General features: G+C 41.2%; 2 long non-coding RNA genes and 1 pseudogene across 2 annotated transcripts, besides 2 other annotated features; 1 reads left to right on the top strand and 2 right to left on the bottom strand.

Annotated features, from left to right (window-relative positions):
- Positions 1-20,429: 20,429 nt before the first annotated feature.
- Positions 20,430-46,184, top strand: LINC02545 (long intergenic non-protein coding RNA 2545). Its single transcript, NR_149109.1, has 4 exons — positions 20,430-20,498; positions 21,656-21,707; positions 22,370-22,409; positions 46,040-46,184. It is a non-coding gene; the product is annotated as a long intergenic non-protein coding RNA 2545 (long non-coding RNA).
- Positions 43,044-106,660, bottom strand: LINC02548 (long intergenic non-protein coding RNA 2548). The gene is made up of 4 exons (NR_149108.1): positions 106,648-106,660; positions 105,593-105,655; positions 104,933-105,056; positions 43,044-43,339 (listed from the first exon to the last, which is right to left on the bottom strand). It is a non-coding gene; the product is annotated as a long intergenic non-protein coding RNA 2548 (long non-coding RNA).
- Positions 113,334-113,890: an enhancer, noted in NCBI's record as "NANOG-H3K27ac hESC enhancer chr11:13798703-13799259 (GRCh37/hg19 assembly coordinates)". NCBI's record gives its function as "activates a minimal SCP1, AML or CMV promoter by ChIP-STARR-seq in primed H9 embryonic stem cells {active_cell/tissue: H9 hESC(primed)}" and the evidence as "EXISTENCE:reporter gene assay evidence [ECO:0000049][PMID:30033119]".
- Positions 128,643-129,842: an enhancer, noted in NCBI's record as "CDK7 strongly-dependent group 2 enhancer chr11:13782751-13783950 (GRCh37/hg19 assembly coordinates)". NCBI's record gives its function as "activates an origin of replication core promoter dependent on BRD2, BRD4, P300/CBP, MED14 and CDK7 cofactors, with strong dependence on CDK7, by STARR-seq in HCT116 cells {active_cell/tissue: HCT116}" and the evidence as "EXISTENCE:reporter gene assay evidence [ECO:0000049][PMID:35650434]".
- CENPUP1 (centromere protein U pseudogene 1) overlaps positions 133,282-134,228 on the bottom strand; it is a 1,745-nt pseudogene continuing 798 nt past the window's right edge.

Raw genomic sequence — 134,228 nt, 5'->3', positions numbered from 1 at the left:
GCACTCACTCACCAGAGAGCCACGCTGCTCCACCCTGGAAGGGGCTGTGCTTTGTTTTAACAAGGGGCCAGTTCTGAGATGATTCTTCTGTAGACTTCTCATTCTCTGCCATGGTTCACATCGGCCCTCACCTGCTGTTTCTGCCCTTTCACTGCAAAGGAGCCCACATGCCTGCCAAGAAGGCAACATCAGTGGAAATCACCAAGATACCTGAAACCCATAGACCTTCCTGCCCTTTGCTGGATAAAGAATTTGCTTAAAAGAAGAGTTCATAATTTCTAGAACCTGCTTTGCATTTTTAATAACTTAACCCAGTACATGCATTCTGTTTTAGCAAAGTTGAATCTCAATCTTTTATTTGGTATAAATGAGTTGGTTAAGATTGCATCCTTGGATTAAGGATTTCAGCCACAGGCTGGGAAATTTTCTTCACCCAGCCCCAACTTCTAGCCTATATTTTTTTGCCAACAAAGTTTAATTACTGCAGTTTAGGGTCAGATTGCATGCCTCCCCTCCTTCTCACAGTAAGCTCCCAGGAGGAATTGCTAATATTTATTGAGCACTTGCAATTTGCCAGACATTATTTTAAATACTTTATGTGTAGCAATGAACTGAAGGAGCGAAAGGGTTATAATAAAGAGAAAGACAAAAAATGAATTCTAGAGTTAGATAAACCTTGTTCAAATCCCCACTCTACCACTTATACTACCTATGTAATTTGGGCCATATTTCTTAGCCATTTTATGTCTCAGTGTTTTTGTCAAAAGAAACTAATGGTATTACCTACTCTCCAGGGTGTTTTGTGAAGATTAAGAGAAATAACCTGTGGAAAGTGTGCCTGGCACATAAGCAGAGTCCTTCCCCTTTACCCCTTCCTGATGGAAGCTTAAGTATAGCAGAATGTGTACAGTTTGACCCATGACACTACAAAATGGAGTGGTTAGTTTTCTTCCTTTCAATAAATGGTCTCATTAATTTTCTGGCAAAGAGGGAAGAGAAGGGCTGGCAGCTCGCCACGGCTAATGGACCGTGGCTTGTTGAAGAATGAAACTCTTACCCACCATTAATCTGCAGGGCAGCACAATCCAAATTGGATGCAGTTATGAGAGTCTGACACCCAGGGGTGTTGGGGAAGTATAGATGCTAAAACAGTGGTTCTTACCTGGAGAGTTTGGAAATAAATGGGTGCCTGGGCTATACTCCTAACCATCTGATTGAACTGGTTTGGAGTGAGGCCCGGACATCAGTATTTTTTATAATGGCATTGGCAATGGGGCATGCGCCCTTTGTGGTCAGAGGCCTGGTTCTGCAAACACTGCCTGCAGCTATGGATGCCAGCTGCCATAAGAGCAGCCTTTCTGCCCCGTTGCTATTGCTGCTGCTCCCGACACTAACTATATCACATTGCTGTTCCATCCCCTCTGCCTCCTTATGGCCAGAGATAGGTCATGTCCACCACCACCATTTCTTCAGACCTCCCTCAGCGTCTAGGCCCAACTGCACCAGGCTGGGGGTGCGCTCCCCTCTCCACTGGACCAAAGACCAATTTATAAACACTATCTAAGATGATTGGCTTTTGGGGCTTTTACCCTTTTCAGAGAAAAATCCCACCCCACCCACCAGATTGTGATTTATTTCTATGGTCTCCACAAGATGCCCACAGGACAGTCCCATGTTATGCATTTTCAAGGATGATATTCAGTCTCTTCCAGGATTACCTTGTACTCACACTCAAAAATAAGAATCACAAGCAGTTTATTGTGATCATACTCAACAGCCTCTAAGGACCCAGAGTCTCCAGTTCATCTTCACTAAGGAGCTGGGAATCACCGTATCCAGTGTGACTAAGGGAATAAATCTGGTCAAACTGGGGTTGTCCTCTGTGAGTTCCATGCTCTTGTGCTGTATTCATCTGCCAAGTTGGGATGTTAGTCTTGTTTTAAATCTTAGCCTCTGTTTACAGACTTGCTTAACACTAAGTCTCTGGGATTGCTTTTTACAGAAGGCTTATCTTTCCCCTAGGACATTGCTATTTTATCCTTTCATGCATCATACAGTCTATTTTTGAAAGTGATTGTCAAATGTTTTTATTATAAGATAACATAAGTTCTATGAAATATTCAAGCGACACAAAAGGGAATGTAGTACTATACCTTTCCCTCCCCCACAAATGCCACTCCCTAGTATTAACCAACTTAGATTTGGTCTAGATCATTCTAGATCTTTTCCTAAGGGCTATATTTTAATACTCATAAATAAAGAGTACACACCATGTGGCATTGGTGGTACAGTGGTGAGTATAGCTGCCTTTGCAAGAGTACACACATTTTTTTGCATAAAACATTCCATAATAATTTCCCAGTCTCCTTGATCATGGTTTTAAGCATTTTTATATATTCCAATAAGCAAAAGTGCCATAACCATTCACCAAGTGTCAGTGAATTGCCATTTCCGGTTTTTCGTGATTATAAACAATGCTATGATCAACATCTTCATGCTTTTTTTCCCATTTAAGATAATTTATTTTGGTTTAATTCCCTTAAATGGAATTACTTAGTGTAAGAGTATGAACAATCTAAAGAAGCAATTTACAGTTTAATGGGGTGATAAGAAAATAGGAAAGACACAACAAGCAATTTATTTGATTGAATAAATTATAGTTTGTCTGCATAATTGAATATTATGAAGCCATTAAAAATAATATTGTAGAAGAATATTTAATATTATGGAAAGATTTCCACTACATATTAAGTCATTTATAAAACAAGTTGCTAAAATTATGTGATTTGTAAAAAAAAATTTTATAATCAAAATATATCTGAATAGAATTTGTATGGAAATACAAAGACCCCAAACTAGCCCAGACAATCCTGAAGAACAATATTGAAAGGCTTGCTCTACCAAAAATCAAGATTGATTGTAAAGCTACAGCAATGAAGACAGTATAGCATCAGTGCAAGTATAATTTTTTAAAAAGAAAAAGGAACAGAATTCAAGGGTCATAAACCTTCTCTCAAAAAGGCCAGATACTGAATACTTTAGGTTTTGCAGGTCAACTGGTCTCTGTCACAAGAACTCAAGTGCTGCTGTGGCATGAAAGTACCCATACACAATACACAAATGAATGGGCATGGCTGTGTTTCAATAAAACTTAATTTATTAAACCAGGCAGCAGGATTTAGTTTGCCTATCCCTGTAACAGAGAATCCAGAAACAGACATCTATAGACATGGATATAGGTATAGATATATAGACATATAGATATGACTTGTGACACAGATGGCCATAAAGAGCAATGAGGGAAGAATGGTTCTTAAAATAGATAATACAGATTCAATTGCTCCAATTAGCTAGCCATATTGAAAAAGTGAAATCTGATTCCTACCTCACAGCATATATAAAAATAAACTCCAGCTTCTTTCTAGATATAAATGTAAAAAATCGAAATAATAAACCTTCTAGAAAATTACATAAGATAATATATTCATGGGTAGAAAAATATTTCTTAAATAAGAACACAAAAAGCACTAACCATAAAAGAAAAGATTAGTAGGTTGGGTTATATAAAAATTATGAGCTTTTTCTTCATCAAAAGGTGTTGGCAAGATATAGTCTGGGAGAAGATGTTAGCAACACATATAACTGAAAAGGGGTTCATATCTAGAAAATATTTAAAGTGCCTACAAATCAATTTTTCTAAAAGTCAGGAAATCTCACAGTAAAATACAAGACATTGAGAAACATGACAAAAAAAGAATTTCCAAATAGTCAATGTATGTCTAAAAAGGTGTTAATCTTTACTAGTTATCAGGGAAATGCAAATTTAAAACATAATGATATAACTGTTAGAGTATCAAGAATTGGTGAGGATGTTGTATTAGTCAGTTCTCACATGGCTGTAAAAAACTGCCTTAGACTGGATAATTTACGAAGAAAAGAGGTCTAATTGACTCACAGTTCCACAGGCAGTACAGGAAGCCTAGCTGGGAGACCTCAGGAAACTTACAGTCATAGCAGAAGGGCAAAGGGGAAGCAAGCACATCTTCACAGGCAGCAGGAGAGAGAGAGAGAGAGAGAGCTAAGTGGGAAGTGCCACACTTTTAAACATCAGATCTGGTGAGAACTCACTCACTATCATGATAACAGCAAGGGGGAAATCCACCCCATGATCCAATCACCTCCCACCAGGTCCCTCCCCCAACATTGGGAATTACAATTTGACATGAGATTTGGGTGGGGACAGAGAGCCAAACAATATCAGACAGCTGTAGAACAACTGCTGATACTGTCAGATGCTGCTGAGTGTGAAATGATACAATGGAAGCTCCACGAAAGCTAAGCATAGTCGGACTTGTGGCCCTGCAGTTCCACGCCTAGCTTCACACCCCACAGAAATGTGTACTCACATGTATCAAAATACATGTACAAGAATGTTCACAGCTACATTATTCATAACAGCTTCAAACTGGAAACAGCTCGAATGTCTAATTAGTGGAATAAACAAATATTAGTATTCTTACATTAGTATTCATACAGAAATATTAGTATTCTTAAATTACAAGAATTACATTACAACTGGTAATATTATTTCAGTAAATATACTCTCCTTCACACAAAAATATGGAGGAATCCCACATACATAATTTACATGAAAGAAGCCAGCTATGAAAGACTGCAAACAGGCAAAATTAATCCATGTTGATAGAAGATGAGATATTGGAGAAGGGTTAGGAATAAGAGGGAGTTTGGGTTCCTGGTAATGTTCCATTTATTTCTCTGGAGACAGTCACATGGATTATTTACTTTGTAATAAGTTATTAAGATTTATATATGTGACAAATATGCTTTTCTCTATGTATGTTATATTTTAATTTTTCTAAAAGTTTTAAAAGATATATCTGAATAGGAACAGAACGAAGGCAACTGATACTACCTAAAGATAAATAAATAAAGATAAAAGCATCTTTTTAGCTAAAGCAGTGATGTTTAATAGAATGTTCTGTGATGATAGAAATGTTCTATATCTGCTTTGTCTAACACATTAGCTTCTAGCCACATGAAGCTATTGAGTACTTCAACGCAGCCAGTGAAAATGAGAAATTGAATTTTAAGTTTTATTTAATTGTAATTAATTTTAATTTAAAGAACCACATGTGGCTAGAAAGCAGCATATTGGACAGCACAGATACCACCATGAGAAACAAAATCCACTGAAATATGTTCTCTCTGGAAAGTAGAATAGCATGAGGAGGTGACATGGAGACCAGGTGCTCTTATTAGAAAATCTTTGCACTACTTGATGTGCAACTGTATGTATACATAGATAGAAATTAACATTTAATTTTGCAAAAGAAAAAAACTTGAAGTAGATACTTAAAACTGTTCATAGTGGTCATCTTTAGGCAGGGGATTTATGGTGATTTTTCTTTTCTTTCCTTTTAAAACAAGTATTTATACGTTCTAAAAAGTTTACCATAAGCAACCATGAAAAATGAGCAAATTAATAAATCACAAGCTAAAACTAAATATGGACTCTATAACAGAAAATTCTTTAGGGGCCTATTTGTACTTCTACTATTAAGGCAATAGTGTGTGTAATGAGAATTTATGGCAGGTTCTATTTTTCTTTTCAACATTTAATATCTAAACTTGCGGGCTAAGCACAGATTCCACATATAGCATTCCAGGTTTCTGCCACTCTCTACTTCCTTCTAAGGTACACAGGCACTTGAGTTTGGGCTGAATCAACAATGCAGAATTTGGCAGGGCTCACCTTCAGGAAGGTTTGAGCAGGTAACCCTGGAGGAATGGACTCATTTCCTGCTGCATTGTCTGACAGCTCAGCATCAAGGCTCTCCAAGGGCTAGATTATTGGTGAACTTCAGAACAAGTTTTGGTGAAGATTATTATAGGTTCCTCATTATGTATCCAACTACCTACTAGACTTTCTCTCTCTGGATTGCTCTACAGGCCCCATCTTCCCTCCCAAACTTGTACTTCTTCTGGAAGTACAATCTCACTCAATGACACTTCTATCTACCCAAGCAGCCAAGCTGGAAACCTGGAAGTCGACATTCACCTACATTACCCTGTCTTCCCATCTAGGACCCTGTGCTCCAGACCTTCTAAACCACTCCCCATTGCTTGCCCATTCCTGTTTCATGCACCTTTGCTTTTGCACAGGATGTGCCTTGGCTAGAATGTCTTGTTTCCCTTTTTAAATTGCTGATTAATACTAATTCATCCTGCAAAACCCATATCAAATGTCATCTCCTCTTAGATCCTGCCATTAGAGATGTTAATCTCAGTGTCTGAGGGTCCATATTTCTATCTAAGTGAAGCTACGTAACCTTCAGCGCTTGCCCAAGGATAGTCATGATCTGTCCTCGGGTCGTAGCTATTGTACCAGGGGTAGGTACCTGACACAGGGATAGCACCTGACCAAGATGCTGACTCATAAGCTAGCCTAGATAGAGCTTTTAGCAAAATTTAAACTAGGAAGTGGGTGAATCTTATGGCATGTGCATTTTATACCTCAATAAAATTGTTTAAAAATTAAACCATGAACTTTAAAATACTGAGGCATTTGGTAATAGGTATTTGAAATTGTAATCCTGAAGGTAGATTCAGGTCCTTAGAAACCATGCTGAGCAGGCATGAGCCAACGTTCTGACCATATCGAATCTGTGACTAAGCAGAGGAAGGCATTCGGCAGTGAGAAGAGAAAGAATCAGACGGGGAGACAGAAAGGGAGGTAACTATGTCTACTGCATACTTACCTTAAAAATGATTCATCGTTGATCTGAAATTCAAACTTAACTAAACTTGCATTTCATTTGGCAACACTGCATCCTGACCATTAATTGACACAGTCTATTTATAGGTATCAGGCATTTGTTTCTACAAAACCTACCTTCTTTTCAGAAGAATAATGAATTAGGTGAGTGCCTTCTCTTAACTATGTGATTCCCATTAATGAATCCTAGGGATTGCAACTGTGTCTTTAAGAGCTTACTATGTGTGGAGGTCACACGAAGCAGTGAGCCCCGGAGAGTCCCGATTTGCCCTGTTGTCCTGGCGTGATTATGAACAGCTCTGTCTTTCACTCCACAAAGTGAGCCAATTTGAACCATCAATAGTATGGCCTCCTGTATGCCAAGCATGATGCCAGAACATCAGGCCACATTATTTGTGACGAGGGACTAGATGCTGCTCCCCAGGCATTGCACCAATGCCTCTCCCTGCCACACTTCCCAACTGTGTTACCCATGAGGAAACTGAGGCTCAGGGAGCTGACACAACTTGAACACAGTGACTGCCACCAGCCAGTTTTCCAGTGGCACCTGCCCCATGTTACAAGGCAGCGGCCCACTCTCCCGTTGTGCTTGTTTGACTCTATTTTTACTCTCTACTCGCCTCCCACTTTCTCTGCACTCCTATACTATATGAGTCCTTCTCTTGCTCCTTCTGGTCCCCTTAACATTCTCCTTGTGCTTTTGAGCCTTCTGTCTTTTTCTCAAGTCCCTCCCTTCCATTTCTTTATGAGCTCCCCATCACCACCCTGCTCCACTCTCCAACGCCTGCTGCCCCACCAGTGCCTGCCACTTACGGGGTATTCACTGTCTGCTAGGAACCAAGAAGAACACTTTATATGCATAAAGCAGAGGAAGCACCACCTTCTCTCCCCTCCCCACTGCACTGGATCACGTTCAGACCCAATCTCTTAACTGTAATAGCAGCATTGTCTCACGGGTCCAATGTAGCATTTTCCCCTGGTGTTGTGCTGACATTTTGTGCAAGCATGAATTCTGTGGGCGTGGCTCTGTGAGTGCACTCAGAAGGTGCCACAGTTGACTGTGCTCTCAGAACTGTCACATGGTCTCAAGCTCTCAGCCACCCCATGAGGTAAGCAGCATCCTGATACCTGCTTTATGACCAAGGGAATAAAGGCTCAGAGTTGGCACCAAGACCAAGTCCTTTTTCACCAAAGCCCATGTACTTCCTAATGTACTGCATGTGACTCCCCAAATTACATTGTTTCGGGGACCCACCCCCTAGGCAAGGGGGAAAGGTCACTGGCAGATGAAAATGGAAAAGATCCTGATAAGGACACTTAGAAATGCTCCTTCAAGACATGCTCTAGACCTGGAGAGACCCTCTTATGAGAGATACATATACAGCCCCACTCTTTCTTCCCAGGAGGCTGTTCCATTCAACCTAAGGCCTTCCCAAATCATCCACTTATTCACTGTTTTTTTTTCCAGCTTGGTAAATATTCATAACAGGTGGACCTAAATAAGGAACAAATGCCATCTAATTTGAACTTGAACTCCTGCCTCACAGACCAATGCTTCAGTCAGTCCATGAGGAAAAACAATTATTACACTCCAGCTAGCACAGTCACCAGCTTATGAAGCAGCCTCAGTGGCACAACGGTTTATTGGCAAACAGACGGGCAGTTAAAAAAATCAATTTTGTTAAAAATAAACAAACTATAATTCCACCTTCCTGACTAGAGAATATTTCCAAGGCAAATGAATAATGGCATGGCATTTCAGTGCCCAGAAACCCTTCCAGAAGAGTCTTTACAATGTTTAACCTAATATTAACCCCAAGTGTCTTGGTGCGACATTCAAGGCCCTCTGTGATCTTGGGATCCTGGGATCTTCCCCTGTCAACCTTTCCTCCCTCACTCCTTGATCTTCCCTGAGTGAACTTGGCTCCAGCCATGAGGGGCCATTTCCAGTTCCAGCAAACTCACTGTACACTTTCCTGATCATTCTTCAAGACTCGATGCAGATACCAGTGTCTCACAAAATACTCCTTTTTCAGTGCTCTCAGAGAAACTGGTACATCATTCCTTCAACACTGCATGTATCACAAAAAATGAATGGTTTTCTTTTTCTATATTAGCATTTACAGAGCATTTCAATGTGCAAAGCATCATTTTAAGAGCTTTTACATGTATTGCAACAGTTTTTACCATACTCTCATGATGTAGATGGAACTTTCACATTCCCATTTTATAAATAAGGAAATCAAGGCACAAAAAAGGGAGGCAAGTTGTTCAAGGTCAGCATAGTGTAAGTGCTAGAACCGGGACTTGAATCCAAGTGGTCTGAGTCCACAGTCTGCATACCTAATATGAGACTGGATTTTTCTGTCTCTTTTATGGAACAATGGGGCCCAGAACCTGATGCATAGAAAGTGCTTAATAAACACGAGTGAATGAACAAACAAATGAAACCTATTTCTTGGCTTGCAGTGACGCTGGGCTGCTGATATGTAACATCTGCTTTCCTGATGCAGCCACCATTATCCCAAGCCCTTGGACACGAGGCAGAGAGGAAAGTCAGCCTAGCCCTTGTGGTCTGTTCCACCAAATGAGCCCATGGGTGGTCCCTGGTTAGGCACAGATGCCCCCTGCTCTTTGAAAGAACATCCGCTTCCACTGAAACAGGTAAATTCCTTCAGGGAATGACAGGTTTCTCCTCTCTCTGAAGATAGAAACTGTTCCTTTGGCCCACAGTGAGTTCGTTGGAAAAAACTGATTTCACGCTTTGCTGAATCTGATTGTCCTTGAACACCAGAGCGCATTATCTGCCTGCCTGCACCGGCTAAGTGTAAGGGCTGCTGTGACTGTGGTGCGGGGTGCAGGACGCAGCTGGGCCCCTGTTGGGGAGAGATCTGCACTCTCAAGGCTTTGCTGGTCCCCAAGAGCTTGGGTACAGCCAAGCCATCCAGTACACAGCCTTTCTGGCCCTCACATTACTTTCTGTGCCCTTGGCTCCCCTCCCCCTCCCCATCTTCTCATGGGCTGCAGACCCATTTTCCCAGCTGCTTACCTGAAGGCCTTTTGCCCTGGGTTGCCCCATAGGTCCCTCAGCCTTAACAAGCATGAAAGGGAACTTTCCAACCTGCTTTTCTCATATTCCTGGTAATGTCACCTTCAAGCAGCCAGTCCCCAAGCCAAGATCCCCTCCATTCCACCTGCCCCATTATGGATTTCCTGGTCCTCCCTGTGTCCCATTAATGTTGACATCCTAACATTAGAGGGTAGTCCCAGGTTCTGTGGCTCCAGGCCCTGTGCACAGGATGAGACATGATTACTCACTGAACAAATGGCCTAGCTGCCTGAAATGGGGTGAGTAGATTACTGGGGACTTCCAAGGAAATGTCACGGACCCCCTCCAGGGGGCAAGTGTGTGACATAGGGCCCAGCTGGAGTGTGGGGTCTGGCCTAGGCAGCAGCGTGTGTGGTCAAGGGCAGTGAGGCAAGAAAATGAAATCAAATCCAGGCAGCCTAATGGTCAACCCAGAGACTAAGCAGTGCAAAAGAATCCAGCAAGGTAATGAGAGGGAAGCTGGGAAACTAGATGGAGAAAGAAAGACACAAAAATCCTACACCCTGGGGAAGGGGGAGTCTTCGAACAAAGGAGGGAGCTCTTTCTAATGAGTCTGTCATGTTAGAGGGAAAACTGTTCTTTCAGAGCTTCATTGGGTGCCTTGGAGGAAGTTCCTGAGATGGCAGATTTCAGTAGAGCCCCTTAATAAACTTTGAATATGCAAAGTAGTTTAGGGTTGTGGGTAGAGGGTGGGTAGGTGAGGTGTTTTTTTTATGAAGTTAATAGGATTTTGGTGGTAAGGTTGGGAAGTTGGCAGCTTGGGAGGGGAGAAGACCCTCAAGGCTGACATCAAAGATAACAGCAAGGCCTAATGAGGGGCCCGGCCAGTGAGAGATTTCCCAGGGCAGAAAATGCCCATTAGCTATCGAGACACCAACAAGTAAGAGATGGTTGTAGGTTGTAATCTCTAATGTGGTATGCTAAATCTACCTGTTACCCCAAAGCCTCAGGAATGTCTACTCTGTAAGAGGCCTTGTGTTTGTAGTAAACTAGAGAGAAATAAAGAAAATTGGGGTTATGCATGAAATGGATCAAGGAGGTGTCAGAGGAGAAGGAGGTACCAGGAGGATGCTGTGTTCCTCCCCGTACCTGGGCTGGAGTTTGAGTCATTTTTCTATATTTATTAAAGGAAGAAAATGCCCTTGTAGCTTGGAGGACTGGGGATACTCAGGTAGCTGACATCCGCATTAAATTACCAACCAGAACGAGAAGGTCTGAAGCCGAGAGCACTAGAAGGAAGTTAAACCTGCAAGAAATTTTTAAAATTAGGTATCTGTGGCTATTAGGGGGTGGGAGAGGAGCTGTTACTGGCACCAGCCTGAAAAGGCCTGAAACAAAATAGAGCAGAAAGGAGGTTCCAAGAAATCCAGCCAGAGAACCGACCCAGGCCTGCAAGTTTATAGACTCAGATCGAAGACAAGCAAAGGAGGACAGCTCTATGTTTGGTTGGGTTAAGAAAATGGGACAGAGAAGGTCCACCCAGGATAAACATGCCAGAGGTGCCAAAGGAGAGAGGGCTGGAGAGAGACATGGCAAGAATGCACAACCAACTTCTCTGCTTCTGTCTTTGGGGCTGAGCCAGCATGGATTTAACTTTGCTCCCATCGGCTGATGGAACAGACACTCAGTGAACTCTACCTGGCAGCATTCTGTGTTGTTGGAATCCCCAGACCCTTCAGTAGAGCTCTGTTCCTGGCAGAACTGCCGCCGGAAGCCCAGGTAACAACGTCCCTCATCCCCACTCCCAATTAGCCTTCGAGCTCTGCAAATTCTGCTCCCTGAGCAGCACACATTTCCTCCTTTTCCTCAGAGTGCACCTTTCTTCACCTCCTCCTCATAGGCCTGTTGTCATGGGGCCTGATGCTTTGTCCTCTCCTTGGGTTAGGGCTCAGACTTCCCTTCAAGGTTTAGGTACACACCAGCAGGTGCTCCATTACTGCTTATTGAGTGAAGCGTTTCCAGTTAACAGCCAAACCCTTATACTCTGTGCTGTTCTCCCTCTCCCTGACACACATTCTCTGGCTTCTAGGATAGTCCCTTTTCCTTAAAAAAGCATGTGCACTTCAGTTTCACACTCACATTTAAGTGTACAAGTAAAATTTGCCAACACGAGAGAACTGGGGTATCCTTCAATGTGTTTCTGAGAACTCATAAGTTTGATTATCTTGCTCTATAGCTTTGCATGGATTTGGAGACCAGGAAGCTACATTGCTTCACCACTGTGGATAACATGGCTGTTTTAAAGCTGCAAGCTTTGCTTCCAGGGGCTGCTTAGAAGTGGTCCTCTCTTTCTTCTTCTCTTCTCCATCTTCTTCCTCCCTCTCATCTCGCTCCATCGATTCATCACTTACTAGTATTTTCTACAATGTCAGGCACTGTAATAGGCTCTGTATATAATTTACTTCAATTAATCCTTACTGCCAACCTCCAAGATAGGTACCAGCATCCCCATTTTACATAAGTTAAGAGACTTGCTTGTATAAGTCCCCAGGGCTAGGGAGCAGCAGATCCCTTGGGTTCCAAAGCACTTTCTGCTGTACTTGGCTGCCTCTCACCTGGGCTGGGTTCACCAGCCAGTCCCTGATCCTCTCTCTCTCCGGTGTCTCTCTATAAGCCCTGCTAGTTGGCTGCCTCTACTGGTCTCCTCCTTGAATTCAGAACCTGTTAGATCAAGTTCCTTTCATATTCCTGGTTTTGCTTTTGGAAAACCTTGATTGCTTTCTACCAGAAGGTATATTTATTGTAAGGACCAAGCAATCACGGTCCTTAACAAATTACACTTTGATTCTCTATCTGCCTTCACTGCTACCTCATTACCTAGGAGAACAGGGACCACATCTGACTCATCTGTGTTACCTTCAGAATGCTTTACCCTGAGACTAGGCCACTACAGACATTTAGTTGCTGTTTTTTTGAGTAAAGGATGATGGCAGAGCATAGAGAATGGGCTCCACATCAAATACTCCTGGGTCCAATTTTCCATCACATCCAGCTCTATGACCTTGAGCAGAAGCTTGCCTTTCTGAACTTTAGCTTCTAAAATGAGGAAAACAATAGCAGTCACTCAGTATAGTGTGAGGATTATATGAGAAATGCACATAAAGGAATTAGCGTGCTGCCATAACAGAGTAAGTGCTCAATAGATGTTGGCCATTATTGTTGGTGGTGGTAGTGGTGAGTGATTGTACCCTTCCAGTCTCTGACCCTTTAAGACCATCCAACACAGCTACCCAAACCTCCCAGGCCTGTTAGTGGCAATTCCTGGGGACTTTCCCAATTGTTTCCACCCTGCTCACACTCTGACTCCATTCTCCCCATTGTGATCTCTGGTCTCTGCATTCAGCCTTTTGATTCCAATCTTGCCTCTGCTTTTTTTGTTTTGTTTTGTTTTGTTTTTTGTTTGTTTTTTAAGACAGGGTCTCACTCTGTCACCCAGGCTGGAGTGTAGTGGCACGATCTTGGCTCACTGCAACCTCCACCTCCCAGATTCAAGCAATTTCCTGCCTCAGCCTCCCTAGTAGCTGGGATTACAGGCACCCACCAGCACACCTGGCTAATTTTTGTATCTTTAGTAGAGATGGGGTTTCACCATGTTGGCCAGGCTGGTCTCGAACTCCTGACCGCCTTGGGCTCCCAAAGTGCTAGGGTTACAGGTGTGAGCTGGGGTTACATGTGTGAGCTGCACCCAGCTGCCTCTGCCTTTTGCATGTAGATTTTATGTTTGGTTTCCTGGTGTTGACTTGTGGATGCTCCCGTATGGTTTTGGGCCTTTTGGTTCCTCCCAAAGCCTGGGGTCTGACCCTGCCCTAGTTCCAACCAAAGGTCACTCAATCTGCCTTAACTCTTCCCATTTACTATTCATACTCCTTCCACTGAGAAAGGAAAAGAGGTGAGGAATAAGGGCAGGTGGCAGGGAAGGAGGAAGAAGAGAGAAAAGGAAAGATGAAAGGGTTTAAGTTAGGCTCTCTTAATGCTACTCTGCACTTTTTCACCAGTGCTTGAAATTGTATTGCTGCTTCTAACCACTATACGTGTGGTCACTGGAATAATAATAACTAGCATGTAGTAATCATGCATTATATGACAGGTGCAATTCAAAGCACATCACATACATTAATTTATTCAACCCTCAGTACCAACAAATGAGACAAACAATAATAGTAACCTCACTTTAGGGATAGAGAAGCCAACATGCACTTGCCCAAGTGTTTGAGCAACTTGCCGGAGGTCGCACAGCTGGTACAGTAGCACAGCTGAGATTCCCTCCAGAACAGCCACTCGAGATACAACCTGGTTGCTGTTTATGCATAACTCTAAGCAGATCCTTCAAGTGAGGTATAGGCAGCTTTTGAGGCAACCTATCAGGTTTGGCCACTACCTAGGACTAGTGGATTTTGGTTAGGATCAATATTTTTGCTAAAGTGCTATGCTAGTCCTCTGAACAAATTTTCCCCTGGAGGGCAGCCAAAATTTGGGAGGCCCTAAGAGCCTGGAGACAGGATCAAAAGGCCTTGCTGCCTTCCTTATCATCATTCACACACATAACAGTGAGCCGCCGCAGCTCAGGGACTCTCATTCAGCTCCACATACCCCTTACCCTCTCATCCTGAACTGTGCTCAACCCAGTACATGCTTTGAACACATGATGTTATTTATACTGATTTCCTTGGGTTATACTGAGAATTTAATAAAATAATATTTGTAACAGTGTCTCTTAAAGTGTAAGGTGCTTTTCAGATAAAATTCGTCGTTATTGTTATTGGTGTCTCAAAAAAAAATCCCAGCTATTTGAGGGACTGTTGCAGAATTTTGGTACCATTGGAACAGGTAAGTAGAAAGAAAAGCCACTCTAACTTCCTCTTTCTTGCTAGACAGGGTCACAGTCATGCAGTTTCTTTTCGAGGGGTCAAATTGTATTTGAAGACCTTTTTATAGTAGAAATTCTGCCTTGCTTGCTCAGACTGTGTGGAGAAAGAGCAAGCTAAGGGTACCACCCTTGCCCCTCACCCCTCTATTTGCATCAAAGCTCTGTCTGGAGCCTGGGTGCTCACGCCTTTGACTTTGGTCTATAAACAAACCCAGAAGATGGAGTAGCCAGTATGGGTGTTTGTACAGAGCAGTTGAGGAAACATTCCCAGCCCAGAGACACAGCTTGGGAGGTTGTCAGAACAATTCAGGCTTCTGAGAAAAGGCTAAGCTTAGCCCAGCAAACATGGCCCTGCCCTGAGCCTGACCTCTGGATGCCACGTGTCACCTTTGGTGGGAAAATAAATAGTCTCCTTGTCTGGAATGTACGCCCCTTTTCTTGTGGAACATGGGAAACAGCCAGCAATTGTGTGGGAAGAAAAGCCTGTCTGCAAGCTGTCCTCGGAGCACGCGGACAGGCCTGCTTCCCGTCAGCAGGTCAATACTGCCATTGTCTCCCTTGACGGGTAATGCTTGTCACTCAGCCTCCCAAGATTCGGGCTCTCAAGTTCAGGACGGGCCAGGACCAGTGTCCACATAATTTTGTAAAGGGGGAAGGACAAGAGGACACGCATTAATTGGGGGATCTTGGTGCTGTTTGGCTTGCATGAAGACTATGGACAGGTAGAGAATCTAGGTCAGGGGTGCAATGCTCACCTTTAGATCAAGGCTGCTAAGACTTGCCCCGAGGCCTCAGAGGTGAGAGAAAAGGCAGAGGCTTGAGGTGAGCATGGAAAGCTGGCCTGGGAGGGAATAAATTTGCCAAGCAGGCCTGAGCAAGGCCCAGCCTTCTTACCTGTAAGCTCTGCTTCTAAATCTCTAGGACGATAAAAGGAAGCAATCACCTTTCATCTTCAGAAGTACATTTCATTAATTGATAATGGCTACCAGGATTTATTATATTACAAAATGTTCTGACACTGGGTTCAAGCTCAGTGGGAAAGATTGGTACAATTGATTAGTAATATCTGTCCTAGGTCTGGTTGTGAAGGGTTGGGACTATCAGAACGTACGCCCCTCTCTGCCATCCCTGCCCTAACCCCCTTCCACATGCATCCTAATGGCTGTCAGGCTCTCTCCCTCCCCTAGACTCCTCTCAGGACCGACTACTCTCCGCCTCCATCTGCCCCATTCCCATGAGTAAAAACATATTCCATTGCTGAAGTGAGAAACCTAGATCTTATCATGAACTTCTTTTCCATTTCTCTCCAGACACAGGTACTTTACAAATCCATTCAGTTCCTTCTCAAGATCTTTTAAATCCACACTCCTCCCTTCATAGCCTTTGTCTCAGCTTGTGGTCACTTTGGTGAGTACAGCATCCTTCTAACAGGACTATCTGACTTTGGCTTCTTCTCATGCAGCTTGACATCCACCCACCACACCCACCACCAGAGTGATCCCAGGAATGCTATGTCACAAGTGAGAACACCAGTAATCCCAGCTACTTAGGAGGCAGAGGCAGGAGGATCACTTGGGCCCAGGAGATCAACCCAGCCTAGGCAACATAGTGAGACCCTATCTCTAAATAAATAAATAAATAATATTATTCTTAAAAGAATTTGAGGTTTTCATGGAGGTAGAGAGTAAAATAGTAATTACCAGAAGCTGGGAAGTGAAGGGAGGTAGGAGATAAAGAGAAGTTGGTTAATGGTTATAAAAATACAAATACAGTTAGATCAAAGGAATAAGTTCTAATATTTGATAATACAGTAGAAAAGTTCTAATTAACAATAATTTGTTGGATAGTTCAAAATAGCTAGAAAAAAAATTTGTAATGTTCCCAACACAAAGAAGAGATAAATGGCTGGGTAATGGATAGCCTAATGATCCTAATTTGATCACTACACATGTATCATGGTATACATGTATTACGTATATGCCCAAAATATGTACAACTACAATGTATCAATTTAAGAAACCCAAAAGTTTGAATTCTGGCTCATTTAGTTTCCACAAACTGGTTCTTCTAATGTGTTAAAAAAACAAAACAAACAAACAAAAAGAATAGAGGCTCCAAGAGCCTCAGCACAGAGAGGAAGAGCTCTTCAGATGGTGAAAGAGCTGTCTGGGAAGGCTCCAGGAAAATCATAACTCCTTGGTCTCCCAGTGGCTGAAATTCAAGACAGTTCTCCAGTTTCCTTGATCCCTGCACTGTTTCTCTCTCTCTCTCTCTCTCTCTCTCTCTCTCTCTCTCTCACACACACACACACATATGCACACACACACACACATTTGTTTACCTTGTTAACTGATCTAAATGCCTTCTAAAGGATCCTTATTCAAGAATGAGGAGTAAATGGTTCAAAGACCTTCTCTATTCTTTAAGGTCTGAATTCTAGGAAAGTTAATAATTTTATCTTGTTCTTCCAACAGCCTCTTTATCTGTTCTGGTCACTTTGCTCCTTGTTCAAAGGAGTCAGGTGCCCAGAGGGCTGCTAAAGGGAAGATACAGACCTATGGCCAATGAGTGGGAAGAAGGACGTAGCAGCTCAGAGGACTCAGGCGCTTCTTTTCTTGGAGAGCTGGACCTCAGCAGGGGTCTGCCCTGGGCCCCAGAGAGCAGTTATAATTCGTTCGGGCCAACGACAAGGGGATGATTTATTCCCTGGTGCAGTGGGATGGGCTTTACAGGCATAAAACAGGAACAATAGCACCGTGTAATAAACCCAGCATGTCCTTGCCAGAGAGGAAAGAAAACTGAGTGACTCAGACATTAAACTGTCAGATTGTGACCGGAGACAGGTCAGGTGAAGAGAGCTCTTGCATAGGGCCAGGTTCCCGGATTCTGGGGCAGGCTTGAGCCGCCTACTGGTGAAGGACAAATAGGACAGTCAGCCCCAGAAAGACATGGGGAGAGGGCCAGCGAGCCAATGCGCAGCTTTTAATAGCAACGTTCAAAGTGTTGACTTTTATTTTATTTAGCAAATGTGGAACATAATGTCTCTGTGTTGCACTTGGTAGGAAAAGTAACAATTGTTTCCAGGGTTTTCCATAAACTTATCTATTTTGATCATTTGGCTCTAGAAGCCTCAGAAGCACCCCGAGGCAGAAGGAGAGGCAGACAGAAAATACAGACAATGGGAAACGTCTAAGAAGCGATATGCCCAGGAGGGTACAGGAAAGAGCAGAGTATTGAGATCTTTAGAAATCATTGTTAGTGCTTCTCCTAGGTAAAAGTTGAGCAGATTTTTGAAATAATTAAAAATCAACATTTAAACTACAGAAATGCTTTTCCTTTTCTTTTTTTTCCCAAGGAGTTTCTTTTAATATTCTTCAGGGAAGACTTCTCCATCTCCTGAGACTGAATTAGATAAGCCTATTATGCAAACTCATTGCCTCCTGTACATTCCCTTCAAAGCTCTTCTCATAATTTTTAATCATACATCTATATGTTTCCTCACGTTTTTAATATCTATCCCCCCACTAGACTATAAATTCTGGGAGTGCATAGCCAGGTTGCCTTTTCTTCCCTGCCCGATTTTCAGGACCTGGCACTTGCCTGGGCTATCACTGAAACTGAAAGGGATCAATGATAATGATGAACTGTAAGGTGGATAGGGAGGAAGAGGAGGACATGAGGGGTAAAAAAGGACCTATAGATTGAAGGTCCAAGTGAGGATGAAGGATGGTTACAGCCTGGGCTTTAGGAGGTTGGCAGGAGGTGATGGGGGTGGGGCATGGAACTGAGATTTTAGAAGGAGGTGTACCTATTTGTGATGACACAATCTAGACAGAGGCATCTCATGGGAGTTGGAAACTGAAGCACGGTAGAGAAATTCATCATGGGAGGGAGGAGCTGAAAACCTGAGGTCAGTTGTTGGCTGCATCTTCTCCACAGATGTTGATATTAACAGAATTATTGCTAATGTCAGGAGTGGTGTGGAGAGCTTAAGCCCTCAGTGAATGATGAGGAGAAACAGAGATCAGTGGATGACAACAAGGTTAGGTAGCAGGTGACATATGTTTTCTCCATCCATTTTTCCCAACAAATATTTACTAAGTGCATACTATATATGAAGCCCAATGCATGCTATGAGTGCTACAAGTAAGAGCAGAATATTGTCCCTCTTCCAAGGAGCTTGTGATATACTACCTATAAATGTATGTAACATTGGATGGGCACAGTGGCTCATGCCTGTAATCCGAGCACTTTGGGAGGGTGAGGCAGGCAGATTTCTTGAGGCCAGAAGTTCAAGACCAGCTTGGCCAATATGGCAAAACCCTACCTCTACTAAAAATACAAAAATTAGCTCGGCATGGTGGCACATGCCTGTAATCTCAGCTTCTTGGGGGAGGCTGAGGCACAAGAATTACTTGAACCCGGAGGTGAAGTTTGCAGTGAGCCAAGAACAGGCCACTGCATTCCAGCCTGGGAAACACAGTGAGACTCCATCTCCAAAAACACACAAACAAAAAGAGTCTGCAACTTGAGAAAGAAGTCTGAACTGGAAATATGGATTCCAACACCTTCGGGTTATAGATGAAGATTGAATTCATGGGACTGGGGGAGGAATTGATAACCAAGGAAAGGTGTGTAAAGTAAGAAGGAAAGGGAGTCCAGGAAAGCGTTCTACCATCCCAAAATATAAGGGGCAGGCAAAGGAAAATGAACCAGCAGAGATGACTTGGAAGGAACTATCCAAGGGATGTGCTGTAAACAAAAATGGAGCATCATCACAGAGGGCAAGAGGGAGGCAGAAGTGCACGGAAGCAGCTGGGTGGAGGAGGGAGAGTGTCCACCTTCCACCTCATGCCCTTAGGAGAACAAATAGGTAACTCAAAGGAGGAACAAAGCCAGGAGGCACCCAAAAGGGAGGACAAGCTTCTAGTTAACACAAGAAGATGAAAACAGTAGATAGTGAAGATGTCGAGAAGAAAGGGGGGCAGTTACTCTAGAATGTGGGGTTCTAGGAGGCAGGGTGGAAACATTTTGAAAAAAAAGAATGGAATATGAGGAGACAAGGGCCCAGAAGAGGATGGTGATGCAGGCACTTGAGCTTGGAGGTTCAGCCAAGGTTGACGGGGATATGGGTGGGAATAGGTAGTGTCAAGTCTCAAAATAAAATGCTGCCAAAAGTCATTTCAGTGCTGGTGTAGACTGGTGATCTATAAATCAGATAATATCACTCCCCTGATACAACTCTCCAATGGCTTCCCATTGTCCCTGGAATAAACTGCAGCTCCTTACTCTGGCCTTCAAGACCTCACATGGTCTGGTCCCTGACCTCCTGTCTAACTCTGTCCCCAGGCTCTCGTCCCCCATGCCACATAGAAGTACACAGCATTCTTTCTAAACCTGGAAAATCCCGAGCTTGCTCCCACCTCAGGGCTTTGTCATTAGCTTCTCCTTCTGTCTGTGATCTTTTTCTCTCCCATGGCTGGCTCCTTCAATTCATTCAAATGTCACCTCTCCAGAGAGGCCCTTCTTCTCGTGCCTCCGTAAGTCACCCTCTTTCCCTTTACCCCACTTTCTTTCCTTCATAGCATTTATTATGCTCTGACATGCTCTCACTTATGTAAGCCCTGTTTCTTTCCAGCAGAGTGTAAGATCCAAGAGGTCATGGGCCTTTTTCTTTCTTTGTTTGCCATGTTATCTCCAACATCTGGAACAGAGTCTGGCACAAAGTAGGTGTCCCATAAGTATTTACCAACTAAATAACAGACTGCATAAATGAATATTTAAAGTTTGGACCTCCTCTGTAGGCTCTGAATAGAGCCAGGGTGATATGGTTTGGCTGTGTCCCCACCCAAATTTCATCTTGAACGGTAGCTCCCATAATCACCAAATGTTGCAGGAGGGACCTTGTGGGAGGTAATTGAATCATGGGGGCAAGTTTTTCCCTGCTGTTACCATGATAGTGAATAAGTCTCACAAGATCTGATGGTTTTATAAAGGGCAGTTCCTCTGTACATGCTCTCTTGCCTGCCACCATGTAAGATGTCACTTTGTTCCTCATTCACCTTCTGCCATGATTGTGAGGCCTCTCCAGCCATATGGAACTGTGAGTCCATTAAACCCCTTTTTCTTTATAAATTGCCTAGTCCTGGGTATTTCTTCATAGCAGTATGAAAATGGACTAATACACATGGTCAGATTCCTTTGAGCCTTTAAGAATAAACAACTTGATATATTTTGAAATGAGAAGTCACTCGAGGTTCTTCAAACAAGACATTTTTCCTGGATGTAAATTATTCTCAATATTATACAGCATTTCCAGAAGACCAAACTTAGTTTATGAAAGAGAGTATATTAAAAGGTAGTGTCCCAAACAACAAATTTATTTAAATAAAATATTGCAAACAATGGCCCACCTATAAGTAGGTTTCCATATAAGCTATTGCACAAAACAAAAAGACATCTGCTCTTACCCCAGATATTTTTTGGGTGTTTTAATGTTAAGTGAAAATTTTATAGTGCCACATTCTCAGGCCCTACTGAGGCACTACCTCTGAGGTTTAATGAGATGACTCTGTATTTGGCAAAGATCATCACAGTCCATATTCTGACTGTTTTTGTTATAACACTGTATTTCCTAAAATAGAAAATTTAGGGGAGTACAGTAGGGTAAGAGATCCTGGGCAGCTTTTCTTAGAAAACCAAGAATGTAGAAGAGATAGAGCCATGTACCAGACAGGGGACGTTCACATTTTCCAAATTGTGTTCCAAAGAAGGCTAGTGTCCCTTAACTAGAAAAAAAACAACAAATGCTGGGTGGGTGTGGAAGAGGGTGTATTCTGTCAAAATAAATCTGGTCATGTAGGCATTAAATTAACTTAAACAGGCTTTTTTACTGCAGGGCTTCCGTGAATTTGGAGATTTTTCTGAGCTGGGAGGTGACCAAACATATCTACTTCTTTGATCTCAACACTTCCTGAAAAACAGATACTAACGTGGGTCATGATGTCAATGGTAGTTGTATGATTCTTTGATTATAAACTTGGCTTTGATATATTAGAGCATCAGGGCTGAGTAGTGGGGTTGTGGAAGTGGTAAAAGATGAGTCAATACACACAGAGAAGAGAAAGTGAAGAGCAAAAACACAGCTTTGATGATCTGTTACCCTGAGGGCACAGGCTGCAATACTTGAGGTGGAAATGTGGGAAGTGTTGGGATTTTAGGCAGAATTCATGCTAGCTAAGCCAACCCACTTAGATAAGAATTTCCTTACCTAAGCTCTGGAGTTTTTGTGGTTTTTTTTCATTCTATTTGGTTTAAAGTTTGTTACTGCTTATACTGTTGACTAGCATAAATTTAGGTAGAAAAGATCCTCTTAGGTGTGTTGGCTCACTCCTGTAATCCCAGTGCTTTGGAAGGTTGAGGCAGGAGGATCACTTGAGCCCAGGAGTCTGAGGTTGCAGTGAGCTATAATCACACCACTGCACTTCAGCCTGGGTGACAAAGTGAGACCCTGTCTCTTAATAATAATAATAATAATACTTAGAATGATAAAATAAATTTTAAAAAAGATCCTCTCTTTCCTTTTATGCACTTCTAGAACCAAGATTTTCAGAGAGGCAAGGCTAAGCACCAGCCAGGTATTATAAAATATAAGTAACAGCATATATATAAAATATGACTTGTTTATTTTTTTTAACTAAAGGCTATAGTTTATTTAGCTTTGCTTAGTTTTTTCTTCGTATCCTTTCTCTGTTCCAGAATATCATCTAAGTTACCACATTACATGAAATAGTCATGTCTTCTTGGGCTTTTCTTGGCTATACTTTTCTCTGGCATTGTTTTTGATTACCTCAATAGTATTGAGTAATCTTCAAATGTTTTATAGAATATTACTCCATTAGCATGTGCCTGATGTTTTTCTCATAATTAGACTGATTTCATGGGTGTTTGAGAAGAACATCAAGCATGTAAACTGAGTTTTCTTTTCTTTTCTTACCTTAATGCACTAACTAGATACTCCAGCATAGTATTGACTAGGAGAAGTAAGAGAAGACATTATCGCACTATTGCTGATATTAGGAGAAATACATCCAGTTGCTCACCATAGGTATGATGGTAGCTATAGGGTATTTTATCAAGTTGAACAAGGTCCCCCTGGCCCTAGATTTCTGAGAGACTTTTTTTAAATTTTTGTTTGTTTTTTTAATCATAAATGGGTGCTAAATTTTGTCAGTGCTTTTCCTGTATATATTGATATGATCTTATGATTTCTGTTTCAGTTTGTTAATGTGCCAAATTCCATTGATTGATTAACTAATATTGGACCTGCCATGCATACTTTCATACCTGGAATAAAGCTCAATTAGCTGTGCAATATTGTTAAGTAAATTGTTGGGTTCCATTTGCTAATAGTGTGTTGAGAAATTTCGCAACTATGTTCATAAGAGTTACTAGTGTGTAGTTTTTTTCACCTTTATTTATTTATTTCTTATTTATTTTAAAAACTCTCAATAAATTAGGTATCGATGGGATGTATCTCAAAATAATAAGAGCTATTTATGACAAACCCACAGCCAATATCATACTGAATGGGCAAAAACTGGAAGCATTCCCTTTGAAAACTGGTGCAAGACAAGGATGCCCTCTCTCACCACTCCTATTCAACATAGTGTTGGAAGCTCTGGCCAGGGCAATCAGGCAGGAGAAGGAAATAAAGGGTATTCAATTAGGAAAAGAGGAAGTCAAATTGTCCCTGTTTGCAGACGACATGATTGTTTATCTAGAAAACCCCATCGTCTCAGCCCAAAATCTCCTTAAGCTGATAAGCAACTTCAGCAAAGTCTCAGGATACAAAATCAATGTACAAAAATCACAAGCATCCTTATACACCAACAACAGACAAACAGAGAGCCAAATCATGAGTGAACTCCCATTCACAATTGCTTCAAAGAGAATAAAATACCTAGGAATCCAACTTACAAGGGATGTGAAGGACCTCTTCAAGGAGAACTACAAACCACTGCTCAAGGAAATAAAAGAGGACACAAACAAATGGAAGAACATTCCATGCTCATGGGTAGGAAGAATCAATATCGTGAAAATGGCCATACTGCCCAAGGTAATTTACAGATTCAATGCCATCCCCATCAAGCTACCAATGACTTTCTTCACAGAATTGGAAAAAACTACTTTAAAGTTCATATGGAACCAAAAAAGAGCCCGCATCGCCAAGTCAATCCTAAGCCAAAAGAACAAAGCTGGAGGCATCACACTACCTGACTTCAAACTATACTACAAGGCTACAGTAACCAAAACAGCATGGTACTGGTACCACAACAGAGATATAGATCAATGGAACAGAACAGAGCCCTCAGAAATAACGCAGCATATCTACAACTATCTGATCTTTGACAAACCTGACAAAAACAAGCAATGGGGAAAGGATTCCCTATTTAATAAATGGTGCTGGGAAAAGTGGCTAGCCATATGTAGAAAGCTGAAACTGGATCCCTTCCTTACACCTTATACAAAAATTAATTCAAGATGGATTAAAGACTTACATGTTAGACCTAAAACCATAAAAACCCTAGAAGAAAACCTAGGCAATACCATTCAGGACATAGGCATGGGCAAGGACTTCATGTCTAAAACACCAAAAGCAATGGCAACAAAAGGCAAAATTGACAAATGGGATCTAATTAAACTCAAAAGCTTCTTCACAGCAAAAGAAACTACCATCAGAGTGAACAGGCAACCTACAAAATGGGAGAAAATTTTTGCAACCTACTCATCTGACAAAGGGCTAATATCCAGAATCTACAATGAACTCAAACAAATTTACAAGAAAACAACAAACAACCTCATCAAAAAGTGGGCGAAGGATATGAACAGACACTTCTCAAAAGAAGACATTTATGCAGCCAAAAAACACATGAAAAAATGCTCACCATCACTGGCCATCAGAGAAATGCAAATCAAAACCACAGTGAGATACCATCTCACACCAGTTAGAATGGCAATCATTAAAAAGTCAGGAAACAACAGGTGCTGGAGAGGTTGTGGAGAAATAGGAACACTTTTACACTGTTGGTGGGACTGTAAACTAGTTCAACCACTGTGGAAGTCAGTGTGGCGATTCCTCAGGGATCTAGAACTAGAAATACCATTTGACCCAGCCATCCCATTACTGGGTATATACCCACAGGACTATAAATCATGCTGCTATAAAGACACATGCACACATATGTTTATTGCAGCATTATACACAATAGCAAAGACTTGGAACCAACCCAAATGTCCAACAATGATAGACTGGATTAAGAAAATGTGGCACATATACACCATGGAATACTACGCAGCCATAAAAAATGATGAGTTCATGTCCTTTGTAGGGACATGGATGAAATTGGAAATCATCATTCTCAGTAAACTATCACAAGAACAAAAAACCAAACACCGCATATTCTCACTCATAGGTGGGAACTGAACAATGAGAACACATGGACACAGGAAGGGGAACATCACACTCTGGGGACTGTTGTGGGTTGGGGGAGGGGGGAGGGATAGCATTGGGGGATATACCTAATGCTAGATGATGAGTTAGTGGGTGCAGCGCACCAGCATGGCACATGTATACATATGTAACTAACCTGCACGTTGTGCACATGTACCCTAAAACTTAAAATATAATAATAAATGAAAAAAAATAAAAATAAAAATAAAAATAAAATAAAATAATTAAATAAATAACCAATAACATTCCAAAAGGAGTAGCATCCAGGACCAGAGGGTTTCACCCGTGGATTTTTCCAAACATTCAAGGAAGAAATGGTACCAATTATCTTCAATCTTTTCCAGGAAATAGAAGCATTCCATGAGGCCAGCATTAACCTAACATCGACACCAGATAAAGACATTTCAAGAAAGAAAAACCATTCTATCCACTACATCCATATCCATGAAAATAAATAAGAAATAAATAAATAAAGGAGACTTGTATTATTTTTTGTTACACCAAAAGATTTCTTTAAAAACAATGTTTTGAATGGCCCATAGATCTTCTGTCTATTGACTGGAGTATCAGAGGACTTTGAGTATACTGATTTACAAGCCATAGCCTCTGTGGAAGAATGAGGCTCAGGCGACTTGAATGCTATGCTGTCTGGGGAGAACTATCATGCTGCTGGTACTCTGTACAAAACCTTAAATGCTAGTCTCACAGTCTCCCACTAAGCTATGGAAAGAAAATAAGACAATTACATAATGTAAGATAGAATATAAGCTTCATAAGAGAGGATCAATAATATATATGATTGTAAAGAAGAAAGAAATAACAAATGACTGGGGGAAGGGTAAAATCAGAAAAGGTTTCAAGGGCTTTAAAGCAGCGGTGCCCAACCTTTTTGGCACCAGGGTCCAGTTTCATGGAAGATAATTTTTCCATGGACATGGGGGATGGGGGTGGATGGTTTGGGGATGAAACTGTTCCACCTCAGATCATCGGACATTAGACTGTCACAAGGAGCATGCAACCTAGATCCTTCATATGTGCAGTTCACAATAGGGTTCGAGCTACTCTGAGAATCTAATGCTGCTGCTGATCTGTCAGGACACAGAGCTCAGGCGGTAATGCTCACTAGCCCAAGGCTCACCCCCAGCTGTGTGGCCCCATTCCTAATAGGCCATAGACCAGTACCAGTCTGCACCTGGGGACTGGGGAGCCCTGCTTTAAAGGACAGAAACTATGCACCTGAGGCCAAAAAAGGGTGTAGGTTGTTTAAAATAATAGCCTCCAGGAGACTTGGGCAGGGTTGGGATTGGGGGCAGGAGAATCTCGATGAGAAATTACTTAATGGGTATGATGTACATTATTTGAGTGATGGACACACTAAAAGCCAAGACTTCACCACTGCCCAATATATTAATGTGACGAAATTGCACTTGTACCTTTTAAATTTATACCAAAAAAAAAAAGTGTAGGGAAGAAGCACTGGATTCCTGTGTCAGGGCACTGGACGAGATGAACTGACTAAAACAGCTAAGAGTAGATGGGGCCAAGGAATATAGAAAGGTGGTAAATGATGTGGTTCTAATGGTGAGAGTTCCCAGGTGCCCATTCTTCATTTGATTGCAGAGGAAGATAAGCACAGCTGGAGACTTCTTTGGATCTCATGGACTGCAGAATCAGTGAAATCCATGTTTGAACTCTATGTGACTTCAAACAAATTACATAACTTCTTGACCCTCCATTTCCCCAACTACAGAATACGTATAATAATAGCTTTCAGAATCATTGTAAAGAGTAAATAAAATTCGTGGTTAGAAGATGTCACCAAATCCCTGGCACACAGCAGGTGCACTGTAATTCCTTTCTGCTCTGGAATAAAGGGCACAGTAGAGTGGCTTGTAGAAATTAGATTTTTAATACCCTGCTTTGTGTTGAATAAAGAAAAATGCATGTGTTAAGCATCTCTTGGTGGTATCCCACATACACACCCAGGAAAGGGTTTTTCAGAAACTTCTCATACCATGAGGGTGCTTATTTTAAACTGTATACTTTGGCTACACAGTTTTTTTTTAATGATTTTTAAAAATTTAAAAGAAAAATGCTTTTTCATGCAGCTGGTTTATGTCTCTCTATTCAACAGTACCAGTTTAATTTCTAGTAATTGAGTAGGGGGGTGTGGCGAGGGGAATTACAGTTGCCAAATAGGAAATGCAGACAAGGGTTTTATTTAATACAACTCATAAATTACATTGCCAATATCCTAAAGGTAATAAAGAAGTCAAAAAGCACTATTTGTGAAAATCAGTATATCATATGATGGTAAGCATAGTTGCTATTCACCAAAAACATTCAGAAAACATTGGAATTCATTGTCTGAAAAAGCTTAGGCTCAAGACTTGAATTACTAAGAAAAGAAAGTAGTATATAATTATACAAAGATGAGTAATAATCAAAAACTGTTCTTTAACGCATGTTTGTTTTTCCTGAAAGCCATTTCTAAGTTAGTGGTATTGTGTAATGGGAGGTGTCTCAGAATCTAGGAAATGGGATTTTTCCAGTTTGAGTCCAAATCCCCATTCTTTGTCATTCCTACCTCTGTCATGTTCACTGATCCATGCAGATCCACACTGTTTCCATGACACTAGCCACATCCTAGTTTCAGAATCAGTCTACTTCTTTCTCTGCAATTTTCCAAAGTTCAGTCTTCAAAGAATAAAGTAGAGAGGAAGCTAAAGGTGTGTAGCCCAGTGACAGTGCAGCAAGGTTGTGTTAAGAGACTTGATGTGGGCCGGGCATGGTGGCTCATGCCTGTAATGTCAGTGCTTTGGGAGGCTGAAGTGGGAGGATTGCTTGAGGCCTGGAGTTTGAGACCAGCCTGGGCAACATAGTGAGACCTCGTCTTCAAAAAAAAATAAAAAACTTAGTTGGGTGTGGTGGTGCACACCTGTAGTCCCAGCTACTTGAGAGGCTGAGGTGAGAGGATGGCTTGAGCCCAGGAGTTTGAGGTTACAGTGAGCTGATCACGCCACTGCATTCCAGCCTGGGCAACAAAGTGAGACCCTGTCTCAAACTTAAAAAAAAAAAGAAAAGAAAGACTTGGTGTGGTCATGCCCTGTCTGCCTTCCATAGAGTTGCTCCTGTCCCTTCCAACCTCACCGCTTCCTGGAATCCCATCTGCTCTCCTTCAGCCTTGTGCCTGCTTCTCTCCTCTCTTATTTAAATTTTACACAGGTCATGATGCAGACTTGTGTCATGTCAGCACCCCCACCTGTATTTTGTTGACTTCCTCATCATTTTAGAACAGGAATGTTTCAAATAGAAATCCAGATTTTAGGCTTTTTTGAAAAAAATGGGAAGATGTAATCCTGGGCCTGCATTCCTTCATAGGCACAATCTACTGGATTCCAGGACGGTTGGTCTCTTTTAGACAGGGGCACTTGACTTCCAGTTTGACACAGTCCCCACCACTCCCTGTTGTTTTTTTGTTTTTATTTTAAGTTTTAGGGTACATGTGCACAATGTGTAGGTTAGTTACATATGTATACATGTGCCATGCTGGTGTGCTGCACCCATTAACTCGTCATTTAGCATTAGGTATATCTCCTAATGCTGTCCCTCCCCCCTCCCCCAACCCCACAACAGTCCCCATCAAAAAGTGGGCGAAGGATATGAACAGACACTTCTCAAAAGAAGACATTTATGCAGCCAAAAAACACATGAAAAAATGCTCACCATCACTGGCCATCAGAGAAATGCAAATCAAAACCGCAATGAGATACCATCTCACACCAGTTAGAATGGCAATCATTAAAAAGTCAGGAAACAACAGGTGCTGGAGAGGATGTGGAGAAATAGGAACACTTTTACACTGTTAGTGGGACTGTAAACTAGTTCACTCCCTATTGTTTTACATCCAACCCTCCACCCTCATTTCAGTTACCAGCTAAATCTTTGCAGGCATTTCACTGTGTAACCTCGCTCTGTAAGTCTACCAAGGCCAACACCTACCTTCCCCTTCTGACAGCTCCCTGACTTCCATTCTTCCCTTGGATAATTTATTTCTGCCATTGGCCCTGGCATGATTGTCCCTGCCTGCCTCAACCTGGGCCAGCTCCTGGCTTCCAGCCATCCTAGGCCTTGCCCTCAGACTCAGTCTTGCTGGCTCAGTCCTGCTTAGACTTCCTGTCTTGAAGCACCTGCGCTGGAGGGTCACTGGGGAGATCTGCCACATGGAGCCCCAGATTTCCTGTTTGAGCACAAAAAATAAAAGTGAAGAAGACAGGTGTTCAGCTTTCCTCTAATAGATGCACCTTTCATCCCCTCGTCTTTTAAATCTGCATAAGGATGAAAGTTTGCTACACTCTGTTCTCATTGCTTCTCCCAGAGCTCTACACAGGATTTCGTTGGTTCCAAAGGAAACATTGCAGAAAAGGCAGGTTTTCTATATTTCCTTTCTTCATAATTAAAGTGTCCTTTTGCCAATAGCGAATCTATGAGAACTGAATGACTCATCAAAGCAAGGTTGTTTCTGAAGTGGAAGCCCTGGCTCTTTCATTTATTTTACTCTTACCTAATTAGACTTTTTACAGTAAGCCAAAAGGAAGGATAGAAAAAGGAAAGAAGGGAGAGAGGGAGAGAGCAGACGGTCAACCTTCATCTTTAATTCTCTGAGTTCTTCCTCTGTGACCCCCAGAGATCTGAGATAGACAAACCTCAGGTGCAAGGAGGAGATGATAATGGTCTCTCCCCAACTCCCATTCCACTCATCCTCTCCCTCATCCTTAAGGTGCAGTGCCCATGGCCAGGCTTGGGTCTGGGGATGCCTAGTGCATGGGAGGTCCCTTTGGCTCTGGAGAGCTGAGGAAGTCAAGCAAGGCCCAAGGAAGTAGAGAAGGAGCTGGCTTCTTGGATTGAAAGCAGCCCTAGACCTTAATAGGGGTGCAAAGGGCCCTGACCATTTTGGTGATGCATAGTCACACTTAACAGGTGAAAAGCAAGGCGGCAGCAGTGGGTGGACTTGAGGCCAACTCCGAGTTAGGAATAAAGAGAGAGAATTTGGTTTTGTGTCCCCTAATTTGGACTGTCCAGGTATCTAAGAGGATAAAAAGGTGACTGGGGATGGAGGGAGGAAATCTTAACGTTATAAAATTCTGATGATTACCAGTTTCTGGACCTCTGTTGATTGAATAATAGGCTAATCCTCTGGTGACCCATTCAATAGCTAAAAGACAGCCCAGGAGGCTTTATCTGTGATGGCCTTTTAAAAATTGCTTCAATCACAAGTCATTATAAAGCCCGTAATGCTCACTGGATATCCCTGACTGGATAGAATTGGCCTTATTTAAAGAAGCAAAGACAAAGAAACCTTTTCTTTTTTGATTTGTGAGCCCTGGGTTGCTCAAATGCTTCTCTTCAAAGATTATTTTTCCCATTTCATGCCCATCATTTTATTTTCTGATACCTGCTTAGAAATAACCTTGTCTTTCTGGTACTTAGTTATACCACATAAATCCTTTTGCCATTTCTAAGAAACCACAGAACTCTGCTCTGACAGTCTTCCTCGAGAGCCTGAGCCCAACCAGCCCAGCCCAGCAGTGCCACCTAGTCCGCTTAGTGTGACAAAAATTAATGAGTGTTCTGTTGAGGAGTACGATGGAATTTGTAAAATGGGATTTAATTGGGGCTGAATAAACTCCACTTTAAAATTCCTCACACATCAGTCTCTGCTCATGGGTGACAACAGTCTGCATTTTCTATGAGTTGTAACAGAATCCTCGTCCTGCAGCCTGGAGCCCTAGAGAGAGGGCAGCGATGGGGACCCCCACATTGCCTTTCAGAGCCATCAGTCATTCGGCTGCTCGGCTCTGCGCCGCCCTGGGAGAAGCTCCAAGCCAAGAGGCCTGGCCTAACAAAGAAAGCTGAAATTACATGGGAGCCCAGACAGAACTTTTGGGCGAATCAGATTTCATCTAATGGCAGGTTTTTCTGGTTAATGGCTGCATAATGCCCATCGAGTTATGCTGCCTTGATGCAACTTTAGAAAATGGGTACCACCATGTGGTATTGACAGAGGGAGCAAAACTAGACCCCTGATTAGTGAAAGTCTGAGTTTCACTAATAATTTATTGTGTGTATTAGTTTTAGCAGTAAAGCTGTCTCTGACCCATTGCATAGGGACTCTGCAAAAGCCACAGATGCTGTTGCTCTAGGGAGCGAGTGGGGAGGTTCATTCTTTGGGGTAAGACTGAGGAATGGGAGAGGGAGCTTATGACTATCCCTTGGAGCATTATTTGTTTATAGATCCCTGGAGCAGGGGAGGGAAGTGAGGAAGAAAAATCCATTGAGATTACCTGGATGACAAGTTTTTCCTCCACTTATCCAAATGGAGGGCATGCCTAGAATCAGGATGGCAAATAGATTTCATCTCAAGTGCCAATCCAGCCCATTGGTAGTGGCTGCCTGAAAGACTGTGTTGAGAAGAATTTCAGTTCCTTGTGTAAGCTCTGGGGAAGAAAAGTTTCTGCTATTGATTAGTAATTATGTAGCATGATCCAGATTTGAGAGAACATTTACCTTCACCCTGCAGAGGGTGAGTGATATGGTTTGGATCTGTGTCCCTGCCAAATCTCATGATGAATTGTAATCCCCAGTGTTGGAGGTGGGGCCTGGTGGGAGTGATTGGATCACGTGGGCAGATCCCTCGAGGCTTGGTGCTGTCCTTGTGATAGTGAGTTCTCACAAGATCTGGTTAAGTGTGTAGCATCCCCACCCCCTTCCTTGCTTCTGCTCTGGCCATGTTACATGCCTGCTCCCACTTGGCCTTCTATCAGGAGTAAAAGCTCCCTGAGGCCTCCCCAGAAGCGGAGCAGATGCTGGCACCATGCTTCCTGTACAGCCTGCAGAACTGTGAGCTAATTAAACCTCTTTTATTTATAAATGACCCAGTCTCAGGTATTCTTTTATAGCAATGCAAGAATGGCCTAATATAGTGAATTAGGAAATTTGGAGGTGATAGCCAATGAGCTAGTTGCCTTCAGAGGTCGTATGAATAACACGTTACATAAGATTCTTGACAACGTGGTCCCAGTAGCTTCTCTAGCACTGTGTTCCACCTAACCCCTGTTTCCAACTTTACACATCATTCATGATTTCCTGAACACAGTCTTGGGCAGGCAGGAAGTCTGTGGCAGAGACCCTTGGAGCTCTGTTCCTTTTGGGCCCGGACAGAGGCCTGGGCAGCACACCGTAGATGCTGGAGGCCTAGGTGTTTGGCGCTGCAGAGCCCACCAGAAGGAGCAACACAGTGCCGGCGGTGGTAGCCCAGTGGTGGCAACGTGCTGTGAGCCATGTTCAGCCAGGGCTCTGCAAGGCCTCTAGACCAGAAAAAAAACATCAGGAGAGAAGAGCTACTGGGCAAAGATGAGACCCAGCCCTGATTGTCATTTAAGAAATGCCATTTATCAGGAAGGGAAGGGGCCAAATTGAAGTTTCCTTGATAAAGGAAGAAGTCAGGTATTTCCCTGAGCGATGTCCCCTATAGAGAGGTATGGGATCCATAGACTTACAGTATAGAAGGGGAAGGAAGACTTAGTCCTCAATCCCACCATTCATAGTGTTCAGCCAAGAACAAACAAATGTGGGGCGAGGCTCTGCGGCCCACATACTAGCTGTGTGAACCAAGGCACATCATTTAAATGGTATTTCAATTTCCTCCTCTATAAAATGAGATCAGACCAATGCCACAGAGTAATTATTTGTTCACTGGACATTTATTATGTGTGTGCCAAGTGCCAAACACTGTGATCACTGCCGGATAAACAGACATAGTCCATACCCTCCAGGGTCTCACCATCTACCAGGAAGCTAGGCACAGAAACACAAGGTCACAGAGCAAAGAGGAGATGCTTGACAGCTTTTCCTGCTTTGTATGTGTGTTTTCTAATACCTGATTATCTGTGGAGGATGATCAGAAAGGAGACTAATGCAGAGCCTGAAACAGAGCAGGCATTTTGGAAATAGCGGATGAATCTGCATCTGACAGGGTCAACCTGAGGAAGGCACAGAAGTTAGTGAGGTGGAGGCAGAAAGGAAGGGAGACGTTTGCCCATGCTGCCTGAGGGTGGAGGCTTTTGGAGCCCTGCTTGTCTGTAAGCCCCCAGCCACATTGGCATCAGCTGTGAGCCATCTTCCATACCCCCAGCTATCTCCCAAGGACCCCAGCAGCACAGGTCCCTGGGGCCATCTCCCTGGCTCACCCACAAAAAGGGCAGCTCAAGTATTTCCCCACAACCTGCGAATTTGGCAGTCTGTATCTGTTTTTCTCTTCCCTCTCCTCTGACAATGTTTTCCAGGTAGATTCCTGCTAGGTGTAAGCTCAGTTATGAGACCTGATATAATACAATGCTATCATTACTGACCCAAGATGCAAAATAACCAAATGACTTGGAAATAGCAGGGAAAGCATGCAAATTATCAATTCAGAAATTCAGGCAGATAATTCAACCTTTTCACTGGTAGGAAGAACAATACTCAGTGTCTTTAACGCCTACTAATGCATATGAAACAACTTTGCCAATAGGTGGATAATCTAATTGTTCTGAACAATCCAATCCAGTATTTTCCTGCTTCTTCTTCATGCTAATTTATTCTGACATGGCTTTTCAATAATGAAAATCTGTTCTTGCAGAATCCATTTCATCGAGATTTTCCATATTAAAATGGAGATGGAAGTGTCGTGGAGAATTAGATTACTCGTCCTCATTCCCGTGCGTGGCGTTCCTGGGGAGGGGCCTTTGTCTCGAAGTGGGTAACCAGATGGCATTAATTTGAGAGGAGCGAGTGTACCTTGCTTGGCAGACCAGGCGATTGTTTTTATAGTGTTGTTTCCATCTAATCGAAGCCCCTTGCCGGCACAGACTTAATTTGCTCCTTTCCTCATGAAATTTGTTTATTTTCTAAGTGTTTTCAGTCCTAATCATTACCACCAGGGTGAAAAACTGGTGTAAACAAATGCCTCAGTGACTAGAACATGTGTTGTTGTCTCATTCTGGAGAAATACTTTCTGGGCACACAAAATCTTTAGCATCAGAAACAAAAGGACGGACTGATAAATAAATACACATTCAGGATGTGCCTACTGAGTACAGGTCTCGTCCTAGAGGATGGTGATGTTGTAGTGAACAAGGCACAAATACCTTCTACTAGGAGCCCAGGTCTACTGTGGGGGTTCTGGCACCTTAGTGTGCCTAAGAGCCACCTGGGGAATGCATTAGAAGTGTGGATTTCTGGGGTCCACTCTTACAGAGTCTGAATCAGTTGACATTCAAAAGATAGCTTATCTCATGTAATAGGGTCCAGCTGGCATCAACCTCCTTTCCTGGGAATATCTTATTCCCAGCACTCTTGGGAATATTTTAAATATGGGATGGACCTGCTTTTAGAAATAGTGAATGAATCTGAATCTGACAAGGGCAACCTGAGCAAGGCAGGGAAGTTAGTGGGGAGTGGGAGAAAGGAAAGGGAGATGTTTGCCCACGCTACCTCAGGGTAGAGGCTTTTGGAGCCCTGCTTGTGTGTGAGCCCCCAGAGACCCTGAAGTTAAATAAACAGTGTCTAATTCACGTCAAATGATATTAGTTTGGTTATTGCTATAGAGAGTAGGCATCTCAATGGGCCCAGAGTTATTGATCTTACTCATTTTATCTAGTGTAACATTAGATTTCACTGAATCTACAACACCATAGACTCTTGTACAGTGTTATACGAATTCACCTCTTCTAGGATGTTTTGAAATAATAAAATAACAACAACAACGATGACAATAAGACATGTTTACTCGTGACTTAATGACATGCCAGTAAGCACTTTGCATGTTCTGTCTCATTTAATTCTCACAACCACTCTATGTGGCACACATCTCTTATCCCTCATCTGATAGATGAGATGCTGCATCAATGGATGGGGCTTCCCTAGCTGCATGTTGGGGAGAGGGGATTAACTTGGCCATCTAGGCATTCTGGGGAACTCCTACCTACAGTGACCAACCATCTCGTTTGTACAGGACTGAGGTGGTCTCCTGAGACTCAGGACTTTCAGTTTTAAAACTGGGGAAATCAGGATGAGTTGGTCACCCTCTGGCCACATGAGATTTGCTGAGGACATCAAGATTCTAAGAAAGAACAGATTCAAATGCTGAGTGGAAAGATGAGTCCTACAAGCCAAAGAAGGCGTCCAAATTGTTCATCTAAACTAAATCAAGCAGCAGCCAGAAGCCACAGCACAGAGGCAGGATGCTCAGGTCAGGAGAGTGAATGTGAGAACACAGGGTTGAAATACTTCAGTGTGGTCTGGCACAATTACTTAGGACAAGTGGACTTTACTTGTGAGCTGCAGTTTGATACATGGTGGATCAGCTGTAAGACAGCAGTGTGTTTAAAGAGTCAGGTAAGTTAGGGGGGCAGATATGGGGCAGACATCTCTGTTTTGCTCCTGTCCATTTCCCATAGATGGGTAGTCCTGATGTTTCTCCAGAAATGCCTGTGGCACCTTACCACATTGTGTTCCAGGGCAGTCTGGTGTTCTCTCCAGTCCCACCACTTAACCCCACCTCTCCAGGTCTCTCAGGAAAAGCAGTGGCAGGAGTGGTCACTTACTTTATGTCACCAGGGCGTACAGGGCAACAGCTGCATGCTCTTTTCTCCAATGGAGTGGGGAGAATTGTTGTCTTAGTTCCTTTGGGCTGCTATAACAAAATGCCATAGATTGGGTGTCTTATAAACAACAGAAGTTTATTTCTCACAGTATTGGATGCTGGGAAGTCCAAGATCAAAGTGCTGGCAGATTTGGTGTCTGGTGAGGGCTGTTTTTTGGTTCACAGATGACTGTCGTTTCACTGTAACATCACATGGTGGAAGAGAGAGGAAATCTCTTTGGGGCCTCCTTTAAAAGGGCACTAATCTCATTCATGAGGGCTCTTCCCTCATCATCTAATTGCCTCCCAAAGATCGCACCCCCAGATACCCTTACATTTGGAATTGGGATTTCAACATGTGACTTTGGGGACGATACAGTCTATAGTAGTTGTCATAGAGCCCCATGGTTTGCACCAGTGCTCTGCAATCTCCAGTGGCAGGGGTAGGAGAGCTTCCCCCATCACATTCTGCCCAGGGTGGCAGGAGGCCTTCATGGGTTCCAAACAAGATGACTGAAGTCTTTACCCCTGGCCAGAGGATTTCCTCTAGAAGCAGGCTTAAACTGCTGGGAATCCAGAAACCAAGAAGCAAACAAAGCTTAGAATAGACTGTTGAGGCCAAAAAGCTAAGGAAGAGAGTCCCTGATGTTTGCATAACCAAAAGGACCAGAAGTAGCAAAGAGCAAAGTATAATTATGTACTCTGAGGGTCAAAGGGTCAAAATCTGAAGTTTGAGAGCCAAAGCAGCTAGGAGGGGTCTGGGGAACATTACTGTCTGCAGCTGGCTTGTGTGGCCAAGTACCATGGGAATGGGGTAAGAGGACAGTGTGTTTAAAGAATCAGGTAAATGTTGTAGAAGAGAAAAGATTCCCTAACAGGGAGGAGAGTGAGTTTTGCTTCTCTGCTTGCTGCCCATGTTTCTCTCCTGCCTTCCTTCTACCTCTTGTTCTGCCATCAGCTGGAATCATCCTTTACACTTCCAGCCTCCAGGGCATGCTTTCCTCCTCAGCCAATCTGCAGATACCTTTGCGTCTGCTCATTCTATATGTATGGACTGCCTACTGTTTCAGTTATCCATTGCTCTGGAACAAACTACCCCAAAATTAGTGGTTTGAGGCGACCAACATTGTATTGGCTCATGATTCAGTGAGTCAGCTGGACAATTCTTCTGGTCTGTTAAGGGTTTTGGGGGACCGTGGGGGATGGAATCTCTGTGGTCAGCTGATGGCATGGCTGAGACCGTGTGGTCTAGCATGGGCTCATTCACACGTCCAGCAGTTGGCAGCGTGACTGTTCTAGAGGACCTTCACTGGGACGCCTCATCTGTGCTCCACTGGGTCTCTCATCCTCCAGTAGGCCAACCTGGGATTCCTCACATGGTCATGGGAGGGTTTCCAGCTGCACATGAGGGTAAGCTTCAGTGCTCAGGGCTTTCAAAGCCTTACTTGCATCATGTTTGCTAATGTTGCTTTGGCCAAATCAAGTCATGTGGCCAAGCTCAGATTCAAGGGGAGAAGAAACAGATTTGACCCTTTGATGGGAGGAACTACAAAGGATTTGTACCCATTTCCTGCAATTACCACACCTACTGGATGCCAGGCATTGTTCTAGGCACTGAAGATATTACCATGTAGAAACAGACACACATACATCCTTGCTATTTTTTTTTTCTTTTTCAGAGACAGGGTCTTTCTCTGTCACTCAGGCTGGAGTGCAGTGGTCCAATCATAGCTCACTGCAGCCTCAACCTCCTGGGCTCAAGCAATCCTCACACCTCAGTTTCCCAAATAGCTGGTATTGTAGGTGCATGCCACCACACCCAGCTAATTAAAAAAAAATTTTTTAGAGACGAAGTCTTTCCATGTTCCCCAGGCTGGTCTCAAACTCCTGACCTCAAGCAATCCTCCCACTCAACCTCCCGAGTAACTGGGATTGAGGACCTAGCCACCATGCCAAGCTAATTTAAATTTTGTTTTGTTCTGTTTGTAGAGACAGGGTCTTTCTATGTTGACCAGGCTGATCTCAAACTCTTGACCTCAAGTAATACTCCAGCCACACCCTCTCAAAGTGTTGAGATAACAGGCATGAGCCACTGCACCCAGACCCCTGCTTTTTCTATTCATCATAGTTACAGCAACATATGAAAACTATGTAGATATTCTGTTATTATTGTATAGTAGCTGTAAATATAGGGAAAAGCAATATAGAGTGAGCTTTCTGTTTATTCTGTGTTGTAAGGATATCCTTTTTTGGATATTTTTCTTTAAATCTTTGTGTAAACCACTTCGTTGAAATATAATTCGCATACCACACAATTTACCCACTTAAAGTGTAAAAGCCAGTGCTTTTTAGTGTGTCCATAGAGTCGTGCAGTCATTACCACAATCTAATTTTAGAACATTTTCTTCCCCTCTACTAGAAACCCTGTACCCATTAGCAGTCGTTCCCTATTTTCCTCCTCCCCCGACCCTCTAAGTCTTGATTGGAGATTAAGGGAGGAAAAGATCTGTTAAAAAAATCACTGGAGAACAAAGGCAAACAGGGCTAGAATTAAAAACTAAGTAGGAAGATGTACAAAGGGAAACTTTGTCCCAGATCTGTTCTGATTGCTCCCCCATCCCTCACAGTGAACTTGACCACTTTAGATTGGAGGAGGAACAGCAGGTTGTATTCATTCATCTATTTAGTAAGTGATCACCAAGGAGGCCAGGCCCTGGGGATACAGATGAAGGTGCAGACTTTAATCTGAAGGAGCTCAGAGACAGGAGATTGGAGGGTGGGAGAAGGGGCCACAGTGTAGCAAATGTCAGGAGGACAGTGTGAGCCTAGAGAGAACGGTGGCCACTTGGCCACCAAGTAGAGGCACCCTATGTTATGATAAAGCCAGCACAGCAGAGAGCAAAGCCCAGAGAGAGAATGACACCAGGCTGATGCATTGTTGGAGCGTGATATCTAAACACTCAACAAATGTGTCTAGGATTTTCTAGGTACATGATTCAATTCTCCCTTTTTCCTCTATTTTAAGTTGGGTATTTGTTGCTTGCAATAAAAATCAATCATGTTCAAACTAATACACGTTCTCAGCCCCCTTCTGCCTCCTTTGCCAAGTATTACCAGTGAATATTACAGTTTGGGGGACCTCTCCCTCTTACTATCTGCAGAAGCCAGCTCACGCTCTGCTTCCTCAAATGCCAACTGTTAATAAACTCCCTTGGCTATTAGAGAATTAGAAGAGATAAAGATGGAAAAGCAGGTGGGAAGTCAGATAGCAAATGCAGGGAAAAGTGCACGAGCTTCGGAATTAGACAAATCTGGACCAATTACTGTTCTGTATGCATAAAATGGAAATAACATTACCTACCTCACAGGCTTGGGTGGGGATTACATGAGATAATATATTAGAAAGTGCTTATCACAGGGCTTAAAAAATGGTTTAGTGCTTAATTTAAATGAGTCTCTTTCCCTTCCCCTTGATTCAGATTAATGGGGAAGAGGACTAAATTTGGGGGGACTCAAGTTAAACAGTTTTATTCTGTTTATTCATTTCGATCATTTGTCCAGCTCATTATTGCCACAAATATGAACAAAGTGTGGCTCTTATCTTTGAGGGGCTCAAAATCATTACCCTAGAAGTTTTCTGCAAGAATTGGAGGTTGAGAGGATAGGAGTGAGTTGTAATCCCAGGGGCAGTGAAAGAGCTTCAGGCCAGTCCCTGAGGGATGTAGATGTGATGGAAAATCGCTTGGAGATGACTCAGAGCACTGCCCACCAATGTCAAGAGCCCTGCTAAAGCTTCACTATGACAGTTATGGCACCATTTGGCCTGGTTGTGTGAATTTTTTCTCCAGCAAGGCTTAAATGCCGATGGGCAGTGTCTAGAAAACTGATTGGCAAGGTGGGCACAGTGAACACACAAGGGGCTGAGGACACAGGAGATTTGAGGGAGACCATAGAGGAGGATAAGCCCAGCCGTGGGTGTCGGGCTGTGGATGGAGATAAGAATGTTGTTCATGGTACTACACTTTCTTCAGTCTTCAGGGTGTCACAAGGTGGGGACTGCTGGAGCAGTAGGTGTCCCGACATCCTAGCCCCTCTGTGATGGGCCAGGAAAACAGTTTCAGTTTTGGTTGTTTACAAAAAGCACATCTTGATTTCAGAAAAAGCTCAAGATTTTTCCCGGCCATGAAAGATGTGAGTACCAACTGAAGCTGCTGCTTAAACAGCCATGACAGCTGGGAGGAAGACAGCTGGGAGGAGGAACTGCTCTCTGGTTTTTTCCTGTAAGCACCCACCAGTGCCACGGGTCCAAGCAGAGAGCAGGAAAGAGCTCACAAGGCCACAGTTCATGACATCAGTTGTCAGCCAAGGAGACTGCAATTTGACTTTCTGCAAAGAGTAGAGAGAGTGGGTTTTTGCTTAAAAGACATTGATTCTGACTTTGATAATTATTTGGAGGTTAGGAAGGGGGACCTACTGCCAGATGTCTAGGGAACAACTATGCCATGCAGGCAGGAATGAATTGCTTCAGAACACATTGAGGTGGGAGCATTCCATACCCTCGTGAGGGCTGTGTGGGGGCACATGACATGAGTCACTCATGGCAGCTTCCCACTCACAACTAAAGCAATCACACACAGAGAGTGAACAGCACGCTGTGACTTCTGGGTGAATTGTGAGCAGAGTGAAGGAGCTGTTAAGAACTGGAGATGGGCAGAATGCTCCATTCTCCTCTCTGCAGACACTTGAAGGGCTCTTGTTGCTTGAGGCATGCATTTTCTTACTTCCTTTTATTGCTTTGTGAGGGATGTCATGGAGGAATCCAAGAAGTGTTTGGAGTTTGACTGAGCGGGATTCACCCCAGCTCATACTTACTAGCTGTGTCAGCTCGCCAGAGTTTCATAGGCTCTCTGAGCTGTATTTTTCTCCACAGCAATGTAGGAATAATAATAATAATAATAAACTTCTCAGAATGCGGGGAGAATTCAGCATGGTCCACAGCAGGCTCATAAGAAACATCGATTCCCTCTTTCTGTTTTGGGCTTCCTGAGCACCTACTTCTTTAAGGGAAAAGCAACAATACCTCCTGTATCCCAGGCAAAGACAAGAACAGTCTTAAACAACACAGTAAACAGAAGGAGGGGATTGATTTGCTCCCCTTCTCACACAAAGCTGAGCACACGACAGGTTATGGTTTTGAATATTAATGCATTTGAAGTGCAGAAGAACCACTTATAACAAAACTGTCTTGCTTGCAAGGATTTATTCCCCATGTAGTTTTTCATGACTCGTAAAAGATGATGGATGAACATAATTTTTAGTTTAATTTCTTGCTGTGCAGTTCAGTAATTTTTGAGATAAACTCAAATTACTAAGGATCTGGAACTGTTCAAAGCAATGAGGAGTCATGCACATCTGGTTGTACACAGGACACGCATGTTTAATTTTTCAAGCCAGCCAAAGAAGGGGTGAGTGGAAATCCCAGCACACATGTAAACCATGTTATCCTCAGAATTCACTTCTGCTACCCACAAATACAAACCAAACCTTCCTGTAGGAGAAATTATGTTTGCTTTTCTGGGGAGGAAAGGGGGCAGGGACGTGGATGGCTGGAGGGGCATACAGGTTCTTTTTTTCTTAAATATTTTTGTATCTTTTTTATCAAAGTAGACATTTGATTGTTTCCTAAAAAAGAAAAGTAGCACTTGAGATCATTTTTTTAAATCTGGGTTTTAAAATTTATCTTCTTTTGATTTTTTTCTATAGGTTTTAAGGCAATTTTCTATAGGTTCTTAAGGCAATTGAAAGCCTAAGTCCTTTAAGAAATTAGCAATGTGGTATAGTGGGAAACACTGGAGTTTTAGAATTAGAGCCAAGACTGCCTAAGACCAGTGATCGTGATGCAAACTGGAGCTAGAAGTGGGAGTCAGATCATTAGAGACTGTTGAAGGGTCAATGGGCAGAGCTTTACAGACCAGTTTTCTCTGCAAATAGTAATAAATAAATAATGAAATAAAAAACCTGGGCATGGTGGCACATGCCTGTAATCCCAGCTACTCAGGAGGCTTAGGCAGGAGAATCGCTTGAACCTGGGAGGCAGAGGTTACAGTGAGCCAAGATTGCGCCACTGCACTCCAGCCTGGGTGACAGAACCAGACTCTGTCTCAAAAAAAAAAAAAGAAATAAATAAATAAAAACAAAAGTGTAGTTAAGTACTAGCCAAGGGCAATTACCATTATGACAATGCTTGATAATTTTAGTAAAGATTTATGTTTTTTTGAAACATTCTTCTGCTAAGTTTTGTTGTGAACCTAAACTGCTCTTAAAAAAAAATATCTATATCAAAAAAAAAAACAAGAAATCTTCTTCTATGTTGTATCTTCCCTTAAATGTGTTTCTATTTATTAAACAGTGTTAGGTTAAATAGAATATGCTACTATCCTAATGAAGATCTTTTCATTCTTATAATCTTCCTGAAAACAAAGGGAAAAAGATAAATGTTCAAACAACCACATGCTTTGCTCTCTATCACTGACAATAACCTGAACAGAATTCTTCTATATCAGCAATTTAACCGCAGTGACATTGTACACACCCAGAATTACAATTTTAGTCTGGATGACGATATGGTATTTGCAGCATGCCAAGCACAGCCAAGGTGTTGAAAATAGAGAGAAAAAAAATCTATACTGTCATAACTGGTTCTGTAGCTAACAGTTTTCAGAGGTCAGATAATTATGCCTGCAAAGAAAATTTAAAGGATATAGAAGATAAAGATGGAAGAGAAACTACTGTTGCAGTTTAAAGTATCTGTGTATCCCAAGTATAGGATCACTTTTGCTGTTGGATGCCCTCCAAAGCTTCTATTAATAGGGGAAAAATGCCTATAGCCTGTAAACTCACCAAAGGGTAGCATAAACAAGAGGATATGATATGAAATAAAATGAGCTACAGTCTTACCAATCTCCATGTACTTATCACTTGTATACTACTGGTTTAGGAAAAGGATTTGAAGTGGCTTTTAATGAAAGATTCAAAGACATTAATTGCCCTAAAATAAAGTCACAGAGCCAAAAGTCATGTCATGAAGGGACAGGTATTTGGCCCTTCGTAGGCACTTTAATCTCTCAGGTCTGCACTCACATTGAGCCGCAGTGCCACCTCAAAACAGGTCTCCAACACCTTCACAGTGTTCAGGGTCTTTGCCCTGAACCCCAGCGCTTGACCTGCTTCTGATTCTCCAGGCTTCTGAACTCGCTGTTTTCCTTCGTGTTCATATTATACTCATCGCACCTCGGGCCCTTCTGTTCGGCACCACTGCGTTGATTTTGACCTTCAGTTTCTCTCTCAGACTATCCCTCTGGTTTATCAAGCTGGAGGAAATTGATCCAAGATCAAGGAGAGAGTTTTAATACAAATTGCTACTGACATGGAATACCAATTTAAACACTTATTGACTCTAACAAACTATGTTCAGCCATGCCAAGGCTGAGCACTTGTTTAAACTGTTCCCTATTTTCTGCATGCTCGGGCAGCTCCACCTCACTCAGAATCAGTGACCCCACTACCATTGGCTTTAGCTTCATAAAGCGCTCTTTCCTTGGCAATATCTAGTTTTTGCCTATCTTGTGGTCTTACTGGGTTTTGGTCTCTACAGGGTGCAGGTCTATCCCTGTCTTCACAGTCCCCACTGGCTCTAGATTCATGGTGTTCTTTTTTCCCCCCAGAGCCCACAATAAGAACACATTCTGGATCACAACCCAGGACACACACACACACACACACACACACAGAGAAAAAAAAAGTGTCATTAAAAAAAAAAAATTACTTTGGGAGGCCAAGGTGGGAGGATCACTTGAGCCCAGGACTTCGAGACCAGCCTGGGCAGCATAGGGAGATCCCGTCTCTACAATAAAAGTTTTTTCAAAATTAGCTGGGCATGGCAGTGTGTGCCTGCAGTCCGAGGTCTTTGGGAGGCTGAGGTGGGAGAATCACTTGAGCCTGGGAGGTCGAGGCTAGAGTGAGCTGTGTTTGTGCCACTGTACTCCAGCCTGGACAACAGAGTAAGACCCCATCTCTAAAAACCAAAACAAAAGAAACAAACGAAAAAACCAAACCTACATTTATGACATGGAATGCATTCAAGGTGTTTTCTATTCCATTTTATTTTTGTAAACTGTGGTCAAAATGCTATAATTCAATTTCACAATCCACTAAAAATGTGTGGCCCACAGTTTCAAAAACTGATGTGTGATAAACAGTTCTGATCTTATCTTGAGGGGAACCAGGCTCTTATCTACATCATTTTCTACATTGAGACTGTCCAACTATTGTTGAATGATTCTGAAGGTGTTGCTGGATTTTGCTAGTTATATGACTAGTTATATGGTTTTAGGGTCATCCTCAGTAAAACAGGCAAAAACAAACACACATTCCCCTATACACACATTCCCTCCCTCCCTCCCTCTATACTTTTGCTCTCATAGCATTTTTTTTTTTTTTTTTTTTTTTTTGAGACGGAGTTTCGCTCTGTCGCCCAGGCTGGAGTGCAGTGGCGCGATCTCGACTCACTGCAAGCTCCGCCTCCCGGGTTCACGCCATTCTCCTGCCTCAGCCTCCCGTGTAGCTGGGACTACAGGCGCGCGCCACCATGCCCGGCTAATTTTTGTATTTTTAGTAGAGACGGGGTTTCACCGTGTTAGCCAGGATGGTCTCGATCTCCTGACCTCGTGATCTGCCCGTCTCGGCCTCCCAAAGTGCTGGGATTACAGGCGTGAGCCACCGCGCCCGGCCCTCATAGCATTTTTGATGGGTCTTTTCCAGCTACAAAATATCCCAAATTGTCTTGGCCACAGTAAGAGAAGCTTTGGTGCTTTCAGCCACCCGGGCCGTCTAAGTTGTCCAGATCTTCCAACACAGACCCCATGCCTAATGCATCCCTGCTTTACAAGCTGATCCCCAGAGGAAGAACTGTACCAAACCATCCAGGTAAAGGATCAATTTTTCACTTGAACACAGCTCGGAAGGCCCTGGCAGTCAAGACAAAGAGGAGAGCAAGGAACAAGGGTTTCTAGGGATGCTGACATAATTCTCATAAATAAAAGGAAATGTAGTTTATCAGGAGAAATGAATATTTTTCCTAGTAGTAGACATAGAAGAATTCATTGTGTGATACTCTTATATCTTTAGTACACATTAAGATGCATAAAAGCTGCTGGAATCTTAGTCTATATAATAAAGAATTCTGCTGTGACTGTCCTGGTTTTGCCATTATTTATGCAGTTAATCTTTCTAAGTTTATTTTAAAAGTGTTCTAGAATTATCCCTAGATTCTCCCCAAGAGCATTTATGTAACTAATTGGCAGAACTGGGTTCTCATAGCCCCTAAATAAACTTGAAAGAAATTCGATGCTTGCTACTTACACTTCCTCACTACACTTCCACTCTTTAACCTCCTGAGCTACGACCTGGCTACTCTTCATTCCTTGGGATCTGACGTCAGTGTCTCTCAGTTGGATCTCTTTTCTAAATGACTGTATCAGTCAGGCTGGGCTAAGTTATGCTATAGTAACAAGTAACTCTAAAATCTTAGTGGCTTAAAACAGCAAGGTTTATATCTCATGGACTCTGCATGTGTCCATCTGGCATTGGCTGGGAGCTAAGGGAGTGCTGTCCTGTGTCATCATCACTCGGGGACTCTGGCTGATAGAGCCTCCATATCTAGAATGCCACCAGTCTCTGTGATGAGGACAAAGAGACATAGAAAATTGAGTACCAGCTCTTAAAGTCTTCTACCTCACAGAGACACATGTCACTTCTGCACTGTTTCATTCACTAAGACAAATCACATGGTCAGGCCTAACATCAAAGCAATGGAAGAAGTACTGTTTTACCATGTGCCCAGGAGAGGGATGCAGAAATTTTGTGAACAGGCTTCTTTTCCTGCTCCTTTGCCTCTCTGCAGCAGTTAACTAGGTTGACTACCTCTTTTCCTTTAAACGCTCTCCTCCTTTGGTGCTGACCACTTCTTCACTGACTCCTATTATCCTTCTTATTTCCCTCAAAATGTATAGGTCCTCCATCTTCCAACCCCAAAATTCATCCAGAATGTACCAGGATGGGGCCTAGAAGTCAACTTCAAACTTTGATCTTCAATCCTACAAAGAATGATCATCTCAGAAAACTTAGGGCAAAAGTAAATATGCATGGATTTACAAAAATCTCACTCTTTCACCCAAGTTCTTTTTTAGTAGGCATTACAAAAAACTGGCCAGAAATCCCACCCTGGGAAATCTAATAGAAATAAAAGCTCTTATACGTAAGGATATATGTATGGTATCATTGTTTATAAAACCAAAAACCTGGGAAAAACCTCAATGTCCAGCAAGAAGAAATGTTCTTGACTCAATTGTGATGGCTCCATACTGTAAACTATTATACAACTGTGAAGATATGGAAATAGAGCTATCTTTATTGCCCATGATATATTTTTATATGAGAAAAGTAGAGTTACCATTATAGTACAATTCAATTTCTATGAAAACAAACACTAACACCAGCTAAAAAATGTCCTAAATATATGTGTGTGTTTGAGCATAAAGGAAATTGTGGCAAGATACGTGGCAGGTTGTCAATGTAAATAATCTCAGGAGGATTGGAAAGGAGAGCACTTGGATGAGGTTTTTAAACCTCTAAAAACATATTTTAGGCTGATTTCATTGCTCATAATCATTGATACTATCAATTTTAATGTAATAAAAGAAAGGCAACACAAAAACAAAACTTTAGAATATTTTAAAGAAAAATAGTAACAAAAATCCTGTAATCTCACCACCCTCACCCTGCCACATGACCCCTCACCTGTCCACAGATGTGTTTTACAGCCGCAATCCCAATGAACTTATCAGCTTTTCACTTACCTTCACATCTTAAATGCTTTTGCTCATCACCCAGTCCTTAAAAAGATTATTTCCTTTATCTTCATCACCTTCCAGAGGGCCAATAAACTTTAATTTATCAAACCACTATTTCAATGTTGATAGCATGATGATCATTACAATACTAGTTGTGTCATCCTAGTTTATGCTTTTAAACATTATTTCTCCTTGAGGCCCCTTTTCTATTATGGCTTTTTGATATATGAACAACATTAGTTTCCTTTTTTATTCTAGTATGATTTAAAAGGTAAATACTTGGTTTTCATATTACTCATTATTAACTTCAGAACTTGCATAAATAGCCCATGTCCTATAACCATCAATTTATATTTGTCTATTGTTGCATAACCTAGAGGTCCTTTTATGGCAGATAAGGAGTTGGACCTTTTTGGATTTTCTTTCTTCCTTTGTGCTTTCTCATTAATCATTAGCTTAATCAGAGAGCTAATCTACCTATTTTATGCCTTTTGTATTCTGCTTTCGTTCCAACCAAATTAAAATAATTATCTTCACTTTTTCCCCTCCTGTTTTATAAGGATGGGGAATAGTAATATATATTAATGTTTACTTGTTGACACATAAGAAACTTCTTCCAATGGTTGTATCTACTAGCTATACAGAATAATAATTATTACCTGTGGTGAGAGGGAGGTGGGAACCAGGAAGATGGTGAGTAGGACTGGGGGATATGCATGTTTCATAGATCTACCTCCCACCCCTCTAGCCATGCATTAATCTCTTCACGATGTATTATCTAGAAAAAATTCCAATGGGCCCATATCAGATAGTTTCGCCTTTCTCTACTTTAACTTACAGTGTCAGAAGACAATGAATTTTATTTTCAAAATTTTTAAAGAAAAAGAGTGATAGGAAATGGCCATGTCCATTCAAGCTACTATTTTTTTCATGAATGTAATGAGATGTGAAATTCTTCAGAAACTTTACAACCCAAATAGTTATTTCATTCAAGTCATTGGAGGGCATTATCTAGAATGACAAAGAATGTTAAAAGGAGAAATTTTGGCTACAGAAATGCATAAATAATGAGCAGTGAAACTATTCTGCATGAAATATAACTACTATTTCAACTACTTATTTTGAAGATAAAAATAACCTAAGTGTGGAAAAGAGTGGTTGCTAAGAGAACAGAGAATAAGTAATACATGAGTAGAAGGGTAAGAAGAGATTTAACACTATAGAAGCTTGTTTCTTATTTACATTAAGTCCAGCAGGCAATGGTGGGGGCAGGAAGCATTCCTGCCATCTCTTAGGTACACCTTGTTTGCAAGTATTATATATATTTTGATTGTATGTGTCTTTTGTTTCACCATTATAATCTACAGTACCCTTTTTACTTTTTTACAGTTTGCTATGATTCTAATCATTGTAGAGCAGGATTTTAAACTATTCTGTTTGTATATTCATAACTGTCAATTCCTTGAGACTGGCCTGCGAGTTTTTTCATTTTCATGCAGGTCATGGGATACAAAGAGAAGCAGGAAAATGGTCTTAGGAAAGAAAGTCATCTCTGTCACTAAAGGATTCACAATCTACAAAAGGAGACAGGCATTTAAACAGATAATTGCAGCAATATAAAAAGCAGCACCAGAGAGAGGTGTATACAATTATGTGGGAATGAAAAGAGGGAGCAATTCACTCCAGCTGGGACTGGGGAAGATGACATTTGACCTTAGCTAAAGATGACCTTACACCCCATAAGGACATGGGATGGGAAACATCCCAAGGAGAAGAAGTGGCATCTGCAAAGATAAGGTGCCTTGATTGGCGAGGGTCTGCTGGAAACGTAGCAAAAATAATGTGTGAGCAAAGAGACTGTGTGTTTTCCTACAAACTCAACTCGAAATGATCTCTAGTTGATTGTTTAGTCCTTCCAGAAACGTGTAATTTTGTGAGTGAATCGATTCAAACTAAGTATGCTTTAAATTCTAAAAAGACTGAAAATCCTTGGGTCTCTAAGTGTAGCTTCAGGATGCTCCCAGAACACACCAACACAATATCAACACCCCAGTGTGCTGATAAGTGGGAGATGGTTTTTCAACTGTCAGAATTGGGATGCAACTGTCAGAGTACATGAAATCAGCCACATAAATATCAGAGGCCCACCCACTCTATGACAGCATAAAACCTCAAACTTTTTATCAAATTAGGAAATAAAAATAAAGGAAGGCTCTGTGTGTGCCATCTCATGGAGGAGCCAACTATGGTCATATCCAGATTTTCTGTACCTCCTTTCCCTAAACATTTGTTTTAATGCCAAAGGTATGACTTCTTTCACTAAACGATATCTGTCCTCTGGGACTGCACTTAGTGTTAGAGTTTTACTTTTTTAAAACAACTAAAAATGTGAAAAAATAATATATTTGAAGCTGGCATTGTATTAAAAGACCAATATTCCCATCAGAGCTTCTATGAGAGAGAACTGCAAGGACTCTGGTTCTGTGATTGGCAATGCCAAGCTAACCTCACTGGGCCTGGGGTGAGCTAATGGAGAGAGAGATCAGATCTTCTGTCCACACCACTGACCTGCCTCCTCCTCTAATGGTAGACCAGGAAACAAGAACGTTGAGGGTGATTCTCTCATGAATAATGCATGATAGCCTGGCTCTTAAGACTGATATTTCTCAGAATGACAATGGGATCAGGTTGTTTTCGACATTTCAATTACATTCAACAAATGCTTATTAAACACTTTGAGCACAGCTGCAAGTCACTGTGCCAGTTCCGTAGCACCTTCTGTGGAGGCTGCTAAGATAAAGACAATTTAGGCTTTGCCTTCAAGAGCTTAAAATCTGAACAGGGAGATAGAACAAGGGAAATGAAACTCTTAATAAAATGCAGAAAATGCAAATGCCATTAGAGAGAGGTACCAACAACTATATGTGGGTGTTGAGGAGAGCCAAGATCACATATGGTTGAGGGGTGCCTGAAAGAGATGTCAGCTAAGTTTGAAGAATGGGACACCAATAGTTTTGAGTGCCAACTGTGTGCCAGACATTAGCACGCAACATCACAATTAATCCTCCCAGCAACCCTACCAAACAGATATTGTCTTTCCCAGTTAACTGATGTATAAAGCAAGGCTCTGCAAGGTTAGGCAAGATGCCCCCAAACCAGCATACATATATCCACACACAGACACTCATGCTCTGGTTTCAGTCCTAAACCTCGAGTCCCCCACATATCTACCTTCCTTCCATTATCTCATTGATCCCAACACCTGTCAGAAAACCCTCTGGTTCCCTCTTGTACAGCAGCACATGGTTACACTACCTGCCTGGACCATGATCTCTGGGCACTGGACTCCATCTTCCAATCTGGTTCCTCATACTTCCTCTCACTTGAATTGGGGTTTATCACCAGGGCCTGCTCCATCTTGTGTGCCTGCCTGTTCACCGCGGTCAAATCCGTCTCATTATCTTCTGCACCCACTTTATGCAGAAGCAAGTGATATGGACAGGAAGAGGCATCTGAAATGAGTGAGGAAGAACCAACTGGGACTTAGAAATAAGCTGAAAAAATGAAATTAAGAAGAATAAGCCAAAGACGATGACTTATTCATTCATTCAACAAAATCCCACACACTTGTCTATGCTCCCGGTTCAAGGTTAGGAGCTATGTTGTGATTTTAAAAAGTATGCATGAGTTTGTTGAGTTTACAGATTAGTTGTAGAGAGGGATGTAAAAACAAATAAACAAGTGAAAATTAGGACCATGTTGGGCCCTTCAGGGACTTTAGGGGAGATAGTGGGTGGATGTAGTGAGGGGAAAGAGTGCTCAGAAAGGTGTCAGAGATGGCAGCAGCCAGATGATGCAAGACCACTCACGTAGACCAGACAAGGAGTTTGGTGCTACATATAATGGGAGGAACCACAGTTAACTCCTATGTCAATTGCAACCCAAATGCAGTTTGTCTCTTGCCCTGAACCCTACAAGTACCACTCCTTTTACTGTGTACTGCCCCGGGGTAGAACTCTGCATTTTTTTCATCTCCTCCTATCTCATGCTCCCCTATGACATTAGTGAGCAAGGTGAACTTGAATGAAGACCCCCCCAAAATGAATGAGGGTGTCCCCATATCTCACATGCCCATTGCCCATTCTAGCCATAAGTTTAATTTTTTGACTGGTATAGTTTGGTTATATTATTTCTTTCCCTCCCCCTTTCTTAGCGGGACTCAGTTCTTATATCCTTTCATCTTAAATTTTCCTTTGAGAATCTCAATTTTCTATCTCCCCTGTTAAGTAACTCAACCCCTGTTCCCACTCTCAAGTTTACATATCGACTCTATTACCCTCTTCTGTAAATAAAGGGTCCTCCACAGGCTTCGCTATCTGCAGAACACACTATAGTGACCATCTTTTGTTATATTAAAATGTCATAAAGGACTCACTTCCCTATCGCCCATCCCACCCCTCTCGTTCCTCCACATCCCATATTGCCTTATTTCTTCCAAAGAAATACGGGCTCTTTCCATGAAGAATTACAACAAAAATATCTCCATCTTATTATAAATTATTTATACATGTGCTCAGAACAAACCACTCTTTTTTTTTCTTTTGAGACTGAGTCTCACTCTATCACCCAGGCTGGAGTGCAGTGGCATGATCTTGGCTCACTGCAACCTCCACCTCCTGGGTTCAAGCAATTCTCCCTGCCTCACCCTCCCGAGTAGCTGGGATTATAGGTGCCTGCCACCGCACCCAGCTAATTTTTGTACGTTTTAGTAGAGATCAGGTTTTGCCATGTTGGCCAGGCTGGTCTCAAACTCCTGACCTCAGGTGATCTGCCCACCTCAGACTCCCAGACTGCTAGGATTACAGGCGTGTGCCACTGTGTCCAGCCCAAACCACTCTTTTAAAGTTATTTTAAAGTTTAAAATGTTTTTCCTATTTCTCAAGTAGTAAAAGAGAACTCATCTGTGGTAGGCAGAATAATTTCCCCCACAAATACAGGAGGTCCAAGTCCTAATTCCCCAAATCTGTGAATATGCTACCTTACATAGCAAAAGCAACTTTGCAGACATTCTCAAAATCTTGAGATGGGGAGAGCAGCCTGAATTTTCCAGGTGGATCCAATATCATCACAAGAGTCTTTATGAGGGAAAGAGAGAGGCAGGAAAGTCAGACTCAGAAGTGAGAGAGCCTCAACTGGCCGCTGCTGGTTTTGAAGACACAAGGAGACTAAGGAACGCAGGAGGCCTTTAGAAGCTGCAAAAGGCAAGGAAACAATTTCCCTCTTCAAGCCTCCAAAAGGAACAACTTAATTTTACTCCAGTGAAGTGCATTTAAGACTTGTGACCTCTAGAATTGTTAAGTGATAAGCTTTTGTTATCCAAGTTTGTCACCAAGTTTGTGACCATTTGTTACAGAACCGTAGGAAACTAATACATCATCTTTGAAGCAAGACTAATTTTTTCTTTGGGAGAGGGAAACATTTCAAGGCAGCAGTTTGGTTCGGAAAAGATAAAGCCTCTTCTGCTGTGTTTGAATGTGGACACATGGAGGAGGCAAGCTATTGTTTATCTGGGCAATAGCTGTCCCAGTGAGGAGTGGGGGTGGTGATGAGGACAGGGAGGAAATGTAGGTGAGGCAGGTAAAGGCTTTCCCACTCCCTCTCCTGGTGGGCCTCAAAGGATGTTGGAGGCCTGAATTTGGACAGAGGGGATGCCTGTGGGAATTCTTGTTTATGTGGGAAGGTAGCCAGAAGGGCCTGCAACGGGCAGCAACAGGAAGCCAAGGGTGAGGGGCTGGCCTCTGCAGGAGCCAGGTCTTATGGTGCTAGAGGTTGAGATGCCCAGGTCCTCATTTAAGATGGACTTCCTATATGTTGAAGCTATTACCCCTAAACCTTTCATTAAGTTTTGTTGAAATTGATAACTTGATCTTAGGAAAGGACCTGTCCCAAGGAGAAGAGAGAGAACCTGGAGAAAAGTTAGAAGGTAGCAAATGATGACCCAGAGGTCAGAAGGCAGCCTTTTGGAGTAAGATGGCACAATAGTCAGGACCCATTTGTGGCTAACAAAAATCATCTTGGGGAAATCGCAAAAATGTTTCTGAAGAAAACCCCCATGATAGGCCAGAATTTCTGCAATCAGCAAGGAGGGAATCTTAAATCATCTCGGTTGGGAATTTAAAGAAAGGGTAACTATAGGGTAGAGAGATTGGGGAAACCCGGGTTATATATATTTTTAGTGTCTTGTTTTAAAAAATAAGCATGGGCTTTTACCCAGAGTTATTTGAATAACTCTGCATCTCAGTTCAGTGTACTAAGGTAGCTCCTAGGCCAGATATGCATTTGTTAATTCATTCAGCACATTTACTCAATGTTGTAAGATAATTAAAACTGACATGATTGAGGCCCCCAGGTATTTTTCATTAACCCTTGTCTCCTCTCTCCTTTTCCCCCTTCTCTCCCTTTTTTCTTTTTGTTGCCTTCTCTTTCTCTGTAACTTTACTAGCAGAAAAGCTGCAAAGTTAAAAAGAAAGAAAAAGGCTCTTGAAAGAACTGTTCTGGGGTTGCACGAATGATCCTGAACAAGAGGCACAGTTCCAAGCTCAAGTTTACTGCAGTTAGTGAAGAAACAGCTACCTGAGCCAAACCACAAGGACACGTACCCCTCTCTTCTCTTCACCCCATAAAACTACAATTGTGCTTTGATTCAGGTGCTGCCTGACTCACATCAGGCTCATAAAGCATTTGACCTCTGTTGAGTCACTTAAACTATTTTTTCCTTGACTGCATCTTCTGTAAGTTAGGCAGTTCAGTGGGTGCCTTATATATACTATCTCATTTAACCTTTACAAAGAACCCTAAAGTAGAAATATAATCCCATTCTTCACATATCAATACTGAGGATTGGGTAGATTGGATAACCTGCCTACAGTCAAATAGTCATTATGTGGGACAGCGCTGGCTTAAACCCTTATCTTCCTGATTCCAATCACAGGTGCAAACAGAGAGGTGGAAGCCAGGAGAAAGTGCACAGTGGTATCAGAAAGCTGAGAGAGAAGGAAAGCGTGACTGCCCCTTTGTACACCAGGCCCTACGTTATCTGCTTTTACACACTGCATTTCATTTAATCCTTACAAGCCAATGAGATGGGCACTGTGATCGCCAGTTTACAAATGAAGGCATGGAGGTTCCAGAGGACAAGTAACTTGTCTGAGTTCACACAGCCAGGTAGGGCTCTTGGTTCCCTCCCTGTCCACTTCCCAGGGATGCTGTGTCACCAACTGCCCTTCCCACATGTACTTTCAATGACTCCTTCTCAACTTGTGGGCAGCTTCCTCTCTTCCCTCAAACTTATGAATTCTCAAAGGAAACGCTTTCTAAACTGTATTCCCTCCCCACCCCCCAAGCTACTTCCTTACCTCCATTCTAGAAAAAAATAAGTTCATATTAACTACCTTCACTTCCTCACCTCCCTCACCACATTTAAGCTGGTTCTGCCCCCAGCCTTTTTCTGAAACCAAGCAAAGGCCACTAGAGATTCCCCAGTGGTCAAATCGAATGATCACTTCTCAGCCTCCATCCTTCCTGAGACTTAGATGGATTTGATAGTGTTTATGTAGCATTAATATATAAAACAAATGGAAGTGGAGCTACTTTGTAGCAGGGAGAAGGCCTGACCCAGCCTGCTCAGCCTCCTGTCTCCTTCTTTCTCCTCCCTCCCTGCAGGACTCCCCGAAGCTCCTCAGAGAAGCCCTGGAGTTCTGAGGAGCAGAGATTGAATGCCACTTTTCTTAGACAGGTTTTTCAGAGAAATCAAACGAAAGAGAGAGAGAAAGATTATTTTTAAGGAATTGGCTCATGAAGTCATGGAGGCTTGCCAAATATCTGGGTACTATGGCCTAGCCAAAATGACACATAAAATTAACTAGCACACCACTCTAGAGACTAAACAGCCCAGGGTTTGACAATAGTCTGACAAGGATTAGATACTTGATGTCCCCAGGTCCATCTCTGTACCCCGAGGAGCGGTAATGGAAGCCAGTGGTTAGATTGAGCCAGGGCTGGGCTCCAGCTGGAAGGGAAGATGAGTAGTTCAAGGGAGTTGACTGATGAACAGAGGAAAAAGATTTAAGGGGCTGACACCACCATGACCTTGGTACTAGGAGCATGGGTGAGAAAATTCTATAGGCAGAATGAACAAAGCTGGTTAGGATTTACCTTCAACCCCAAACCCTTAAAAGAAATGCCAACACATCAAAGTAATTTGCATCCCCTAAGGACTGTGAGCTTGTGGAGGACAGAGACAAGATCAGACTTTTCTTGTCCCCCCAAACCCAGTTCTGAGGTGGAGGTGGACCATTAGGAGAAGCTCCATGAACACATGGTGGGTGGCACAAAATTGAAATCCACCATATATCATGCACATTTTCCTTTCTCAGTGAAGTCACACTCAGCTCTGAGCCCACTGCTCTCACCAGTCCAGGGAGCAGCTAGAGTCGATATTTCTATATTTATATTAGGCATTTCCAACCAGTTGCCATGGATATCTAGAAGGTAAAGCAAAGTATCAACATGGAGTGAAATTCCACTTTGAAAAATCTTATACAACCTGAGGAAACTTTGCTTGTTTGTTGCATAGTTGTTAAAATGTTTAAGTTTTTCACAGCAGATTGTCTGTTTTGTTGTCAGAAGGATAAATAAAGGAAGGAAACTTGTCCTTGGCCTGGGAATTCAGAAAAAAACTGCTGTGTGGTTCTTGCTTTTTTCCTTTTGCAGGTCTCAGCACCTGTCAACTTAACTCACACAAATTCAGAGTGAGGCACTTTTTCTCCATTTTGCAAATTTTATTACAATACAATCTATTTCCTGCCAAATTAGTGCAGTTCTCTTTTTATTAGCTTTTTGTTATGTAGATCTATAGATAATTCTATCGTCCTTGTCTTTATTAAACCGATACCCTCTGCTGGTTTAAATTGGGTCATAAAAATTGTATCACTTTATTTTATGTAGCATAAATATAATGTTGGGTGTTCAGTGTACTGTCAAGTCTTGGTGGTAATGAATAACTGGCTTTCATAGCCTGCTGAGAATGCTGACTCTCCCTCCTACTCTATGGCTGTGGCTGATGCCGAATGATTTTCAAGCTACACCATCTCTGCTTTCCCCTAAGAATCACCTGGTGAGACAATGACCTATTCCATTTTAACCTAATTGTATCAGCTCTCCTCTGGGGGAAAAAAAAATAGAAAGAAAAAGGAAAAATAAATCCACAGCAGTCTCCCTCTTGATTCATAACTCAAATTCCCTTATGGAATTTTTCTTAAGCAGTCAGAAATTGAATGCTTTAAATCTCGAGGAGATGTTTGTCTGTTGGTAAGTGCTCCAGCTGATGGGACCTACTTCAAGTTGCAGTATCCTGTTATGCCTTCTGAGGCCAGCAACCTAATCAGCCGGGGGCAGCTGCCCATTCCCTTAGCCAGGGTCCTGGTGGTCTGAAAGGACTGGGGCCAAGTCATGAGACAGTGCCTCCAGAGGACAAGGTGGGAATGGCAGAAGCCAGGAAATTTAGTGACTCCCAATCTGGAAGACTCCATAGAGGCAAACTGCCCAGGTGAGGCCAGAAATTACAAGAGCTTCGCTCAGCTGGAGTCTTTGGGCAGGGAGCAGACTTTCTCAGGAAGAGAAGCATCCTCATGTTCATCCCTAAGCTGGGGACAGTGGGGACAGAGGGCAGGTGTAGTAGCTCCACCTTCTGAAATAAAAATGGATGTTTGATGGTTACCAGGGCTTTCCTCAGCTACGTATGAGGTGGTCAGAGACTCTAGACCCAAGACCAGAATGATAAAGACCTGCAGGGCTTTTGCTTCTGTCCTCTCACCCTCCCCCTGGTCCCTAGAGACACCTGCAGTGAAATCCTTAAAACACAAAACGTGTGAGTTCTTGTTTGAGAGCAGAGGGGAAGAAGGGAATTGGGAAAACTGTGACCCATAATGCATCCAAGACTAGTGGGGAGAAGACCAGAGCTAGAGGGGGTGATGGAATCTTCATAGGAAAGAAAAGTGGGTAAGTCACTGGGTTTGTGTCAGGAGAAGGAAAAGGAGAGGGTAGAGGCTGGCCAGGCCTGAGAAAGCATCCTGGGGCAGAGCAGTGGAAAGGCCCAGAGCTCCTGGCATGTTACCCGACTGGCAGGATCTAACCAGGGAAGGGGAGCTACCTAGGGCAAGGAGTCCTGCATTCAGATCTCTGTTATTGTTGGCTGTGTAACATAAGCCAGTGTCTTCATCTCCCTGTGCTTTGTAAAATGGATGTGATAGGAATTCTGACCTCTTAATTTGTGGTGATTCCTTGTTCATGGCCACACTATTCACAATAGCAAAGACATGGAATCAGCCTAAATGCCTATCAATGGTAGACTGGTTAAAGAAAATGTAATACATCTATACCATAGAATACTATGCAGCCATGAAAAAAGAATGAGATAATGTCCTTTGCAGGAACATAGTTGGAGCTGGAGGCTGTTATCCTTAACAAACTAACACAGGAACAGAAAACCAAATACTGCATGTTCTCACTTATAATTGGGTGCTAAATGATGAGAACTCATGAACACAAAGAAGTGAACAATAGACACTTGGGCCTACATGAGGGTAGAGGATGGGAGGAGGCAGAAGAGCAAAAAAATAAATAAATAATAACTATTGGGTACTAGGCTTAGTACTGGGGTGATAAAATAATGTGTACAACAAACCCCCATGACACAAGTTTACCTATATAACAAACCTGCATGTGTACCCCTGAATCTAAAATAAAAGTTTAAAAATTGTGATTTTTTTTTCTTTTTTCTCCTTGCCTTGATATAAAAAAATGTTCAGAAAGTTTTAGTTCTCAAAATATATTTGGGGGGGGGGAAAAAACAAAGCATTTGGACTCCCTAGATATAAAGAGTCTACTTGGTCCTGTCTCTTCTCTGAACAGCCTATTCCAAGAACAACGGCAATGTCCTGCCCAGCTGAGACCCCTAAGAGGAAGGTGTCCTGTGGGGTTCATAGCCTATGCTGTTAATTTCTGAGTTAACCTCTGTTTCATGAAGGGCAACTAACTGTGCTATTCCATTTGTCTTTAGACTAGATAAGGTGGCATCTGGATTCTGGAACAACAATGCGTTCCCAGATACTTCGCTGACTTAGAAGGGATTGATTCAGATGGTGATAATGAGGGCAGGCAGCTCCCAGGTGGAGGATCACTCAGGCAGAGCATAAGTGCTCCGGAAAAGTGCAGGGATCTGGCAGGATAGGAAAACAAGGCCTCTTCTCCAGGTTATTGAAATGTTTGTCATTGACTGGGGTGTGTCACACAGGGAAACAAATAAATTCCGGGAATGTGGAGAGGCCAATTGTGGATCAGGCTCACCAAAAGAGGGCATAGTATGGACAATAGACTCCTGATCACATCTCAAATAGCTACTCTCCACGTCCTATCTTTATGCCAGAAGTGAGCCATTCTTGGTTCTCTGGGCAGCGGGGGTGAGGAGTGGTAAAACTTGGTGGGGAAGGAAAGTCCTTATTCATAACCAAAAGATTAAGTGAGTGTTTTAGTGTGGGCTGCTATAACAAAGTGCCATAGACTAGGTGGCTTATAAACAGCAGCAACTTATTTCTCACAGTTCTGGGGAATGGAGAGGCCAGCATGGTGAGGTTCTGGTGAGGTTCTTCTGGGTTGCTGACTGCTAACTTCTTCCATGTCTTCACATGTGGGAAAGGGGTGAGATAACTTTCTGGGGTTCCTTTCATAGGGGTACTAATCCCAGGCATAAAGCCTGTACCCTCACAACCCAATTACTTCCCAAAGGCCACATGTCCTAATACCATCACAGTGCAGTTTAGGATTTCAATATAAGAATGTTGGGGGAAAATAAACATTCAGTACATTATGGTGAGTTCATGCTTGGACAGTTTTTTCCTTGGCCAATTCAGTCACTTCTCTATGAGGTTTTCCCTAACTTTTCTTCCTGTGGTACTCTCCAAAGATGTCTGCCATGAATTACCTCCACATACACCCATGACACTCCACTCATCAAGAAGTGAAATCTATGTCTCCTCTCCTGAATCTAGTGTGGACTTATGACCTGCTTTGACAATAGGATGTGGTTAAAGTGATACTCTGAGATTTCCAAGCCCAGGCCTTAGGAGAACTAGCAGCTCTTAGAAGCCACCTGCCAAAAGAAGTCTGACAACCCCAAGACAGCTGTACTATGAGGAAAGCCAAGTAAGCCAGGTGGAGATACCACATGGAGGGTGAGAGCTGCCTGGCCACTGTCCAGCTCTTCCAGTGAAATCAATAGAAAAATCAACAGCTGTGCAACTAAAGAAGCTATCTTGGATTTTCTGCTTCAGCAGGCAACACACAAAGTAGGAGAGTCTCCCAGCTAAGTCAAGCTCAGGTTACAGAATCCTAAAAAATCATGAATTATTGTTGTCTTAAGCCATGAAGTTTTGGGGTGGCTTGTTACATAGGAACAGACAACTGAAGCACCACCCTATGCCACAGTAAGTCATCACCTCCTCTGTGCTATTTAGGTGCTTTTGTACATACTTTTACAATTGTTGGTTTGCTTGTTAGTCAGCCTTATTCCAACATTCTTAAAAGCAAGGGCAGTGTCTTAAACATCTCTGATTCCCCAAAATAGGAGGTGCTCACTAATTAATTGTTGGGGGAATGACTGGCAAGATGGATGAATGCATGCATGGTGATGAATATAGGAATCCTTTTCCCACAAGGGGACAAAAGGAACAGCTTAGCTTAAAAGAAGAATGACTTCCTACAACCTCTTCCTCTGAAATCTAAGGGAAAATGAAAGAATTTAACACAGAGATAAAGAGAATTTGGAACCTGAGGGCGAATGTGGGAACTGCCTCATATAAATCAGCTTTTATCTCATCTGAGATGAAAGATGTGTAATCATTTATTGAGGATGATGATGGGGCAGCTTGAAGATAGAGACCCAGATAGCAAAGGGTGCTGGGAAAAACATTACAAGGAAGGTCTAAGAATATCTGCAAAGGAGAGAGCTTTTCTGGGAATGTCAGTCTTAACCAAAGGTTACTGAAAGATGCTTCTATAAAGGAGGATCACCTTCCTACCCACAAAGTGTTGTGGGAAGTCAGGGATCCCAAACAGAGGGACCGGCTGAAGCCATGGCAGAAGAACGTGGATTGTGAAGATTTCATGGACATTTATTAGTTCCCCAAGTTAATACTTGTATAATTTCTTATGCCTGTCTTTACTGCAATCTCTAAACATAAATTGTAAAGATTTCATGGACACTTATCACTTCCCCAATCAATACCCTTGTGATTTCCTATGCCTGTCTTTACTTTAATCTCTTAATCCTGTCAGCCGAGGAGGATGTATGTCGCCTCAGGACCATGTGATAATTGTGTTAACTGCACAAATTGTACAGCATGTGTGTTTGAGCAATATGAAATCTGGGCACCTTGAAAACAGAACAGGATAACAGCAATTGTTCAGGGAATAAGAGAGAGAACCTTAAACTCTGACCGCTGGTGAGCCGGATGGAACAGAGCCATATTTCTCTTCTCTCAAAAGCAAATGGGAGAAATATTGCTGAATTCTTTTTCTCAGCAAGGAACATCCCTAAAAAAGAGAATATGCACCTGGAGGTATAGACCTATGAACAGCCCCCCGAGGTGTGCCTGTCTTTTATGGTCGAGACTGCAGGGGTGAAATGGACCCCAGTCTCCTATAGCACTCCCAGGCTTATTAGGAAGAGGAAATTCCCACCTAATAATTTTGGTCAGACTGGTTGCTCTCAAAACCCTGTCTCCTGATAAGATGTTATCAATGACAATGGTGCCCGAAACTTCATTAGCAATTTTAATTTCGCCTCGGTCCTGTGGTCCTGTGATCTCGCCCTGCCTCCACTTGCCTTGTGATATTCTATTACCTTGCAAGGTACTTGATATCTGTGACCCACACCTATTTGCACACTCCCTCCCCTTTTGAAAATCCCTAATAAAAACTTGCTGGTTTTTGTGGCTTGTGGGACATCACGGAACCTACGGACATGTGATGTCTCCCCCAGATGCCCAGCTTTAAAATTTATCTCTTTTGTACTCTGTCCCTTTATTTCTCAAGCTGGCCAATGCTTAAGGAAAATAGAAAAGAACCTACGTGAATATCGGGGCAGGTTCCCCGATAACAAAGAAAGAAATAAATCCAAATAAGTAAATGAAAACTTTTCACCTATTAGATAGACATGGTGTAAATTCAGATTTTAGAGAAACCAGTAGGTTGCCAGAAGGGTGAAACTGGAATAACCAGTTAAGTGAATTCATGATTAAATTTACAAAAATAGTTGTGTGATTTTTTTTTAAGTAGTAAGACTCAACATGCTTGGCAAATTTTGTAGATGAGGTGAGGCATGTACCATCTGTGTAAAATAAATTGTCAGCAAATGCTTTCACACATCCCAGTGTTTAAATGTGTCATGAGATCAAAGGGGGAGATGGTAAGGGCTAGAGATGATTAAAAATAAATCTTTGCAAGTTACTTCAAAAATTTAAAGCAGCAAATGAATAGGAATAACTACTTATTTGGATTATCACAGATTCCTCAAAAACCAAAACTTACATGTAGATGGTAGTAGTTTGTAATCACCACACTCAGAAAAAGAAGCATCATGTTATTTTATTTCTTAAATTTATACTAAGTCTGACTCTTTCTCCACAAGCCAGCCCCTCTTTCCCTTACTCTAGGGTCTTATATAGTTCAGAACATTCTGGAAGGAACAATACTGGTCACAGCTGATATGCCACTTGTGGTTATATGCATGGTCCCTTGAAAGTGGGAAGTTCCATGGATTGTGTGCCTGACTTAAAATCTATTTTATTAATAGAAAATTTGAGGTATAAGAAGGCCAACAGATGAGGAGATGATTACCATAGAAAATACAGTTTATGACATACTGTTTCTAAGAGGAGGGAGCACACCATGTCACAGGGTCACCTGGGATGCACTGAGGATGGTGGGGAGACAGAGGGAGAAGGGAAATTCTGGGCAAGAGCCTCTACTGTTATTTCTGCAGGGAGGAATGGGTAAAGCAGGATAAGCAGACTTAGGATTGGCTAATTCGAATAACGTGGGCTCTGGGGCATAAGGGCTGTCCCTAGTTGTTTGGCACCTGCCCTGGAGTGATTAGGGCAAGAGGAGGGAGAGTGGCCCAGAGTGTGAAGCCCAACAAAGGAAGTGCTGAATGAAATAAATGAAATAATAAATGAAATAAATGAAAGCCTCTTATCTACTAGATAAACCTACTAGATAGACATGGTATAAATTAAGGTTTTAGAGAAATCAGTAGGTTGGCAGAAAGGTAAAATAGAAATAACCAATGAAGTGAAATCATGATTAAAACTTATAAAAATATCTGTATAATTTTTTTGAGTTATAAGACTCAAAGTGTTGGGGTCTGGGCTCTGGACTGGTTGGCTTGTATTTGAAAAGCTCTCTTGTGAATGAGATGTTTAGTATCTCTAGAAATTGACTAAGCATGGGAGGTATGGTCCCTCCAGAGTCAGCAAAGCCCCAGATGTCAGAGCATCAGAATATAAATAATAAAAGCTTTGGTTAATACAGTGCTGGGGTTGGGCCACAGATCTTTGGGGAGGCTGGGGGCCCCACTATAGAAGGTCTAGTCTCCCTAGGAGTTGCCATTTCCTCTTTCCTCTTTCAGAGCTTATCATTTTCCAAGAAACCATCACCTTCCCAGCTTTAGGGACTTTTTCCCTCTCTCAGATCAGCTACTTCAACTTATACCTGTCTGTAGCAATTAGAATGCTTTCCACTACAAGTAGCAAAAGAAACAAAAAACTCAAATTGGCTTTAAAAATAAAAGAAAGCTCTTGCGATAGTTTACTGAGAATGATGGTTTCCAATTTCATCCATGTCCCTACAAAGGACATGAACTCATCATTTTTTATGGCTGCATAGTATTCCATGGTGTGTATGTGCCACATTTTCTTAATCCAGTCTATCATTGTTGGACATTTGGGTTGGTTCCAAGTCTTTGCTATTGTGAATAGTGCCGCAATAAACATACGTGTGCATGTGTCTTTATAGCAGCATGATTTATAGTCCTTTGGGTATATACCCAGTAATGGGATGGCTGGGTCAAATGGTATTTCTAGTTCTAGATCCCTGAGGAATCGCCACACTGACTTCCACAATGGTTGAACTAGTTTACAGTCCCACCAACAGTGTAAAAATGTTCCTATTTCTCCACATCCTCTCCAGCACCAGAACAAAAAACCAAACACCGCATATTCTCACTCATAGGTGGGAATTGAACAATGAGATCACATGGACACAGGAAGGGGAATATCACACTCTGGGGACTGTGGTGGGGTCGGGGGAGGGGGGAGGGATAGCATTGGGAGATATACCTAACGCTAGATGACACGTTAGTGGGTGCAGCGCACCAGCATGGCACATGTATACATATGTAACTAACCTGCACAATGTGCACATGTACCCTAAAACTTAGAGTATAATAAAAAAAAAAATTTTAAAAAAATAAATAAATAAATAAATAAAAGTGCAAAAAATAAAAAATAAAAATAAAAGAAAGCTATTGGCTCGCCTCCCGGCAGGAAAGGTTTTGGACATGGTTATATAAGCACTCTAATCTCTTGAAAGATGGTTTTAGAAAACTTCTGTTTTCTAAAAGGAAAGCCCAATTTCCTCCTTTCTACCCTTGATTATGGGACGGACTTAGTGGCTTGCTTCTAATGAACAGAATGTGAAGAAGTTATAGTGTGTGACTTTGGAGACTAGAACATAAAAGGCATTGAAGTTTCTTTCTTCCTCTCTTTCAGATCATTTACTCTGGGGGATGCAAGTTACCATGCCTTGTCACAAAGACTAAGGCAGCCCTACGGAGAAGACTCCAGGCCTCCCACCGATACCCATCAGAGACCTGCCATCTCTGAATGTGCCACCTTCACACAAGACCCTCCAGCTGCAGGCAAGCCTTCCAGATAACTGCAGCCCCATCTGACATCTGGCCTGAACCTCTGAGAAAGCATGAGTCAGAACCACACCCAAGTTCCTCATCCAAAGATACTGTGGGAAATAAGACCTGTCTGTTGTTTTAAACTACTTAATGTTGGGATAATATATACTTAGCAATAGATCATGAATAAGCCCCGTTTCTGCTGTCATTTTCTGTTATGCCCCATTTCATATCGGCTTAGTCTTCAAGCATACTTCCCTCATTGGGGTGAAATGGTTGTATTAGTTTCAGGTCCAACAAACATACACCACACTGTCCATGAGGTGAGAATGCACAGATATATCAGAATTCCCAGCAAATGTCTTGAGCTTCTGACAAATTGAGCCACCCCTGACCCAATCTCTGAGGTTAGGGGAAGGTTATATGCTGACTGAGAAAGCCCTGGGTTACCTGAACTATGACAAGGAGGATGAGTTTAATGCAAACCACCTGACTATTACACATACCTCCCTGGGGGTCCTTTCCAGGAAGCTTAGGCTTTAGAAGACAAAAGCAATAAAAAGGATTTGCCATCAAGTGATGGATACTTTCCATTGCCAACTCTTCCTGAGGCAAAAGGAAAAAAAGACCTGGCTTCTTTTTTTGTCATGGTGGGTGGAGAATAAATAAAATAGAAATAACTATCTCAATAAATTAACTTGCTATGTATTTTAGTGAGTCTCTGGTGACTCCTAAATTTATATCTTTATCCTAGAACATCTCTCAACCTCCAGAGTCATGTATACAATTGCCTCTTGACGTTTCTACTTTGGTATCTGTAGACATCTCAAACTAGACATAGCCATTGGAGACCCTGATTCTTTCCCACAAACATGCTGACACTCCATATCCAATCCAAAGGGAAATCATGCTAGCCCTGCCTTCAGAATATGTCTAGAATCCCTCCATTTCTCACAGCTTCCTGTCATCTATGGGTCACCATCATCTCTCACCTCTATTACTGCCTCCTAGCTAGTTTCCTTTGCTTACTAACAGGGAAAGGTGATCCTCTGAAAAACCCACCCTCACCACTCACATAACCTCTCCTACCTCTGTTCTAGAAGCACTGCCTTCTTTACCTTCAAATGTGCCAGGACCCTTCCTACCTGGTCATTATTTTACCTTCTTCAAGTCTTGGCCTAAATCTCACATTCTCAACAAAGGCATTCCTGCACTGCCGGATTTAACATTGGGACCTGCATGGCTCCATCCTGCCCTTCGTCCTGCCCTCTCAAGTTCCCCTTACCCTATCATATTAATATTTTCATTTTTTCATGGCATTTCTCATCTTCTATATAATTTACTTATTAATTATACTTACTGTCTACCGCCATCCCCTGCACCATGCATGTTCCATAAGAGCAGGGATCCATGCTTATCTTTTCCACTGCTGCCAAGAACAGTGCCTGAGGACTTGGAACCCTAGAGGGGATGCTTGATAAGGATTTGTTGAGTGAATGACTGGCTGGTTGGCTAGCTGATGCTCACACCAACCCCATGATGTAGGGATCCCTTCTGCCTCCATTTGCTGAGGGGTTCAGTAACTTGTTGGAAATCACAAAGCAAGAGGATGAGGAGCTGAGATGAAAGCCCAGCCCACGTGCTTTGCCACAGGCCCTTCCTGCAGCAGCTCTTATAGAATTTCTAATAATTAGACCCCTTCTTTCCTCTCAACCTTAACTTGGAATATAATTATGGAAATTTTTTTATCACAGCAGATTTCATTAAGTTAAAGAAAATGTAAAAATTATGAAGATGGCCTGAAGTCAGGAATGCCATCAGGGAAATGAAGCTCTTAACCTATGTGATTTGACTTTTGGGAAATATATTTAGTAATCACTTTTATCTTAAAATATCTAACAATGTCTTAAGAAAATGTCTTTCTCCTAATTGTTTTTGTCTTTATCTAGGCTTATTGAATCTGTGCCCCCAACCCCTGCTCCAAAAAAGAAATTGATGAATCCCTGTATTTATTTTTGAAATATTTGTGCTCAAAGCTTCTGAACTTGTTCCTTTATTGACTAACCAATAAACAAAAAATGTCTGTTTTCTCAGCAGAAGCCCAGGAACTTGTGTCACTCTGAGAAATAACAGTGAATTTCCTCATTAGGAAAAAGACCGCTGAGTCTGGCATTTGATAGCAATCAAAAGTGCCCAGGGCTAAGACCTACCTCTTCACCCCTCCACTCCTGCCAGCCTTTATTTCCCTCTCTGACTGCCCAATACTGGGTTTGCCCACTCAGGAGGAACCTACCCATACACTTCACCACTAGGGATGGTCTGTAAATGAGTGACTAATGAAAATGTAGGACCTACCCAAATTTATCTAAGGTGAGTTGAAGATCAAATGAATGAAATGAAGTGAAAAGAAAAGTTTAGAGAAAAAAGAATAAAAAGAAATGAACAAACCCTCCAAGAAATATGGGACTATGTGAAAAGACCAAATCTACATCTGATTGGTGTACCTGAAAGTGACGGGGAGAATGGAACCAAGTTGGAAAACACTCTGCAGGATATTATCCAGGAAAACTTCCCCAATCTAGCAAGGCAGGCCAACATTCACATTCAGGAAATACAGAGAACGCCACAAAGATACTCCTCGAGAAGAGCAACTCCAAGACACATAATTGTCAGATTCACCAAAGTTGAAATGAAGGAAAAAATGTTAAGGGCAGCCAGAGAGAAAGGTCGGGTTACCCACAAAGGGAAGCCCATCAGACTAACAGCTGATCTCTCGGCAGAAACTCTACAAGCCAGAAGGGAGTGGGGTCCAATATTCAACATTCTTAAAGGAAAGAATTTTCAACCCAGAATTTCAATCCAGCCAAACTAAGCTTCATAACTGAAGGAGAAATAAAATCCTTTACAGACAAGCAAAGGCGGAGAGATTTTGTCACCACCAGGCCTGCCATAAAACAGCTCCTGAAGGAAGCACTAAACAAGGAAAGGAACAACCGGTACCAGCCACTGCAAAAACATGCCAAATTGTAAAGACCATCGAGGATAGGAAGAAACTGCATCAACTAACAAGCAAAATAACCAGCTAACATCATAATGACAGGACCAAATTCACATATAACAATATTAGCCTTAAATGTAAATGGGCTAAATGCTCCAATTAAAAGACACAGACTGGCAAACTGAATAAGAGTCAAGACCCATCAGTGTGCTGTATTCAGGAAACCCATCTCACGTGCAGAGACACACATAGGCTCAAAATAAAGGGATGGAGGAAGATCTACCAAGCAAATGGAAAACAAAAAAAAGGCAGGAGTTGCAATCCTAGTCTCTGATAAAACAGACTTTAAACCAACAAAGATCAAAAGAGACAAAGAAGGCCATTACATAATGGTAAAGGGATCAATTCAACAAGAATAGCTAACTGTCTTAAATATATATGCACCCAATACAGGAGCACCCAGATTCATAAAGCAAGTCCTTAGAGACCTACAAAGAGACTTAGACTCCCACACAATAATAACAGGAGACTTTAACAGCCCACTGTCAACATTAGACAGATCAATGAGACAGAAAGTTAACAAGGATATCCAGGAATTGAACTCAGCTCAGCACCAAGCAGAACTAATAGACATCTACAGAACTCTCCACCCCAAATCAACAGAATATATATTCTTTACAGCACCACACCACACCTATTCCAAAATTGACCACATAGTTGGAAGTAAAGCACTCCTCAGCAAATGTAAAAGAACAGAAATTATAACAAACTGTCTCTCAGACCACAGTGCAATCCAACTAGAACTCAGGATTATGAAACTCACTCAAAACCACTCAACTACATGGAAACTGAACAACCTGCTCCTGAATGACTACTGGGTACAAAACGAAATGAAGGCAGAAATAAAAATGTTCTTTGAAACCAACGAGAACAAAGACAAAACATACCAGAATCTCTGGGACACATTCAAAGCAGTGTGTAGAGGGAAATTTATAGCACTAAATGCCCACAAGAGAAAGCAGGAAAGATCTAAAATTGACACCCTGACATCACAATTAAAAGAACTAGAGAAGCAAGAGCAAACACACTCAAAAGCTAGCAGAAGGCAAGAAATAACTAAGATCAGAGCAGAACTGAAGGAGATAGAGACACAAAAAACCCTTCAAAAAATCAATGAATCCAGGAGCTGGTTTTTTGAAGAGATCAACAAAATTGATAGACCACTAGCAAGACTAATAAAAAAGAAAAGAGAGAAGAATCAAATAGATGCAATAATAAATGATAAAGGGGATATCACCACTGATCCCACAGAAATACAAACTAGCATCAGAGAATACTATAAACACCTCTACGCAAACAAACTAGAAAGTCTAGAAGAAATGGAAAAATTTCTGGACACATACACCCTCTGAAGACTAAACCAGGAAGAAGTTGAATCTCCAAATAGACCAATAACAGGCTCTGAAATTGAGGCAATAATTAATAGCTTACCAACCAAAAAAAGTCCAGGACCAGACGGATTCACAGCCGAATTCTACCAGAGGTACAAGGAGGAGCTGGTACCATTCCTTCTGAAACTATTCCAATCAATAGAAAAAGAGGGAATACTCCCTAACTCATTTTATGAGGTCAGCATCATCCTGATACCAAAGGCTGGCAGAGACACAACCAGAAAAGAGAATTTTAGACCAATATCCTTGATGAACATTGATGCAAAAATCCTCAATAAAATACTGGCAAACCGAATCCAGCAGCACATCAAGAAGCTTATCCATCATGATCAAGTGGGCTCCATCCCTGGGATGCAAGGCTGGTTCAACATATGCAAATCAATCAACGGAATCCAGCATATAAACAGAACCAAAGACAAAAACCACATGATTATCTCAATAGATGCAGAAAAGGCCTTTGACAAAATTCAACAACCTTTCATGCTAAAAACTCTCAATAAATTAGGTATTGATTGGACGTATCTCAAAATAATAAGAGCTATCTATGACAAACCCACAGCCAATAACATACTGAATGGGCAAAAACTGGAAGCATTCCCTTTGAAAACTGGCACAAGACAAGGATGCCCTCTCTCACCACTCCTATTCAACATAGTGTTGGAAGTTCTGGCCAGGGGAATCAGGCAGAAGAAGGAAATAAAGGGTATTCAATTAGGAAAAGAGGAAGTCAAATTGTCCCTGTTTGCAGATGACATGATTATATATCTAGAAAACCCCATTGTCTCAGCCTATAATCTCCTTAAGCTGATAGGCAACTTCAGTAAAGTCTCAGGATACAAAATCAATGTGCAAAAATCACAAGCATTCTTATACACCAATAACAGACAAACAGCCAAATCATGAATGAACTCCCATTCACAACTGCTTCAAAGAGAATAAAATACCTAGGAATCCAACTTACAAGGGATGTGAAGGACCTCTTCAAGGAGAACTACAAACCACTGCTCAAGGAAATAAAAGAGGATACAAACAAATGGAAGAACATTCCATGCTCATGGGTAGGAAGAATCAATATCGTGAAAATGGCCATACTGCCCAAGGTAATTTATAGATTCAATGCCATTCCCATCAAGCTACCAATGCCTTTCTTCACAGAATTGGAAAAAACTACTTTAAAATTCATACGAAACCAAAAAAGAGCCCGCATTGCCAAGTCAATCCTAAGCCAAAAGAACAAAGCTGGAGGCATCACGCTACCTGACTTCAAACTATACTACAAGGCTACAGTAACCAAAACAGCATGGTACTTGTACCAAAACAGAGATATAGACCAATGGAACAGAACAGAGCCCTCAGAAATAATGCCACATATCTACAACTATCTGATCTTTGACAAACCTGACAAAAACAAGAAATGGGGAAAGGATTCCCTATTTAGTAAATGGTGCTGGGAAAACCGGCTAGCCATATGTAGAAAGCTGAAACTGGATCCCTTCCTCACACCTTATGCAAAAATCAATTCAAGATGGATTAAAGACTTACATGTTAGACCCAAACCCATAAAAACCCTAGAAGAAAACCTAGGCAATACCATTCAGGAGATAGGCATGGGCAAGGACTTCATGTCTAAAACACCAAAAGCAATGGCAACCAAAGCCAAAATTGACAAATGGGATCTAATTAAACTAAAGAGCTTCTGCACAGCAAGAGAAACTACCATCAGAGTAAACAGGCAACCTACAGAATGGGAGAAAATTTTTTCAGTCTACTCATCTGACAAAGGGCTAATATCCAGAATCTACAAAGAACTCAAACAAATTTACAAGAAGAAAACAAACAACCCCATCAAAAAGTGGGCGAAGGATATGAACAGACACTTCTCAAAAGAAGACATTTATGCAGCCAGAAGACACATGAAAAAATGCTCATCATCACTGGCCATCAGAGAAATGCAAATCAAAACCACAATGAGATACCATCTCACACCAGTTAGAATGGCAATCATTACAAAGTCAGGAAACAACAGGTGCTGGAGAGCTTGTGGAGAAATAGGAACACTTTTACACTGTTGGTGGGACTGTAAACTAGTTCAACCATTGTAGAAGTCAGTGTGGCGATTCCTCAGAGATCTAGAACTAGAAATACCATTTGACCCAGCCATCCCATTACTTGGTATATGCCCAAAGGATTATAAAACATGCTGCTATAAAGACACCTGCACACATATGTTTATTGTGGCATTATTCACAATAGCAAAGACTTGGAACCAACCCAAATGTCCATCAATGATAGACTGGATTAAGAAAATGTGGCACATATACACCATGGAATACTATGCAGCCATAAAAAATGATGAATTCATGTCCTTTGTAGGGACATGGATGAAGCTGGAAACCATCATTCTCAGCAATCTATCGCAAGGACAAAAAACCAAACACCACATGTTCTCACTCATAGGTGGGAATTGAGCAATGAGAACACATGGACACAGGAAGGGGAACATCACACACTGGGGCCTGTTGTGGGGTGGGGGGAGGAAGGAGGGATAGCATTAGGAGATACACCTAATGTTAAATGACGAGTTAATGGGTGCAGCACACCAACATGGCACATGTATACATATGTAACAAACCTGCACATTGTGCACATGTACCCTAAAACTTAAAGTATAATAAAAAAAAAAGTGAAACCTTCTCTGGTTTTTACCAATGTAACCGCTGTGCGTGACACATGGTAGATACTTCATAATTTCCTGAATGTTTGTTTTATTGGATGAAAGAATGAACTAATTAATAATGTAAATGAAGGGCATTTTAAAATAATGCATACAGAAAGAAAGTTTATTATAAGACTGCAGTAGGGCTGAATCAAGCTGTTTCCAAAAGAGAGACTGAATTCTGGTCACCAGAGAGATATCTTATGGCACATAATTGGTGGCCACTGATCTTGTTAAACTGATTATAGAATCTTGGCAGAAATGCTGCTAAAGAAGATATGGGGATTTCAGCTCAATGAACCTGAACATTCTATTCATCAAAAAGAACCAAAATGAAATGGACTGCCTCTGGGGTAGTAAATATTATGTCACTGTGAAGCAAAATGCCATTTTCTGAAGGGCCTCACACATCGGGCAGAGAAGTAGACTAAAAATGTTTTAAGGTCCCTTTGATATGTCACTTTATGAGTGTGGCCTTCAGGGCTCTACACTTTAACCAGGAAGCAGAATATGGTTTCTTCAAGGAGCTGCAGCAGGGCTATGCACCTGGAGCAAGGCTAGAACAGAAGCCAAGAAGCACTCCCAGGGCTATCTCCCATGTGCAGAGACTCCTGGCTGCCATTGCAAAGAGACACCCAGCAATGCTGGGTGATCCCACGGGGCAGCTCATTAAGGACAAATGAAATAACAAGTCTCTCCCTCTCACTAGGGACTTTCCACCAGAATATACCAAAGAAAGGCAAATGCCTAGCTATAGCCAATCAAGTAATTTCTTTACTTACTTCCTCATTCAGCCTATAAAAGCTGGCTGCTCATGTAGCTGGGGTACAGCTCTCTGAATCTCTTTGGGCTCTGAGTGCTGCCCAATTCATAAATTGTTCTGTGCTCAAATAAACTCTGTTAAATATAGTTGTCTAAAGTTTATTTTTTAAAAAAGAAAATACCTATTACCCTTGCTCCTTGTCCCCCAGTGCTTTCACTTCAAATTGATATTGAAAATTCATAATATTCCTTTTGTCCACCCCACCAGCCTACTACCAATATAGTTGGTTCTTTACCTCTGACTTTTCTTCCTTTCTTCTTCTATAATTGCCTGTTTTATGTTCTATGCAATCAGGATCTTTAAATTATTAGACATAGAAAATGACAATTTGGGGATTTGTAAGGATTTTCTTCATCGTAGGGTAGAGGCTGGAACTTGCCCTTAGGGCAGACTCCACCTTTTGCTTTGTTATTCTTTTAATTATACAGAAGTCTGGCAGATGTCTACCCAAGAAGTCATTCTAATACAGATGCATCAGACTGCAAATGTTAAGTATTCAGTTTAGTGAAGGGAATTCCTTCATTCACATATTCATTCAACAAATATTTAAGTGTCTGTGTATCAGACACCATGTTGATGGCTCGGTAGGACTTTTGAGGCAGCTAAGGCAGCCTTAACAGAGCAGTTTTTATGCTGACATTGAAAATATATTCATTTGGTGTAATACTGCCCTCTCCACCCTCCAGAGCTCCATCTTTGGAGTCAAAACAGTGCCCTACATGCTCAGTGAACAACTGATCCTCCAGAGGTCTCCACACCTCCAGGAGGAGTCTTGAGGGAGCACCAGAGGTCAGAATCTTCCTTGACAACGTTCCAACAACTCTCTTCCCCCTCAATACCCACAACTTCACCCTAGCTGTCTTTGTCCACCAATGAAATACCCTGGGAATATACTCAATTCTCCAAGGCTGAATTGAACATCCCCTTTGTCTCCATTTTGGTCATTCATTGCAAGAAGCCTTGGTTCCTCAGTCCACCTTCCATCCCCCAGATCCAATCCCCAGAATGTCCTGTACATTTTGAGCCCATATCATAATGCTCTTCAATTTACAAAAACTTCTACCATCTGGAATTCATGGTCATAGTAAACAATATTCCCTAAACCCTTGAAGCATCTCTAAAAGCTCCCTCCATGTCCTGGATCTAATAAAATCTGACCCTTCCTTAAGGACACTGCTTCCCCTGCAGCCCTCTCCAGGGGCAGCTGTTTAATCTCTCACATCCCTCCTGTCACTGGAGCCAATGGTGGTGTAGGTCTTTCTTATTTCTCATTGTTGCTTCCCAGCCATTCTCCTTTCACCTCCCTTAAAAGCCATAGTTTTGACTCTCATATCATTACTTTATCACCTGCTGTCCATCATTGTTGCCATCGTGCACTGAACCCTGGGTGAGTCCCACTTGCTTCTTCAATATTTGGAGATCTTCTCTCAATATCCTTCCCTCCAACTGTCCTCTTTTATAATCCTAAGTGACTTTAATATCCATATATTTGATCTTACCAATATTCTGACCTCCAGTTATTGACCTTCTCTCCTCTGGTGATCTTGTCTTTATGGAAATAAATGAAGAGCTTGCCCTTTAGCAAGGGAGTCAGCAACCAAGTCAGTGAATGCATCTCTGTGTTTGTGGGAGTCTCAAAGGCAGAAAATTTTATAAAGAAAATTAAAGGGAGGGCTTCAGGTCTGGTCTGATTGGAAGTGATTGACATGGTTAAGCTGGAGGCAGGCTCACTACAAGTGGGGCATCTTTTTTTGTTTGTTTGTTTGTTTTTTGAGATGGAGTCTCACTCTGTCACCCAGGCTGGAGTGCAATGGCACGGTCTCTGTTCAGTGCAACCTCTGCCTCCCAGGTTCAAGCAATTCTTCTGCCTCAGCCTCCTGAGTAGCTGGGACTACAGGTGCGCACCACCACACCCAGCTAATTTTTGTATTTTTAGTAGAGACAGAGTTTCACCATATTGGCCAGGCTGATCTCGAACTCCTGACCTCGTGATCAGCCCGCCTTGGCCTCCCAAAGTGCTGGGATTGCAGGCATGAGCCACCGCGCTTGTCCCAATTGGGGCATCTTATATGATTGGTTTGGGGAGCACATTTGGCTTCTTTTTGGTTGGTCCTGAGTTGGAAATCGGGCAAGAAATAGGGAAGCTGCAGTCCTTGACCAAGTCCTGACTGTTATAGGCTGATTGCTGCAGAGGTTGTGGTTTGGCGTCCCAGCTGGTTGCTGCAAAGGTTGAGTGTCACAGTTTTACTGTCATTTAGGGTCTGGCCATGTCCATTTGTATATTCAGTGTCTCAGCCTCCACCCTTTCTCAGCCACTCCCTTCCATGGTCATGACCTGAACCTCATCATTACTAAGAACTCACACAATTTCAGGCTTCCTCTCTCCATCCTCCACCTCCTATTTTTCTAGTTCACTTTCTCTGACTCTCTGACCCCAATGATCCATCCCAAGGCCTATAATCCTTTTACTGTTCAAAACTACCACTCCCTCATCCATATGTCCTCATTCCTCTCTTTACCCCATTGAAATACTATCATCATTTGTTGTAATCACTCCCTTACATGCTCCCTCAATGCCTTTGTCCTTCACACAACTCATTTTTTTCACCTGGCAAAACCATAACCGAGTTTAAATCCAACACCTTACCAACTCTACACCTGTGCCCTCACAGCTACCTGCAGCTACCAAAAGCACACACCACCATGCTGGCTGGCAGGAAGAAATTCAGGGTCTGTGGTCCTGCAGCTTACATCTTTGGGGGCTCTTTTAAAAAAATAATGCAAATTTTTAAATGCAAAATGGCTAAAACCTTCCCAGCCAGGCCTTTGAAAGGATCCATGCAAGCAAATGAGAAGCCCTGAGGCTTAAGTTTCATCAGCTACATGACATGTTTGCACCTGCTGACTGGCCTCTCACCTCAAGTGGACTTTTAATGCTGCCCATCAATTACACTCTATCTCCACTACCAGGTTCCTAAATGGCTATTTCAAAGAGAAAATGGAAGCAATAAAAAAAGTGCTTCCACAAGCTCCCGTGCCCCATCTGCATCTATGCCTGTGTCCTCTTCCTTTCCCATCACTACTGACAAACAGCCCGTGCTGTTAGCAAAGGCCAACCCTAGATCCCACCTCCCTCCCTACTCAAGGACATGACTCAGGAAACCCTCCACCCCCATTCATTCTGTCTCTCTCTCTCTACCGGATCCTTCCTATCACAAACAAACACCCACACTGTAATATTTCTCACCTTAAAAATTAAAGAAAACTTTCCTGATTTCACTTTCCCTTCAGCTCCTCACTTCTCTCCCTTTTATAGCAAAACCCCTTAAAACAGTTTTCTCAGTGCCTCCCTTGGACCCGATCAAGATGGTTTTTGCCTCCGTCACTCCATCAGAACTCCTTTTAAGACACCAAGGACCTCCACACTGATGAGCCAGATGACCCTTTCTCAGGGCTTTCCCCTCACTCATCTGTGGTGTTGGACACAAATGAATCACCTCATTCTCTCAAAGCCTTCCTCACTCCGTTTCCAGGACACTGTGCTCTCATGGTTTTTCTCCTATGTCACTGGTGGCTACTTCTGTTCCTTTGCTTATTTGTAAGGTGTGGGCTTCTAAAAATAGTAAATGGCTTGTCTTATATAGGGTGTAGGGGCCACAAAGCCCAGGAGCTGGTGGACTGAGCAGTGGAAGCGTTTAGGGTCTCTTTGCTGACCTTCAGTTATAGACGTGATTCCTGGAGTGTGGATGTGACTTGCTTTCAGAAGGGGGATGTCACTTATGGATTGGGGTGGGTTTAAAACAGGTTCTGGTGGTCACTAATTTGTATGACCAATGAAAAATGACCTACTGAGTTTATAGTGTAAAACCTTTTTATTCTCACACTCTGCACTTTCCTGATCTCTAAATGTTGGAGTGCTCCAGGACTCAGTCATTGAATCTTTTTTTTCTACCCACACACATTCTCTTGGTAATTTTCTCTAGCTTTATGGCCAGTTTATCCATTAGGCATGGTGGGCACAGTTTCTAAGGCCCATGATACTTTTAAGGGCCCATGAAAATGTTTCAGTTTCTTTTTAAGTTAGAGGAAAAAAATGAGTATAATAATAGTGAAATCAGCCTAGATTGTTATCATCTTTATACATACATATATTTGTGTGTGTGTATGTGTGTGTGTGTGTGTATGTACAGTTGCTCCTTGACTTATGATGGGGTTATATCCCAATAAACAGTAAGTCAAAACTATGTCAAAAATGCATTTAATACCCAGATCAACCCATTGTAATGTCAAAAACTGTAAGTCAAACCATTATAAGTTCAGATGCTCCTTGACTTAAATGTTTGCTAGACTGTAAACACCATAATGCTAGCACCAGCTCTATTTTCTTAATCACTGCCCTCAGGGCATAGTACAGTACCTGATGTGTAATGGGTGTTTAATAAATATATGTGGAATAAATGAATAAATTTTAAAAATGCATTAAATACACCTAACCTACTGAACATTGTAGCTTAGCCAAGCCTACATTAAGTATACTCAGAACACTTACATTAGCCTATGGTTGGGCAAAAGCACCTAACACAAAGCCTTTTTTATAATAAAGTATTGAATATCTCATGTAATTTATTGAATACTGCACACTATAGAGTACAGTATCTACTGTTTACCCTCATGGTTGCATGGCTGCCTGGGCTGGCACTGTCCAGCATTGCAAGAGATGATTATAACATGTACAGTTAACCCAGGAAAATATCAAAATTGAAAATTCAAAGTACAGTTTCTACTGAATGCATATCACTTTTGCACCATTGTAATGTTGAAAAATCTTAAGTTGAATCACCAGAAGTTGGGGACTGTGTGTGTATTCTTTAATGAAGAAAGAGGCCCACGAAGGGAAAAATTGCCTAGGGCCCATGATAGTCATAATGTGACCCTGAGGCTTCTGGTTTTAAATACCTTCTAGATACATTTACAATGCTACTCACAAATTTCTTTCTCCAGTTTGGACCTTGATATGGTTTGGCTGTGTCCCCACCCAAATCTGAACTTGAATTGTATGTCCCAGAATTCCCACTTGTTGTGGGAGGGACCCAGGGGGAGGTGATTGAATCATGGGGGCTGGTCTTTCCCATGTTATTCGCGTGACAGTGAATAAGTCTCATGAAATTGATGGTTTTAGCAGGGGTTTCTGCTTTTGTTTATTCCTCATTTCCTCTTGCCATTGCCATGTAAGAAGTGCCTTTCACCTCCCATCATGATTCTGAGGCCTCCAGCTATGTGGAACTGTAAGTCCAATTAAACCTCTTTTTCTTCCCAGTCTCAGGTATGTATTTATCAGCAGCGTGAAAATGGACTAATAGAGAAAATTGGTACCAGTAAAGTGGGGCATTGCTGAAAAGATATCCAAAAATGTGGAAGCAACTTTGGAACTGGGTAACAGGCAGAGGTTGGAACAGTTTGGAAAGAAGAGAGGAAAATGTGGGAAAGTTTGGAACATCCTAGAGACTTGTAGAATGGCTTTGACAAAAATGCTGATAGTGATGTGAACAATAAGGTCCAGGCTGAGGTGGTCTCAGCTGGAGATGAGGGACTTGTTGGGAACTAGAGCAAAGGTGACTCTTATTAAGTTTTAGCAAAAAGACTGGCAGCATTTTGCCCCTGCCCTAGAGATTTGTGGAACTTTGAACTTGAGAGAGATGATGGAGGGTAGCTGGCAGAAGAAATTTCTAAGCAGCAAAGCATTCAAAAGGTGACTTGAATGCTGTTAAAAGTATACCATTTTAAAAGGGAAACAGATCATAAAAGTTCAGAAAATCTGCAGCCTGACAATACAGTAGAAAAGAAAAACCCATTTTTTAAGGAGAAATTCAAGCCAGCTGCAGAAATGTGCATAAGTGGCAAGGAACCTAATGTTAATCCCCAACACTATGGGGAAAATGTCTCCAGGCCATGTCAGAGACCTTCATGGCAGCCCCTCCCATCACAGGCCCAGAGGCCCAGGAGGAAAAAGTGGTTTCCTGTGCTGGGCCCAGGGTCCTTGTGCTGTGTGCAGCTTAGGGATTTGGTGCCCCGTGTCCCAGCAGCTCCAGCCATGGCTGAAAGGGGCCAATGTAGAGCTTGGGCTGTGCCTTCAGAGGGTGGAAGCCCCAAGCCTTGGCAGCTTCCAAGTGATGTTGAGACTTCAGGTGCACAGAAGTCAAGAATTGAGGTTTGGGAACCTCCGCCTAGATTTCAGATGATGTATGGAAACACCTGGATGTCCAGGAAAAAGTTTGCTGCAGGGGCGAGGCCCTCATGGAGAACCTCTTGCCAGGGCAGTGTGGAAGGGAAATGTGGGGTTGGAGCCCCCACACAGAGTCCATACTGGGGCACTGCCTAGTGGAGCCATGAGAAGAGTGCCACCATCCTCCAGACCCCAGAATGGCAGATCCACTGACAGCTTGCACTGTTTGCCTGAAAAAGCTGCACTCAATGCCAGCCTGTGAAAGCAGCTGGGAGGGAGTCTGTACCCTGCAAAACCACAGGGGTGGAGCTGCCGAAGACCATGGGAACCCACGTCTTCCATCAGCATGACCTGAATGTGAGACCTGGAGTCAAAGATGATAATTTTGGAAGTTTAAAATGTGACTGCCCCGCTGGATTTCAGACTTGCATGGACTCTGTAACCTCTTTGTTTTGGCCAGTTTCTCCAATTTGGAACAGCTGTATTTAACCAATACGTGTACCCCCATTGTATCTAGGAAGTAACTAGCTTGCTTTTGCTTTTACAGGCTCACAGGCAGAAGGGACTTGCCTTGTGTCAGATGAAACTTTGGACTGTGGACTTTTGGGTTAATGCTGAAATGAGTTAAGACTTTGAGGGACTGTTGGAAAGGCATGATTAGTTTTGAAATATGAGGACACTAGATTTGATGGGGTCAGGGGTGGAATGATATGGTTTGACTGTGTCCCTACTCAAATCTCAACTTGAATTGTATCTCCCAGAACTCCCATGTGTGAGGCACTCAGGGGGAGGTAATTGAATCAGAGTAGCTGGTCTTTCCCCTGCTATTCTGGTTATAGTGAATAAGTCTCACAAGATCTGATGGGTTTATCAGGGGTTTCCGCTTTTGCTTCTTCCCCATTTTTCTCTTGCTGCCATCATGTAAGAAGTGCCTTTCACCTCCTGCCATGACTCTGAGGCCCCCACAGCCATGTGGAACTGTAAGTCCAATTAAACTTCTTTTTCTCCCCAGTCTTGGGTATGTCTTTATCAGCAGTGTGAAAATGGACTAACACAGACCTCTAACCTGAACTCCAGATTTGTATATGTAATTGCCTCTCCATATCTTCATAGAATACACAAATTGACCTGTGGATCAAGTGAATCCAGGTTTGGGATACCTGAAGCTTATACAATTCAGGGGTCCCTCTTTAAAGAGAGAAAAAAAAAAACAAAAAATTAGGCACAAAAGTAAATATTTGAGGAGGAGAAAAAGAATCACACTAAACCTGAATTTTAAAAAGCCAACAAGAGGCTGGCCATGGTGGCTCATGCCTATAATCCCAGCACTTTTGGAGGCTGAGATGGGAAGATTGCTTGAGCCCAGGAGTATGAGACCAGACTGGGCAACAACATAATGAGATCCTGCCTCTACAAAAAAAAATTTGTTTTAATTAGCCAGGTGTGGTTTTGTGCACCTATAGTCCCAATTACGCAGGAGGCTGAGGCTGGAGGATCACATGAGCCCAGGAGGTCAAGGCTGCAGTGAACCATTATCATACCACTGCAGCCCAGCCTGGATGACAAAGTGAGACCCTGTCTCAAAAAAATAAAATAAAAATATAAAGCCAATAAGAACTGCGAATATCACAACATCGAGAAAAATAACATTTTCATTAATTAACTATAAGCTTTGTAATATATTTTCTTACCATTTAGGGGGTACATACTCTTTGACTCTTCATTTTCTATGTCAAGAATAAAAAGGCAAATGGATCCTTCCTTTAACATGGTTAATGAAAAGTAAAATTTCAATATTGATAGTTTTTGAAAGTTTCTTTCCAGTTCACAACTTGTTATTAGTAATGTCATATTTTTAGGATTGTTTTCAAATTTGGGAAAACATCTATTGAATTTCTTTCCTATATGAGCTGTAAGATTTCAAAACATTTTGAGCTTTTCTATTCAGTAATTGAATCTAAGTACATTTTTGAATTGATAATACTCATTAACCAGGTTTTGTCAATATCTTATTGTGTTGGCACATTTTGAGCTTTATATTAGCTTCATTAATATAAATATTTTTGTAAAGTTAGCCATGTGTGTATTTAATTAATTCATTTCATTAATTGGATTGTCAAATGTATTGAATTATCAAGTTTATAACATTTATTTTAAATTTATCTCAACGAATTACTGCTGTCAGTATAATCCGAAAAATTTGTTACAATTGACTTCTCAATATCAGCATAATTTCTATTGATTTTACCATTCATCTTTATTGTTTTTGTTTCATATTTCATTAATTGTTATCTAAATCTTCTCTCAGTTCTTCAAGAAATACATTTAAAGATGACAAATGGTACTCTTCAAAAACATTCAAAACAGTAGTCTATAATTTCTCACTCATTTCATTTAAACATTTCAAAACATCTTTCCAAATTGCATTTACAGTAACATATTCATGCATTACCAAATATATACTTTCATCGAGAAGATATTTATTGTGTAATTATAGTTATATCTACTCTATCATCCAATATATTCCTAAAAGGAGAGAGCTACCATTTTGACTTGGCCTCAGTGCAAACTGAATGCTCTGCTTACAATTTTATATATCTGATGATTAGCAGAATATTCCATAGACTAGTTCTGCCTCCATATGTTTCTGCTCTTGGTCTTTCTATTTCCAACACAAGCATCAAAGTGATCCTGTTAAAAAACAAATCCTTCACATAAATGTTTTGCTGAAAACCATTCAATGGATTCTTACCCCACCGTTAGTAGGAACCAATGTCTTATAGAGCCCTACCCATCCAGACCAGTTACCTCTCTGACCTCACCTCCTACTGCTCTCTCCTTTCAGTTTGCTCAGCTCTTTGCTCTTCCTTAAAATCTCTTGGATTCTCTGCCTTGCGGACATTGTACATGTTATTCTCTTGCTTAAAATGCTATTCTGCCAGCTCCCTCACCTCCTTCAGGTCCTTACTGAAACATTATTTTCTCCGTGAGGACTTCCTTGATCATTCTATTTAAAACTGTTCTCCCAACACTGCCTACTCTTATTTTCCTCTATTTCTTGTCATCAAAAGTACTATATATCACTAGGGTCTATGTAGGTGTTCAATAAAAATTGGTTGATTGAATGAATGTCCAAAAGTCAGAGGCTTTTGCTCTTGTTTTTGTTTTTGATTTAAATACAACTTAAGTCAGAATCCTTCTGAAATATCATTGTTCATTCCAGGGAAACGTGTTTTGTCAAGTATTAGCTCATTCATTTTCTCAACCAACAAATCAACAAGCTTTGGAGTTTACTGCATGCCTAACACTCTACTCAGTAGGTATACATTGGTGAAGGAAAGAAACAGGGTCCCAACTCTCCTGAAACTCAAGGTTTCTAAAAAGAGACAAAGGCTATGAAGGCAAGTTGATTGGAGTCAGCTGGCTTGGCTTGTTGCTACACGGATTTACTTAGGATGGGGCAAACCCAATTCCTGGAAATCTACTCTTACCATATTCCACAGATGGATCAGTCCCAACATACACAATTAAACAAGACACCAACATCATATGCAATTAATTTCAGGCTAGGCATGGAAGATAATATAAGTTTAAGAAAGAAAACCTGTTTCCTTAAGTGTCTTCTAAGTCTGCTAGTTCTCTGTTAAATAGCTGTAATAATTGAGATTTGATGACCTCTATATTTCTAGAGAAAGGAGGGGCCAGGGAGACTGACATGTTGGGCTTTTGGGTAGCTTTCAAGCAATAACATTTATATTCTTTATCTAAACTTAAATATTCAGAGAACATGTACATCCATTCCTCACCTCAGGCTGCCATAGATTTTTCCAACAGCCTTTCTCACCCTGTTCTCAGATGGCCATATTTTTTTAATATGTGCATCCTGTGTGTTTTAATACACAGTATTTCACAAGTTTTCATTGTTCACACTGGAGTGTGGGCCAAGGTGGGGGTGGTGTGAGGGAGGAGATGCTCACCAAGCAGAAGTTTGAGAGCAGAAGCAGTTCAAACCAAAATCGACTGTATTTCCTCTGAACTTTGCAAAACACAACTCAGAGGAAAAACACATCACAATGTCCAGCACGTTGTGGGGTCTCAAAAACATATTATTGAATTAACATTTTCAAAACTGTATTCAGAAGATATTTCAGGCAGGGCCACACCCACCCAAGTTATTCAACAGAACAGAACTGAGAATAACATGTTGTTTCTAACAAATTTAATGATACCTTGCTTTGGTTTGGCTCATTTGATTGTAAATGTAGCCCAGATGGCCTCAACTCCACTAACCTTCTGGAGTCACTCTTTGCTTTATTCCTTTTTTAAAAAACGGTGTGTGTGTGCATACAAACGAGAAATAAAACACACAGAGAAAACTAAACAAATTCAGTATGTAATTCAATTATTTATCACAAAGTGAACACTTTGTTGTCAATATCCAGGTCAAGAACTAGAACACTGGCAACACCCACGAGCCCCCTCTCGTGCCTGGTCCCAAGTGTAGCCCCTTCTTTCCCTCCAAGGTAGCTGCTATCCTGACTTTTATGGTAATCATTTTCTAGAATTTCTTTTTAGTTTTACCAGCTATTCATGCATCCCTAAAAAGCATAGTTACATCTTTCCATTTAAACTTGTAATGAATGGAATGATACAATATGTGTTCTTCTGTGTCTAGTTTCTTAGCTTAATAGACTGTGCAACACACCTTGTTGTGTATAGCTATAATTAGCTATAATTTATTCATTGAAATTCTTGTATTTTATTATATGACCATGCCATAATTCATTAATAACATGAGTTGTTTCCAGTTTGGGATTATTACAAATAAGGCTGTCATATATTTTTATATGCTTATACATGTCTCAAGGTACACATATGCATTCATTTCTCTTGAGTATTATTGTGGGTTGATTTGTGTTCTTAAAAAAGATATGTTGAAATCCTCACTCCTAGTAATTGTGAATGTGATCTTATTTGGAAATAGGACTTTGCAGATGTAAGTAATTAGGATGGACCCCTAATCCAGTATGACCCGTGTCCTTATGAGAGAGGGAAAGTTGAACACAAGACACAGAGAAAGAAGACGGCCACACAAAGACACAGGCAGAGACTGGAGTTACACTGCCGCAAGCCAAGGACCCAAGCCCTAGAAGAGGCAAGGAAGAATCTACCCCTAGAGGTTTCTAAAAGAGCAAGACGCTGCCAACACCTTGATTTCAGATTGCTAGCCTCCAGAACTGTAAGAGAATACATTTTTGTTGTAAGCCACCCAGTATATGGCACTTAGTTGTGGCATTCCTAGCAAACTAACACAAGGGTACACCCAGGAGTGAAATTGCTGGTTTCTAAGGCATACCTATATTTAAATTTTATAGTCAATGCCAGAGAGTTTTCCAAACAATTATAATTTCCACTCCCACCAATGAATAAAAATTTCTATTGTTCCATATCTTTACCAAAACTTGATATTATCCATCTTTTTAGTTTTGGCCATTTTGATGGATATATAGTGGCACCTGATTGTGGTTTTATTTAGCATTTTCCTGATTCCTAATGAGAATGTGCCTTTTCATACACTCTTTTCAATAAAAAATTATTTATTTTCATTGTGGTAAAGCTGCACTATATAAATTTCACCCTCTCAACTATTTTAAGTGTACAGTATCATTCACTATATTCACACTGTTGTGTAGCAGATCTCTAGAACTTTTCATCTTGCAAAACTGAAACCCTATATCCATCAAACACAACTTCCCGTTACTCCCTCCCCCTTCCTCACCCCGGAAACCATCTTCCTATTGCTACTTTCTGTACCCATGATTTTGACTACCCTACATATCTCATGTAAGTGGAATCACACAGTATTTGTCCTCTGGAATGGTTTACTTCATTCAGTATACACAGTGTCCTCCAGGTTCATCCATGTTGTAGCATGTGGCAAGATTTTCTTCTTTTTTAGAGACAGGGTCTCACTCGGTTGCCCAGGCTGGAGTGCAGTTGTGTGATCACAGTTCACTGTAACCTCGAACTTCTGAGCTCCAACAAGACTACTGCCCCAGCCCCAGCCACCCTGCCTCAGAAGTCAGGACTACAAGTGTGCACCACCACACCCAACTAATTTTTTTATGTATAATTTTTTGTGGAGACAGAGTTTCACTATGTTACCCCAGCAGGTCTCAAACTCCAGGACTCAAGCGATCTACCTCAACTTCCCAAAGTGCTGGGACTACAGGCGTGAGCCACCTTTCTTCTTTTAAAGACTGAATGTTATTTGAATGTTATTCCATTGTATGTATATACCACCTTTTCTTTATCCATTCATGCATCAGTAGGCGTTTGCGTTATTTCCATTTCTTGGCTATTGTGAGTAATGCTGCAATGAACATGGGTATACACACACCTTTTCAAGATCCTGCTTTCAATTCTTTTGGATATATAGCCAGAAGTGGAATTGCTGGGTCATACGGTAATTTTGACGGACCACCATACTATTTTCCATAGCAGCTGCACCATTTTACATTACCACCAACAGTGCACAAGGGTTCTAATTTTTCCATGTCCTTGCCAACTGTTACTTTTTTTTAGTGGCCATCCTAATTGGTGTGAGGTGATATCTAATGTAGTTCTGATTTGCATTTCTCTAGTGATTAGTGATGTTGAACATCTTTTCATGTTTGTTGGCCATTTGTATATCTTCTTTGAAGAAAGTCTATTCAAGTTCTTTGCCCATTTTAAAATTGGGTAATGTGGTTTTTGCTGTTGTTGGGTTGTAGAAGTTCTTTTTATATTCTGGATGTTAAACCTATATATGTGTGTGATATGTATATATATCAAATATCTCTAGATGTTAAACTCTTATCACATATATATCAAATATTTTCTCCTATTCCATAAGTTGTCTTTTTATTCTGTCGTTTCCTTTGATAAATGGAAGTTTTTAAGTTTGAGGTAGTCCAGTTTATCTATTTTTGCATTTGTTGCCTGTGCTTTTGGGGTCATAGCTAAGAAATCATTGCTAAATCCAGTGTCATTAAGCTCTCTCCCGTTTTCTTCTATCAATATCATTTAGGTTAGTCTTAGGTTGTATTTATGTATTTTCAACATTGTTTCAGTCATGTTATCCAATATATGGTTCAAAGTCTACTTTCTCCAATTGTTTCCCCAAAAGAGCTGTTGTGTTTTTTTCCAATCTAAAATTGAATCCAAGCTGGGTGCAGTAGCTCAGGGGGATCACCTGAGCCCAGGAGTTTGACACTAGCCTGGGCAACATAGCAAGGCCCTGTATCCTTTTACTGGCTCGTCAGGTTCCTGGGTTCTCTTCACTGAGGCTTGCAGAAGAACAGAGTGGCTTTGGTGAGTTATGCTCACATGCTGTAACTATGGGGGCCAAAGGCATACAAATGTATTTAATGTGTATACATAGGAACCTTCAGAATGAAGACTCAACTTCCCAGTGAGATACAGAAACTTACATATCATCTTTAGGTTACAGAAAGAATGGGGGCTTGGATCCTGGTAAAAGTTGGATGGGGGTCTTTTCATATATTTATGGGTCATTTGGGATATGCTATTGTGAAGTGCTTGCTCAACTATCTCACTCATTTTTCCTTTGGATTGTCTTTTTCTTATTGCATGCATATATATACACACACACACACACACACACACACACACATACACACATTCTGAATATGAGCCCCTTACTCATTATGTATGTTCTAAATATAGTCTCATATTTTCTTAGTAGTGCCCCTTGATAAACAGAAATTCTTAATTTTAATATGTCCTTATCAATCTATCAATCTTTCCCTTTTTGGTTTTGTTTTATGTGTGTTGTTTAAAAAGTCATTCCTACCTCAAAGTTAGGAAGATGTTCTCATGGATTTTCCTGTAGAAGCTGTACTGTCTTTGCTTTCTATCTACTATTCACTTGGGATTCATTTTTTGTACATAGTGAGGCAGGGGTTGAGATTTATTTTTTCCATGTGGACAGCCAGTTGACACAGCACCATTTATTGAAAAGTTTGCCTTTCCCCAGTTTTTCAGAGCCACATTTGTCACAAATTGTTTCTATGTCCATAGAGCTATTTTGTGGGATATTGTATTTGAGTAAACTATTTGAATATCTTTATGTCAATAATGTCTTAATTGCAGCTTTATAAGTTTTGATATCCAATAACACAAGTCTTCCCACTTTTTTCTCCTTCAAGATTATTTTGGTTATCTTTGGCCTTTTGCATTTCCATAAAACTTTTTAGAATCAGATTGTTAATGTTCATAATCTCTACACCAAACCTGTGACACACAGTTCACCTATATAGCAAACCTGCATGTGTACCCCTGAACCTAAAATAAATGTTTAAAAATAATACATTGAGATTTCGATTAGGATTGCATTGGAACTATAGATTAGTCGGGGGGGTTATATATTTTTTAAATTGAGTCTTAAAATCCACAGACATGACATGTTCCCCCATATATTTATGTCTTTAGTTTGTTTCTATAATGATATTCTGAGTGAAGGTCTTAGACATTTTTATCACATATATTTAATATTTTGATGTTAATCCAAATGATATCTTTTTAATTTCATTTTAAGTTATATATATTTTCATATATGGTGCAATTGATATTTTATATTCACCTAGTAGCACTTTGTTCAATTCATTTATTAACTCTAAATAATTTCTTTTAGACTTCTTTGGGCATATAATTATATTATCTGTGAATAATTGTAGTTTTTCTTCCATTGTAATTCTTATACTTTTAGTTTCTAATTTTTTCTTGCCCTAATGCATTGACTAGATCCTTCAATTTAATGTAAAATAGAAGTAGTAACAGTTGACTTCCATGCCCTATTGTTCCATGTCTTATTCTTGACTTCATAGGAAAGGTTTTCAGTATTACACATGAAGTATGTTTGCTGCATTTTCTAGGTACTTATTATCTGATTAAGAAGTTCTCTCCTGATCCTATTTTGCTTAGCATTTTTATCATAAATGGGAGTTAAATTTTATCAATTGGTCAAATTTTATCAATTGGTCAAATTTTATCAATTGGTCCTACTACATTTACAGAAATTATCTCATAATTTTTTCCTCCTTTATTCTGTTAATGTGGCGTCTTGGTCCTTTTAGGCTGCTGTAACAAAATACCATATACTGGATGGCTTATAAACAATAGAAATTTATTTCTCACAGTTCTAGAGGCTGGAAAATCCAAGATCAAGTTGTAGGCAAATTCAGTGTCCAACAAGGGCCTGCTTCCTTATAGACAACCATCTACTCCCTGTAATCTCACACAGTGGAAGGTGGGGTTGGGGAGAGATCTCTCTGGGGACTATTTTATAAGGGCGCTAATCCCATTCATGAGGGCTTTACCCTCATGATCTAATTACCTCCCAAAGGCCCCACCTTCAAATACCTTCACACTGGAGATTAGGATTCCACATTTGAATTTTGGGAGGATACAAACATTCAAACCATACATGTGGCAAATTACATTAACTAATTTTTGAATGTTAAACCAATAATGCATTCCTGGTTAAATTCTGTTTGGTTGTGATATTTTATCACTTTTTTATTTATCACTGGATTCGGTTTGCTAACATTTTAAAAAGATTTTTGCATGTATTTTTATGAATGAAATTGACTTTATTTTCTGTAATGTCCTTATCAAATTCAGGTATCAAAATCATAACTGCTTAATGAAACAAGTTGGAGGATATTTTCTCTTTTTATAGTCTCTGGAAGAGTTTAAGATTGATGTTATGTTTTCCTTAGACCATTGTAGAATCTACCAGTGAAACCATCTGGAACTGCAGTTTTCTTCATGTAAGATTTTAAATTATGTATTCTACTTAACAGTTGCAGGACTATCTGGATATTCTATTTCTTCTTGTGACAGTTTTGATAAGTTTGATAACATTTTCTAAAAATTTGATCAGTTTTCAGATTAATTACATTATTTTTAAGAACATTAAATTTCTTAATACTCTATTTTTTTTAACATTTGAATGATATAAAGTGACTACATTTTTTTCATTCATTACATTGTTTTCTTTCATGTTTTTGATGCGTCTCACTAGGGTTTTATAGAATTATTTTAACCTCTTCAAAAGACCAATTTTTGGCTATGCTGACTTCCATTTTAGTTTATTATTTCATTAATCTCTGTTTTGTTTTTTCTTTGTTGTTTTTTTTTTTTTTTTTTTTGAGACAGGGTCTTGTTCTGTTGTCCAGGCTGGAATTCAGTGGCATGATCACAGCTGCTCACTGCAGCCTTGACCTTCCCAGGCTCAGGTGATCCTCCACCTCAGCTTCCAAGTAGGTGGGCTACAGGCATGTGTCACCATACCAAGCCAATTTTTTTGTATTTTTTGTAGAGACGGTTTCACTGTGTTGCCAAGGCTGGTCTCAAACTCCTGGACTCAAGTGATCTGCCTGCCTTGGCCTCTTAAAGTGCTGGGATTACAGGTGTGAGCCACCAGGCCCAACTCCTTTCTTCTATTTTTTTAAATTTAATTTGATATTGTTTTTCCTATTTAAGTTGGATTCTCAGATCATTGGTTTTTTAGTCTTTTTTACTTTTCTAATGTACGTATTTCAACATGTAAATTTTCCACTAACATGCCTTTTTAGGACCACCCTTGTTAATTAAATCTTTAATTATTATAATGTGTCCCCCTTTCTTTTGTAAGGTATTGAAGTCTTTAACTGTGATGCTATAGCTGTACCAGCTTTCTTTTGAGTATTTTCATAATATCTCTTCTTTTTTCTATATATTTATATTTTATCTATATCTTGTATAAAGCATAAAGTTTTTTAGTAGTACCTAGTAATCTTTTATTTTTAATCAGAGCATTTAATTCATTTTCATTATAATAACTGATACATTTGGGTTTTAATTTTATGATTTTAGGATTTCTTTCTCTGTGTCCCATGTATTTTTTTCTCTTTTCCTACTTTCTCTTGAAGTGTTCGAATTATCCAAGTTTTCTTTTATGTTAGCTGGGACACCAAATGCTGTTTTATAATTCTTTTGGTGATTACCCTAGAGATTGCATCATGGCTTATCGACTTATCTAATTCAGTTTTAAGTGGCATTTTTTACCTTCTTTTGGACAATGTAAAGACTTTACAACACTTTATCTCCTTCTGACTCATGAGATCTTTATCATATAATTTATAAATTTATTTTAGGTAGTTTTATACAATAATTATATTTATTCATTTTTATGTCTCTTCATTCCTTCCTATATTACCAACCTGGTATTATTTCCTTCCAGTTTTTAATATTTCCTTTAGTTTAGATCTACTGGTTATGAACTTTCTCCATTTATATTAGAAAATGTATTTCACATTTATTCTTGAAGAATGTTTTTGATGGATGATGTGGTTTGGCTGTGTCCCCACCCACATCTTACCTTGAATTGTAATAATCCCCATGTGTTAAAGATGAGGCTAGGTGGAGATAATTTAATCAAGGGGGTAGTCTCCCACATACTGATCTCTTGGTAGTGAGTAAGTCTCATGAGATCTGATGGTTTTATATATGGGAGTTCCCCTGCACAAGCACTCTTGTCTGCCACCACGTAAGATGTGCCTTTGCTTCTCCTTTGCCTTCTGCCAAGATTATGAGATCTCCCCGGCCATGTGGAACTGTGAGTTCATTAAATCTCTTTCCATTATAAATTACCCAATCTTTGATATGTATTAGCAGCATGAGAACAGACTAATACAATGGATGATTTGAATTCTAAGGTTCACAATTATTTTCTTTTAGCACTTATTCCACTGTCTTTTGGCTTCCATTCTTTCTGTTAATGTGTCAGTTGCTGGTCTTATTGTTGTGCCTTTAAAGGTAATATGCCTGCCTTGTGGCTGATTTTAAGATTATTTCCTTTCCTTGTTTCTTAGCATCTTTACTCTGACATGCTAGATGTGGAATATTTATCCTGCAAGAAGTTTGCAGAAAAATCTTAAAACACTGGATTTATTTAATTTGCTAGTTTTGAAAATTCTCAGCCACTGCATTTCAAATATTGCTTCATTTCTATTCTTTCTCTCCTCTGCCTACTGGAATGTTGTGATGATTAATTTTATGTGTCAAGTTGATTGGGCTAAAGGATGCCCAGATAACTGGTAAAACATTAGTTCTGGGTGTACGTGTGAGGGTGTTTCCAGAAGACACTAGCATTTGTTTTTTTGATTTTTTTATTATTATACTTTAAGTTCTAGGGTACATGTGTACAATGTTGTACATGTGTACAACGTGCAGGTTACATATGTATACATGTGCCATGTTGGTGTGCTGCACCCATTAACTCGTCATTTACATTAGCTATATCTCTTAATACTATCCCTCCCCCCTACCCCTACGCCACAACAGGCCCCAGTGTGTGATGTTCCCCTTCCTGCGTCCAAGTGTTCTCATTGTTCAATTCCCACCTATGAGTGAGAACATGCGGTGTTAGGTTTTTTGCCCTTGAGATAGTTTACTGAGAATGATGGTTTCCAGCTTCATCCATGTCTCTACAAAGGACATGAACTCATCCTTTTTTGTGGTTGCATAGTATTCCATGGTGTATATGTGCCACATTTTCTTAATCCAGTCTATCATTGACGGACACTTGCGTTGGTTCCAAGTCTTTGCTATTGTGAATAGTGCCGCAATAAACATACATGTGCATGTGTCTTTACAGTAGCATGATTTATAATCCTTTGGGTATATACCCAGTAATGGGATGGCTGGGTCAAATGGTATTTCTAGCTCTAGATCCTTGAGGAATCACCACACTGTCTTCCACAATGGTTGAACTAGTTTACAGTCCCACCAGCGGTGTAGAAGTGTTCTTATTTCCCCACATCCTCTCCAGCACCTGTTGTTTCCTGATTTTTTAATGATCACCATTCTAACTGGTGTGAGATGGTATCTCATTGTGGTTTTGATTTGCATTTCTCTGATGGCTAGTGATGATGAGCATTTTTTCATGTGTCTGTTGGCTGCATAAATGAGAAGACACTAGCATTTGAATCAGTAAACTGAGTAAAGATCCTCACCAATGTGACTAAGTATCTTCCAGTCCACTGAGGGCCTGAATAAAACAAAAAGGCAGAGAAAGGACAAATTCAGTCTTTCTTCTTGAGCAGAGACATCCATCTTCTCCTGCCCTTGGACATTAGTGTTCTTGATTCTAGGGCCTTTAGGTTTGGACTAGAACTGCACCACTGGCTTTCCCAGGCCTCTATTTGCAGATGGCAGATTGTGGGACTTCTCAACCTCTATTATAATTCTGTGAGTGAATCCTTCATAATAAATCTCTATGTATATATCCTGTTGGTTCTGTTTCTCAGGTGAACCCTTATACAAATGTCAGTAATACAAATACAGAACTATATAGGATATGCCTATACCCCCCACTGGCCTCTTATCTTTCACTCTGTGTTTTTGCTACTTGTCTGTATTTCAGTCTGATGCTTTCTTTCAAACTATCTTCCAATGTATTAATTCTCTCATTAGCTGTTAAACCCATTCACTGAATCCTTAATTTTGGTTTTGATATCCAAAATACCCACTATTGTTTTTAAAAATAGCTTTCGGAGTCAAGATGGCCGAATAGGAACAGCTCCGCTCTACAGCTCCCGGCCTGAGCAATGCAGAAGACGGGTGATTTCTGCATTTCCATCTGAGCTTTGAAGAGAGCAGTGGTTCTCCCAGTACGCAGCTGGAGATCTGAGAATGGGCACACTGCCTCCTCAAGTGGGTCCCTGATCCCTGATCCCTGACCCCCGAGCAGCCTAACTGGGAGGCACCCTCCAGCAGGGGCACACTGACACCTCACACTGCAGGGTACTCCAACAGACCTGCAGCTGAGGGTCCTGTCTGTTAGAAGGAAAACTAACAAACAGAAAGGACATCCACACCAAAAACCCGTCTGTACATCACCATCATCAAAGACCAAAAGTAGATAAAACCACAAAGATGGGGAAAAAACAGAGCAGAAAAACTGGAAACTCTAAAAATCAGAGCGCCTCTCCTCCTCCAAAGGAACGCAGCTCCTCACCAGCAACGGAACAAAGCTGGATGGAAAATGACTTTGATGAGCTGAGAGAAGAAGGCATCAGACGATCAAATTACTCTGAGCTACGGGAGGACATTCAAACCAAAGGCAAAAAAGTTGAAAACTTTGAAAAAAATTTAGAAGAATGTATAACTAGAATAACCAATACAGAGAAGTGCTTAAAGGAGCTGATGGAGCTGAAAACCAAGGCTCGAGAACTACCTGAAGAATGCAGAAGCCTCAGGAGCCGATGTGATCAACTGGAAGAAAGGGTATCAGCAATGGAAGATGAAATGAATGAAATGAAGCCAGAAGGAAAGTTTAGAGAAAAAAGAATAAAAAGAAACAAACAAAGCCTCCAAGAAATATGGGACTATGTGAAAAGACCAAATCTACATCTAACTGGTGTACCTGAAAGTGATGGGGAGAATGGAACCAAGTTGGAAAACACTCTGCAGGATATTATCCAGGAGAATTTCCCCAATCTAGCAAGGCAGGCCAACGTTCAGATTCAGGAAATACAGAGAACGCCACAAAGATACTCCTCGAGAAGAGCAACTCCAAGACACATAATTGTCAGATTCACCAAAGTTGAAATGAAGGAAAAAATGTTAAGGGCAGCCAGAGAGAAAAGTTGGGTTACCCTCAAAGGGAAGCCCATCAGACTAACAGCGGATCTCTCGGCAGAAACCCTACAAGCCAGAAGAGAGTGGGGGCCAATATTCAACATTCTTAAAGAAAAGAATTTTCAACCCAGAATTTCATATCCAGCCAAACTAAGCTTCATAACTGAAGGAGAAATAAAATCCTTTACAGACAAGCAAAGGCGGAGAGATTTTGTCATCACCAGGCCTGCCCTAAAAGAGCTGCTGAAGGAAGCACTAAACATGGAAAGGAACAACCGGTACCAGCCACTGCAAGATCATGCCAAAATGTAAAGACCATCGAGACTAGGAAGAAACTGCATCAACTAACGAGCAAAATCACCAGCTAACATCATAATGACAGGATCAAATTCACACATAACAATATTAACTTTAAATGTAAATGGACTAAATGCTCCAATTAAAAGGCACAGACTGGCAAATTGGATAAAGAGTCAAGACCCATCAGTGTGTTGTATTCAGGAAACCCATCTCATGTGCAGAGACATACATAGGCTCAAAATAAAGGGATGGAGGAAGATCTACCAAGCAAATGGAAAACAAAAAAAGGCAGGGGTTGCAATCCTAGTCTCTGATAAAACAGACTTTAAACCAACAAAGATCAAAAGAGACAAAGAAGGCCATTACATAATGGTAAAGGGATCAATTCAACAAGAAGAGCTAACTATCCTAAATATATATGCACCCAATAGAGGAGCACCCAGATTCATAAAGCAAGTCCTGAGTGACCTACAAAGAGACTTAGACTCCCACACATTAATAATGGGAGACTTTAACACCCCACTGTCAACATTAGACAGATCAATGAAACAGAAAGTCAACAACGATACCCAGGAATTGAACGCATCTCTGCACCAAGCAGACCTAATAGACATCTACAGAACTCTCCACTCCAAATCAACAGAATATACATTTTTTTCAGCACCACACCACACCTATTCCAAAATTGACCACATACTTGGAAGTAAAGCTCTCCTCAGCAAATGTAAAAGAACAGAAATTATAACAAACTATCTCTCAGACCACAGTGCAATCAAACTAGAACTCAGGATTAAGAATCTCACTCAAAACCGCTCAACTACATGGAAACTGAACAACCTGCTCCTGAATGACTACTGGGTACATAATGAAGTGAAGGCAGAAATAAAGATGTTCTTTGAAACCAATGAGAACAAAGACACAACATACGAGAATCTCTGGGATGCATTCAAAGCAGTGTGTAGAGGGAAATTTACACCACTAAATGCCCACAAGAGAAAGCAGGAAAGATCCAAAATTGACACCCTAACATCACAATTAAAAGAACTAGAAAAGCAAGAGCAAACACATTCAAAAGCTAGCAGAAGGCAAGAAATAACTAAAATCAGAGCAGAACTGAAGGAAATAGAGACACAAAAAAACCCTTCAAAAAATTAATGAATCCAGGAGCTGGTTTTTTGAAAGGATCAACAAAATTGATAGACCACTAGCAAGACTAATAAAGAAAAAAAGAGAGAAGAATCAAATAGATGCAATAATAAATGATAAAGGGGATATCACCACCGATCCCACAGAAATACAAACTACCATCAGAGAATACTACAAACACCTCTATGCAAATAAACTAGAAAATCTAGAGGAAATGGATAAATTCCTTGACACATACACTCTACCAAGACTAAACCAGGAAGAAGTTGAATCTCTGAATAGACCAATAACAGGATCTGAAACTGTGGCAATAATCAATAGCTTACCAACCAAAAAGAGTCCAGGACCAGATGGATTCACAGCCGAATTCTACCAGAGGTACAAGGAGGAACTGGTACCATTCCTTCTGAAACTATTCCAATCAATAGAAAAAGAGGGAATCCTCCCTAACTCATTTTATGAGGCCAGCATCATTCTGATACCAAAGCCGGGCAGAGACACAACCAAAAAAGAGAATTTTAGACCAATAACCTTGATGAACATTGATGCAAATATCCTCAATAAAATACTGGCAAACCGAATCCAGCAGCACATCAAAAAGCTTATCCACCATGATCAAGTGGGCTTCATCCCTGGGATGCAAGGCTGGTTCAAGATACGCAAATCAATAAATGTAATCCAGCATATAAACAGAGCCAAAGACAAAAACCAGATGATTATCTCAATAGATGCAGAAAAGGCCTTTGACAAAATTCAACAACCCTTCATGCTAAAAACTCTCAATAAATTAGGTACTGATGGGACATATTTCAAAATAATAAGAGCTATTTATGACAAACCCACAGCCAATATCATACTGAATGGGCAAAAACTGGAAGCATTCCCTTTGAAAACTGGCACAAGACAAGGATGCCCTCTCTCACCACTCCTATTCAACATAGTGTTGGAAGTTCTGGCCAGGGCAATTAGGCAGGAGAAGGAAATAAACGGTATTCAATTAGGAAAAGAGGAAGTCAAATTGTCCCTGTTTGCAGATGACATGATTATATATCTAGAAAACCCCATTGTCTCAGCACAAAATCTCCTTAAGCTGATAAGCAACTTCAGCAAAGTCTCAGGATACAAAATCAATGTGCAAAACTCACAAGCATTCTTATACACCAACAACAGACAGAGAGCCAAATCATGAGTGAACTCCCATTCATAATTGCTTCAAAGAGAATAAAATACCTAGGAATCCAACTTACAAGGGATGTGAAGGACCTCTTCAAGGAGAACTACAAACCACTGCTCAAGGAAATAAAAGAGGATACAAACAAATGGAAGAACATTCCATGCTCATGGGTAGGAAGAATCAATATCGTGAAAATGGCCATACTGCCCAAGGTAATTTATAGATTCAATGCCATCCCCATCAAGCTACCAATGCCTTTCTTCACAGAATTGGAAAAAACTACTTTAAAGTTCATATGGAACCAAAAAAGAGCCCGCATTGCCAAGTCAATCCTAAGCCAAAAGAACAAAGCTGGAGGCATCACACTACCTGACTTCAAACTATACTACAAGGCTACAGTAACCAAAACAGCATGGTACTGGTACCAAAACAGAGATATAGATCAATGGAACAGAACAGAGCCCTCAGAAATAATGCCGCATATCTACAACTATCTGATCTTTGACAAACCTGAGAAAAACAAGCAATGGGGAAAGGATTCCCTATTTAATAAATGGTGCTGGGAAAACTGGCTAGCCATATGTAGAAAGCTGAAACTGGATCCCTTCCTTACACCTTATACAAAAATCAATTCAAGATGGATTAAAGACTTACATGTTAGACCTAAAACCATAAAAACCCTAGAAGAAAACCTAGGCATTACCATTCAGGACATAGGCATGGGCAAGGGCTTCATGTCTAAAACACCATAAGCAATGGCAACAAAAGCCAAAATTGACAAATGGGATCTAATTAAACTCAAGAGCTTCTGCACAGCAAAAGAAACTATCATCAGAGTGAACAGGCAACCTACAAAATGGGAGAAAATTTTCGCAACCTACTCATATGACAAAGGGCTAATATCCAGAATCTACAATGAACTCAAACAAATTTACAAGAAAACAACAAACAACCCCATCAAAAAGTGGGCGAAGGACATGAACAGACACTTCTCAAAAGAAGACATTTATGCAGCCAAAAAACACATGAAAAAATGCTCATCATCACTGGCCATCAGAGAAATGCAAATCAAAACAACAATGAGATATCATCTCACACCAGATAGAATGGCAATCATTAAAAAGTCAGGAAACAACAGGTGCTGGAGAGGATGTGGAGAAATAGGAACACTTTTACACTGTTGGTGGGACTGTAAACTAGTTCAACCATTGTGGAAGTCAGTGTGGCGATTCCTCAGGGATCTAGAACTGGAAATACCATTTGACCCAGCCATCCCATTACTGGGTATATACCCAAAGGACTATAAATCATGCTGCTATAAAGACACAAGCACATGTATGTTTATTGCGGCATTATTCACAATAGCAAAGACTTGGAACCAACCCAAATGTCCAACAATGATAGACTGGATGAAGAAAACGTGGCACATATACACCATGGAATACTATGCAGCCATAAAAAATGATGAGTTCATGTCCTTTGTAGGGACATGGATGAAATTGGAAACCATCATTCTCAGTAAACTCTCGCAAGAACAAAAAACCAAACACCGCATATTCTCACTCATAGGTGGGAATTGAACAGTGAGATCACACGGACACAGGAAGGGGAACATCACACTCTGGGGACTGTTGTGGGGTGGGGGGAGGGGGGAGGGATAGCATTGGGAGATATACCTAATGCTAGATGACGAGTTAGTGGGTGCAGCACACCAGCATGGCACATGTATACGTATGTAACTAACCTGCACAATGTGCACATGTACCCTAAAACTTAAAGTATAATAATAAAAAAATAATAATAAATAAAAAATAAATAAATAAAATAGCTTTCAATTCTCTGCTTAAGCTCAAGAAATTGCATTTTATTTCCTTCAATATCATAATCACCATTATTTAAGTGTCTATATCTGATAACTCCAATATATGAAGCCCTATCAGTTTTGCTTCTAGTAGCTTTCATTCTTATTGTTTTGTCTCCTTGTGTTCCTGGATTGTTTTTATTCAGTCCAGGATGCCGTTCTTTACAAAACTTCTTTGGGAAAAAATTTGTGACATACATTATCCTTTCTTCCTGGGAGGATTGGTATTTGCCACTGCCAGGTGTTGGCACTGTTAATTCACCTTAATTTTCAAGGATTGGGATAAATCAAAGCTGCATTATAGTCTCTGTGATGGACTTACAAACTCCATTTCATGCTTACTTCTAGAACACAAAATTGGGGACCTAAACCTAAATCAAGTAGGGCTCACCAAGTTTCCCCCATGTCCAGCAAGTGAGATGATTGTTAAGCTATTATAACTCAGCTTCAAACTCATCCTTTTATATTTTGCCTTGTGATGCTAGAACTGGGATTCTGCAAACCACATTGTAAACTCAATAAAACTTATGTTGTGATTTTCACCTTCTCACTTTTGTATGTTTGAATGTCCTAAGTCTGGTGAAATAGCTGTTAGTAAATTGTTATGCATGTATATTTAATCCTTACTTCACAATATAAAAATTGGCAGAACTTTTTGTTGTTCCTACTTAAATTTTTTTATTGAACTATGAAACTAGAAGTCTTGGATCAAAAATGCAATATACATTGTTGATTCGGATTTCTGTTGTGCTCATGGCCAAAATGGAGACAAGAATTGGATGCAGCACCTGTGGAGGCAGGCAGAGTGTCCTGATGGCAGTGTTTTGTGACATGTGACCCAGACAACTAAGTTGTAGACATTCTATGCCACTTGTCATTAACACTCCAAGTCCCTCAGGTGGTTCCCTACCCCTTCTCTTCACCTCTTTTTCTGTCCTCCTCCTGACCCTTGGCTTCGTTCCCTATTTACGACCCTGCACCCTTCTCTAGCCTTAGATGTTTGTATTCAAAAATGTCAACACAAATGAACTAAGTATTCAATGTAAGATATTAAAACAGAAACAAAGTAAAAGAAATATGAGGGAATCAATAAAGACAAAAAGCTGAAATAATCACAAAACAAAATACCAGCAGAAATGATAGATAAGCCCAACACTTTTGCAAGTTTGACTAAGAAAAAAATGCAGGACAAATATGTACATCAGGGATAAAAAAGAAGATATAATCATAGTTATGAAAATAGTAAAAGTAATTATAAAATATTATGTAAAATATTGTCAATAAAATTTCAAATCTAGGTGATATGGATAATTTTTCCAGCACAGTATAAATTACCAAAATTGACTCGAGAAAAAGTAGCCTACCTGAACACAACAGATTAAAAAGGTTTTTCAAAGATCTACCACTTTAAAAAATGAAAATTAAAAAGAATAGAGTGGTTATTTTACAATGAAGCTCTAACTAAACTATTAAGGATCATATAATCCTATCTAAATTATTCAAACTGTTCCAAAATATGTAAGTGAAAAGTTTCCCAAATAATTTAATAAATCTAATATAAACTTAATACCCAAGCCTAGTAAGTAGCATCCAAATGAAAGTAAGCTAATCTGACTTATGAATAGCTATGCAAAAAAATTCTAAAGAGAATATTCACAGCTGGTGTATTGAAAAAATAATATATTATGATTGAGGCAGATTTATACCTCATTGAAGTGTCACTAGCACTATAGCACTGTTAGCAATATATATATTGTCCTCTGCTGGCTATGCTCTTCTCCATAAGTTGAGATGTCTTTGGGGTCAAGGAGATTTGCCCATTTGGAGTCCTGCCCTAGACCCACTCCCTGCTTATAGACCACACTCTGGGTGTTTAGGACCCTGGAATTCCATGCCCAGTTATTCCTGAAGCCACCTACCTGGCCTTCACAGGCCTCTTTCCATTCTCACAAGAGTGGACTGTGTTGTTGGAATGCCCATACCTAGACTCAAGGTATAGTCAAGAGTGACTCATTGCAGAGAGTATAAATGCAGCTTGAATGCATTAGTTAACATGTGCACTAGTAAGAAGTGATATCTCAGTCTGTACAACTAGAAAAAAATATTATAAACAGGATGGCTTAAAAACAACAGAAATTTATCTCTCATAGTTCTGGAGTCTAGCAAGTCTAAGATCAAAGTGCTGGCAGATTTGGTGTCTGGTTAGGGCCTGCTTCCTGGTTCATAGATGGTGCCTTCTTACTGAATCCTCACATGCTGGAAGGAACAAGGCAGCTCCCCAGGACCTCTTTCTATAAAAGCAGTACTCCCATTCATGAGGGCTCCATCCTCATGATCCAGTCACATCTCAAAGACCCATGATCAAATTCTGAGTGGCCACAACATTCAGGTCATGGCAGATGAGAAGATAAGGAGGGCAGACCTTGGGCCAGGTACTAGCTTTTCCCATACCATTACTTATGGTACAGAGCTCTGAGGGATACAAGAATTCTACATTTGAACCTGGCCTTTCTGGTTATTATAAAGATAAAATTGTCAAGGTAAGAAGATAAAACATTTTACTTAACAGTTTATTAACTTGACTTATAGCTTCTAAATATGTGGTCATTTGATAAGTAAGCCTTCATTTTTACTCTTGCCCTAGGCCTTGCAAATGTTACGAGTGATCTAGCCTGCCTCTTCCAGATTTGGCAGAGGTGAGAAAACACTAGAAGACTAATGAATACATCATGAGCAAATATCTTATATATAATATGTATATCTACATATACATATATGATGTATAAATACATACCTATACATGTGTGTATATATATCTACCTACATACACGTATAAGTATTGATTTATCTGTAGCGAACATGTGTATGCATACTTATATGTATGTACACACAGAAATATTTACATATTGTGTGCATGTGTACACACACACACACAAACACACACATCAGAATAAACACAGGGGAAAAATTGGAACCTCCCATTGCAGGAAAGGTGGAAAACTACAAATTGACGCTGTTCCTCTTCTCCCCTACCAAATTGAAAATGCCAAGAAAAATTGTATCTATAAAGAGACTTACATAATGTCAGTCTCAGAAGTGTCATCCTTGACAGATTGAATGTAGTTAAGTTGTAAGAGGAAAGGAATGACAAGCAGAAGTTGATTCCATCCAAAAGCATGGATGGATGCTGGGGTCAGTATTAAGGTGCTGCATACTAACAGAGGTTTTCACTTTACACCCCACTCCACATTGCTCTGGGCAATCCTCACAGAGAACTGCAACTGGTCAGGTCCCGCCCCATTGCCACAATTAAGTTGCCCCTCTCCCAACACTGTATACTCTCTGGCCAGATGGAGCACCCAGGATGCCTGAGCTTTTTTAATTAGAAGTGTGGCAGGACAACTCCATGAGCACATTCATCAAGCTGACACCCTAATTGATATAAATTGTTACCGTTTCAAGGGGAATAAAGTAATGGCAACAGCTGGAAGAGAGTGGGCATGGTCCAGTTAGTACTTTGGCCCCAAAAAGCAGGGAAGCCTACCATAATGAGTACCAGCTAGCTAGGTCCTGAGCATCCATTCAATCGCTAGTGATGAAGAGTGGCTGTATCAGTCAACCCTTGCTGTGTAACAAACCGCCTCCCAAATCTCAGTGGGTTAAAACAATTATTTATTTTTAAATCACAGATCTGGAGGTTGGCAGGTTAAGGCTAAGCTCTACTCCTGTGTCTCTCACTGTCTAAGCCAACAGGCCAGCCCGCATGTTCTTTTCATGGGGATGGCAAAATCTCTGGGAAGCAATTAGAAGTATGTATGGCCTCTTGTGCCTAGGCTTGAAACTAGCACATCCTCACTTCCACCTCATTCCATTAGCCAAAGCAAGTGATGAGAATGGAAACAACCCAAATGTCCATGAGAAGCTGAATGGATAACAAACTATAACATATTTGTACAATGGTATGTTATTCAACAATAAAAACTACCAAATTGCTGACATGCACAACATGGAGAATAGAAAGGGATATTTGAAAAGATACATAAGAAGTCCCCAAAGCCTTCTTACAGAGCAGAACATAATGAATGCCAAGCAGGACCATTATCTCAGTTTGTTGTTTCCCCCTCCCCCATACCCCATGGAGTGGAGTACAAAACAAGGTACCTTCTCAGACATCCCTACCAGCAATTAACTTTTCTTTCCTGACTCACTTCCTCAATGCTCCAGCCCAGACACTTGTAGCTCCCCTGTGTGGAAGGGAAGCAATTACTCTATACGTGTTTTTCCAAAGTTATTGTTGAAGCTCAGGCCCAGCTTTAAAGTTCCAAAACAAAACAAAATTACATATTTTATTTTCTTTGCATTTCTACCATAACAATCCAACTTGAGGGATGAGAATGCTGAAGTCTAGTTTAAGAGAGGCTTGGTGGCGGGGAGAAAGGAAGGGAAGAGAAATTGTAGAGGTAAAACATGTCAGTTATTATTTTAAAGTATTAACCCACCTCATTTACTTCTTGGAATAAAATATTTCCTTTAACAAGAAGTTTAAAAACATATGTTCTTTCTTAGGGAGAAAAAAAATGAATCTTCCTTAAGGCTTTCCATTTTATGGAAACATCACCATCAGTGGGAGATCCCTGGTTAGCACTCTTTGGTTCCTTTGTTGAAGTTGTCAACCCTTTTCACAAGCTACATTTCCCTTTTTTTCCCCAAAGAAATACCATGGCTCTGAAAACATTCTCAATGAGCAGCCTTTGGTAATGGAAAGAGACAACAATGAGTTGATGTTTGATGCTTCCCATAAATACCCCCACTGACCCCCAATATGTCAGGCTTCTTAGGTATCCTGAGCCGGAAGCCCCTGATGGAGGAGAAGGGTGATATTTCAAATACTCCTCATTAAAAATATAGAAAGTATCCTAGAACCAAACAATCCAACACCTGAAACTAATTTTTTGACATGTTCATGGGCTTTAATGACAGCTTCATTAATTGAGTGTAGTCACAGGGGGGAAAAATCATGTTTTTCTTAATGACCTGCCAGATGATGGATTTGTTTGGTTATTTACTTTACTCTGAAAAATTTCAAAGGAAGGAAAGAGAAAGAAGGACAAGCTCTGGGTGTCACATCATAACTGAGCTTGACCAAGAGGCTTCTTGGAGTCTCAATGGTGAGTCAATCTGAAAATGATGAGGTGGGCTGGGCAGATTAAGGAAGCAGTGTGATATTCTTGCTAGGAGCCTTGCTACTCAGTAAGGTTCATGGACCAGTGGCATTGGCTTACTGGAAGCTGATTATAAATGCACCATCTTAGGCCCTACCCCACATCTACCGAATAGAAATCTGCATTGAACAAGATCCTTCAGTGATTCTCAGGCTCATTTTGAGAAGCACTGGTTAAGAGCATGAGATTTCCAGTGAACTTAGGTGAGGATTCCAACTTCACTTACTGCTAGCTGTGAATAAGGCACAATTGAGCCTGTCTCAGCCACAGTTTTTAATCTGTAAAACAGGCGTAATATCTACCTCACTGAACTGTGAGATTAAACAAAATAAGCACTTAGCATAATTCCAGGTATGTAATACATTTTGTATAAACGGTAAGTAACAGTACTATTGGGGCTTCTCTCATCCATTCATTTTTGAAATCGGGCAGAACTGTCTTCAAATCCAAGTTTTACAACTTAAGAGCTATATGATCTTAGTTATGTTATCTAACTTTTCTAGGCTTCGATCTCTCCATCTGCAAAATGGGCATAATTTAAATGTCAGGGCATCTCAAGCCTTAAGCTACAGACCAATTACATAAGTGAAGTCATAAAACTTCCAGAGATCTCTGCAACTACAGGGCTTGCCCTCACTCACTCTTGTGCGGAGTCTACAGATGCCGTCTCTGTTCCTCCTCATGTCTTCCCTGGTGCAAAGTTTGGGTCTGTTACCAGTTTTCACAAGAAATCCACTTACTCCAAATGTTCTGTGAGTTGGGTAGAATTTCCTAAGGATTTGGGCAGTGGGTCACAAGGAAAGATCATATTGCACACAACATAGTCTTATGCCATCATCTGGCCCTTTCCCTTTATATTAGTTCATTCTCACTGTGCTATAAAGAACTGCCCAAACTAGGTAATTTATAAAGGAACCAGGTTTAATTGACTCACAGTTCCGTATGGCTAGGGAGGCCTCAGAACACTTACAATTACGGCGGAAGGCAAAGGGGAAGCAAGGATCTTCACGTGGCAGCAGCAGGGAGAAGAGTGATGAGTGAACAGGGAAGAGCCCCTTGTAAAACCATCAGATCTCGTGAGAACTCACTCACTACCACGAGAACAGCATGGGGGGAAACCAACCCCATGATTCAATTAGCTCCACCTGGTTTCTGTCTAGATACATAGAGATTATGGGGATTATAATTCAAGATGAGATTTTGGGTGGGGACACAGTCAAACCATATCACCCTTCTCCCCCTCATCTACCCTCGTTACAGCTCCCCTCAGGAAAGAAAAAATTTCTCTCTTCATCATCCAGAAGGAAGCTCAGCTTTAGAAGATGTAGTGGGACAAGCTGTTTGTTCTCATTCTAGTGCCACTACTACTGTTTACTCTCTCTGGGCCTCCATTTTCTCATCCCTAAAATAGTCAAGAGTTTCTCAATCACAGGGATGGCATGAGAACTAAAGGAGCTGTTAAAATGCTTCTGGAGTGCCTGGTACACAGTGGGTTGCTGGTTATTAAGTGATTGCATCCTGACTCCAATCCTCTCTTCTTCACTCTGCTTTCTGATGCTGGGACTAGCCTCTGCAATTCCCTTTGCTGGCTCCTGTCAGGCTCTTCCTGTCAGGTATGCCACAGCAGTTTGAACGTTGGAGGAGTGAAGGACACTTCCTCCTTGCCAATTGCTACCTGATCCTATCAGCATTGCCACCAGCAACATTGCTTCGCCCTGGCAGCACAGCAATGGATTCCAGGAGCACAGGCCGTTCTAGTTTGCAATCATTCCACACTTTTAGAACCAGCTTCCTGGTGCCTCTCAGAAATACAGCAGCAGCCACCACACCTGCTCCTCTGAAGTCAGAATTTCAGCTCCGTGGAGCCTCTTCTGCAGGCTCCAAGCTCAGAGCCCTTGGTCTATTTGAGAAGTGCCTAATCCTTAGAGGGCTAAGCCCCAACTCTGCAGACCCCTCCTATAAGCGTTTACATTTTAGTAATCCCTACATCTTTCGTTTGTTCCCCCATCCCTAGGGTAGCTTCTGGCAGCTACTGCCTTTGTGATACCTCAGTATCCCCCTTTTGGCTTTTCAGTTCTCCTCCACCTGGCAAATAGCTAAAACAATAACCAGGTTTCTAACAGGATACTTTCTGATATAGACCATATGTAAAAAAAAAATTAGTTTCCTTCCAGAAAATAAAATCTACCTTTTAAATATCAAGTTTTGCCACCAATAAGGATATTCACAAGAACATGCCAATGGCTTTGAAAGCAATTTCCAAAGGAAAAATTTTAAACTATTTTGGGTTCTGACGGCATCGTTGGTATAGAACCATAATCCCAAACATTTGGGAAAAAAGAGTTGAAACACGTTTCTAGGGAAAAAAAATGCAGACTTAGGCTTATCTCTCATGGCAGAGCTGATACATGATCTAGAGAGATGTTACCTGTGTAGACACAAGTGTAGGCAAGACCAGGGAAGAGCCCTGATGCAGCAGGTGCAGGATGTCACATTTCCAGAGGTCAAGGAGGTCATGGGCCAAAGTTAAAATCCATGGAATTTAAGAGAACCTGGAAATAGCAGTTTGGTGAGTGATGCCAAAAAGTCTAAGTTGACCATACTTTAATAACTGCTGGCCATGACTTAAACAGAAATCAAAATGGAACTGAAAATAATGTTTTATATGTATTTGTAAATTTTAGTTTTTGAGACAGATGTACTCTGTCACCCAGGCTGGAGTGCAGTGGCACAATCACAGCCCACTGCAGCCTCAAACCCTGGGGCTCAACCGACCCTCCCGCCTCAGTCCCCTGTGTAGCTGAGACCACAGGCATTTGCCACCATACCCAGCTAATTTTTTTACTTTTTGTAGAGACAGGGTCCCACTATGTTGCCCATGATAGTCTCAAACTCCTGAGCTCAAGCCATCCTCCCACCTCGGCCTCCCAAAATGCTGGGATTACAGGTGTGAGCCACCATACCTGGCCTGTTTTATATTTATTTAATTAGTAAAGATAAATGGAAAGTGTATGTCAGTGATCTTGCTCTACAACTGGTACCTTGCACAAAGCTGGTGGCAGTGTACACAGAGCAAAATGATAATCACCTGAAAGAGCCACAGCAATGTTGATCTCCTTTGACCCAGTCATTCCATTACTGAAAATTAATCCTAGAGAAGTGAAAAGAATTTTTAAAAACCTACATTTGTGAATATATTCATTGAAGTGTTATATACAAGAATGAAAAATAAGATCATGCAATTAGTAAATAAAAGGAGAATAACCAAAATGTCATTCACTTGATGAAGATTATGTAAAAAACGTGGAGGATTTTTGTGGTGTGATATTCAGTAGAAGAAATCAGGGAATCAAATATAGAGGAGACAAAAAGAAAGGATACAAGAACAAAGGTTCAGTAATGTTGCTCTCTGTTACCACAGGGATGAGCATAAGGAACACTCTGAGGGTCTTGTTCCAAGGCACCATGCCAACAAAAGGCGGCTGGGCAAGCTGGGCAGAATACAGAAGCCATTCATAAACCTTCGCCACCTGTGGTATAGGGTGGACTAGACCTTCTGGTCTTAAATGAAGAATAATTTTCATAATCTTTGGGAACGTGCGTGTGTTTCACTAAAGGAAAGATAGTTTTGTTACAGATTGCAATCCCTCTCTTCCATAATAAGCAGAATAATTTTGAGGTTACACTGTAGGTTCTTTCTCCCATCAGATCAATCCTGAAGGTGGTCTTGCTCCAGGAGTAGGAGAAAGGAAAGAGAATGAAGGGTAGAATCGGAGCACACTGTAGCAAGCATGTGTGGAAGATTTAGTATATCTCAAGGAGGGAAGGGAGTGATAGACCACTGAGTTAAACAGCTGGTCAGTGAAAAACAGCCATATGCATTGGCCAACCAATTAGTTCAAGAGAAAATTGGCTGCAGGTGGTAAGTTAAGAGCCAAGCGTGGCCTCTGACCAAAGGGGTTTTACCAGCACTTGGTGTTTGACCTTCCAGGAGCTTTGGCTTGCTGTAAAAAAAGCTTGGAAGACTGACTTCCTATCAGCCTCAGTGACCCCCAGAGTTCTAAAAGCTACGTGGAATTTGGCTACTGTATAAATCATACAAGAAGTTATTCCAAATAGAGGAGAGAATGAAGTTGTGATTACCAGGTATGGAGAGAAATTCAGTTTTCCTGAAGACATTTGCTATGAGTGCAGAAAATCCACAAGGGTCAATTTGCTAATTGAGATTATCTGTCAGTCTTTAGCATTGGAGAATAGCCAGGGTTGGAGGACCCCCCCATGGCAATAGGCTGGTTTTCTTGGTTGCTGGGAGATGAAGAGGATGAAACGATCTACCTGAGTTAGAAACCTGCCTCAAACTTGTTTGTTCAGCAAGCATTTGCTGAGCCCTTGCTGTACATGTGGCCCATATTCCATTAGGAGAGGCAAACACTGAGACAATTTCAGCAGAAGGTAAATGCTTGTCTGGATGTTTGTGCCTCTCCATGCCCTAAAAACTCCTATGCTGAAACCTAACTCCCAATGTGATGGTATTAGGACGTGGGGCCTTTTGGGAGGTGATTAGGTCACAAAGGTGGAGCCAATGTAAATGGGATTACTGTCCTTATAAGAGAAGCCCCGGCAGGGCACAGTGGCTCACGCCTATAATCCTAGCACTTTGGGAGGCCGAGGTGGGCAGATTGCCTGAGCTCAGGAGTTCGAGACCAGCCTGGGTAAGGCGGTGAAACCCCACCTCTAATAAAATCCAAAAACTTAGCCGGGCGTGGCAGCATGCACCTGCAGTCCCAGCTACTCGGGAGGCTGAGGCAGAAGAATTGCTTGAACCTGGGAGGCGGAGGTTGCACAGTGAGCCAAGATCGCGCCACTGCACTCCAGCCTGGACGACAGAGCGAGATTCCATCTCCAAAAAAGAGAAGCTCCAAGAGTTGCCTTCATTCTTCCACCAAGTGAGGTGAGAAGGTACTTTTATGAACCAGAAAGAGGGCCCTCACCAGACACCAAGTCTGCCAGCTCCTGGATCTTATACTTCCCAGCCTCCAGAACTGTTAAGAAATACATTTCTGTTTTTTATAAGTGGCACGTGCACTAAGATGCCACCTTTATAATCAAATTATGGCTTCAGAAAAACAAGAATTGCTTGTGTTTTTAGGGAGGATTTCTAGGAACGCTTCCTAGAAGTGGTACCTTCTGAACTGAGTTTTGAAATAAAAATGTGCATTTTCTCAGTGTGTTGAAGAGAACAAAGAGTTTTGTGTGGCTGGAATGCTCAATGTTAGGAGAGAAGCGTGAGGAGATCATGTTGAAAATATAGCCCTGGCCAAGGACATATTAAGCCTCTTAAATGAAGAATTAAGGAATTAGGCTTTGCCTAGCTGGTGAGAAACAAGGAATCGTTCTAAGCACAGTAACGAGGTGGTTAGACTTGTATTTTAGAAAAAGGACTCTGTTGTCTCTTTGGGGGATGGAATGGAGTGGAGCAAGGCTGGGGTAGAGAAAGTAAGCAGGGGACTCTTCCAGCCATCAGGGCAAGAGATAATGAGCTCCTGAACTAAGGCAGCGGCCACGCGAGGGGGATCAATGCCTGGCTTGTCCACTTCCCTCCCTTCCCCTGATGCAGAAAATGCATGCCTTCCTCCCACTGACTCTAGCTGTCACCCCAGGATCAGACAGCTGCCTGCCTGCTCTAGGCTTGCTGCCAGGGGTCTGGCCCTTTCTCGGGGGATGGATGCGAGCATGTGAAGGGGTTGTGGGATGGGACAGAAAGAGTAGGCTTAGGAATCAGAGGACTTCAAATCTCAGTTATGGACTGAACTGTGTCCCTCAGAAACCCATATGCTGAAGCTCTAACCATCAATGTGACAGTACTCAGAGGGCTTTCTGGAGGCAATTAAGGTTATATGAGGTCATGAGGGTGGGGCCCTAATCTGATAGGACTGGTATTCTAAGAGGAAGAGACACCAGAGATCTCTCTCTTTCTCTCTGTGCTTGCACCGAAGATAGGTCATGTGAGGAAGGCAGCCGTTTGCAAGCCAGGAAGAGAGGACACCAACCCTGGGAACATCTGATCTTGGACTTCAGCCTCCAGAACTGTGAGAAAATAAACTTATGTTGTTTAAGCCGCTCACTCTGTGGCATTTGGTTATGGCAGCCTAAACTGTCTAATAAGCACCATTGCAGCTAAGTCATCTTGAACAAACCAATCAAGCTGACTGATCCTCAGTTTCCTTATCTCTAAGGCAAATAATGGTAAAATAATAACCCTACATCATGGGGCTGTTATGAGGATCAAATGAGCTACACAGTTATCAAGTGGAGCTTATAGGAAAGCTCTTTGTAAATTGTATATATAAAACATGTTTCTTACATTTCTTCTGAACTGATGAAAGATTAAAATATTTTTAATCATAATATTAGTTTAATTATTATACTTAACTGTATTATCTGTCTCTTGGATATATTTTAAATGCATATAATTAGCCAATAATCAAAATCTAATTGATCACAGCTGCCCAAAGGGCTTTCAGTTAAAATTCAGTGATGGTAACCAGTCAATGAAACCATTTGGGAAATTGCATGTTTTCATTAAAAAAAAAAAAAAAGAACCTAGAGTTCCAAATATATGAAGTACCCAAAATATAGCCTATATAAGAGGCTTCCTTGGCATATTTGACATCTGTAGACACATTCTAAAACAGAAATCTCAACATTTGTTTTACAAATATTTCTTTTAAATGGAAATCTTAAGTGTGGACATAAAGATAATTATATAGACAGTATATTTGTAATTTCTACAAATATTCCTTTTATCTTGGGACCTTGAGAATGTTTCTCAAATGTTTTTCATTGTCTCCTTCAGTAGCCTTTTTAGACATTTTTTTCCTAATTACCCTCCCTATGAAATTTTAACACCACAGATATACTGTATATCTGTTTATATATGGTATATATGTCTGCACTTTTTACATAAACCACCTAACTAAGAATGAATTTTCACCTTGATGAGGATGATATTGCCATGAGAATGTGTGGCCTTAAGATGATTCATACAATAAAGCATCTAATTGGTCTTCATGATACATCTGGTGGAAAATGCATTCAGTGTGAGAAATGAACCCATTTCTGAGAGGGCATACCTGAACAGAAAGCAAACATGGCTGTGAGTCCCAGCTGGAGGCCACTCTGTGGTTACCATAGGAACGAGGTATGACTAGACTTAGAGGCGCCAGTCTACTGCGAATGTATTTGCAATAAGAGCCCAAGAGTCTTCTGGGAAGGAATTCACCCTAAAGGCAAAGAGCACAAGTTAGATTCAGAGATGGCAGGCCGGTTGGGGAGGTAAGTGAAGCCAAAGACAGCATGACGACTGTTATGTGGATTATCCCTCGTTCCATTGAACTCATGCTGAATCCAAAGGCAAAGATGCTGCAATCTAAGAGAAGTAAAAGATGAAATATCCTACACTGCCCTCCCACCCATTGTTTCCATGGCATACTCAGAAACAAGGCACTGACAGAAGAGTATAAGGAACTGTGCATGTGCAGCTGGTGGAAGAGTTCCCATTGGTACTGCATTTAGGGTAGGGTGTGATTTGTGACCATTATCCTGATATTAGTCTGAGCTCCTCTCAGCTCTGTGGCCTAGGAGCCATAGGTCATAATCATATTACAACGGAAGTGAAAATGCTTGTTCAATAGTATCCAAACCACTTACACATTATTCAAGGCCCTTCAAGGTTCATTCATGTTATAGCATGTGTCAGAATTTCACTCCTGTTTATGGCTGAATAATATTCCATTGTATGTGCAGTTAGCCCTCTGTATTCGTGGGTTCTGCATCTATGGCTTCAACCAAACTTAGATCAAAAATACTTGTTAAGAAAGATGGTTACATCTGTATTGAACATGTACAGACTTCTTTCTTATTACTTCCTAAACAATACAACTATTTACATTGCATTTACATTATTTTGGGTATTATAAGTAATCTAGAGATGATGTAAAGTATACAAGAGGATATGCATGGGTTATGTGCAAATACAATATCATTTTATATAAGGGACTTGAGCATCCATGGATTTTGTTATCTGACAAGGGTCATGGAACAAATCTCCCACAAATACTAAGGGGTGACTGTAGATACAACATTTTGTTAACCCTTTTATGCAATGATAAATACTGGAGTTGCTTTTATCTTTTGGCTATTTTGAATAGTGCTGCAATGCACATGGGTATACACATATCTCTTTGAGACTCTGCTTTCAATTATTTTGGGTATATATCTAGAAATGAAAATGCTGGGTCAAATGGTAATTCCAGGTTTAATTTTTGAGGAACTGCCATAACTTTTCTGATGTTACTTTTTTTTCTTAATTTTGAAATTGTAACCTTTTATGCTGCTGTTCTCTATGCTCCTCCTCACTCCAACTGGGTTCCTGGGCAGCATCCATCAATATGGAAAGCCTCACCCTTGCTGCTTTGACACATCCCCTTCCATTTCAAGGATCTCTAAGCCCCTATTTCTTTCTTGTTCATAGAACATACTACATATCTCATGCAGGTGAGCCCCAGAACCCCAGCTCTAGACGTTCTGTGGAAGCTATCACCCCAGCACCTTCAGATTGTTAAGGAGACACACTGGGGAAGTCCAATAAATGCAGCTCCAGCAAAGTAGCCATCTTGCTTTCCTCTTTTGGGGAATGATGGAAAATAATTTTTGAGCTTCCCAAAGAGTAGGAAAAACTGAATTTAAAGTAGTCTTAATCTGCATTTTTTGGTAATATAACTAATTTCATTTTACATTTTTTCTTTGTTGTGATGATCTTTTAACTCACCTAGATTTGAAAATTATTTGCCCTGTTATCATTAGTAACACCCCAGAACCAGAATCTGCCTTTACTCAGGAGCATCTATTAACTAAAATGACGTAAGCATCCGGGCACAGTGGCTCACGCCTGTTATCCCAGCACTTTGGGAGGCCGAGGCGGGTGGATCACCTGAGTTCGGGAGTTTGAGACCAGCCTGACCAACACAGAGAAACCCCGTCTCCACTAAAAATACAAAATTAGCCAGGCTTGGTGGCATATGCCTGTAATTCCAGCTGCTCAGGAGGCTGAGACAGGAGAATCTCTTGAACCCAGGAGGTGGAGGTTGCAGTGAGCTGAGATCACGGCACTGCACTCCAGCCTGGGTAACAAGAATGAAACTCCATCTCAAAAAAAAAAAAAAAATTGACATGAGTTCAGTGTCCTATGAACTCAGCTTCAATCCCACCAAGACAGACTGAGACAAACCAAGGAGAGATGCAGGCTTTGGGGAAGAAACTTCTGACTGTGAAAAAGAAAGCGTATTTCTTAACAAACGTCATGAAATAATGACCCAAGGCGAGGAGCACTGGGACAAAGCGTGTGTTAGGGGACTTTGTAACAAATGCTGACACTGCTTTGATGCCAGCTGTAAGAATCAAAGCCCAGCACTATTTCCTCCTGGAACAATTATCTATGTTCTTTGGATTTTTAGGAGACAATTAAGCAAGAGAAGCAGAAGATGCTGTCCCCAGGACCCTTACAGACCTCCCCAGATAAGGGAAATGCTGAGGTTGCGGGAAGCCTCCAGTGGAGTTTCTGTCAAATCCCTTTGGTATAGCAGGCAAATCCTTTTGATGTCAACTCCCACAGGGACTTTTCTGCCCTACCCTCATAAAACTGAAGAAGTTTCTCCTACCTGCTTTCTAAGGGAGTGAATGTTTCTGTTTGCCCATTCTGAGCACCAGGATTGTGACTCTAAATAGGAGATTGGGTCGTTCTCCACAATAATACTTCTTTCAATCATTGATTCAGCAGTCACTTACAGACAGCCTTCTCTGTCCCAGGTACTAAGGATAATAACGGCATAGCTAACATGTTTATTATGTGCAAGGTCTGTGTGAACCACCTTATATGCATTACCCAATTAATCCTCACAACAATGCTGATTGGTTACCATTTCCCCCATTTTATAGATGAGATCACTGAGGCTTGGTGAGTCTAAGTAATTTGCTCAAGGTAGCAGGAATCATGGCAGAGAGGATTCTAGCCTAGGCACCCATTTGGAGAGCCCATGTCTTCAACCACTTTACTAGACAAGGACAACCACCAGGAACTATTTAGGATACAAATTTAATAAAGTAGGATTATTCCCTGTTCCCACTCACCTAAGGAATTTGGTCTGTCTTAATCAGGAAGAGTCAAGGCAATGATATTTCAATACTGTCTGGGAGGGGCTCCTGTAGTGTATGTGTTATTCAAGATACACTGGGGATATCAAAAGCACAAGTAACAAGAGAAATCAATTAGTTCATCAAAATTTAACACTTCTGTGCTTCAAAGAACACTGTCAAGAAAGTGAAAAGACAATCTGTAGAATGGGAGAAAAATTTTTGCAAATCATATATCTAGAACTCCTACCTAGAATGTATAAAGAACTCTTCTATAAAGAGTTCAGATAGCCCAATGATAAAAAAAACAACTCAATTAAAAATAGGCAAAGGAGCTGAATAGTCATTTTTCCAAATAAGCATATAAATGGCCCAATAAGCACATAAAAAGATGCTTAAGATCCTTAGCCATCAAAGAAATGTAAATCGAAACTGCAATGAGATACCACCTCATACCCCCTAGGATGGCCATAATTAAAAAGACAGACAACTACAAGTGATAGTGAGGATGCAGAGAAATTGCAACACACATACCCTGCTGGTGGGAATGTTTTTTTGTTGTTGGTTGTTTTGTTTTGTTTTGTATGTGTGTGTGAGCAACAAAGCTTTTTAGTTACCTGGGTGCAGGCAGGCTGAGTCTGAAAAGAGAGTCAGTGAAGGGAGATAGGGGTGGGGCCGTTTTATAGGATTTGGGTAGGTAAAGGAAAATCACAGTCAAAGGGGGTTGTTCTCTGGCGGGCAGGGGTCGGGGTCACAAGGTGCTCAGTGGGGGAGCTTTTTGAGCCAGGATGAGCCAGGAGAAGGAATTTCACAAGGTGATGTCATCGGTTAAGGCAAGGACCGGCCATTTTAACTTCTTTTGTGGTGGAATGTTATCAGTTAAGGCAGGAACAAGCCATTTAAATTTCACTTCTTTTGTGCTGGTGGGAATGTTAAATGGCACCGCCACTCTGGAAAACAGTTTGGCAGTTCTTCAAAAGATTAAACATGGAGTTACTATATGACCCAGTTTGGGGGTACACAAAAACTTATATACAAATGTTCATAGCATATGAACATTCATATTCAAAAGCTAATATTTATATAGCCAAATAGTGGAAACAATACAAATGTCCACCAACTATTAAATACAATGTGTTTTATCCATAAGCTAAAATATTATTTGGAAATAAAAAGAAACAAATGACGGATATGTGCTACGACATGGATGAAATTTGAAAAAAAAAACCATGCTAAGAAGCCAATCACATATATTATACAATTTCATTTCTATGAAAGATCCAGAATAGGCAAATCCATACAGACAGAAAGTAGGTTCTTGGTTGCTCAGAGTTGGGCACCATTGGGCAGAATGGAGAGTGACTGAGAATAGGTATGGTGGCTCTTTTGGGGGTAACGAAGTTGTTCTAAAGTTGTGGCAATGATTGCAGAACTCTGAATATACCAAAAGTATTGAACTGTATACTTTACATGAGAAATTGTATATGAATTATATCTCAATCAAGTCATTTTCCTATTTAAAAAAGAGATATGTTGGTAACAAATAGGAAACCATCAGAATAAGAAGACACTAGGATTCTTTCATTTGAAAAATATACTGGGTCAGGGGTGGGGTGCCAGGCCCCAGGCAGGGAGACAGAGTGATAGAGAAGTGGGTCAGATGCTGCACCTGCCCTCAGGCTGGTCACAGTCCTGCTGGAGCACAAGAGGAGTTCAGGCAACTGCGAGATCAGTCTTTAGGGAGCACAAGGTCTTAGGAGCTCCTGGGAGGCATGTAAGGTTACCTTCTGGGAGTGAAACTGGATAATAGATGTACGTAGGAGAGCAGAGGAATGCAAAATCTCCAGGAGCAAAATGGGTCCCTGATCCTAGGGTTCAGCAGGAGCTCATGTCAATGTATGGTTGCACCTAAAGCTGTGGTTCCCTACACTGATGAATTTACCATCTGGGGGAAATTTCAAAATGTCTGAAGACAATTTTCATTGTCACAGCTCAAGGGGTGGGGTGCTACTGGCATCTAGTGGGTAGAGGCTAGTGATGCTGCTCTACATTCTACAGTGCGAAGGACAGCTCACCAACAACAAAGTATTATCTGGTCCAAAATGTCAACAGTGCTGAGGATCAGAAACCCTGATCTAAAGCAAGTAAACATTGATCAGCAGGGAACAATTAGGTGTCCCACAGATAAGTTTAGAAAAGGGAGAGTCACAGAAGCCAACTTCAGAATTGTGTGCCCAGAAAAGATATGTTGAAGTCCTAACCCCCAGTACTTCTGAATGTGACCTTATTTGGAAATAGTCATTGCAGATATACTTAAGATGAAGTCATACTGGAGGAAGGTGGGCTCCAACCCAATATGATTGGTGTCCTTGTAAAAATAATGCCTTGTGAAGAACTATGCAGACAGGGAGAATACCATGTAAACATGAAGGCAGACATCAGGGTAATGTGTCTAAAAGCCAAAGATTGCCAGCAAACCACCAGAAGCTAAGAGAGGGGCATGGAACAGGTTCTCCCTCACAGCCCTAAGAAGGAACCAGCCCCTGGGACACCTTGATCTAGGTCTTTAGCATTCAAAACTGTTAGGCAATAAACTGCTGCTGCTGTTTAAGCCACCCAGTTTTTTACATTGTTATGGCAGCCCTAGAAACTAATACATCTGATACACTGTTTATGGGAGGTGACGCATTGGCCAATGGACTTTGCCCATCCTGGGTGCCCTGGGCATAAGCATCATTCAGTCCTTGTGCTTTCCTTGGTTCTGTCTCCAGGCTTACCAAGTTATGATTCTCATCACCTACTCACACCAGGGTAAGAATGTTCTGACTGTTCAGCATAAGTGTACCAGTCCTAATACCTCTCAGGGCCTGAGCTTTCCAGAACATTTTTTTTTCAACTTTTATTTTAGATCCAGGGCGTACATGTACAGTTTTGTTACCTGGGCATATTGCATGATGCTGAGGTTTGGGGTACAAATGATTTCATCACCCAGGTACTAGGCATAGTACCCAGTAGTTTATTTTTCAACCCTTGCTTGTCTCCCGCAGTAGTCCCCAGTTTCTATTGCTGCCATTTTTTACTTCCATGATTACCCAATGGTTAGCTTCTACCTAAAAATGAGAATGTGCAGTGTTTGGTTTTCTGTTCTTGTGTTAATTCGCTTAGGATAATGGCCTCCAGCTGCCTCCATGTTGCTACAAAGACATGATTTAATTCTTTTTAATGATTGCATAGTATTCCATGGGGTATATGTACCACATTTTCTTTATCCAATCCACCACTGATGGGCACCTAGGTTGATTCCATGTCTTTGCTATTGTGAATAGTGCTGCAATGAACATGCAAGTGCATATGTCTTTTCAGCAGAATAATTTGTTTTCTTTTGGGTGTATATCCAGTAATGGGATTGCTGAGTCAAATGGTAGTTCCGTTTTAAGTTCAAAGAGAAATCTTCAAGCTGCTTTTCATAGTGGGGGAACTAGTTTACATTCCTATCAACAGTGTATAAGCATTCTCATTTCTCTATAGCCTTGCCAACATCTGTTGTATTTTGACTTTTTAATAATAACCATTCTGACTGGTGTGAGATGGTATCTCACTATGGTTTTGATTTGCATTTCTCTAATATTAGTGAGGTGGAGAATTTTTTCATATGTTTTTTGGCTAATTGTATGTCTTTTGAGAAGTGTTCATGTCTTTTGCCCATTTTAAAAATAAGATTATTGGTTTTTTGTTTTTGTTGTTGTTGTTGTTGTTGTTTTCTTGTTGAGTTGTTTAAGTTCCTTATAGATCTTGGATATTGGATTTTTGTCAGATGCATAGTTTGCAAATATTTTCTCCCATTCTGTAGGTTGTCTCTTTACTCTGCTGATAGTTTCTTTTGCTGTGCAGAATCTCTTTGGTTTAACTAGAGGTAAATGTTTGTTTTTGTTGTAATTGCTTTTGAAGACTTTGTCATAAATTCTTTCCCAAAGCTGATGTCCAGAATAATGTTTTCTTCTAAGATTCTAATATTTATGTCTTACATCTAAATCTTTAATCCATCTTGAGTTAATTTTTGCTTATGGTAAGCGATAGGGGTCCAGTTTCATTCTTCTGCATATGATTAGCCAGTTATCCCAGCACCATTTATTGAATAGGGAGTCCTTTCCCTATTGCTTATTTTTGTTGACATGGTCAAAGATCAGGTGGCTGTATTTCTGGGATCTATATTCTGTTCCATTGATCTATGTGTCTGCTTTTGTATCAGTACCATGCTGTTTTGGTTACTGTAGCCTTAAAGTATAGTTTGAGGTTGGGCAACCTAATGCCTCTGGCTTTGCTCTTTTTGCTTAGGATTGCTTTGGCTATTCTTTCCTGAACATTGACAAGAGAGAAGAATTTCTGTCCTCTGAACAGAGAACTAGATAGAGCTGGCCTTACCTTAAACCAATGATTTCCAGAGTGTACACAGCAACAGATAAGAAAGACCTTTGATGGAGTGAAGGAGGGAACTATTAGACATTATTTATTTATTTATTTATCTAATTTATTTAAAATTAGAAATAAATTAAGGTCTAATAATTTTTAATGTATGGATTGACAATAGGACCTGTAAATTATGAATAAACATTCACATATTGTGGGTGCCTGCTCCAGAACAATTTTGGTAATGATGATCAGTGGTCACTGCCTTAGCATGGCCTCAGATAATAGCACTGCCATTTCTCTGATCTACTCTTGCTTGAAATTGATTCATAAAAGACCTTGAGTGTCAGGCTAAGGGGTCTGGCCTTTATTCCATGGCTTCGAAAGCCCTCAGAAGGTTTTAAGTACAGCATAGTAATTAATGGTGTGGGTTCTACAACCAGATGAATAATTTATTAGCTCTAATATTTACTACCTCTCTGACCTTGGGCATGTAATTTAGCCCTTTTAAGCCTCTGTTACCTCATCTGTAAAACAGGATAATAAAAGTAACCACCTCCTGATGTTGCTATAAAGATTAAAAAAGAGAACACATTCAGAGCACCTCCTGTGGAGCTTGGCATGCCGTGAGCCATCAATAAGTGTTTGCTATAATTCTATTTTAGGATTCCACTCTCTTGGCCCCGACATCTCCATGTAAGATTCAGACCTCAAGCCACCGCATTCTAGAACTAGCTCTTCAAATACAGGTGGAAACTGCTAAAACGCAGTATTTGAAGATGTAAATTCTTTGGTTTTTAAGACCTCCTCCCTCATTACTCAGTTCTGGGCATAGTGGCTTTATAAGGGGCTCAGATAACCTGCTAAGGCACATCTGGAAGGTGTAAGCTGATATATTTGGCATTTGTCTCCAAGATTTAAATCCAGGTCTACCACACTCCAGTGTACCAACCTGTCTTTATTCTATTATGGTAAGCTCTAAAACTGGTTCCTCCTCAAATGACTTTTTCAACTTCAAAATATTATTACTTCCTCGTTTAACATCACAGCATTGGGGCTGCACCTGTCCCCACCACTAATCAGCATTAATTGAATTTTTAAATCCAAATTAAAAATGACAGGTGGTGCTATTATGTTCTTAGCCACTCAACTTCTAGCTGGTTTTAAAATTGCATTCTTCTCCCCCTCAGAAAATCCAAATCATTTTCTCAGTTTAAGAAGGAAGTATTTGCAGGTGCTGAATTTGTCCTTGTAGCGCTAATGCTGAGTGATCCTCTGCCAAATTACATTCAAGAGCGCCATCTCCTGTCCAAAGTTTAAAAGAAAATGAACAAATAAGCAGGTGCCTAAATAGTCTTGTGCCTTTAATCAGCTGCTTAACTAGTTAACCATGAAAATGAGCTTTTTAGGGCTAATGAGAGTTACCCAATTTGCAGACATTGGGTGTTTTTTTTTGTACCATGATTTTCCAGCTGCTTGCATCCCGCCTCCTTTACAGTGTGTAGCACCTGCTTATGCTGCCTTGTTGGTGTACATGGTGTTGCTTAAAGGCCCCTCCTGGATGCTGAGAGGCATGGCATGTGCTAGGTCTCCCAGGTTGAAAATCTGATTCAGGATTCCAGACAGGCTTCTGGGTTTAGCGTAGGACCTGGGAATCAGGTATGTGTTCTTTATATTTAAATATTAGACAAGAAAGTTATAAGAAGTCAGGTTGAACTTTATCGATACTCTATAAAAGCAAAGAAATGATTGAAAATCAAAGCAACCTGGTCCAGAGTCAGCACATCTATGGCTATCACTCTGCCTATAAAGAAAATGCAGGTACTTCTGCAGTAATCAAATATGTATATTTCTGATGGGAAAAGAGAAACATCCTTTCTATAAAATTGCAAACTAAAAATAATTAAGACTTGTAGGGAAAATAGGATTGAGGCAGACAATTCAAAACATATGCAGCTTTGCAACCAGAACATTAACAAAGGTAATAACATCTTAATTAAAATACCAGCACAGTTTAAAGAGTATGCTCACTCAGTGCTTAATAAATAAATTCTACATGAAATAAAGGACTTTGCCTTAAAAAAGAAGAAAGGCCAGGCATGGTGGCTCACGCCTGTAATCCTAGCACTTTGGAAAGCTGAGGCAGGCAGATCTCTTGAGGTCAGGAGTTCAAGACCAGCCTGGCCAACATGCTGAAACCCCATCTCTACTGAAAATACAAAAATTAGCCAGGCGTGGTGGTGCAAGCCTGTATCAGCTACTCTGGAGGCTGAGGCAGGAGAATCACTTGAACCCAGGAGGCGGAGGTTGCAGTGAGCTGAGATCGTGCCACTGCACTCCATCCTGGGTGACAGAGCGAGACTGTCTCAAAAAAGAAGAAAAAGAAAGAAAGGTTGGGTAATTTGATGAAAGGCAATATAAGAGAACTCATAGTCTTCTGAGTCATGAAAATAAGGAAAAAAACTGCACAGGATCAGGGAGAACTGAGCCCTGGGCACTCCTGAGCCAGAGATTATGGCTCGCCTAAGGTCAGAGAGACTTGAAGCAAATGAGAACTGTGGACCACACTGCTTCCCTTATCAGCCTGCTGCATTCAGCTGTTTGTGCCTTCCGCCTTTGTCTTCTGACATTTGCCTGTGCAAAATGCTGACTGGCTGGGAACATCATAGATGAACCAGTGTAATATCCCATTTTACTGACATTGTTCCACCATACATCAACCCCATTTGAGCTAATTTATGTTAAAATCACACACAAACACACAAGTGTTATAGCAAAACAGACTGAGCGTGGGATGCTTCTCCAGCATACATCTTAACACTAACCCCCGCTAAAAGGATGAATTCTATCAGCTCTGCTTCCCTTTCCGGCCTGTCTCCCTATGCCTCAATGTCAGGTTCACACATGTCCCTGTATGCCAGACAAATGGGGTCAATCATGGCTTTGGGCTCCAAGGCTCCTATGATGTCCAAGGTGCTGTGCTATACTAGTTAGCATGACAGTATGTATTTGACAAGGTTATTTTGGTTACAAGTGAGAGACTCCCAACTAAAACTGTCCTAAGAAAGGGAGAAAAGCTTGGTTAACCTAATAAAGAGTTCAGATGCGATGTGGCTTCAGGCTTAGCTGGAATCAGGGACGAAAATTTGGTCCTTGTGCCAATCTCCCTCTCCCACCTCCCCCTCCCCTATAATCTGCTTCCCTTGGTGGTGGGGGGTGTCACTCTTTTTCCCAAGCCCTCACCTACAGATGATACCTGGATTCTCCAGATTCATAATCCTCAGAACTAGTAACCCTAGAGGAAAATGGACTTTTCTTTCCCAATTTTTGCCAAAAAGACACAAAAACCAGGAACTGTCTCATTGACATTATTTGTTGTACACGTTCCCCAAACTTGACCCAGTCTACTGTGGTCCAACTGTGGTCTCTGATTGGCCAGGCCAGGGTGTAGGCTGACCCTTGGATTCAGGGATTGATTCAGCCCCACCCAAACCACATGTAGAAAGAGAGAGAGATGTCTTTCACCAAAAGGAAGACAGGTGCAGTGCCTGGAAAGGGGAACAGATCAGCTCAGACACCCATCACTCATTGTGGTCCAAGCCAGGCACCTGACAAGGAAATCTGGTTTCTGATGAATATGCTATCTGAAGGAGACTATTTATCTTGAACTTAAAAGAATAGTATCTCAACACACCATGAATTTATAAGCAGATTTACTATGGAAGTATAGAAATAATTATGTACTATCTAGCAGAGGTTTAAAGTCTTCAAGCTGACCTGGCCTTCTTGTGTGTTTTGTTTAGCTCAATAGTACCATTTTTTTTGTTTTTGTTTTTATTGTTAAAATTAGTTGCCAACATTTAGAATTCGCACATTTTAGGGCTTTCCTTAAACTGGAGCCACACTGGACTTGTTTTTCCACATGGCAGCAGTAGTTTGTGTGAAGTAACAGCTGCCCCTTTATTGAAGCAGCCTCTCCTGTCTGCAATAGTCCCCACTATGCCCTATGCCCCTCCAGCCTCCTTCACTCTTAGCTACCTGGAGGTGGAAGCATTTAAGTTTGCAATCTGCCCTGTGAGTTTAACTCTGGCCACACACCTTTTCGGTCGGCAGCTGGCAAGTGTTCTCTGATGAGGGAGGGCTGAGCCAGGTTCCTTCTGTCTTGCTCTGCTGTCCTAGTCTTATGATGTTTCTGGTGTGTCTGAAGCTGAGTCAATGGTCAGGTACTCTATTATCAAGACATGGAGGCCTTAGCTCCCCATCTTTAAAGTTAATTAACAGGTAATTTATTGAGATATGTATTCTAGCTTCCTCCCGCAGCTGTAGGCGAATAAAAAGGTGAAATTTCCCTCCCCCATTACTGGAAGAACAGTCAAACATTTGTGTCTTAGAGACCTAAGTGACCTTTGCCTTATGGGAGAATTAACAGGCTTTTGTTTTCAAAGGCCTAGCCACATAGAACCTATAGAGCTGGATTGTTCCCGAGTGGAAAGTATTCCAAGAGTTGACAAAGAGGGAAAACACTCAGAAAAGAATTACATTCTTTGAGACTTGAACAATAGGGGAGAGATGCTGGATTCATCAATGTCCATGACCTTTGCCTCACACAAAGTCCTCCAGTGGGGCAGGACTCATTATCTGTTAGGATTCTTTGTATTGCATGTGACAGAAAACACAGCCAAACAGGCTTAAGGAAGAAGAAAGACAAAAGGAGTTGGGTAATTTTTTGGTTTACATTACTGGAAAGTCGAAGAGTAACTAACCTTCAGGTATAGGTTGATCCAGTGATCCAAAAAGATACCATGAAAACGAATTCTATCCATCTTTCAACATTGTGTTTCCCTCTGTTGGTTTCATTGTCAGGAGCCATGAAATGGCCCCCAGCAGCTGTCTCAGACTCCACCCCGAAAAATCTAATTGGCTTCTCAGTAGAGTATATGTCAATTACTAAGCCAACCACTAAAGTCATAAGATACAATACTCTAACTGGCCAGTCACATGTGTCTTCCCTGAAATGGGGGGAATTGGAATACTACAACTGAGGACCAAGAGAGGACATGGATGCTGAGCAACTACTAGAGACTACAAATGAAACCACCTTTGCAAAAATTGTAATGGTGAGAAAATTACAGCAGTTAAAAAAGATCTGATATAACCCCCACCCCACCCATCCAGAACACACACACACAACTTGCCTTTCTCTTAATCATTCCTGGGCTTAGGCTAAGCTAACTTTGGGAGACATTTAGTTTATAGTTTAAATGATAATAGGCCCCAAAACTCAACTGCTCTTGTAAAGCTAATGAAAGGCCATCAGGCTAGGGGAAGGAGAGGAACCCAAATACTGCTGAAGCGTAGACTGGTCACAAGATACATCCTGTGGATAACATCACTATTGTAGATTGGCCTTTTGAGGAGATTTTCATGTTTTTTGCATGTCTGACATCCATGGCTCCACCTGGACCTTCTAACCCCACTCCTGTGGCCCCACCCAGAAGCAACTCAGCTCAAGAATACAGCTTCAACCCCCTTGATTTCATCTCCACCCTAATCAATCAGCAGCAAGCACCCATTACCTGGCCATTCCCACCCCTTCCCCCAGACAGCCTTTAAAAAACTACTGACCTAGGAGCCTTCAATGAGATTGATTAGTCTGTGTCTCCTGCATCACGTGGCTGGCCTCACGTCAGTTAAACTCTTTCTTTACTGCAATGCTCTAATCTTTATTTGTGCAGCAGGCAGGATGAACCCATCAGGCAGTTATACAAATAGATGGTTAAGGACACTGGGCACCAGGCTTAGGAATCTTGGCAAAGATCTGTATTCTTGGCTGCTGTAACAGGCATGGGCTCAACTGCTTCTGAATGGATCCAACAGGACACAGGCAAGTACTACCAAGGAGCTGTACCTACCTGTAAGGAGACTTCTTTTGGAAAGATCCATAAGCCCCTGGGGCTCTGCACAATCATTAGGTGGGAAGGCCATGCGTGGGTGCACAGGTGCAGACACACACAGGCACACACACAATGGCAGATCTGCTGTCTCACTAATGGTGGAAGATAAAGGGCCTAACCACATCTATTTGTTTTGGGATGTGACGTCTCTGCCACTTAAATAACCATAGCAGATTCATTTTCATCATAACAACTTTCTGCTTTCCTCTACTGTCTCTTTCCTGCAGCTTCTGAACAATTGTTGCTGTATTCCACTGTATTCTACACCCTCCCCTTTCATCTGCTCTAAGTCAACCCTCTCTCCACACTCTGTTATCAGGTGGTGCCACATTTCACTGGCCATAATCTATCTTTGTTCTGCCAGCATCAAAGCTGTGTACTCTAGGCCATCCTGGCTGCCACAATGTAATCCTGATCTACACAGAGGAAAGAGAGAGTTACCTCCCTTCAAAAAGCTTCTTTATTTATATTAGAAAGAATTGGCCCCCTGACCAACCAGAGATTTTTTTAAATAGTAAAAACATATACAAGGCAAGCCCAAAATGGCCAGGCACAGTGGTTCATGCCTGTAATCCCAGCACTTTGGGAGGATGAGGTGGGAGGATCACTTGAGCCCAGGAGTTTGAAACCAGTTTGAAAATCTAATTCAGATTTTCAGCCTGGGCAACAAAGTGAGATCTCATCTCTGTGAAAAATTTGAAAACTTAGCCAGGCATGGTAATGCACACCTGTGGTCCCAGCTACTTGGGAGGCTGAGGTAGGAGGATTGCGATTCCTTGGGGCCGGGATGTAGAGGGCTGCAGTGAGCTGTGATCATGCCACTGCACTCCAGCCTGGGAGATAGAGTGATACCCTATCAAAAAAAAAAAAAAAAAAAAAAGACAAGCCCTTTTTTTGTGGTGCTCACTGGTTTCCTCACTTAAGAACAGAATTTTTCAATCATTTTTACCCTCTGTCCTCTTTTGTTAAACATAAAAATCCCATATCTTCTTCTTCTAAGGTAAATTTAGTTTTATTTTTATTTTGAGATAGAGTCTCACTCTGTCACCCAGGGTGGAGTGCAATGGTGCAATCTCGGCTCACTGCAACCTCCACCTCCCAGGATCAAGCAATTCTTATGCCTTAGCCTCCCCAGTAGCTGAGACTACAGGCGCCTGCCATCACACTAGGCTAGTTTTTATATTTTTAGTAGAGCCAGGGTTTCACCATGTTAGCCAGGCTGGTCTCAAACTTCTGGACTCAAATGATCTGCTCACCTTGACCTTCTAAAGTGCCGGGATTACAGGCATGAACCACTGCGCCCAGCCTTCTAAGGTAATTTGAAATAGTCAAACTATTTTGGCTAAAAATTAAATCAAAGCAATGATACTTTTACATCATACCCACTCCCCAAAAAGATTCTGATGAAACCTCAGTGGATCAGCTCTATAGACAATTATTGCTTAGCCAGGATTAAAAAAAAAAAAAAAAACAAGGACTTCATATAGTCATATAATAATAGCACATAAAGATTTGTAGAATTCACTACCTTTTTTAGTCCTTTCTGCTCTTTATTAAATTTTGCTGAGAAATGTTAAATTTGAAAAGCAAAGTGGTGACAAAGATTCTTTGCTTGGCCAAACTTTAGTCAGGCTTCTGAATCTTCTCCTAGGCCTACCTGTGTACTTCATTGTAAAATCTCATTTTAGCAAAGAGCCCTGCTAAGTCAGTTTAGCAAGAACATCCCCGAATCATATCTAACACCTTGGATATCTGACCAGATTCCTCATCCTCCACTATCTCCCAGGTGATGTCTGATTACACTGGCCTATCTTCAGCAATAATCTTGTTAGATCGGTTTAGCCAGTTACATCAGAATCCTCCTTAGCCCCAATGTTTCTTCTTTTAGTAATTTTCCATCCACTGACCCCCAACCTGCTCCTTGGCTATAAATTCCCACTCCATGCTGTAATTGGAGTTGAGCCCAATCTGTCTTCCCCACTGCAGCAATTCCTGTACCTATGTCCTGAATAAAATCTTCCCTACCATGCTTTAATAAGAATCGTTGAATTTTTTCTTTAAGAGTGGACATTAACCAAACAAAAGCCTCAATCTTTTACAACTCAAGATATACACACATACATATAAACACATACACATATGTTACATGTATGTTTATATACATATACTTATGTGTGTGTGTATATATTTACAATTTATTCATGCAAGAGATATGTGTCAAGTGTCTACAATGTATCTGATACTGTTGAATCACACAAACAGCAAAATCAGACCCCAGTCCTGTCCTCATGGAGCACAGTGTCTAGCTGGGGAGACAGACATTAGTCTCACAAATGTGATAGAGCTGTTTGACTCCTGTTCCAACTCAAGGGAAATTACAAATTTGTTCTACTCAAGCCCCTGTTGACTGGGAAATAGTTCCCCTTCTCGCCCCCCTGCACCTGTCAAGGTACCAAACCCCCTGCCACCACGTCACATTCTGAGGGGTAACTGAGCATGCTGGGCAACAGAAAGGGGGCATGTCCACAGGGCCTGATGAGTTTTCCATCTGTCCCTGCCTTGTCTTCTCCCCAGGGCAGGACTTGGCCTCTTTTTAACTAATCTCTTGAAGAGAAAGAAAAAAAAAACACTCACTCTGCAAGTTTACACTGGAATATTCTGTCTTGTGCTTAGACTAGCAACATTTTCTTGCTTGCTTGCTTCCAGTTGAATATCTGCAGGCTTTTCTTCTACTTCCACAGTGGGGGATGTCTGTCTAGCTGCTCCAACCCAGCAGGGAAGAAGCCTTCCTGATCCAGTATAAAGGAAGTTACAGAGCACAGGGTGGGTGGGGTGGGGAAAAAACACTCAAGAATATTTGGAAATGTGATCAACAAACACAAGGGAGGCTGGCATGGTGTTTGAAACCTAACAGAGAGGGGGTGTTTACAGGGAACTAAGTGGAAGGGGCCCATCCTGAAGGCAAGGAGACCAGTAAGGAGATCACTAAGAGTAGATCAGAGAGGGAGAACACTGGTTAAGACTTGGATGGGGGCAGTGGCAATGTGGTGGATGGATCTGAGCTGCATTTTGTAAGTAACACTGATAGGACTTTCTGAGGGGTGAGGGAAAAGCAGGATGGAGAATAATTCCTAGATTTCCAGCGTGAGCAAGCTGGGTGGGTGGTGGTGCCATTTACTGAGATAAGGAATACACAGAGAGGACTGGATTTGGGAAGGGAGGGTTCTAAAGAGTCTTGACTTGAAGTAGCAAATTTCTCTATTTGATTTTTATCTTAATAGGGTCAGGAGTGGCTCTGCAGTAGCAGTATGTGCTGTTAGGGGAAAAGGCAAAGGCAGGCAAGGGTTTAAATCCTCTACCACCCACTACTTGTTTGACCATGAGCAATGTTAGTGACCTCTTGGTATAACAACTGCCTAATTTGCAGGGCTAAATGGAATATTGAAAGTGCACAGGATTCTTGGCTGGGTCTGTGGCTGCTCCTTAGCAAGTAAAATTAGCTAACACTGCCCAAGGATCCATTGGCTGGAGTTAAGAATCCTGAGAGTTAGTGAGAGTGTGGATGGGGTAGAGAGGCCCTTGGTGGGGCAAAGGGGACGATGAGAACCAAGGTGGGAAGAAGAAAAGGCTGATAGATCCCTGGTCTAGTTTGAGGGACTCATTTTGTGCCATCCCCAACCAGGGCTAGGGGTGGAGAGTTGGGGTAGGGTGTGCCAGAGGTGACGGGGAATAGAGGGGAATAGAGTTAGCTTGGCTGGGGAGTGGGGCAGAGGATGGGGAAGGTCGGGGCATGGAGTCAGAGGCTGAGGATACTCTGTTCACGAACGCATCTGTGCTGCTGCTTTAAGAGCCAGGTGACCCAGTGTGACTCAGAGTTGAGGAGAGGGTGTTCACACCACACCAGACCCCCACTGAAGGCTTAGGGGGCCACCAACAGAAGACAGACAGCTGCACCTGACAGAGCAGTACAATAAACCAAGGGCACCATCAGCAGGGACAGGATGGCTTCCAGGCAGCAGTGTGCAGGCAGGAGTGGAAAAGCATGAATGGACTCACACCTGAGCGCAGGTAGGCAGAAATAACTGGGGGTCACTATGAGAGCACCTGAAACTCCTCTGTGAGCAGGTGGGACTCATAGCTCTCATGATGTGAGATTCAATGTTAATTCAATCATATTTTATACTCTCAGGCTGAGGAAGCCAGGGGACTTGAAGTGACATAGGTAAGGCTAGCAAAGGCCAACAAATAGTAAGTGTGGCTTACGTGGCTTTCTGCCTCCTGCTTAACCCCCTTTATAATAAAAGGCCCTTCTGGTCCGGATTCTACTGTTTCGTATTTCAATAAGAACCCTCTTTACTTCACTTATTGGCATCATCTTGCACATAGTTCAGCTCCTCCATATTGTACTAACCATAAAATCAACATACATTCTCTGTTGCCTGGCAACATAAGAAAAAGCTGATATATGAGGCTAAGAGAATAAGCAGAGATAATGATATTTACTCATCCATTCAACAAATATTTAGCCTAATATGTGCTAGGCATTGTGTTGATTCCAAAAAAAATTGTATATTTATTTCAAAATAAACTTGATAGTACAACCAGTGCATCTACAAAATACATTTTTGTTTTTGTATTATAGTTTTTACCTCTTGTATGAGATTTTACTATAAGAAAAACTAGTATTTACTATGACATAAAACACACAAACACAACAAAACCTTAGCAACTGCTGGCTAAACAGCATAACGTGTAGCACGCTTTCCTGCTTTCATATGTCATTCACTTTTAAAAATCATAGTTGGACAAGCTGCCCCTCAAGTGGGTGATCACATGATTTGCATGCTGACATAAGCTAAGAGAAAGCAGTACCAAAAAAATCCTTGCCCTCCAAAGAGCTTATAACCTGATTGGAAAGGTAAGAGATATTCCTGAAATAACTACATTCCCCACAAAGAGACAGGCACTCAGTAGACTACCTTCATAGCCCCCTGTTACGGAATGAAGCCATGTGACACGTTTGGTGTCACTTTCAGGCCAAGCATTTAATTGTCTATTCAAGACCTTCCAGTGCTCTCTTTTCCTCTGGCGGCACAGCAATCAGCACCATTTGAATTGTGTCAGTGCTATCATTTTGGGTCCCTGGGTGTTTTCTGTGAGCAGAGCTCCCTCCTAATGCATGATAGATACATAGCAGCAATGAGAAAGAAACCTGTTTTTGTTTTAAGCCATTGAGTATCGGAGATTGTTTGCTATCACAGCATAACCTTGGTTATTCTGACTGAGAAACACTAACAGGGTGAAATGGCCAAATGTCTAGGGCACTTTAGAGAATAGAGGATCTTGAAGAACTGAGACCAGCAAACACAGGTATTTTTTTAAGGATGTTCCAGAAACTACAGGCTGCTAAGCTTGACTTTTGCTCTCTACAAGAATCTAGATGGAATAGGTAAAAAGAAAGGTCTGTGGGCCTGTAGAAAAGAAAGCAACAATTATAAGTAATCAGTGCAGTTCACCAAGGGCAATCACAGCCAACTAATTTTCATTTGCTTTCCAGACAGGTTTTATGGCAGGGTCTTGGCAGGTAACAGATGGCGTACTCAAATTAGGATGACATTAAAAGAAAGTTGTATAAAGGGACTATATACAAAGATGAACACGATGTACAAAAATTACAAGGAGTAGTACAGAATCCTGGGCTAGTAACAGTGGGGATGTTGCTACCTCTGAGCATGAAGGGGTGGGGGCATCCTGAACCCTGGAACTAGCAGCGTGTAAACAGAGGGACTAAATGCAGAGACACTTGCCCAGCCAGAAGTGACCCTGCATTAAGGGAATTTGGAGATATCCCAAATTCCAAACTCATCCTTCTCTTTCCTTCCAATCTCCTTTGTCTCCATTGACCAAACTCAACTGAAAATCCAACCAGAGGGCCAAAAAGCCATTGATGTAATCCATGCAGTCAGCTCCTGGGGCACAGAGCAGTGTGGACAGGGTGGAAAGCAGGTCTGCAGGGGCCAATAGAAAATTTCCAGCTGAAGACTGTTATGGAAATCAAATATTCTAAATGTATCTGGACGCAAGTGAGGTATTTGACAAGGAATGTCAGGAATTCCTTGAGGAAAAAGTGAAGAAATTCATGCCAGATACACATATCTGATTGAACAAAGCACATGCCATTGATGTGATATAAAGCTGCTATAGAAAGTAAAGTACCGACTTATAGAAATCAAAAATAAAATTTATTATTGTTTTTATTATTGTACTATAACTAAAAGGTGCTAAATAAGAAAGCAATATTGGTCACAGCCTCATTTGTGATCCAATGGCACATTGCATTCATTCCCTGGAGTAGGTGGTGGACAATGGAGTTTCACTACTTCAGCCTGCACCTCCATCTCACCTCTGGCAATAGCACCTTCATATTTTCCAGGGAACTTACCCCCAATCCTTGTGTTTCAGATGTGGTCAATTGCCATACCGCATCTTCTTCTGATCCCCAACTCCAAAGGGTGGACACTGGAATGAGTCAGGCCAACATTCCTGCAGCCACTAGCCAGAAATGTGTTATCTTGCCCATGGGTTACAGTATTGGAAAGATGCAAGTCTGGAGCAATGGACAGCCATCTTCCCCAGCTCAGCAGGAGAAGCCATTTATGATAAGAGAGTTCATGATCCTCACACGAAGAGAAGTAAGGAAAAAAATATCTATTGAAGAAAAATAATTCTAATAATATTGTCTGAGTTCCTGGATCAAACTTACTGATGTTAATCCCCTCTAAATTTCTCAGTTATATGAGCCACTCTATTAACTTTTTCACTTTTGCTAGCTTGAGTTAGATTTCTTTTGTTCACAACAGAGATGTCTAATTAATCTACCTGTATTATACCTCTTCCAATATTAACCTCATAGTGCCATTAAAATTTATTAAAATACATTTTAACCCAAATAAAGGCTAGAATAGTAATAACAGCAGCTACCATTGTTGAGTGCTCAGTAAATGTTCATGAGATAAATGATTGTCACCAAAGTAAATGAAAGCCTTGTCAAACAACAGGGTAAGGCCCAGCTGAGGCCACATAGTCTCGGATCCTTCTCTAGGAATTTCAGTGCTTGCCTGCCCCAGCCCTCATATAACATCTGCACTACTGGAGAAGCCACAGAAGGAAAGGAGGGCCGTGGTCAGTGTTGTCCCTTCCTTGCTCCATTGCTTTCCCCTTGCTCAAACTGTGATTTTAGGCCTTCTCTTGGGTCACATGCAGGGAGAAACAAGATTTGAAGAAAAGAGCAAGGCCTTCCATACATAATATTGTAATCCAGCTTTAGATCCCTGTAGGTAGCATATGCCAAAGTACTAGCTCTTTCTTTCATGGAATACTTTTCGTGGGTTTCTCAGAGACCCACTACCCGGGGCTCCCTTACTATACCATCCACAGCTGTGAGTGATGCAACTGCTCCCATCCTGAAGCCCCTGATCCTTTGATACGTTCCAGGAAGCTTCTCTGTAGTGGCATGAGGTCCCTGGGTTGGATCCCTCAAGCTGATTAATGTCCCATGGAGGGCATGGCCCTTGCCCGGCTATCAGCACAATCCACCTAATTCACTCTGTAGTCCTCTCTCCTTATTCTGACATCAGAGTCATCTCCAGCCAGGTTCACCTCTTGGATTCTCCAGGCATGAGTCAGGCATCAGCTTCTGTACTGTATAAACTCATGAAGCCTCCCTTACTTGTCTGAAATCGGAGGAAGGGCACTACCCTCCTCTCCTCTATGGGCAGGGGAAGGAAATCACACAGCACTCCAACAACTCTTCTCAAAGAAATCCTCACTCCCCAGCTCTCTTTCTCCAGCCCCTACTTTCTCTCACAAATGGTCAGAATGGTGGGATAAGGCTCATAATCATGTTGGAGATTTCCAGTTGGCAAGGCCTGCCTAGATGGCCAAATTCCTTTCTTTAGAACTGTACCATCCAATATGGCAGCCACTGGCTACATAAATATGGCTAATGAGCTTTCGAAGTATGGCTGATCCAAACTGGGATTGTACTAAGTGTAACAGACACAACAGCTTTCAAAGACTTTGTATAAATAAAATAATGTAAAATATCTTATTAATATTTTTTATATTCATTAGTTGTTGAAATAATATCTTTGACATATTGGAATAACAAAATATCTCAAAATTGATTTCATCTCTTTTTAAAATAAGATGTGGCTACTAGAAAATTTTAAACTACATACATGGCTTACATTATATTTCTATAGGCACTGCCTTGAAATGTATGGGCACTTGGCTTTAAGGCCTGGAAAAAACTCAAAAGTCTGTTATACGATATTTGTAAATCCCTTAGCCTGCTGCCTGGCACACATTAAGCATGCAATCGTTAGGATAAGGGAGAGACTGGAGGTGGAAGAAGAGGAGGAGAGGTTGTTGTTATTTTTGTGGTGGTAGATGATGTTGTTACTGGTATTATTCACCCGTTTACCCATCTGTAAAATAAGAATAATAATTGCTGTTCCACTGACTTCACAAGATTGAGGGTGGTTTGAGGGAAATCAAAGCTCTTTAAAGTGTAAATAGTTGCATAGACAGCGGTTGTCCCAGTACTAATAATCATGGTGGCCACTGTAACATCCTGGCTCCTGGCGGTAACTGGACCTTAGCTCAGCTGCTCTGGCTGGCTAGCCTGGGGCCCAGCAGCTTTTTCATTTGCATGAAAACCTGCACAATGGGTCTGCCGCCACGTGGCAGTGAAAGCCACGCTGGGGTCCCGCTAGGTCCCCTGAAGTGCAGTCCCACCTTGTTCAGGAAAACAAGTTAGTTCCCTGAGGACTCCCGGGTGAAGCACTTTTTGCTGCTAGACACTGTGCGGAATACAAAAAGACTTGTAAGGCACGGTCCAGCTCTTCAGGAGCTGCAGTGTGTTAAACAAAAATGATCCAGGCTGTTGTTTTGGACTGAGCTCCTGCACTAGGCCCAACAGACCAGACCAAATCAAAGTGGAGTCACTCGTAGTAAATGCCACATAATAAAACTGAAACTTTAAGGAAGCAACAGCTCCCAAAACAGACCTTTCTTTTTTTTTTTTTTTTTCCTGAAAACAGGAGATTCCAGTCTACCCAAATCAGCAAAATAAGAAAGTCCCCTCTGCTTTAATCCTTACAAAAAGGTAGCCTGAAGTAACCTGATGTAAACCGATCAGCTTTTCTCCTCTTTGATTCTGTTTCTTCATCCCCACCTCACAAAACCCACTCTTCTGCCATTGCCCAGTGGGAACTCTTATTCTATCTTGTTGAATGGAGGCTGCCCCAATTCAATCACGAATAAAAGCCAATTAGATCTATACATTTGTGGTAATGTTGTCTTTTGACAAGTGTAACAAAGGAAATTGACCCCCAAACAACCCATCCAATAGAGGAGATCGCAGCTAGATCAGAGGGAAGATGGCCACTGTGGGAGCCCTTGGGAGGCTGTGGGAACAGGAGGAACTCCCTGAGATGTGACACTTGAGCTGGAGTTTTATGAAGGACATCTTCACTTGGTTGAGAAGAGTAGAGGAGGTTACCGGAAGAGGAATAAGCAAGTGCAAAATACACATGGCCCATTTGGGAAAAGGTATGGGCATTTGGACATGAATGATGAGGGGGTTGAAGCAGATGAAATTAAGAGCAATGAAACCCAGAATCCTCATAAACCATCAACTAGTAAGGTGTCAACAGATGCTTCTGCTGACACTGACTGGGATAATGGCATTGAAGATGCTTATATTTTAGAAGCTACTGAAGATGTCGAATTAGCTGAAGCTGCAGAGAACAGTCTTCTCAGTTATAACAGTGAAATGGATGAAATTCCTGATAAACTAATCACGGAAGTACTATACAAGTACCTAATTCACTATGGACACTTATGTCACCAGGCTATAATTTGCCTGATGTCTGTGAGATTTGATAACAAATATATTGTCATTAAACCTGTTTACATAAACTAAGTTTTATCACTTTGTTTTCCAATTTTTGTTTTTTACTTCTATAAACCAGTTTTACCGAAAATTAGCTTTGGTGTACTTAAATTCAGTAGAAATCTCCTTCTTAATCAAAATTAGTTTATGTTCACATCAAGATAATTTTATGTTTATTAAAACTCTTGTATCTGGGGCTGATTAAGATATGATGTCAACAGTTTAAAATTTATTACTCAAGATATTAGCCAGAAAAGATGATCATGGCCTTTAAAACTATTTGAAAAACGGATGCCATTTAACATTGTTCACAGTCATTTAATTTGAATGACAAATATTAGGTTCTGATAACTAGGCCATACTTCTTTGCAAAAAAAATTATTTATAAAAGTATAGTTTCAGAAGGTAACAGTAGCATGAAACTAACATTTCTATAGGCACATTTTAGTAGGCTGCGCTTCTTCTTTCTGGTCAAGGAGCTTCTCTAATTGATGGTTGATATTTTGCAGGTGATTTTCAGCTCCCAAAATTGTTAAGATAACAGAGCTGGAAGGCTGGTTGAATTATACGTTTCCTTTATGTTTGCTTCTTTCTCCTGAACATCTGATAATCTTGATAAAGCCATTTTAAATTAGATAAGAAATATGCTGCATTCCTAAGGGAAGACTTTCTCTCCTTAAGTTTATCACATTTTGTTTGTAGTTGTTTCAGCTGTGGCTCTAATGGAAGCAGTTCATCCTAAACTTCAATCAAACGTTGCCTTTTCAATATCTGAAATCATCTTAGCATTCTTCCTTTTCAAGTTTTTCAACATCTGGACTTCTTTAAACTTTTTGATGGGTTCTTTTTAATGTTAAAATAAAATGTGTTGATGGCTTTCTTACAAATTTTAGATTCTATTCTTTGTTTATACTCTAGGAGGATTTTCTCAACTGTGGGCAAAACAATATTCAACTCCATGATGTTACTGGTTTTCTTATAGACACCAAATATGCACAATGTTGGAAGTATCTGAGTCAATGGCTTTACTTCTTGATTTCTTCCTTTTGTCATAAGACATCTTTCCTTTTTTCTGAGTTTTCAATTAAATTTCTGTTGCCAAGATCTCTTTATCAACAGAGGGCTGGGCACTAAGAGGTCCTATCTTTTTAGAAGTGATCAACTCAGCTGGTTTCTCTGAAAGTTCTGAAGATGCTGTAGTTGGAGGAATAGCC

This window comes from Homo sapiens, chromosome 11 (genome assembly GCF_000001405.40).
Source record: "Homo sapiens chromosome 11, GRCh38.p14 Primary Assembly".
Classification (NCBI taxonomy): Eukaryota; Metazoa; Chordata; class Mammalia; order Primates; family Hominidae; genus Homo; species Homo sapiens.
Note: the sequence above shows the minus strand (reverse complement) of the source record. Positions and strands in the feature narration are given on the sequence as shown.